Consider the following 144,179-nt stretch of genomic DNA (forward strand, 5'->3'; position numbering starts at 1 on the left):
TTAAAGAAAACACACACACACACACACACACACACCAGGCGACCCCGTAACACCTAGCCATAAAAAGAAGAGGATCAAAGTACACACTCTCCTCCTTGAATGTTGGTTTTTGACGTTCTTTTTCGCTGCTAATTCCACAGTATTTAACAGAGAAAAAGCCCATTAAGCCTCCATTTTTAACTGTAGAGCAGCTATACCAATTTCATCGAGTCTATAGTACTAGGTGTATGGAAAACAGGTGTGGCGTGGTGGAACACATATGCGCCATATATCTAGGACTTGCTGTAAAAAAAAAAAAATAAATAAATAAAAAAATAAATAAAAAAAAGCCCCTCACCTCCGTCACCATCCACTTCCCCTTCCTGTGAGGCTTGGTTTTCTTCCTGAGGCAACCGTAAATAATGTTCAGGTCCTGGTTGTAGTCGCGCTTGCCGTGGAGGAACTTGTAGAGGTTGAAGGGGTTGACCACCACATCGTCGTCCACCTTGGCGATGTAGGGCGTGTCCTGGCACCATTCGTTCACCCAGGACAGCCACGCGATGCTCTTGTAGGTCAGGTTCCTGGCGAGATTGGGTACATGTAAGGTTAGGTTAGGGTTTCTTATTTTACAGACGCATTTGGGTATTATACGTAAGCGAACATCAACCTCTTTATTCATTTACTCACGTCAGCCGCGAGATACTCATGTAGGTATGATTTCAGCAGGGGATAGTGGTTGGGTGGGATGAGGTTTTATGTAATTTATTCATGCTGACCCAGACAGTTTTATCATCAGTCGTTTACCCATGATAAGCACACGAGGCTCTTGTAGGTCAGGTTCCTAGAGGGATGTGTCATTATCTTCATCCGTGTGTCCTTAAATAGATATAATTGAGTTCATCTAGATATGCTTAGATCAGGACACAACCCAGTCCTCCTCAACCACCAGCCTAGATTTGGGTTGGATGGAATCCCAGAAGACATGTGCTTTGCTTGTAGAATAGACCCATACAATATACAACATATAATGGAGCACAGCACAGCACATGCCATATTAAGACGCAGATACAACATCAAGAGTGTAAGGAATCAATGGGACAGTCCCATTAAGGGCAGTGGCTTACTTACTGTCGACGGTCAGACGGACTGGGGTTGAGCAACAACAAAAACATCATCAGACAATTTTACTAAGCCAAAAGGAAGTGGTGGGGAAGTGAAGGTAATAAACTTTTTCAGTGGTGTGGGTGAATTTTGGTATCATATTCAGACGAGCTAGAGAGTTTTATTCAACTGAGAGAAATCATAATGAGCAAAAGAGTAAGACTGTCTTTGACACGTTAGCCCAGGATCCCTACGAGAGGGTCTTCGTCAGTTTTCTTGGGTGGGGGGTGGAGGGATGTGGGATGGAGCCCTTAAAATTATTCAGTATTATAGTTCCTTTATGCTCAAAATTGTATCTAAGCTTCATTCATCTCTAGGGAGGACGTAAATTTACCTTATCCCTGGTCGCGGTGTAGGTTTGCGTCATTCATTATTGTGCATATTGCGTTTTTAATGTGGAAGAAAGTACTATGTTTGAACTTGCCAATCATCAGGATATATTAAGTGGTCACTGATCCATGCCTCTCTGCCATGATCACACCCCCTCTGCCACTCTCCCTTTCCTCCTTCCACTCGCTCATGCCACCCTGCCTCGTCCTACCCCAGTCCCAAACCCACCCCACCTACCCCTGCCTGCCCCACCCTATCCCTCCCCATCCCACTCCACTCTACTCCTCCCTATTCCTCTCCACTCCGTCCCATCCAGTCCCGTCCCACCCCACCCCACCCCACCCCACCCCAATCCGACACACCGAAATGCCTAACCTGTACGAATCGATGAATGTGTTCTGTATGATGTCTCGGTGACGGGCCATCTCCTCCCTGACCAGCTCCTGAAGTGTGTCGTTGGTGGTGGCGCCCAGCACGAAGATGGCTCTGTGGGGCAGGTTGGGGTGGGTTAGGTGGGGTTAGGATAGGTCAGGTTAGTTCATATAGGGTTGTGTTGGGGCAGGGAATAAGGGTAGGGTTAAGCTAGGTTAAGGTGGGGTCAGGATAGGTCAGGTTAATCCATATAGGGTTGTATTAGGGCAGGGAATAATAAGGCTGTGCTAAGTTAAATTTGGTTTTGTTAAAGTAGGTGATGTTAGGTCAGGGATGGGTTAGAGATGGATTAAAATATATGCCTCTGATGGGTTAGGATCAAGTCAGACCTGCCTGGGTTAGGATAGGGATGGATTAAGGCAGGGTTAGGATGATTACGGCTCTACTGGATTAGGGTCAGGTTAGGGTAGAGTTAAGTTTGGATTAGGGTAGAGTTAAACAGGAATGGGTTAGAATAGCTGAGGTAGAAGTAGACTAGGGCAGGGGTGAGACGGGGTAGATTTAGTTCATATTCTCGTCGGTTAAGGAAACTCCCTAGCACCTCTTCCCTAGCGATTTATTTTTGGATATGACTGGTTAATATCTTTTTGTACGTCATTTATGAGGAGTACGGTGATATTAGAGTGATGTAAATAACGCAGAAGAGGACAGCAAGGTGTAATAAAATAAATCGCTTAGGAAAAGGTGTTAGGGAGCTTCCATAACCAACGAGAATAGAGCAGAGTAGAGGCGTGACTGAAAAGGCAATCGAGGGTGAAGAAGGGCAGGAAAAACTGAGAGAAGAACTTTACGTAGGTTAGGCTAGAGTGAGATTAGTGAAGAGGAGTGAGGTTATGGGTTGGTTTGAGTGAGGTTAATGAAAAAGAGTGAGGTTATAGGTTCGTTAGAGTGAGGTTAGTGAAGAAGAGTGAGGTTATAGTTGGGTTAGAGTGAGGATAGTGAAAGGAGAGTGAGGCTTTGGTGTGGTTAGAGAGGGGTTAATGAGAGCAGAGAGGGGATTTTGTTAATATTTTGGTTTGTGAGAGAGGAGTACAGCTTTTATTTTGGAGACTTAAGTTAGGGAGGGAAGTCTAGAGATTAGATTATCTGCAAAAATAAGAGAAGAATTAGGCTTTTTGTTAGATGTGGGCGAAGCTTGAAGTTGTTAGAGAGAGAGAGAGAGAGAGAGGGAGGGAGGGAGAGGGAGGTGCATAATAGACAAGCTGAAGTAGGGCAAACCTCGATTATATCATATTTGCTCAACATGAATAAATATCGTATGTTAAACAGTGAAATATAGAAATGTGAGATTGTTTGTGATGATGTGTTCTCGTATTTAGCTAAGGATAATTGATACAGTATGCGGCAGAATATTAAAGGACGAAGGAGAAATAGTGATTGAAGGGATATGGAAGAAGTGCTGATTGGCCCGGGAGGAAGGTAGAGTCCCAGAGGATTGGAAGTCATGTATGATAGTTCCGCTGTGAAAAGGGAAATGAAGAAAGAGGGATATTTGGCTTTGTAGTTGGAAAGCTATATGGCACTGCCGATTGAGTTAGGGAGATAACCGAGAAATTATTTGGTGAGAAACAAAGGTATTTTAGGAAGGGGGGTGGAGGTATAGATCCAATATGCATTTTACGATGTTTAGTGGAAAAGTATTTTGAGAAGAGGAAGAAGTTGCTTGCTCCATTCAAAGGTCTGGAGAAAGCATATGAGGGCAGTAGAAGTTGATATGTTGTGGTAAAAAGTATTAGGAGAAATATTTTGAGATGGTTTGCCCATGTGGGGAGGATGGAGAGTGAGAGACTGACAAGAAATGTATGTGAGTGAGGTGGAGGGGAAGGTGGTAGGGGAAGACCGAGGAGGAGATGAATGGATGAGGTGGAGAGGCATACAAGAGAGGGAAGGTGTCAGCTGGAGATAGAGCAGTCAGATGGCAAAGGACAGTGTGACTTAGAGGTGACTTGTTTGTGGCCACCCCTTACAGGATTAAGGCTTGTAGCGACAGACAGACAGATAGATAAATAATTAAATACAGGTAGACAAATAAATAGATAGAGTGCTTTTCCCATTGGCCAGTCTGTTCGAACTCTGGGATTTGGCGCGTAGCAGTAGACAGATTACATTTTACCTTCTAACAGCCTTAAATTGAAACAAACAACAGCACTTATTTAAATGCTGTGTTAACCCCTTCAGTACAATGACCTGCTTTTTGATATCCTCTCTCTCTCTCTCTCTCTCTCTCTCTCTCTCTCTCTCTCTCTCTCTCTCTCTCTCTCTCTCTCTCTCTCTCTCTCTCTCTCTCACACACACACACCAGATGATTTTGTTCAGCATATACTTACACCGTCCCTCCACTTCGTCATCAGTCAACTCCACAGGCATATGAATTTACAAATGAGCTTAGGATAAAGATAAATTGTCGTTCCATTTTCTTTTCGATCCACCTCTTCCTCTCCTTCTGAAGTTATGCACTATATATACCTGTCGCCCATGAGAGGGTAGTGTGCGCCCATCTCTTTCTCGATCTACTTCTCCTTAGCTTTCCAGAATTGTACAGTTTACCATAATCTAGTGTGAGAGTAGGTAGTTCTTGCTCTACGTCCCTCCTACCCCTGTGAGTACCAAGGAAAGCACCCAGATATTTCCCTCCAAAATTACGACACGCAACCATCCAGTTTACAGTCCAGGTCCTTATTTCAGTTTGAGGTGCGCAGGTAACACACACACACACCTACCTGATGCCCGTGTAGGGGTATAGCGTGGCGTTGGCCCAGGTGCGTCTGATTCTGTGCCGCTGCTTGAAGTTGTGCACGGCGGAGGGTACCACGGCTAGGATGAAGGGCTGATTGGCTCCCGTGCACACCTGTCTCTCCCCACTAAGATCCTCCACCCACCTCACTTCCTCAGGGGCAGGGTTCACCGTCGGCCCCGTCAGATTCAATTTTGGCGCCGTGAGGTCGTATTTTCTGGAGGTGTCGTTGGCTTGTGGGTTTCCCGGGAGGAGGACTTGGAGTTTCCGGTTTGGTCTGATGAAGTGCCGTGGATTTTGGAGGTTTTGGTGACTTTGGGGAGTTTGGTTCTTTTGGAGGGTTTGATTTTTTAAGAGGCTTTCGTGGCGGGCACTGTGGATGAGATAAAGAGGTTGATGCTACGATAAAGAGGTGGAGAGAAAGAGAGAGTGAGGTAAAGAAAATTAGAGAGAGAGAAAGAAAAAGAGAGGGGGTAAACACACACACACACACACACACACACACACACACACACACACACACATTCCTCTATACATGTCATTATTTTTACCTCCAATACGAAACGAAAGCCACCTGTCTCACCTGGACACCTTAATGACCTTCTCATATTTATCGACGGTGATGACGATGACTGTGCAGGAATATACCGCCATGAAGACGCACAGGAGCGCCAACAGTCTGCGCACGTCGGTCAGAGCTGGTTTGTAGGGGGAATTGGGTCAAGGAAACTATTAGACCAAGCAAAATATGAGGTCAGGCAGAATATTAGGTCAGGGAGTAGATACGGTTAAGCAGAATATAAGGTTAAGGTCAATCAAAGTAATAGATCAAGCAGAATATTAGGTCAAGTAATATGTAAGGTCAAGGAAAATGTCAGGTCAGGCAAAATATTAGGTCAAACAGAATATTAGGTCAAGCAAAATACACAAAAGGAGTAATTTAGATGAGAGAACAAAAAGCATTTCATGAAACTGTATTATGTAAGTTTAGAGGTACATCTGAAATTATTTGAAGGAGAAAGAGTATCATAATAGGAACGAGATTTTTTTTTAATAAGACACAGACGAATGCGATGAGTTCTTGGATTTAACTTGGACTTCAGGGGAAACTTAAAAAAAATTGGGGAGACATCGAACGGCAAGTGGTTAATTAAGCCTTCAGTAACACCTTTACCACCTAAGAGCCATCGTTACTCAGGTGATAAAATCATATGTCGGGAGCAAGAGACGACCCCCAATGCATCATCGTAGTGAAGGGGTTACGTGATTTGGGGGGTCTTTCGGTTGGGGGTAGTTTAGATGATGTAATAGGCAGTTAATTGGATTATTATTATTATTATTATTATTATTATTATTATTATTATTATTACCTGTATTATTATTATTATTATTATTATTATTATTATTATAGTTTTATTGTTTTTATTATTATTATTATTATTATTATTATTATTATTATTATTATTACTATTATTATTATTATTATTATTATTATTATTATTATTATTATCATCACATTCTTTTATCTCTTAAGTAGGCTCCTCATGTATGACTGACGCAATAGGTGTCAATACAAGGAGGAAAAGATAAACCAAGCGAGTTACGGCAAGAGGTGATAAATATGATGAGGTACTGATAACTGATAAAGGAAATACATGTGTCGATAGATAAAAAGCAGTGGGAAGGAAATACACATGCAGTTCCCATTGAAGAGAGAGAGAGTACTTTAAGAGGAGACCTTTCCAAAATTTACTAAAAAAAAAAAAAAAAAAAAAAAAAGTCATTTCCAGAGCTGAATAAGGTGGAAAAGAGCAAAAGAGAGTAGTTTTGGAAAAGAGCAAAAGAGAGTGGGCTTAGGAAAAGAGCAAAAGAGAGTGGGTTTTGGAAAAGGGCAATATAGAGTGGGTTTTGGAAATTAGCAAAAGAGTAATTTTGGAAAAGAGCAAAAGAGAGTGGGTTTTGGAAAAGAGCAAAAGAGTAGTTTTGGAAAAGAGCAAAAGAGAGTAGTTTCGAGAGACCTCCAAAAAAGGCAAAAGAGGGTAATTATGAGATCCTCGGACTGAACGGGTTAAAAGGATGCAAAAAAAAAAAAAATAAATAAATAAATAAATACTGAAGTGCTAGAGGCGGGAACGGAGTCAGGGAAACGGGTGTCGAGGGAGCCTTCTAAAACCACGAGGATACAGATAATGGGTACTTCTGAGCAACATCCATTGTCATCGATAGCGTGGTGGAGTGATAAGATTATTTGTCACATCATCAACATGCTAGATATCATTTCCTAGGCTGGTTAGATTGCTTTTCCTAGGCTGGTTAGGTTGCTTTTCCTAGGTTGGTTAGGTTGCTTTTCCTGGGCTGGTTAGATTGCTTTTCCTGGGCTGGTTAGATTGCTTTTCCTAGGCTGGTTAGATTGCTTTTCCTGGTCTGGTTAGATAGCTTTTCCTAGGCTGGTTAGATAGCTTTTCCTGGGCTGGTTAGATAGCTTTTCCTGGGCTGGTTAGATAGCTTTTCCTGGGCTGGTTAGATTGCTTTTCCAAGGCTGGTTAGATTGCTTTTCCTGGGCTGGTTAGATAGCTTTTCCTGGGCTGGTTAGATAGCTTTTCCTAGGCTGGTTAGATTGCTTTTCCTGGGCTGGTTAGATAGCTTTTCCTGGACTGGTTAGATAGCTTTTCCTGGGCTGGTTAGATTGCTTTTCCTTGGTTAAGTTAAATCGTGGGGAGGACGCAAGTGTGAAATGGGCAACGCGTCTAGATCCTGAAAGGTTTAATTTTGTTCAATATAGCGAGTCTTTTTTTTTTTTTTTTTCGTTGTTAATGTGTCTTATTCATTTTTTCCAATACAGTGCCACCTTATTGTGTGTGTGTGTGTGTGTGTGTGTGTGTGTGTGTGTGTGTGTGTGTGTGTGTGTGTGTGTGTGTGTGTGTGATTTTGTATTTGTGACAATTCTTTTTATTTTTTATGTTTTCTAACGATTTTATTTAGGATAGGAAGGGTTTGTCTTTTGAAGGGGTTACTGAAGGCAGTATTTAACCTCTCTCTAGTTCGAAAATATGTTCTAATCTACACCCAGACGACTTTAGGCATCTAAGTAAATAAATAAATAAATAAATAAAAATGCCGCTGTAAAAGGCCAGATAATATGACCCTTAACTCACTGAATGTAATTTTTTTTCATCCCATTTTTACTATTTTGCTTTTCATTTTATTCCTGCGATCGTCTGAATTTTCGTTTATTCCTGCGATCGTCGTTATTTTCTTTCATTCCTGCGATCGTCTTTATTTGTCTTATTTTTTATTTTTGTTATCTCCAGACGATTTTATCCACCTTAACCCCCTTTGACTTTGAGGACCGGAATGTTACGTACTTATGGTGCGGCGAAGCATGGCCACTTCTACCTTGTCGCCGCGTGTATATAATGTGTTGTCCTGCCCACCCTCCTCCACCAGGGTCCCGGGTTCTTGGGCGTGGATGTGCGGGTGGTCATAGTGCGAGGACCTTCACTCTACATCATTTAGCTCTAATCGGTGTCCTCCAGCTGGCTCTAATTGTGGCTCTAATCGGTGTCCTCCTGGTGGCTCTAACTAGTGTCCTCCTGGTGGCTCTAACTAGTGTCCTCCTGGTGGCTCTAACTAGTGTCCTCCTGGTGGCTCTAACTGGTGTCCTCCTGGTGGCTCTAATCGGTGTCCTCCTGGTGGCTCTAATCGGTGTCCTCCTGGTGGCTCTAATCGGTGTCCTCCTGGTGGCTGTAATTGGTGTCCTTCTGGTGGCTCTAATCGGTGTCCTCCTGGTGGCTCTAATCGGTGTCCTCCTGGTGGCTATAATTGGTGTCCTTCTGGTGGCTCTAATCGGTGTCCTTCTGGTGGCTCTAATCGGTGTCCTCCTGGTGGCTCTAATCGGTGTCCTTCTGGTGGCTCTAATCGGTGTCCTTCTGTTGGCTCCTAGTTCAGGTGTCCTTTTCCTGCTTCATCATAGCTGTTGGAAATGAGACTGTATTGTCCTGCCAACACTTATATATGTATTGTCCTGCCAACACTTATATCACTTAGGTCTATTTTTCTTTCACACTTTGTCTAAATTTTCGTCCCTCTTATTTCACGTAGCTCAGTGGCAGAAAAAAACAAAACACAATTCTGCTGCTCTACATCCTTTCCATTGCACTTTTTCGTGACTAGCATCGTATTCTGTTATTAGATCTCAGCGTTCAAGATAGAGAGATTGCTATTTTAGGCCAGGTTAGAATAAAAAGAGTACAGGCTCCTTCTCTTTGCTGTAATTACTTTTGGAAATGGGACAATGCCGGAATTAACCTTGCATATCTTGAACCTTTCATTACCGTTCCTCTGTCTCTCCCAGTTCCAGGTTCAAGTTTAAGCGGGAGCCATGTTTAGGTTCACTTTGCAATATTGTGTTTCTGAAATAACATCCTTCTCTGAACCCACAAGAGCTGGAGATACAAAACTGCTGAGGTCGACCTTGTACTGGGCTACATGGCACTCGAACTGATGTCACTGTCTTTTCTCTGACACGATAAAATACCTGTAGGAGATACAAGATATCACTGTAGGAAATATATTACACTGTCGGCCAGAACACCTTGCATTTATGGTGGCTTGAATTAGTGTCCTTTACGCACTGTTACACACACACACACACACACACACACACACACACACACACACACACACACACACACACACACACACACACACACACACACACACACACACACACACACACACCTTACACCGTACCACTCTGGGCCACACACTGACAAACTCGTGTATTGTAGCCAACTCGACTGTACCCCAATCGTGTGCTCTTGTCGCTTATCAGATGACACACATGGTTATCTCTGATATAAGGCCGGTATTCTCTCATGGCTGATATTCTGTTTGCTTATTCTCCTTCACTGTCATGGCGCCTTTTATAACTAGCTGGGGTAGCCGGCGTTGCCCGGGTAAAATCCTGTGACCGTGGATACCGGCATTGGCTGGAATTTGGATGGCCACTTCACCTATGCGACAAGACCCCCGTAGTCCTGTTTTACCCACTGATCCTATGCTCCTCCTTGGGCCCATTTCCCCAGAGATATATTTCACATGGAGCTATTCCTACCATGGACCTATTTCTCCTCTACCGACCCACCCACCAACCCTGCCCACCCACCTCATCCGCCCTGCCCATCCCACCAATCCATCCACCCATTCAACCTGTTGTAGTTAATCATAATACGGTTGTAGATGTTAAAAAAAAAAAAAAAAAAAATGTACTGTACTTGTTTACCATGTTTCCACTATGTTGAGTATATCTTAGTAATTTTTATCACGGCCATCAGGGATGCCACTTTAGCATCTGTAATTACACATTTATATTCGTCGTAAAAGTTACACCTGCCAGAGCTGTTTAGAGAGTTCTGTATGCATCCCCTTCAGTTTCCACAGAGGGCAGACAGACAGACAAACAAACAGACATTCTCATATATATATATATATATATATATATATATATATATATATATATATATATATATATATATATATATATATATATATATATATATATATTAATGATAATAATAATAATGTACTGCAAATTCCAATACTAATACAACTTCGGAGGCAGTGGATTCGGCCAGCTATTTGGGTGCCACCACATGAAGGCGTCCCTCTTCAGCACCTAAAAATGAGTCATACAGCGGTCATAATGTCCGTTGGGTAAACACGACTTGCAAGAAGATTTATTAACGCGTGACATTCTTACCTGGGAATACTTACTTTTGTCCAGTAAATCCCGTCTTAACCCACTAAACCACCAGGCGTACAGTTAATTATATGGTTGCCACACAGTGTAGTAGATCCTTTCTTGGGCTACAATAAAAAAAATTATCCTGTCACACTATAAAGTCCAGTTCGCGCTACATCAGCTGAGTGGATGCTGGGTGTTCGTATGTGCCAGCTAAATAGGACTTATTGTGTTTCCATGGCTGGAAGTGGGGTTGTGGTCAGTGTCTTCTCCCGCCCTCACAGTCTTTCAGTTATTTTCGTTTATTTTTTATCTTACGAATGAGTCTCCTTGGTTACTGATCAAATTTACCCTTTAGGCCTGACTACACTTGGTCATCAATTGAGGAATCTTCGTCCAATAAAAAAAGTAAAGTAAAATAAAATAAAATAAAATAACACCCTGTAGTCAGTATATGAAACCTACTTGTATATATTACACCTTCACATCTGTATTTACTCCTCAGTTTTATAATAATGTTTACTCTGTCGATAAATCCAGCGTATCTAAGGAGGTGCGCGTAGTCAATTAATCCCACAGCCATTTTTTAGCCTCACATTAACAAATTTATCTTTTAAATTGAGGCTGGCTAATATAACTGTTGGAAAAGCAATTCTAACCAGAGATTATTTTTCGATCAATAAAATGTTACCTTTGGGGCAATTATTATTTATTTTAACTCGCCCCTGCTCACCAAAGCTTAGAAAGATACTTGATGTAATTTTCTAACTATATATGTACTTTGCTTATCACCTTATTCAGGGAACTTAAGAAAGATGCTTGATTTCTTAACTGCATTCACTAGTCCTTAGAAGATTGTCTAACTGATTGTACTTAATTTATCAGTATTTATGTAAATTTAGAATGATGCTTAATTCACTTACTGTATGAATCTGCTACCTACCTACCTATTTACCTCACCAATAACTTGCCTACATGCCTACTTACTAGTAACTTACCTATCTGCCTACCTACCTACCTCCCCAATACCCTAGCTGCCTACCTACCTACATACCTCTCCAGTAACCTATCTGCCTACCTACCTACCTACCAACTTACCTGCCTCCCCAATAACTTACCTACCTACCTCCCTTCCTTCCTTCCTCACTCCCTCCCTGTTATCAGTATGTACAGTCGCGGACAAAAATAATAATCCACGCTACTGCGATAATCAGCAACACAGTGAGCGATGATTACCGAAAGCCGATGATGAGATATTCGGAGCTTAACAAACTTATCAGAATATTACGTAGGAGTTCCACAGTTATTCGGCCAAAAAGTGGGACGATGTTTGTGACTGCGACTGTACCTAGCCTTAAAAAAACACTCAATTCCCTCACTGTCCATGTGTTATCAATATGTACCCATGAATTTTCCTGGGAATGTGGGTAGCCGTAAATGGTGGTGTGAGAACCGCCAGAAGGTTGAGATGAGAAGTGTTGTCGTCTGCCCGTCTCGGTAATGGGACTTTCCACCGCTTTTTATATATATATATATTTTTAGTTTATTGATACTAAGGACGTTATTATTCGGATTCTCAGTGACTTTGAGAACTGGAGGGTTTATGTTTTGTCTTTGTTTAATTATTTATTTATTTATTTTTAGTTGTTTTATATTCTTGCTGTCGAAGGAGTTTCATTCAGATTTGGGGGATTTTTGGAAGTGGTCAGATTTAGTCCTCATTTTTACTTTTATCTATATCGGTATCTGTCTGTCTGTCTATCTGTCTGTCTCTGTCTGTTTCTCTCTCTATCTATCTGTCTATCTTAGTTTGTTCGTGCTATCCTTAGACGGTTTCATTCAAAATCAGAGACTTTTCAGGCTGGATAGGTTAGATAGGTTAGATATAGCCTTCATTATCTGTCTATCTACCTGTCTATCTATTTATCTATGTTTATCTGTCTATTTATCTAACCATCCACCTCTCTGTCTGTCTATCTGTCCATCCATCCACCTCTCTGTCGATCTATACTTTTTTCTTGCAATCCAAAGACAATTTCATTTAGCTTCGGAGTGTAATTGAGTCAAAATTTTCACACATCTGCGTATGCACTTTTTTTTTTTTTCATCTCATATTCCCATAATAAACAGAAATCTTTAATGTTTCCCCCAAATTGGCCTGCTGTCTTTTTTTTTTTTTTTAGTCGCATTTTTCCAGGAATCATATTTTAGGTATTCACAAATATCCACTTTTTTAAATTATGTGAAATTCTTTAATATTTCCCACAGGTGTTATTCGTCTCTCTCTCTCTCTCTCTCTCTCTAAGGTAACGCATAGTCGCCTTCCCCTCTTCCTCATCAACCTGCCAGTGTCTTCATCTGTTTCGGCCAGGCTTCTTCCCTCACTGTCAGATTCTTCACATAATTTGCCTCAAGCAGTTAGTTTCCTTGGTCAGGCATTTTCTCCCTCTAAGTCCCCAATTCTCGTCGCCTAAGGACACACCCGAGCACCCTTTCCTGTGCGATTTAGTTTTGGATACGACCTGCTTATGGTGAAATTAGAATGATTTAAATAACAAAGAAAAGGAGAGCAAGGTGTTAATAAGCAAAATAACTCGCTTAAGAAGGTGTGATAAGCAAAATATATCGCTTAGGAAGAGGTGTTAGGGAGCGTCCTTACCCGACGAGAGTATAGTTGCAAGTTCATCCACTTAACACATTCTTATTTGTATTTATTTTATTTACCCAACATCCTGGAGAAAGTTGTAGCTGTAGGTCAAGCAGGAAGGGGTACAGGAAAGCAGAAAGGTGCAGTGACACATATATGGGGCAAAAATTATCGTCTTTAATGTCATTTTAACACAGGGAGGAAACAGGACACTACAGGGGGAAAGGGGAAAAAAGGTTAATAAATACTGCATAGGACAATCAGTAGAATTCTCTCGTACACTCAACCAAGTCATTTTCGAGTGCCGTTCGTCAGGGTAGGGGAAGAAAGCCCCCACTTCCGGTTGCTTCCTTGTCGTTTTCTTGGTTAAGTTGCACATCCGCCTTCCTAATCACACTGCCAGATTTTTCTCAACAGTTTCTCATGGCCAGGCATTTTTTTTTCATTTTCAAACACTATAATTATCTATATTTTTTTCATAAATACCTCATGCACCTAATCACCTCACGTATATCGAGGCAGGTGGATTTCTTACTGTCACGTCTCAGATCGAGTTCATATTGTTTTCGTCAGACATTTCTCCCGTTCTAAAATCTCCACTTACCCCCTGCCATATGCTTACAACACGTGGAATTCTTTAGTATCCCCTGCCAGGTTTTCTCCATCTCTTGCTCATTCAGATCCATAAAAAACGCCGCTACTTCTGGATGCTTTCGCTTCGTTTTCTCCGTGATGTAGAGTTTCTCCGCGCCCTTCCTCTGCACTCCCGCCACCTCCGCCAGCAGACCCGTTGTGTACACGTCCTCCAGCCACAGGTAGGGCGTGTGGGGCGCCTGCTCCAGAAGTCTCCCCACCGCCCCCCTCCCCACGATGTAAGCAGGGCCCAGGACGAAGGATGGGTAGAATTTCCTTCCGAACTCCTCCTGAGGTGAGAAAGGGAGATTCAGGTGTAGTGGTGGTGGTGGTGGTAGTAGTAGTAGTAGTAGTAGTAGTGTGTGTGTGTGTCTGTGAGAAAGAGAGAGAGAGAGAGAGAGGGGGGGGGACTTTAGTAAGAACAAAATGTGTACACACAAGTAGTGGCTAATATGTAATGACAACATGCCCGTTATCTCTGGGGGACTTTCAAATAAACAGTACTCTGCACTTTTCACCTAAGTTGGCCCACATTTTCGTCCTTTTTTTTTGTTTATTTCTCGTAGTTCAGAGGCAGAATAAGATACTGCTATATCTCTACATCTTTCCTTAGCACTTCTTCGTGACTAGCGTAATATTCTAGTGTTAATCTACCTCTGCAGCTCGCAATCCATCATAGCCACGATAATTTTAGGCTAAGTTAGAGTAAGAGGGCTATAGATTATCACCGGAGTAAGAGATTTATTTATGATTATTATAAAGGAATATTTATTTTTTATTTCTCAAAGTTTCATAGCCATTTTCTAACCGTGGTCGCTCGGTTTATAGGTCTGTGGGACAAAATTTAAAATAAGCTGTGTTCTCGTAGGCAAGCACCTCTTCCTTAGCGATTTATTTCTCTTATTCCACACATTTATTTTTTTTTGTTTGCAACGTTTAATTTGTTTTTCTTATTGCCCATATTTTTTCCTTTTGTTTGCTATATTTTTCTTATTTTAACTGTATTTTTTTTTTTTTTTTTTTTTTTTTCTGTGATTTATTTTCTTATAGCACATATATATACTTTTGTTTTGCTACGTATGTCTCTTAAGCACTGACACAGATCGCATAAATACCACACAAGAAACTGTTTACGGGTCATAAGCATTATTGTTGTCAACGATTTATGGACGTAATTTGCATACGGAACTGTGGTGATTATTACAATGACGGCTTTTGGACATTTGAGTAGTGGTATGGAAAAGTGAACTGTATCCATTCAAAAAGAAAAGAAAAAATATATATATATCCATTCACAGCCCCCCAAACTCACCCTCGTAACATGCCACTTCCCATCCCTGTGCGGCTTGACCCTCCTCCTCAGCATACCGTAGATCTTGCAGGGTAGCTGGTTCTCCTCGGCCAGTCTGAGGGCGAGGGCGTGGCGGAGGTTGAAGGGGTTGACCACTACGTCGTCGTCCACCTTGACAATGTAGGGCGTCTCAGGGCACCAGTCGTTCACCCAGGAGAGCCACGAGACGCTCTTGTAGGTCAAGTTTCTGTTGGGTGCATCATTATCGTTACTTTCCTTATCACTGTTATGATATTTGCTATTTGGACTAACTTGGGGGTTTATATCACAAGGGAGATACAGCACACTTTGTTTAAGTACATTATACAGTTACAACAAGGGCAGGTGGACTGGCGGCATATATACTATTGTAACCAGGCTGCTTTTGCATTATTTCGTAGCTAATGAGTATTTAGCCTGACAGTTGTTCCCTCACCAAGCTCGTCCGTGTGGCACTATAGTTATGTACTGGTTTCAGGTGTAACGAGGGAATGCATGTGGTGAATGGTAAATGAGGATGACTCAAGGACAGGTGTTGGGTATATCATGTGTTGCCATGGGCGCCTGTGTATGCAAGTGTGGGTATGTTTGAGTGGTTTCTTCATTTGAGCGCCATCTTCGTCTTCGAGACCGAATTGTCCGGGGCAGCTTGCTCTCAGGGAAATTCCAGTGCTGGGTCTGGAAGCGGAATATTTCCCCTCACAACAGATTTTAGGTAATGTGGCTAGTAGGACTGACTGCCTGATGAGGTACCTGAAGGACTGGAATACGGATGGCTGAGATGAGTTGGCAGTCTAATGTGCCATAATAAGAAAGAACTTTCCGTCCATTGATGTCCAGTGGACGGCTCGGAGATTATATAGGACAAGAGGTTATTTCTTGTCCATGGACATTCAGCAGACTGCTCTGAAAAACATCTGGTCAAGGAAAGAATATTTGTGTGACAGCTCTGCTGGTTTCTACTTAGACAATGTGGTGTAGACAAAATACTGACATTGCTTGATAAGCGGCCTGAAGGACTAAAATGTAGGAGACTCATATATGAGTCAGGACTCTTGATATGAGCCAAGACAAAGTTGGCTGATGGACGACTCTTTGTTGAGCCAGGACATGGGGTAAGCTAGCTCCTTTCTGAGAGATCTGCTGGTTTTCTACCTGGCTTTGCTTTGGGGTTCAAGAGGAACTCCAAGTAATTTGCTGTTGCCAGACGCCAGTGGAAGTCTACAGACTTACTCCAGTACTGGCTAATATCCCAGCTTGCCTTCCTTTTCTTGAGGGCGGATGCTTTCCTGGCTGCTTCGGGAAAGGTGGAGGAAGTTCCTAAATACATGTAGGCAAACCTGAGTGTCAAGGGACATGTTTGTTACCTGTATTTCTGGCAGTATAGTAGGATGGATTAATTATCCACACCTAATGAGCAAGCAGTGATGTTCAGTGGCATAAGAGAAGATGGGGTAACAGTACACTAGGTAGGGAGGTGGAGGATAGTATCTACAAAAAAAATGGTCTCATGAAAGGAATAAATCGCACAAGCTTCATTTCTCTCCATCACGGTCATTGCGGTCATTATTATCAACGTCATGGCCTTAATCATTATCATTAGTAGCATATCATCGTTAACAAAAAGAGATAATACTCCCTGCATATTGTGGAAAACGAAAGAAAATGAAATTTCACAATCCCCCTTGCCCCTGCATCAAAACCAGTGGAAGTCACTGCCCTTATTCTGTGTTTGTCTGACCTGTACGAATCGATGAATGTGTTCTGTATGATGTCCCGGTGACGGGCCATCTCCTCCCTGACCAGCTCCTGAAGTGTGTCGTTGGTGGTGGCGCCCAGCACGAAGATGGTTCTGTGAGGCAGGTTGGGGTGGCTTAGGTGGGGTTAGGGTAGATTAAGTTAGGGTAGGATTGGGTTAGGATAGGGTGGCGTTAGGGTAAAGGATTATATAGTGCAGGACCATGTTAAGGAGGCAGAGAGTGGTTAGGACTGAGCTGATTCACACAGGATTAAGGTAAAGGGATAACTAGATTAGATGGAGTTAGCCAAGTGCTGGGTTAGGGCAGGGAATGGCTAGGGCTGAGCTGAGTTGAAAAGGGTTAGGGTTAGGGGATAGTACTGTAAATGTATCTTCAGATGTAGCAGTCTGTAAGAGGCAGATGCAGGACCGATCCTTCACAGAGGAAGAGTGATAGAACTAGTCCTTCCCAATGCTGGCGAAGTGCGACTGGGGAAGGCGTATCTGTAGTGACTGATACATAGGAAAGTGAAGGTGTTGTAATAGCTATGTATTTTCTGTATTTTCATTCTGTATTTTCATTTAAGGCCCACCTGAACATGAGACACAAAATTTTTCCTCTGGTAAGTAAAAACATTGATATTTTCTCTCACAGAAGACATACGATAGGTAAATGTACGACGTTTCATAACCATTTTATTTTAGACTGACACCTCTTAGACAATCTGCGTATGTCTTGTATTCCTAATTCCCGTCAGGATAAAGTTTCCTTCCACTTTGTTCTTGGTCTGCCTTTCCCTTCCCTTCCAGAATAACCTATATATACCAGATTACCGTGTGAGAAGAGAGCGTCTCTATACTAAATTTCAGTATACCTCCCCCTCTCCCCTCCTAAAGTGACCCGAATATGTCTGATCCCCGTGTGAGGGTACAACATCCTTACACCTAGTTCTCTTCCCACCTCTTCCTCCCCTGCCAAAATTACACATATACCCGATACCCTGTGTGTAGGTAAAGTGTCCTTGCTGTTCATCATGCTGTTGGTTTGCGTCCCTTCCATACCAGCCTGCCCCTTCCATACCAATCTGCCCCTTCCATACCAATCTATCCCTTCCATATCAATCTGTCCCTTCCATACCAATCTGCCCCTTCCATACCAATCTATCCCTTCCATATCAATCTGTCCCTTCCATACCAATCTGTCCCCTCCATACCAATCTGTCATTTCCACACCAATCTGCCCGTTCCATGCCAGTTTGCCCCTTCCATACCAAATCCACACACATCTACCTGATGCTGGTATGAGGGTATAGCGTGGCATTGGCCCAGGTGCGTCTGACCCTGTCCCGCTGCTCGAAGTTGTGCACGGCGGAGGGCACGACGGCTAAGATGAAGGGTTGGCTGGCTCCCGTACACACCCGCGTCTCCTCCCCGCTAAGATCCTCCACCCACTCCACCGCCCCGTCCACCATCGTCGTTACGGCTTTCCACTTCAAGTCCTGCCGAAGATTGAGGGGAATGCGATCCTCTTCATCCTCTATTCTGTGGAGTTGGATAGCCTTAGATTAACCTCTGTTCACCCCCTCAGTCCAATGACGTGCTTTAATGCACTATGGTGATTTATTGCGTCATAGATAACCGTTACAGCGACGCGTATATATCCTGTAAATTGATTCTTTAGTCATTCCGGTGCTGGGGAGAGGTGCCTGCGTGTGGTGGCACTGACATAACCGGGCGACTTTACTGCCCGGCTATACAAACGTCCCTCAGCTATGTCCTTATCCCCCCAAAGGAAAATATACAAACATCCCTCAACCTCGTCCCTATCCCCCAAAAGGAGAATGGTGAACTTGCAGGTCAGCTTAGGTCTGCAGTTCAGATGAAACTATGGCTACACCTCCACCATCACCATCACCATAAACGCTTCTCCAGTTCATTGTCTATACTCATATTACTCTAACTAGGCCGAAAATTGCATTCTTTCCATCTTGAATACTGAATTATAACAACAGATTAACACTCGAATATGGTGCTGGTCACGAAGAAGTGTTAAGAAGGTAGAGTTTTTTTCTGGGCTACGTGAAATGAGCAGCATGAGGAGGAAACATCTAGGTCAGGTTAATGTAAAAGTACTGTACGATCCGTGTTATCTCATTTATCTCCTGACCCCTGATAACAGAATGAATAATGGGTACGATGAGTGAATAGATGTATAGCCCTTTTCGCCTGGCTGTCTGTTGTTAGGTCAGTGTTTTTGCTTAGTTTGCTTTGTTTCTGAACCTTATTTATCTCACTGTCAGAAGTATGATGATGGTGATCTTAGTGATAAGGATAAGGAGGAAATTAGTGTGATGATGATGATGAGGGGGGGGGAGAAGGAGGAGGAGGAGGAAGAGGAGGAGGAGGAGGACGATGATGATGATGATGATAAAGAAGATGAGGAGAATTACACAGATGATAACGATGATGGTGATGATAAAAAGTAAAGCATAAAATCACCAAATAAAACCAAAGACGTAAATAACCTTTAAAAAAATCCAGTACAAATAACAGACTGTCCTTACCTGAGTGACGCTGCATCATTGGGCGGGGAGGTGAGAACGAGGACTAGGGTGACGGTGTAGACGCCAAACAGAACACACACCACGATTATCCGAGTGTGGATCACGGTTAGAGCTGGTGAGAAATAGAGCTTAGGCAGTTAGCAAGGCCCTGGTAGTTAGAGGGTAGGTAGGTATCGAGGCCTTGGTAGTTATAGTCTCTCAGTCTTCATCTAACGGAACTAGACAAGGTTCATGACCTGAATGCCATGTTGAGGTTGCAAGAAATTCGAACTAGTGTCCCTAGTTACCGTGCACTTTTCACCTTAACTTGGTCTAGATTTTCTTCCTTCTGCAGATCATTTCACGTAGCTCATTGGCAGAAAAAGACAGTGCTATGACCTAAAAAGACAGTGCTGTTCTACGTAATGCACCGTAATATATCCTCTTGTCTGTCACTGATACAATCTATGTCGATTTTTAAAAGATATAAGTAACATACGAGAGAACTGTTAAATGTAGTAAGCAAACTAAATCGATAAGAAAGACTCACTACGAAGCCTCCTATTTCAATAAGTATACGACCATTTACATTTCCATCAGACAAATATTTAAAAAAAAAAAATCAAGCCCTGTCTCTGTCGTTTTAACATATATATATTTTTAAAGGGACTTAAAACCTCCCATTAACCCCTTCATTACGGGGACATGTTGATTATTCTTGCTCTCTTCAGACGATTTTCTTCGCCTCAGGATCGACTTTTTGGACTGGGGAGGATTTACAGCCATGAGCAAAAGTTCGCCGACACTGCCCTGGTGGTTGTGAGAATGGGAGGTATGTGTGTGTGTGTGTGTGTGTGTGTGTGTGTGTGTGTGTGTGTGTGTGTGTGAGAGAGAGAGAGAGAGAGCAATACGTAGCACACAGCAAGAAGGGATGTGAAGGAAGGATGCATGCTGACATTCAAGGAGTGAGAAACATGTAACAAAGATCCAAATCCTCTTTTAGCTCAGTTCATGACCAGGAGTAGTTAGCCTGGAGGATAAATTTTACTACTATGCGTTTCAGGGGCCTTGACCCATCGTTTTTCGCAAATATCTGCGAAACAAACAGTCGGATCAGTATGGCATATTACCACGGCCTGTTTCACACCCTGCCCTAATTTTAGGAACTATAGTGCATTGCCAAATGCACTTGATTACGGCGTTTACTCTTGACTATGATAACGTCGTATCCTTCAGCCGACATGGCATTCGAACAGGTGAGGCTGACTCAGTTGTGACGTCACCAAATACACTACCCCTCCTTCCCCACCCTCCCCCCTCCCTCCTCTCTCTCTCTCTCTCTCTCTCTCTCTCTCTCTCTCTCTCTCTAACGACAACGACAACGTAACATGTTGGACATGGCAGTGACGAGGCAAGTTTCTTCATAGAATGCGGGAATATGCCAAATGCTGCCCACTGCCCGTGGCTCACCATGTTAACGTATACCGTACGTGGAGGGAAGAGGGAGGAGGGTGTGGAAGGAGGGGTAGTGTATTTGGTGACGTCACAACTGAGTCACGCCTCACCTGTTCGAATGCCGTGTCGGCTGAAGGATACGACGTTATCATAGTCAAGAGTAAACGCCGTAATCAAGTGTATTTGGCAATGCACTATAGTTCCTAAAATTAGGGCAGGGTGTGAAACAGGCCGTGGTAATATGCCATACTGATCCGACTGTTTGTTTCAAAGATATTTGCGAAAAACGATGGGTCAAGGCCCCTGAAACGCAGAGTACATAAATAAAATAAAATAAATAAAGAAATAATGTCATGGTACTTAAGGGGATAATAAAGAAGGGTTCTAAAGTCTGTTTTCATCTGACGGAACTGGCCCACTACTGCAACGTGAATACTAAATTGTGGTTTCATAAGTGAGGCAAGATTAAGTTTCCTTGGTAACTACTATGCGTTTCAGGGGCCTTGACCCATCGTTTTTCGCAAATATCTTTGAAACAAACAGTCGGATCAGTATGGCATATTACCACGGCCTGTTTCACACCTTGCCCTAATTTTAGGCACTATAGTGCATTGCCAAATGTACTTGATTACGGCGTTTACTCTTGACTGTGATAACGTCGTATCCTTCAGCCGACACGGCATTCGAACAGGTGAGGCGTGACTCAGTTGTGACGTCACCAAATACATTACCCCTCCTTCCCCACCCTCCTCCCTCTTCCCTCCACGTACGGTATACGTTAACATGGTGAGCCACGGGCAGTGGGCAGCATTAGGCTTATTCCCGCATTCTATTAAGAAACTTGCCTCGTCACTGCCATGTCCAACATGTTACGTTGTCGTTGTCGTTGTAAAACCGCAATTGAGAGAGAGAGAGAGAGGAGGGAGGGAGGGAGGGGGGAGGGTGTGGAAGGAGGGGTAGTGTATTTGGTGACGTCACAACTGAGTCACGCCTCACCTGTTCGAATGCCGTGTCGGCTGAAGGATACGACGTTATCATAGTCAAGAGTAAACGCCGTAATCAAGTACATTTGGCAATGCACTATAGTGCCTAAAATTAGGGCAGGGTGTGAAACAGGCCGTGGTAATATGCCATACTGATCCGACTGTTTGTTTCGCAGATATTTGCGAAAAACGATGGGTCAAGGCCCCTGAAACGCATAGTAGATTATATTGATACTAATGTTGCTGTTCCTCATGATTCCCTTTTTATTTTATTTATTCTATTTTTTTTTTTTTACTACGCCTGCAAAATTACATTGATACTTACTGGTGTTGCGGCTCCTCATGATTCCCTCCTCCTGTTTTGCCGTCGGCTGTGGTCACCGTCCCTTCATCTGACAATGCATTTTGGCAGGATGGGTAGCACGGGAGGCGCAAAACGTGTATGCGGCCATATATGTTGTCCAAAACCGTCTGCGCCAAAAATTTGTGTTCAGTTACTGTATATCGTCAAAAAAAAATACCATATGGTAAAAATAAATGTGGTGAAGCTTAAAAAAAAAAAAAAAAAAAAAGTTTGTGGCGAAAAACTATTGGAGAAAAATGTATGGTTAAAAACAATGGCTGAATTTGTTGTCAAAGTACACATGCCCTAATAGTTGAGTATATGAAATTAGAAACGATGTATGATCAAAAACACTATGTTGCCAAAAACTAGATGTGGTCAGAACTATGTGACTGAAGACTATAAGTACCCCAAACCAGTATGTTGTTAAAACTCGTTTATAATCAAAATCTGTGTGATCTCAGAAACTAAAATAGCCGTAAAAACAACAAACAAAAATAAAAAGTGTGGAGGAAATTGTATGTGGCCAGAAAAGGCGTCAAGAAAAAATATGTGATCACAGGTAGTAGGATCTTTATATGGTGAAAACAGACGTAAAAAAAAAAAATCTTTGTATATAAAAATGTGTAGACCAAATGATTTATGCGGTCAGGAAATGTGTGGACAAAAACAGTATGTGAATAAAAACTATGATTAGACCCAATCTGTGTACTGTACCGGGGAGGGATCCTGGCGCTTGGTAAATGATATATCACTGCCTGGTTACACATACGTACTTTAGCAGCTTGTCTCTCTTATGCTCCTGTGAATGGAGAATGATGAACAGCAGGGGAGGGCAACTTTGGCCTGTAGTCCGGCGGGTTCACGTTTTGGGTGGGCCTTGGACCACAGCAACAGCAAGGAGTTTGTGTGAATATGTTTTCCGTCCTCTCGTCACATCGCCAACTCACTGCTCTGCCATCTTACCTCGGGCTCGACTACAAGGCCGCTCACATACACAGTCATCGTCACAGTAGTGCTAGTTTGGCGCTTTTGCTGCTGCATCTACCTTCTTCACGAAAATTAGCAAAAAAAAATCTGTCTATATACCACGAATTTGAAATCCACTTCGGCGTGATAATTTGAAGTGTTTACCAACAATTTAGCGTGTTTTAGGGTCCAGTTTAGCGTATTTTATCTTTCTTTGGCATCCCTGCTCACTCTCTCCTTATCTCAGTGATAAGGAGGTGTGTCATTGCCACATATTTCCACCAGCATATCAAACCAAACAATTGAACAATAGCCACGTTAAAGGGCTTCATGTAAGACACTTCACATATCCACACACACACACACACACAGGAGAATCAAAGGAAACAATAAAATTAAATGTCATCTTTATTGCGGTGCAGCTTAGAGTAGCGAACACATGACCTTTTTTTTTTTAATAGGTACATTTATGGTAAAAAATCTCTTTACAGTCTGTGATTTTGAAGTACTGAAATTACAGTATAGCGCATTTGTTTTCCTCTGACAGAGATCCCTAACTCCTTTTTTGATGGCCCATTGTAGTCAGACTGGAGGGTAAATTTGACTAGTAACTAAGGAGACTCATCCCAACGCATAGCAAACATTCATCAGATTCTACTCAACCGTGCCTCAAGTAAATCTGACCAGTGACCAAGGAGACTCATTCCTAAGAACGGCTCATAAAATTCCATGCAACCACGACTTTTAAGTATCTGAGCTGCGGATAGCCCAGTTCCGTTAGATGATAGCAAACCAATTATACTTACAGATTATAGACAGAATATAATTTTTTTTACCAAGATGGCGGTATGTTTTGGTACAGTTTTGGGACGTCGTTTGTTTTTTTTCACAAATTTGAGTCTTAGAAGAATTATTAAAGCAAAATTATAACTTTTATAACCAGCTTCAGTGTCAGGTGTTAGATTTAAAGGATCTAGTTGGGTTTGGAGTGTTCCTTGATGGTGTAACAGAACTATTGACCGCTAATGTATCACTGAGGTAGATAGTGATGTACACGTGGCAATAATACACTCATGATGGCTAGGTGTGTAATTCACCGGGTCGGTTAGGATCACCTGATGGTCGTGATCGTCAGCTTTTACCCTCCCGGAAAGGAGCTGAGAGCTCATATAGTCCGATCTAAGGGCAAGGCTGTGACCTTCACACACGCACACACCCGTCCCCTTGCTCAAGGGGGACAGTAACCACCCACTTCGTCAGTGAAACTTTTCGCAACCTGAGCGAGGCGCGAACTCCCGTCCACCAGTTGGCAAGCGAGAGCGTTACCACTGCACCAGCGAGCGGTGTGTGTGTGTGTGTGTGTGTGTGCTAATAATTTCCCATGTTAAGCGATTTGGAGAGATATATATGTATATTTACTTATTTATTTTAAGGCACTCGATTCGCTTCCCTCCAACACTGTCTCTGCTTACTTTCATGTCTGTGTCTGTTTGTCTATCCATACATATTATGTTTATCTGTGTACCTTCCTTACTCAAATAGACTTTAGCTGAACCTCAGTGTCCGTAAGGCATTTGTTGTCAGGTACGGCATTTCAAACCACTTCGACACTACTTTCTTTTTTTCTCTCATTTTCTCTTTTTAATTCTGTCTGTTTGGTGTCTAAAATCCTCATCTGTGAGTTTAAACCTATAACCCTGTGGCTTATTTTACGGGTTAATTCTTGGTGCCTCAAGACGATTTTATTCAGCATAAGAGGGCCCCCTAGTATACTCCTTTTATTCTAACTTGGCTCAGATTTTCGTCCTTTTGTGGCTCGTTTCACGTAGTGGCAGAAAATAACAATACTACCACTCTGTATCCTTCTCCACAGCACTTCTTTGTTACTAACACCATTTTCTAGTGTTAATCTATCGCTGCATCTCGGCACTCAAGCTGGAGAGATGGCAATTTTAGACCAGCTTAGTGTAAAAGTAGTATGGTTAAGTGAAAAAAAAAATGTAGCTGAACAAAATCGCCAAGAGATACTAAGAACAAAATATAAATGACGTCCTCTTACTGCAGGGGTTAATGCTGTACGTCACAGTTCCACAGCACTTTCAAAATCCAGTTCATTTTCTACCAGCTTCGGCATATTTTCAAAACTCATTCATGGGCCGCCTTGTCTTCTGTCGAACGCATTGTATCATTGAAGTCTCGTCCTTAAAAACTATTTGAAAGCACATTACGTCAATAGCAGCACGCGCCCGTCACCTGATTCCTCTACTGATAAGTGTCACAAATATCCACTCATTTAACCAGCGGTGCTCCACACACATTTGCAGCATTTTACGTCGTCTTGAAGTTTTCCCTCACTAGTTCATCCCAGGTACTGACCTGGATTTAGATCTGTTTGCAGGTTTACCACATCAGTTTGGATATATATTAACAACACTATACTTTTAAGTTCCGTGTAAAGACAGGGACGTAAATTTGGCTATTATCTTACCATTTCTGCTGCTCACTGCCCTTATGAGGCTAGCCTTCTTAAGCTGAGATACATTTTGCTTTTTCTGCCCATAGATGACTGTGTGGCATGGTGTTCCTGGGAGAAAAGGGACCGACATGCCGTAAATGGGACGTAGACACGGTACAGCAGTAGTAGAACTTAATATCTTGTCTTATCGCAAATCTTGATAGAATTTGGAGCAAGTGTCCGCTCCAAAATACCCGGATTTTTCATCACCTTGTAGCCACTGTATATCCTCCTCAGACAGACTTATTTATTTACGAGTTTATCACATTACTTTATTAGCAGCATTTCAGTAGTTCACTACAGTTCCATAATACATGAGAAATAACTGGAGCACAGGGAGTATTTAGGTTCCCCCTCCCAAATACGCGTTTTTCTCTTTTCGGAATGCCAGTGAGGAGGGGGAACTGCTATAAATATCGGGTACTTAGCAGCAATTCAGTCATCCACTTAAATTCCTTGGTACATCACAAATATCGACAACACTTGGAGAATTTAAGTATGCTCTCCCATAATTGCTGTTTTCTTTTTGGGGAGGAGGAGCTAGTGAGGAAGGCGGAACTTCTATAAATCTTGCGGTGGCGATGTCTGGTGAAGAGTTTATATATCTGCACACGCTCCACACCTGCCGCCCCCGCCACCAGGCCCGTGATATAGACGTCCTCCAGCCACAGCAGAGGCGTGTGACTGGCCATGTCTAGAAGCTTCTCCACCGCGTTCCTGCCCACGATGTAAGCCGGACCAAGGACGAAGGTTGGGTAGTATTCCTCCGGGTACTCCTCCTGTGACGGGGAAGAGAATTCAGGAGGGGGTCGAGGAATCATTAAAGAATAAAGAATATAGTTAAAATAAAAAAAAAAAAAGGCGGTACACTTTTCTTTTTCTTTTTTTAATGACGGCGGATTCAAGATTTAGTAAAAAGGAAGTCCCCGCCTTTTTTTTTTTTTTTAATTCTCTCAAGACAGCCATATATTAAAAAATTATAGCGGAGATAAAAACTTTTTGTAACCATAAACTACGAAACCTAATCGACTGGATCAGACTCATACAAAATGAAACGGGAAAACTTGGGTAACGTTTTTATTTTAAATTTTTGCTCTCGTATTCTGGGCTGTGTACTTTTTTTTTTTTTTTTATGGCATGACTGAAAATGCGTGTCTGAACTCCTTTGCCCTCACACACACACACACACACACACACACACACGCCGGATCCGCCCCTGGGTAGTATTTTTTTTTTTTTTTTTAAGAACCAGGCTGCTCTCGCAACTTGAATACTGAGCTGTGGTTGCTTGAAATTTGATGAGCCTTACTTAAGAGGTTGAAATGAGTCTACTTGATTACTGGTCAAATCCACCCTCCAATTTGAACATAATCTGGCCATAAACTGATCTGGGAAGGGTAAATTATTGTCATAAACAAATCGACTTTAGCTGTAAAATAATGTGACAATTTTGCACACGACTTCTTGATGATCGTTGGTGGAATGTGAGTGGAAACGTGGTACTGAAAATAATAATAATAATAATAATAATTAATAATAATAATAATAATAATAATAATAATAAATAATAATAATAAATAATAATAATAATTTAACAGTGCAGAGGATTATTCAAATGGGTTAATTATGAATTATTTATTGAAAAGATGCAACATTTTCTGCCCATCTTGGACCCTCTTCACACCTGCGTACGGCGGAAACTTTCGAATCTTCTTGGTAAACAAAACGCCCATGTGGGTATAAGTCTTACGTAATAGCAACAATTTTGCGTGGCTGATGACTGTCGGAGGGATGCACGTGGTTTGGGGCTGGATTAGTGAGAAAATTGTGTATATTATTTATCTATTATTATTATTATTTTTTTTTTTTGGGGGGGGGATGTAAGTGGAATGGCAGGGGAAGTATGTATGTTTTTACCAGTCTGTAGTGTGTGGATGTTTATATGTATGCATGCGCGTATGTATTTTTGTGTCTCGCTCTACCCATCTATCAGTCTATCTATCTATCTATCTGTGTCTATTTATCTATCTGTCTATCTATCTGTCTACACTCTGCTGAATCAAACTTCCTTTCAACTCACCGTGCTGACATTCCACTTGCCGTCCCTGAGTGGCTTATACTTCTCCTCCACCATGCCGAAGATCTGGCCTGGTGAGGGGTCTTCTTGGAACCTGATCTCAAGGGCGCGGTACAGGCTGAAGGGGTTGACTATCACGTCGTCGTCCACCTTGGCGATGTAGGGCGTGTCCAGGCACCAATCGTTCACCCAGGACAGCCACGAGATGCTTTTGTAGGTCAGGTTCCTGGTGAGACAGGTACGGGTCGGGTTAGGTTAGGGTAGGTTTGGTTAGGATGGGTTGGGTTAGGTTAGGTTAGGTTAGGTTAGATTTAGGTTGGGTTGGGTTAGGTTAGGTCAGGTTAAGTTGGGTTTTGTTGGGTTGGGTTAGGTTAGGTTAGGTTAGTAGGGTAGGGTAGGGTAGGGTAGGGTAGAGGATACGAGTTAGTTTTTCTTTCAGGTAAGCTATACTTGAACTTCTACATTTTTTTTTAACTTGTAGGGATTTTATGGCTTGAGAGAAACCATAGCAGTCATAGGGGCAAACACTGTCTCTCCTTTTATTGATCTTGGGAAACTCTTCATCTTGCATTCACGCCGGAGAACCACGAGATGCGTCAGGTATCTCAAGAAGGGTGTGGTGAAGGTTGGGTCTTTTGCTTCTGTAGGCACATGTAGGACAAAAAACATTACCCTGAAGAGATTAATTCTTTTGAGTAGGGTACCTATTTATTCTTATTCATTCATCTGTTGTATTTATTGTCAGGTGCCCAGTCCCAGAGTTTATCATGGATGGCAGCGATAAAAATGTCTGCCATATTTCATCACGACGTTACTCCGTCCTACCAGTCCAAGCTTCGAGTCCTTATGCATATACTCTTCTGTTTTACTCCTCCATCTTGCCTTTAGCTTTCATCTTAGTCATATAATTAACTCTTTAACACTAGCCGACCAGCCATCTAGGTAATAAACACGAATATACAGAAATTCGTGCCGTATCTGACCTGTACGAATCGATGAATGTGTTCTGTATGATGTCTCGGTGACAGGCTATCTCCTCCCTGACCAGCTTCTGAAGTGTGTCGTTGGTGGTGGCGCCCAGCACGAAGATGGCTCTGTGGGGCAGGTTAGGGTGAGTTAGGTGGGGGTGGAGTTGGGCGAGATAAAGGTGTGGTATTAGGTTAGGTGGGGGTGGAGTTGGGCGAGATAAAGGTGTGGTATTAGAATTTAAGGGCATTTAAAGGGCTATGAGAATTAAGGGACATGTAAAGGGCTGTAAGAATTATGGGGCATTTAAAGGGCTATAAGAATTAAAGGGCAATAAAGGGAATTTAAGAGTTAATGGGTAGTTAAGGGGACATAGGAGTTAGAGGAGATATAAGATTTAAGTGACAGTTAATGGGATATGAGAAATAAGGCGCAGTAAGGGGTTCTGTGAGGTCAGGTTAGATTGCATTATGTTACCTGTCGCTAAAGAACTTCCCAACTACTGAAGGTCAAGAAACTGTCTCAGTTTACATAGATAACGTCATTCTTATATATACCTGCCCATGATTTTATTCAGCTTGGTAGAGACTCATCGTTGTCAAGGTATATAAAACAATGTCCATGAAGCCATAATTAATCTTTTGCTAGGCGTTTTAGTTAGCACAATGTCTCCAGTTGGTTTAATTGAGATTGGGATTTTTTTTTTTTTATACTTGAAAGGTAATATCCAGCCTGCTTTAACATTTCACCTCTGGAAGTTCATTTCAGCTGAATGAAATCGTCTAAGTCTTTGATAGCTCAGGCAAGCGCCAAGAGAGTTGCAAAATTGAAAGACTGTTGCAAAAATTATAGGTTTCCATCATTCCATTATTCCTATGTGCATGCAGGATGGTCTCAAATAATAATATCTCCACCTCTCCTCGCAAAAGTTGAACTCTGTGGAATCATTTTATCATATTTCAGTAAATGTTTTTTATATACTTTGAACTTTGGCCCTATAAACCCTGTAAAACACCTAAATCCGACATGTGAAAAACGTGCTTTGCGGTGCTTACCCAAGAAACAATTGCGCCAAGTTTGAAGTGAATTAATGGAGACATGAAGGAATGGCGCCAAACTGATAAGCGTTTAGAGGAAAGGAATGAAGAAATGAACTGAGCAAATACGGTAAGGTAGCCACTAAAGACTGAAGACCATTAGCTGGTTGTAGTGAAGGAAAGGGTGACCGAGACATTGATAAAAAGAAGGGGACCAGAACAGAGGAACAGACGAGGTATTAAATATTTAAAAGATGGTCGTTTTCGTGCCAGATAAACATAGCCTCCCTCACGAAAATTAATTATTACTCTCTCTCTCTCTCTCTCTCTCTCTCTCTCTCTCTCTCTCTCTCTCTCTCTCTCCACGTTCAAAATAACTTTACTCAAATATTTAATGTTTCTAAATTTACTTTCTATAAGTTAATATCTACACTTTTATTTTTACACTTCTTGATTTACTTCAGTTTTCTGTGTCAGATTTATTTTCACCATCTAATTACTTTACTTGCAAATTTAGCCTACAGAATTTTTACACTCTTCTTTCTTACTGATTTACTTCTTTCTTAGACATTTTTTTTTCACAGATTTACTTAACTAATCTGAAGCTAGAATAGATATTTCTCTTATGGATTTTCCCTACAACACTTCTCTATTTAGGCCTAGTACTACATTAATCAGTTATTTTATTTATTTTACCCTTATTCACTTTACTATCCTCAAGCCAGAGTAAGGATGGTTCTAGACTCGTATGCGCTACTAGGTTCCAAATTTATATGCTTCATTTCCGACTTAAATTGGGGCTCCTTTATTTAAAAATTTAAGCCTAGTTCTATATTTACTTTAACCGGCACCTTTTTCTACTTTTTACTTTAACGTTTAGATTTACGTCCCATGGGTTTACTTTCAGATTTACTTAACACTTAGATATGCTCTAATCTAGTTTTTTAGCATTTGGATATACTCTGATATGGGTTTACTTATATATTTTAGCATTTGGATATACCTTGGCTTAGTTACATATTTACTTCGCACTTGGATATAGTATGAACTCAGATTTACGAAACTAACCTCAAGCCAGTGTAAGGATGATATGTGTAGATGGAAGAAGAGCATAAGACAGTATGGATCAGTTGGGTCAAGGATTGTGTGGGTAAAGTTGAAAGTTGGAATACAAATGTGGGCGATTGTGTGTGTGTGTATGCGCCAACGCAAGATCGTGCTAGAAGAGTGAGAGAAGAGTTCTGGACAAATGTGGAAGTGTGCATGGAAAAGTTTGGAAGGAATGAGAGTGTTTTTGATTGGTGATATGAATGGAAAAGTTGGTAATGTGAAGGTGGATGGAATAGTTGGTGAGTGGGGTGTGCCTGCTGAGATAGATGAGAATGGGAGTGCGTTAGTGGACATTTGTGATGGGAGGGGGTTGGTGATAGCCAATACCCTCTTCAGGCATAAAATGATCCACAGGTATACATGGCGAGTGATGAGAAGGGTGGGTGGTGAACTGAATGAAAGGAAGGCAATGATTGATTATGTGTGTGTGGATGAAAGGATGCGAAGATGTTTAAAGGATGCAAGAGTGTATAGAGGTTGGGGGAGTGGACTTTCTGACCACTACTTGGTGGTGGCCAGAATTAGGATGCAAGTAAGATGGAGGAATAGAAGAAGGGAAAGACGAGAGGAAGGAGTAGTTGCAAGGAGAGTGGAAAGGTTACAAGAGGATGAGAAAAAAGGCAGAGTATAAGAGAGAGAAGTGGAAGAACGATTGGGCAAATATGAATTGGAGCAGATGGGAGACGTGGAAGGTGTGTGTAAGATATTTACAGAAGAAATATGTGCAGCATGTGATGTGGTGTGTGGAAGGAAGAGAAGACGGAGGGGGGTGCAAGGAACAGCGTGGTGGACTGAAGAGGTGAAACAGGCTGTGGCACAAAAGAAGAAAGCATACAATGAATGGATGAGAAATAGGGGCGTGGAAGAAGTTGAGAGGCGGAAGAGAGAGTTATATGTGGAAAGAAAGAGAGAGGTGAAAAGATTAGTAAGAGAGAGTAAGAAGAGAGTGGATGAGGAATTTGGAAGGAATTTGAGTGTAAAGTGGAGGGACTGTAAGAAAATGTTCTGGAAAGAGGTGAAAAGAGTTAGACAGGGTGGAAGTGAAGTTAGCAGGGGAGTGAAAGATAAAAATGGTAGATTACTAGTGGAGAAGGGAGAAAAAGTGAACAGATGGAGAGAACACTTTAAGGAATTGTTGAACGTAGAGGATGGAAGTAGTGCGAGTATAAGTGGCTGGGGAATGGCTGGGAGAAGGAGGGAGGTGAGAAGACAGGAAGAAATCAGTAGGATAGAAGTTGTGGAAGCAATGAAGAAAGTTAAATCGGGGAAAGCCCCAGGAATTGATGGAGTGTGTGGTGAAATGCTGAAGCATGGGGGAGAGATAGTAGTAGAATGGATGTGGAAGATGTGCAGATTGGCCTGGGAGGAAGGTAGAGTCCCGGAGGATTGGAAGTCAGGTATAATTATTACCCTGTACAAAGGAAAAGGGGAAAAAGAAGTGTGTGGTAATCATAGGGGCATTTGTCTTCTTAGTATAATAGGAAAAGTGTATGGTAGGATACTTATAGACAGAGTTAAAGAAAGAACAGAGAAATTAGTTGGAGAAGAACAGGGAGGCTTTAGGAAGGGAAGAGGTTGTGTAGATCAGATATTCATTCTTAGATCTTTAGTGGAAAAGTTTCTAGAGAAGGGAAAGAAGTTGTATGCGGCTTTCATGGATTTGGAGAAAGCATATGACAGGGTGGATAGACAAGGATTGTGGAAAGTGTTAAGAATATATGGAGTAGATGGGAAGTTGTTGAATGCTGTGAAGAGTATGTACGATGGTGCGAAGGCTGCAGTGCGTGTGGATGGTGAACTAAGTGAATTTTTCTCTTTGAAAGTTGGTTTGAAACAGGGATGTGTCATGTCTCCATGGTTGTTCAATCTGTACATGGATGGGGTAATAAAAGAGGTACAAGGTAGGGTAGTGGATGTTGGAGTGGCCCTGGTGAGAGAGGATAGTGTTTGGAAACTCCCTGTACTGTTGTTTGCAGATGATACTGTGTTGTTGAGTGAAGACGAAGGGGAGCTGCAAGGCTTGGTGGATGAGTTTGAGAGAGTGTGTAAGAAACGGAACCTAAAGGTGAATGTAGGGAAGAGTAAAGTGATGGTCTTTGAGAGAGGTGAAGTTAGTGAATGTACAGCGAGGTTGGATGGTGAGGAATTGGAAAATGTGAGTACGTTTAAGTATTTGGGTAGTGTGATGAGTAAGGATGGAGGTTTGGAGGGTGAAATGCTTGAAAGGGTACAGCAGGGAAGAAAGGTTGCTGGTTCTTTGAAAGCAGTGATAAGAAACAGGGAAGTGAGCATGGAAGTGAAAAAGTTACTACATGACAGTATTGTGATACCAACTCTAACGTACGGAAGTGAAGCTTGGACATTGTTGGAAGGACACAAGTCAAGAGTGAGAGCAGTGGAAATGAGTTATTTAAGAGGAGCCTGTGGAGTCACGTGGAGAGACAGGCTGACGAATGAGGATATAAAGGAGCGTTGTGGTGTGGATGTGGATGTGATAGGAAGCGTTATGAGGAACACACTGAGGTGGTTTGGCCATGTGGAGAGGATGGAGGGTGAAAGACTGACGAAGAGAGTGTATGTGAGTGAGGTGGAGGGGGGAAGAGGGAGGGGGAGGCCGAGGATGAGATGAAGGGATGGGGTGGAGAGGTATATGAGAGAGGGGGGTGTGAGTTGGGAGCAGGGGAGTGAAATGGCGGGGGACAGGGCGACTTGGAGGCGATTTGTTTGTGGCCACCCCAAACGGGATTGAGGCGTCTGGCAATAGATAGATAGATAGACTTCTAGCTTTAACTTATATCCACATTTTCTTTGACTTTTTCTAGAATTTACTATTCTCATTTATTTTCCTAACCTCAAGCCGGTGTAAGGGTAGTATTTCGGGTTGGCCCAGGTGTTTCTTACGCGCTGGCGAGCTTCAAAATGGTGGACGGCTGAGGGGACAACGGCCAGTATGAACGGGTGCGTCTCGTTGCAGATCGGCGTCGGCTCCTGTCCCAAATCCTCGTACCACCTCACCTCCCGCGGCACTGGGTTCACCGTGGGACCCGTCATGTTGAACTCAGGCATGTCTCTGTAGAACCTGTAGTAACTGAAGAGTAACTGAATTCGGTTGTAACTGAAGTTTTGTCAATGCTGGCATAGTGGTGACTGCAAGGAGAGAGTAGTAGTAGATTAATGTGGCCTGCTCCCTTGGAATTATTGCATGATTCTTTTTCTTCTCCTCCTCCTCCCCCACTTCTTTTTTTTTCTCAACTTCTACTCCTTTTTCCTGTATTTATACATCTACAATTTCTTCCTTACTTTTGCTTTGTCCACTACTATTGGTTGTACTTATGAATTGTAATTCTATTAATTCTACGTATATGTTATCAGCGTCTGCTTTTTCTTCTACTTCTACATCTTACGTCTCATTAAAGTCGGTGGATTATAGATGTTTAGCTTCTGTAGTTATATAACCTATACCATGTACGGGAGATGAATGGGACTGATACTATGACACAGAAGTGGACTCCATATTCCAGCATATCAGATATAAAACAACACGCAGGTTACGTAACAGTGTTATTATCATCATCATCCTGGCCTCTTTTACCTATCTAAGGATGGGATGAGCCGTTAATGTTTTTTGTTTTGTTTTGTTTTTTTATGTGACCGACCTTGGGCATAGGCTTCACAGCCTGCTCCCAAGGCCCAGTAGTCCTTCTGCATACCATACATCTCTACATGTCACCACTTCGGCGCTAACACCCACCGTCCATATTGAATACATGCTAGGGCTGTCTCATACATGACTGGTGTACTGGTATTAGCGGGGGTATTTTTACATGTCGGCGGGTCTTGTAGTAGATCGGTAAAGTCTGATTTAATGAAATTCAAATCCTTAAACTGTTCCCTGCCCCAGCGGAGATTTGAACCTGGGTCCGGTAGGACTGCAGGCCACCTCTCTACCGATAGCAACAAGTTATCGTATGACAAAAAACAAAATATATCACCAACAATGAAAAAAAAAAATCGAACTTTAACACCACTGCCATCCATACAGCCCTATGGCTAGAGTGAGGAGTGGTTGGAAGAAGTTCAGGGAGCTGTTGCCTTTCCTGATACTGAGACGGCTCTCCCTCCATGCTGAGGTATCTTTGTATGCTACATGTGTTAGGAGTGTAATGATGTACGGTTGGGCGACCTGGGCAGGAAAGGGAGAGAATATTCGTAGGCTCAAACGTACAGAAATGACAGTGATTAGGTGAGTATGCAGTGCATCCTTGAATGCGAGGCCTGGAGGGGGCTAGGTTTACGATGGAAGAGCTGAGAGGAAGGATAGGACCGGAGTGTATTGATATTGTGATGAGGAGACGATTGAGATAGCTAGGGTATGGGAAGGAAGACAGTGAGAAGTGTGAACGCTGGGGGTAGATCTGCGAGAGGCAGACCGAAAACGACCTAGGACGAGGTCATAGAGTGTGACCTCAGGGATAAGGGACAGAGCAGGGAGGCTGTCAGAGATCGAGCAGCATGGAGTACCGCCATTAGATGACTAAGGCCGACGCATGCATGTTGGAGCCTTCATAAACGAAACAAACGATACGTTTGGCCATTTAGAGAGGATGAAAAGTGAGAGACTAACTAGGAGAGTGTATGTAAGTGAGATGGTGGAGGGGGGTAGAGGGAGAGGGAGACCTGAGGATGAGATGGAGGGACGGAGTAGAGAGGTATATGAGAAACTGAGGAAGTAAGTTGGGGGAATGCAGCGAAATGGCAGGGGACAGGGCGACACGGAGGCGATATGTTTGTGGCCACCCCTTACGGGATTAAGGTGTCCGACTATGGACAGATAGATAAAAATCATGTAAGAGAATATTCCGGTGTAAAATAAAACGCCTAGAAAGAGGTGCTACGAATCCATCTGTGCCACCTAGAACAAGACTCTACTGTATACGCCTCTAACTCGACTTACCTAGGCGGGTGAGAGAAGGGCTCCGTCTTCCCAGATGTATTGAGAGCGAGGGAGATGAGGACGGTGTAAATGAAGGAGAGGAAGATGACGAAGACGAGGAGGTAGCGTGTAGCTCTGGGGTCTGTGAGGGAAAAAGAATATAGGTAAGATAGATAGATAGACGGAGAGAGAGATGATGATGACGATGAGGGAGAGGGAGAGCGGGAAGGTGTATAATGGCAGAGGTGGATGACGAAGACGATGAGGCACCGAACAGCACTTCAGTCTGTGAAAGAAGAGAGCTGACAGATAGATAGGTAGGTAGACAGGTAGATAGATACTGAGGGAGAGTAGAAAGGTGTATTTGGAAGAGAGCAGTAAGGCGAATACGATAATGCAGCGATAGCACAACCATCTTTATATGATAATCAAATCACCTGTCATTTTCAGATGCCACGTTTCTTTATCTATTAACCACCTCACTACATCCTTTTAAATATCTCCAGACGATTTTACTTGACTTAGGAAGAAAATGGGTTAATAGAAAAGATATTATTGAATCGGTTAATGGAAGATATAATCAAATCCTTCCAGTTTGAAAAATATCTCCAGCAGAACTTTTGGTTTGTCGCCACTTATTATTCAACTTCAATGGAATGGGGTTGACATTGTTTTTTTCACTTTCATGGGCCTTTCTTCCCACTGATAAATATTCCTGCATAGACATCAGTTCCTTGGTATATATTGCATAGGCTATATTTTAAACTTTCATGAATTTGAGCTTCACTTCTACAATCTTCCACTCTCATAGATTACGGTTCATACCTGTAAATGTTCTTCTTTCATGGGCTAGGGTTACCATTTCTAAAATTTCCACTTTAATGGGTTTTATTTTTTTAGTTGTGTAAATTTTTCCCCACTTTCATAGACGTTGGTTCAGCACTTATTGAGGTTCGGTGCGAGCGAAACGAGCGGAGACCCCAATTCAAAGTCCATATAGAGGAAAATTGGGAGCACACAAACACACGAATCTGCTGGGTAAGATGTTTGAGCTCTGTCCTCATTTGGACGTACACACTGATTTTGAAGCTCAAGCATAAACTGATAAGGACAGGCTTGGTTACTGATAAACTGATATGGTACCGCATAAAGAACAATATATAACAATTTAAGATGGCCTCTACATACTTTTTTCTCCTAATCATTGTTTAAGTTTTTAACGAATGCTTTAAAAGTGATAGTTGGAAATTCCGGCGTATTTATTTATTTTGTGCCGAAGTAATATAGTGACATCAAATGTTGGAGATTTGGGCTTCTCTTGTGGTATTTCGACACGATAAGATTCGTGATACAGATAAGAGATGGGAACTCCTTGTAAAGTGTCATCTAACTCATCTCTGACCTGGGTCCGATCCCCGCGTTCCCACTTCAGGGAGAATGCCTCGTAAATTTTCCACAGAAATTGAATGTCTTTGCTTTCACTTCAGACTTCATTAAAAACCCATCCCATTTCATTATCAGTTCATTAAAAACCCAACCCAGTTCATTAGCAACTTACATGGTATACGAGAATAGATTGGTTACCGCTACATATGCAACAAAAATTGCAGTGATGCTAACAGACGCTTGCATAATGGCAGGAAAGAACACGATTTGACTCTAGTCGAATATTTTAGTTTTCTAGACCAATGCAGTCTTTAAAAATCGTCCCAGTAGTAAAAAAAATAAAATAAATTCGAACGTCGCACTGTACAGGTTTATGACCAAAAATGAATGGACTGTACATTCTGATTCTTCCCGGACACGATTTCACTTGTCTAAATACATTTATGGTCACTTATAAAATCACAAGGCATGAACTTGAACAAAATACTTTTCTTTAAACGTTGCACTGCAAAGATTGGTATGAAAACAGTGGCAGAACAGAAAAGAATGAAAACTCACCAACTTTACCGTTCGCGATGTCCATTTGTCTAATCTGTACACACCGATCCTGGCACAGAGATTCCGGTGGCTATCACATTATTTTTTTGGCAATACTAAAAATCAGAGGAGAGCGATCACATTCACTGCTTATCGTCAGGAATACTACTGAATAGCCCAAGACACTGCGCAGCCAACTCTGTTATAACCTTGTGTGTTATCAATTCACACATGCGCTTATGACGTGGATGAATTGGAGAGGAAGAGGGAGAGGGGAGGTGTGTGATAAGAAAAAAGCAGGAATAAAACTGGCTTCCTTAGCTATATTATCCCCCTACACCGATATGGACACATTTAGGTAATTAATTTGAGCAAGCTAAGATCACACGATTTTGTTTAACTGAGAGAAATCTTAAACGAATGGCTGACTGAGACTTCGGAAGGTTGATAGCAGCGAGCAGAATTATGTAACACTCGGAAGAAGAGAGAGAGAGAGAGGGGGGGGCGGGGGAGTTATGAAAGGGTCACATTCCCACAAAGTGAAAATTTCTCATCTTCCCTGACGCCTTTTACAGAGTGACCTGGAGAGTTATTTATAAATGATCTTGACTTATGTACAGGATTATCGTCTCCATAACAGTTATCACAATTTTGGTTTTCTCGTTTTTTCCCTTTCATAGCCGCAGTGATTAATTTTTGTTGTGAAGTGTTTGGTAGCTGTACTGTTATAGTGAAGACGGGCATATGTACAGGCAGTCCTATACTAAACTTAGGCTTAAGAGAGTTCATAAATACGTTTCCTTGATGTACCCCTGTATCAGTTCATTTTTTTTTTTTTTAACCGGTACCTAATATTATTCTTTTTTTTTTTTTTTTCCGTATTCTAGAGACCTTTAATATAGACTAGTCTGTTTCTTAGGTCTGATGATCCATGTGAGGATGGAAACGTGACGAGAATAAACAAAATGATGTTTTTGCTGGCTTTGTTTACCTTTATTATTCGTCTTTGCTCAAAGGGAGAGTCAGTTGCTTCAGTTATCTACCTATATATATATATATATATATATATATATATACAGTAATATATATATATATATATATATATATATATATATATATATATACAGTAATATATATATATATATACAGTAATATATATATATATATATATATATATATATATATATATATATATATATATATATATTCTGGATAAGAGAAGGTACGAAAGTGGATAATATAATTGCCACAACAAATAATAATGGGTGTTACCAGGTCGCGTCCTTCATAGAACGGGTAATAAAGTGGCAATCGGTAAACTTGCTTGCAACTCAGAGATGGATTGATGGGAAAAGACAGAGAATAAGATGCGGGGATGAATTTTGGAGGTTTGTTGGACTTGGGTGAAACAATCTAACAGTTTATGGGTCAAGGTGGAGAAAGAAATATGAAGCATTGTCCTTCAGGGGACTGTCTGAAACTGTTGATGCTGACCACTTCCACTGTCTTCATTGTTCGGCTCTGTAGGACTATACACTTTGCTACATATGCTGTCATAAACCCTAGCATCATACGATATACTTATCATTGCCCTAAACATCTTGCACCTAAATGTTTTCCTCAAACACCAATCTGTAGGCTACTATGAAGCACTGACATCCCACTTCGGCCAGGTAAGCTGACATTTATTTCGCTAGCTTTTTTTATAGTAGTTTTTTGTTCACAAAATCCCTGTATATTATTAAGGGCTCTCCAGATCGATCGAACATCTAATCAGTATATTGCCGATGTTTGTAAAACTGCCCATTCGAGGCAATGTTTGAGAGAATTTAAGGCTCGGAAGACTCCTGTAAGGTATGTGACACGCAATAAACGTACTTGTAAATGTAGGTTATAGCATTATAACGTTCCTACCTCTTTTTATGTGGGAGCGACGAGCACTTAAGAAATGTCTCAGAATCCTTGCCATTTGTTTATCATGTTACCCTAGCGACCGATGTATTACGAACGCAGAGCCATCTGGTATCAAGCTGGCTGTATTCTACTAGTATTGTGATCTTACCTCTTCCAATATCCGTAATTAACTTGTGCATAACCAGTAATATTCACCATTTAAAATGTCATTATATCTTTTCAATGACAGCTTCAACATTCGAACGTAGCGCCACGGCTGCCCCTCATCTACCTGACGTGGGCGCATGCGCCTGAGTCTGCGCATGTAAACAACTGTGGGACGCGCACTGTGTTCGTTTACCTGTCCCCGCCTGGCCTTGGCATCACATTATTATCGTAAAACGCTTGAAAACATAACTGGATAGAAGAAGTGTCTGTATTAATTATAACTGAAAAACTTGACTAGATGCATTTTTTGTGTTTATATCGATTATGGAATTGAAATGTAAATACAACTCGTGATAGTAATAGTGATCGAACTCATTCAAGGTATCAGTCAGGACTCAGGGGCCTCGGGTGGGTCAGTCATGTTTTGAAAGGCTAAAGTGTAGGTGTACTGTGTGGTTCCATTGGATTTTTATGGCAGCTGTCTTCATAAACGTAAGTTTTGTGCTTGGTATTGCACTATAGATATATCTTCGCTCGTGTAATAACAAAGACTTCAAGTGGTTTAGTTTATTTCATTTAGCACAGTTACTATTTGACAACTGATATTTGGGGTCCTTTTATCTGTAGAGCACTAAGTGAAATGACAGGAAATACGTGGGCTTTGTGTAGGTTAGATCGAGAAAAAGAGCCTATTAAAGATTGCTTACGAGGTTCCTGGTTCTAGACTGAAACAAAAAATCATACCTGAGTGCAGCTTTGGGTGAAATAATAAACCTTTCACTGGTCAAACATTAGGTGTGAGTTACTCTTAATTGCAAGCTGCACCCACGGCCAAAGAAATGCAGCAGCACAATCTCCCTCCTCCCCCCAAAAATGAACTGAGTGTCGAATTCAAGTCTACCGGTAGGCACGGAAGCCCTTCAGAAAACTGTTGAAAAGGTTAGCACTTTTCGGGCAAGAGTGAGAACCTGGATTAGCTGTATTTCTTATTTATCTGGCCTTGTCTGACGTTAAGTAGTATAGTCACAGAATAAAGATTTGGAACTAAAAGTACCAGTATTTTTCCATTATGTTAATATTGCAAGTAGAGAACAGGAAATGAATGTAGTGGATAGCCTTAGTTGTGAAAAAACAGTGGACTTGCAGCACACATAGGTCTCATTAAATGTGGTTTCTTTATTAATGTATGCATGTTTTGTCTTGAGAATGTTACAGAACAATATGTGCAGACCATAAATGTATTGGTAGCTATATGAACCGGTATTTCAAGTTTGCAAGAAGTAAGTCTGTACTTGAATACAGCTTAAGAAATTTGGTATACTGTGGCTATGGTTTAGGATGAACGTAATTTTTTGGGAATATTGCTACTATAAAATATTTCCATGAAGCAGCATGGATTAAAATTGGTATTCATTAATATTTTACCATAAGGATGCAGGTCTTCCATATTTCATATTCAAAGGGGTCTTTCACAGGTTGATTAGGATAGGTTAGGTTAGAAGTTTTGGTCATATGGTAATTGGGGGCATTCAACATAGGTGTAGTGGCAATCCTAGGTAGTTGAAAGTATAGGGGGGTTTAGAACGGCAAAGCTGCCCCCATTTCAGTCTAGTTAGATTAGGCTTCCGGGATCAACAGTAAAGCTGTCTGGGCGTCTGGTCAGCTTCCTAAACTACAGTACCTGTACCCTAAAAGTGTTAAAATTTATTGTTTTATATGGTATGGTATATATTTTGTAGTCCAAAGTCAAGAAGCAGTTACCTGCTACATATTATACTAAAATTGCATGCCTTAAGAATGTTAGAATGTACAGTATTAACACAGGTGGAATTGCCATGCCCATATGATAGCGTTTTATCAGTTATTCACACAACAGTGTTCAGTATTAACAGGTTTCATTTTAGCTTTTTATCTGATAGTTACCATAACTAGCAACGGTACTCTATATGTTAAATTGAGATACAGTACCTTTAAGTTGAGACATGATAGATACGGTAAAGTTGCTTTAAGTACCAAAATTACCCAGATCTCTAAACCATGCTCTTTCTAACCTGACTACCAGTAAACATAGCCTAATCCAAACATTGAAAGTCCCTTCATGAAGGCTTTAAATAGCTACCGGTAAATACAGTAATGTTCATTTTATTTATTAGACCTATTTTAAATGTCTTTGCTTTACTTTTAGATTATTTCCAGTGTTTTCTTCTGTTTTTTACATGTCTGTCAATGTAACTATTAAAAATTTACACCTACTGGTAAAAGGCTAGAATATTGAAGGAGACAAAGGAAAAATAAACTCATAATTTGCCCACAGAAAATTATGTAAAATACTTGAAGCATTTGAGGAAGAAATGAAGTAAATATTTTCTGCTGAGTTTGGCTTGCTTCTTCAGGCCTGTCAGTAAAAAGCAACCAGACATAGCCTACTTGGCATGACCCAACCCAGAGAACAGAGAGAATATTTTTGGGAAACCTGCAGATATTGTAATATTGTCCAGAATCAATCCATGGAGAAAGTATTGAGATTTGCTGTAAGAAAAAACAGTAGGCAGAACAGATAACTTCCTGAAATTTATACCGGTATGTATTACATATTTTCATTTTTAAAAGGAACCAAAGGATCAGTCTGCAAAAAATTAGCATAGAAAATCAGAATACAGTACTGGGTATGGTGCAATACCGGGTACTGGTACAGTATCTTGTTTAGGAATAATGTAGCTATATGATTGCAGGATGATAGGTTTAGATTAAAAGTTGCTCAGTAAGTTTTTTTTTTTTTTTTTTTTTTTTTTTTTTGTAAGGAATTGTATTAACTGATGGTTACTTATACTTTGAATAATCAGTGAAATGGCTGACAGTTTAGGAAGTCAGACTCCTGTAGTACCTTAATAATTTCCTTGAAAATTATACTGAAGTACTGTAATAGCCTATATGCATTTGCTAGTCGAACATATTACGTTGTAGTTATTGTTTTTACACCAGTCATTATTTATTCATATATTTTATTATTTATTTCTTAATGAGGGGAAGACTTGCTCCCAGGGTGGAACTTTATGATTTCCAGAAATGTATCCTTAGTGAACTTGTTTCATCGTGTTCGTGATCAGTTTTTAGGTGCGAAAACATAGGTGGCAATCAGTCAGTCCATTAGTAGGCTGGACTCACTACCAATTTTTGGATGACAGGCTAGAAAAGCATGAGATTGCTGTAGAGGTTTTTGTAGTTTATGTTGTAATTTTATGTTTTTTAACCATGTCTCATTCCCAGTTGTTACATGAGAGATAGGTCTACCAGTAAAAAATTGGAGTCAGAATTATGATAAGTTGTTTTTGAAATACCAGGGCACATTGCTTTTGAAATGCGTATAGGAAATTGAAAATTAGTACCAGCAGGAGAGGTATACTGTATACTGGTATATGAGAAGGGGTTTACAAGTTGAAGATAGTGCAGCCTGATGATGGAGGACGGGAGATGTGGAGGTGATTTGTTTGTGGCCACCCCTTCGAGGATTCAGACATTAGGTTTTTAAAGATACGATAGATACAGTACTGTAGATAGAATGATCAGATGTGTATGGAAGAGTACAAGTACTGTACCTTGTTCCCTTTAGTACTGGTACTAGTACCCTGTAAGTCTCTTTAGTGCAGTACTGTACAGTTACTGTTTTATTATTACTGGTATTATTACAGAATTATGATAGTTACCATACCGGTAGTCTATAGAACAAAATGACATTGGACACTGGGTGCCATAAAAAAAAAAAAAAAAAAAAAACGGTAAAATAAATAGAGGTAGTAGCTCATAGACAAATGAAAGAAACAAATGTGTCAGTACCGGTACATCAAAATGTTCTCTTGGGTCATTACAAAACTTATGATTTTATGCAAGTACTGTACAGTATTACACATATACTGCATTGATGAATAAGTACTGTAATGAGTTGTATATGATTTGTAGATTCCAAGTTGGGGGGTACTGGAAGTTTGTTACTAATAATATTTTGCAGTACCATACTGCAAAACTTTCTTTGTGACAAACCAGAACATCTGGTACAGTATGATGTGTTTAATAGCTACTGTACTGTAGCTGCTGTACTTCATGGTACTTAGAAACATACTGGTACCCAGTATCTATGTAGGCTGTTAGGAAAACTGAAAAACAAATTATTAAAATCTGTGAATTGTTTGTGGTACCTTAGGTGGTGGCGACCATCATCCACTCACTTGATGTAGTGCTGCCTTCTTTTTCCTTAGCCTTTATCTTTCTTTTTCCATGCCTGCCCTCCTCTCTTCCTATTTTTCCCATCTTTCCTGTCACCACCTATTGCTTTTCTTTCCTTTACTGGTGGCTTTACATTGAGTGACAAGCCTAATGGTTTCCTGTAAGCCAAGAAACCATTTATATACAGCACTGGGTGGTAACCATATAACGAAACCATATGTGCTCCCAACCTGTCAGTAAGTGGGTTGGTGGAGGGTTAGTGCCCCACCCCGTAAAATAACTAACTCAAAGTCAGATGGCCACCCCTTACTGGATTATGGCATCTAGCAATAGATAGATAGATGTGAATTGTACCGTAAATATGCAAACTTTTACTTTAGTGTAGCCTATTACAAAATATACTCTGAAAATTTTGAGTGAACTAGGATGATGGCAAGTAAGAATGATGGGGTTATGTTAAGGTGGTGGTTGGAGGTGGGGGATAGGATGGTTTTGAAGGTGGTGTGGTACCATATAGACTAGTGGTCAAAGCCAAGTTGTTATAGCTATGGTCCTTTCGCAGCAAGAAGTCCGTTCAGGGTGTGGCAGAATTTGGAATTCCCCCGAGTGCGACGTTGCCAATTTGACCACCAATTATCGGATTATCACTCTGTCTCCCTACCTACCCCGATCTCACCTGTTTCTCTCTCTCTCTCTCTCTCTCTCTCTCTCTTTATTGTATATATATTATTTATTTCCAATTTTTTTTCCACACCACTTATGAGGTAAAAGTCTAGGAGCGTTTTATTTTTAAGAGGTTTCCCCTGTAGGCCTAATCCTCTCTCTGATCTTTAATCATAATTTTCTTCGTCATCAGAACTTTCTGTTATATTGACGAGAGAGAGAGAGAGAGAGAGGGAGGGAGAGAGAAACAGGTGGGATGGGGGTAGGTGATAATCCGATAATTGGTGGTCAAATTGGCAACTCTACGGCGTGGCAACATGGGAAAAAAGCACTGCCACGTGTCATAGAATTCATTCAAATCGTTGTTATAATTCTAAAAAGTGATACTCAGTGTACTATATAGCTTCCTTTATTGTAAACAGAATATAAAAAACAATTTCAAATAGCACATAGATAGAAAATAAGAGAGAGAGAGGCATGTACTACGGTTGATTTGGCAGCATCGCTAGTAGTGATTCACCAGGTGGGCCCCAATCTGAACGGACTTCTTGCGGTGAAAGGACCATAGTCAAGAGGGGATATTGGGCAAGTTGCATTATATTTTATAGTTGTAGTGTGTTCAGTGGTTTTATAAAATTGCTAGAAGTTTGATCTTACCTTTGTAAAAATTCAGTATGTAAGTTACAGTATGTACAAAATATACCGTACTTGGTTATATTATACTTTATTATGCTCAGGTAGCCTAGTGCCATCAACCAAAGAAATTTTCCTGATAGATATTTGTATGTATGTGCAGTACAGTATCTAGAAATTTCCCATTTATTGTACATAAGTACAGTAGCTAAACTCTCAATTATCCGTTGTTGCAACATCCGGCCCAACGTAATATCCGACACTGCTGGCTCAGCTCTGTTAAAGCAATATCCAGCGAAATTATGCAATATCCAGTGCCAGAACTTTATGTAACCAGTGATTCTATGCAATAACCGGCATTGAGGTGTATCATCCGGCTCTTAAGTGGTAGCCAACCGGTGCTGCATTACTGTACCGTATCATTATTTTAATGTATTTTATGTTTAATTTTCGTCTTTTACCCATGGGAAAGTTTTTAGGATAGAGGTTCGAGATGGATAGTAACGCGGCATCCGGCTTGATACCGGTACCAAATATTGAGCCGATGGGGGGTACTATGCAAAATCTGGCATTTCGCTTTAACCTACATAGGGCTTGGCTGAATTACTCCAAGTACTGTAATTGAATGAGAGTTTACTTACAGTAAGACCTCACTATAATGGACTAATTGGGGCCCAAACCATTCTGAAAAATGCGAAATTCCAATAAAAGCGACATCCGGACTTCCCCCTGCTATTCCGGACTTTTTCCGATCTGCCAGACATTAGTCTGGATCGCATGAACGGTTTTTAAACTGTTTTAACTACCACTGCAGTACTGTACTGTGTTATAACTTCACTACATTAATCAAATGGTATAATATTTATAATAATTCTGTACTGTACACTGATAAACATGACTTTTATTTACCCTATTGTGGTGAACATAGCTGAAGTGGTCAGGCAGTCTGGACTGCTTCTGGCTTTATCGGACTTTTTCCGATCTATAGGAATTTAGTCCGGTAGCTCCTCAAGTCTGATAAAAACGTATTCCAGTCTATTGAAGTCCGTTATATTGAGGTTTTACTGTATTTTTAAAAAATCCGACAGTCCCGTTAGTTCCCTTTGGGGCACGGGCTGGAGGTTAGGCCATGTTAGTCCAGAACATTTCAGGGTAAGAGACTGACCTACTCTCTTGGGACTCAAACAGCTGTGCATAGGCCAGGCCTCATTGTATTCAGACCTGAGGGCTCTGCTGTCCTGCCACCAGGTGTCTGTGCTGTATTCACAAGTATGATAGCCTGTACTGAGTACAGTACTGATGTGTTATTCTGTAATACTGTATGCTCAAGTAGATCCATTGGCCAAAGAATGTATACCTGATGCTGATGCTAGTGCTGTCTTTATAACAGGTGCTACAGCTATAATACACTCAAACCTCGTTTTAAGGGACTAAATGGGGAATCAATTTGTTGCTTACCTAAAAATGTCCATTGTTTTACCACATGTAAAGACAATCTTATTATGAAATGCAATAATTGTTTCACTTATTTATATGATTATGAATATTATTTTATGGGTACTGTATAAAGAACCATATTAATATGCATAACCTTGAATGGTCTTGTCCATTTGTCAGGTAGAATATGGAGTCCCTTAAATCCGAAATCCCTTAAATCGAGGCTTGAGTGTTCTTGATACCGGTAAAAGGTTAAATTTATCCCATTTTGTTGCCCCAAAGTGTCAGAATTCATGCATGCTTGTCCATGAAATACTACCTGGTGGTCAGTGCCTCATTATATGCAAAATTAGCATCTGTCTGTAATCATGTTACAGGCATGTGAAATCTCCCCAGGTTCAGGGTGATTTCGGATATGGTACATGTTTATGCTTATGCCACAAGATATAGTAGGCTATGTTATACATGTAGCCAAGCCTGACTTGGGGGAAAAAAATTATGGTTACTGGGTATGTTTCATTGGGCCATTAGGCATTGTCTCTTGTACACTTAACATCTTATCATCTGTTTGCAGCAGAATCCTTAAAAGAAGAAAAAAATCAAGTTTGTCCCAAATCACCCCTGTTTACAGATCTCTTGCTAATACTGGGGAGAGGTATGTCTCTGTGCATTACCATATATTCATATTTAACTATGAAAGCCTTGGCTATCATTATATCTTGCCCATGGATACCTTCATCCCAAGCCTTCCCATATGAAGGACTGGAAACAAAGGGCCTTTGAATTGTGTGCCGGGTTTTAGCTTCATGGTATGTTATTTAGTGCAATTTTTCTCTACTGTGGTAAGAATATGCAGAAAGTATCCACATCCATCAGGGCTCTTGCTAACTGCCGATGGTTGCGAGCCATTTGGCTCCTAAGGTTTCAGATTTATAAGCCAAATAAATTTTTAGTAGCCAAACTGACTACAAGGTGAAATATTTTACGAGAAATAAATATATTTATTTATTTACTCATTGTGATGATTAGAATCACATAATGAGGTTTGAAACATTCACAGTGGCGACAAGGAAAGACCTAATAATCGATCACAATGTGCTTTTTTGTTCCTTTATGTGATATTTACTTATTTTGTTGTTTACTGGGTTTTGAAGTGGATGTATTTTCTCCTTGCCAAAAGGCGACTTGAATGTAATATTTGTTTGCCGAAGCGAAAAAATACTCACATTTGCGAGCTGTGGCTCGCAAAACGAGCCCTGTCCATGATACGCTGTATGGTATTTCGCTGTACTTTGGGGTGATTTGCATCAAGTCTGCCTATGACTCGGTAGCAATAAGAAGTTACCTTACAGTATATCTTTCATTGGAGCTTGATAAATATTGCTGCAGTGTAAAGTACAATATGAGTTATTTGAGAGGAATATGTGGAATTACATTAAGAGACAGACTGACAAAAGAGGAAGTGAAGGAGCGTTGTGGAGAAATACACTGAGGTGGTTTGACCATGTGGTGAGGATGGAGGGCAAGAGACTAATGAGGAGAGTGTAGCCTATGTGAGTGAAGTGGAGGGGGGAAGAGGGAGAGGGAGGCTGAGGATGAGATGGAGGGATGGAGTGGAGAGGTATATGAGTTGAAGGGGGTGTGAGCTGGGGGAGGACAGTGAAATGGCAGGAGACAGGGCGACATGGAGGTGATTTGTTTGTGGCCACCCCTTACGGGATTGAGGCGTCTGGCAATAGATATAGTAAAGTAAAGGCATGGTAATGTGTTTGTGGGTTCCATAAGTTATATAAGCTACAGTAAACACACATTCATCACAGCTGTTGTAACTGAGCCAATTATTATCTTTGTAAATCCTCATCTCTTCATTGTGTTGTCATTAACCTAACCCCTTCAGTTTTAGAATGTCCTCTCATAGCTGAATTAAATACTCTGACATTAGCTAAAATATCCAAAAGTACAGTAGCTGTGGTAACCTTTTGATACTGCTAGGCTGAAGAGTAAGAATTAAAGATCCATTACAGTCATTGGCATCTCCCTGGCTCTGAATTTTAGTTTTACTCAAGAATAGTAGTTAAATCTGAACATTTGATAATAACAGATATCCATCCATCATCCAATCCTACATTGCCCCATGAGGAGCGTGGGAGCCCGGGGCTAGGCAAGTTGGTCCTGACATTTAAGATATTTACCGTACTGTATCAAGTTCACAGTACAGTTGTGCTACAGTTTCTGCTCCCCCGCGATTCTAAACCCAGGTGGACCAGAGACATAACAGGGGAAATGAAGAATGAGCACAAGTATGAATGTAATGAATCAAAGCAGAACGTAAGAATAATGAAAATGAGTAGATGCAAATAGTGGGTAAATAAAGTGAGTGGAAGCAGAGAGTGGGTAAGTGAAGCAAGTTTGTAAAAGCAGAGTGGGTGAATGTTTTAAATGAATATCAGCAGTGAGTGAATGAACAGTGGATGAGTGAAGAGTGAAAATGAATAAAAGCTTTGTGGGTGAAGGAAGAGTGATGAAAGTTGAGAGTGAGTGAATGAAGCATGAATAATAGCCATGTGGATGTAGGAGGAGTATGAACAAAACCTGAAAGTGGGTGAAAGAAGAGAGAATAAAATCCAAATTTGGTTGAATGCTGTGGGTACATAAGAACTGATAGGTGAATGTAGTGAGTAAAAGCAGAGTGAATGAATTGAGTGTTTAAGATCAGCGAGTGAAGGAAACTGTTGAATAAAATAGAATGAGGTAACTAAAATAGACTGGAAATAATGAATGAAACGGAGTGAAGCAGTACAAGAAAATTTAATGCACTGATTATAATTATGAAAGTGAAGAGCGGGTGAAAGAAGCTAGTGAATTCATACCATAAGAAGAATACCCTATCAATCTTAAGTTAGTGAAGCTACAGTAATGAATAACAGCTGAGAGTGGGAGAGAAACGAGTAGGCTAATATGAAACGTCGGAGAGAGAGAGTGAATGCCGCGAGTGACTAAAATCAGTGACAGAAGGAACCAAGAGAATTAAACCACTAGAAGAATATGGTCAGTGAGTGAAGCTGCCATTTTGAATTAAATCAGAATGGGATTAAGAAGCAAGTGATGAGAGAGAGAGAGAGAGAGAGAGAGAGAGAGAGAGAGAGAGAGAGAGAGAGATCAAGGTAAAGTAAAATCTGAGTTTATGTGGATGTCGAGTTAGGAAATGTGAATACAGACACAGAGAGAGAGAGAGAGAGCGAGAAGCCAGGGTAGTGAGTAAAATCTGGTGTGTGAATGTCGACGAGAGTTAGGGAATGTGAACCCAGACACTACTACCACCACCCCTATTGATTCTCTTGTCCTAGTTCCTGCTTGCTTGGACCCCTCCTCTCCCCTCCCATCCACTATCCCTTTTCTCTCCCCCTTACTCCCTCCTCTCCTGTTCCTTCTCATCCTTCCTACCGTCCCTCCTCTCTTTCTTTTCCTCCTTCCCTTTCCCTGTCCCTTATCTCCTGTTCCCTTTTCCTCACTTCTCCCCTCTCCGTTTCCGTTATTACCCTTGTCCCCCTCCCCCTCCAGCTCATCTCGTTCCCTTCCCTTCCTCTTTCCTCGTCTTCCTTTTCCTTACATCTCCCATCGTCTCCCTCTTTTGGCAGTTTTCTCCCTTTCCTCAACATTCCACACCCATATATGTTTCCTTGTCACTTTCATTTTGCTACCATGTTACCACACTTTCATTCTTATCTCTCTCCTCTCCTTGCTTTTTTCTCTTCCCCTCACCTTCTTTTCGCTCATTATCTTCTCTTGCCATTTTTCCACATTAAATCGCCGCTCCTCTTTTTTTTTTTTTTTTTCCCTATCCCTCTTCTCCTTGTCCCCCATTTGCATCCCTACTCTGCCCATCCTATCGTCGCTGTCTTGTCTTACACTGACCTACCGTACTTCCATCCCCTGTCCTCTGTGTTTCCTTTTCCCTCTTTCCATCCCCTCTTCTCTCTTCACTTTCCCGGGTGTTTCCTCTTCCTCTCTCCCTCTTTTGTCAGCCTTGTCTTCCCCTCACTTTTCTCTTCCTACTTTCCGTCCTCATTCTTCACTTAACCCTTGCCCTTTTTAACGCTCTTTCCGCCTTACCTTCTTCCCCCCCTCCCCACCACCCTCCTCTCTCTCTCTCTCTCTCTCTCTCTCTCTCTCATCACCCCATACCTTTTTTCACATAGCCTCCATGTTATCCTTTTCTTCATTCCCCTCATCCTCGCTTTCCATCACAGTCTTCTCTCACACTGCATTCGTCCCCTCTCTTCCCTCCCCGCCTGTCTCTTCTCACTCCGATCCCCCTTTCACTCTCCTTGGGTTTGTCCTTGTCCACTTCCTTCCTTTTTTCCCTTTTATTTCCCTGTCGCCACGCTGCTTTCACGCCTCACATTCTCTCTCTCTCTCTCTCTCTCTCTCTCTCGTCACCCCCTTTTCGTCTCCTCCTACCCATTCTTATTCTTATATTCTGTCGACCTCCTGTCTTTCTCTTTTCTTCCTTTCCTACCTTGACGTTCCTCCCCCCCCCCTCGTCATTTTTTTTTTTTTCCACCGTCGTGTCACTCATTTGCTTCTTCTCACTCACCTTCTTCCTCTCGTTTCCTCTAATTCCTGTCGTTATGAACACGTTTAGTCCTCCCTTCCACTCTCTTCCGAAAAATTATTTGGTTATTTATTTATTTATTAGCACACCCGCCCCCAACTGTTACTCATTTCTTCTTTTATTCCATCCCTCTTCTATCCGCTTTTCTTTAGCACCCTCCTCCTCGTCACACCTACCTCCTCCACCTCCTCTTCTCACCCACCCCTTCCTCCACTCATTTCCTTATCTTCCTCCTGCCTCTTCCATTCATTTCCTTATCGTCCTTCTCACTCCTGTCATTTCCTTATCGTCTTCCTGTCCTTCACTTTCAACAATCGTCCATTTTTTTTCTCTTCCATCTCCTTGCTCCCCACCTCTCCTCTCTTCCTGCTCTCTCCTGGCCGTTTGACATTCACCCATTGCCCTTTTTAGTTCTCTCCCTCCCGTCCTTGCCTTTCACTCTGATCTCCTCTTTTAAGCATTTTTTTTTTTTTTATAGATTCCCTGCTTACTTTCCCTATCATCCTTTCAAATTACTGTCTCTACTCCTCTCTTCCCTTTCCCCCATTTCTCACCTCTCCCTTCCTTCCCTCATTCCCTCAGTTGCTTCTGTCTCCTTTCACCTTCCCCTCCGCCTTCCAGATTCCATTCTTGTTCTCCCCACTCCCCTTTCCTCTCCTCCCTTCTCTCTCTCGACCCTCACATACCCGATCCTCTCCATTCCTTTTGTTATTTCTCCATTTCGCTCTTCTCACTGTTGCTGTCGCTCACTCCGTCCCTCTCACTCTCCTTCTTACTCCCCCACTCACTCTCATTCCTTATTCATTTCTCACTTTCCCTGACCTTCCCCCATTGTCTGCCGGTACTCCATTCTCTCTCCCTCTCACATTCCTACACTCCCACTCTCTCTTACATCTCTTTCACACTTGTCCTTTCCCTCCCGCTCACAGTTTTACACTCTCACTCTTTCCTCTTTTTTTTTTTTTCACCGTTGTTCTCACCCTCTCTCCACCTTCCCTTCACATTCATTTCCTTCCTATCCTCCTCTCTCTTTCCTCGCCTCTCCTTTCCCTCCCTCTCATTTTCTTCCTGCCGTCTGTTCCTCTGGTGCATTTTCTCTCTCTTTTTTTTTTTTTTTTTCCCTTCCCTCCCTCTCATTTTCTCCTTATCTCATCCCTTCTCCCCACCCTTCCCATTTTCTGTACACCCCTTCTCTCTCGTTCCCTCTCTTCTCCTTCTCTACATGCCTTCCTTCTTTTTCCTCATTCAACCATCACTCTCCTGTCTCGCTTTTTCCACTCAAGCCCCCTTTACCTCTCATATTGGCCACTCAGGAGCACATCAGCCTCCCCCCCCCCAACCTCTCCATCCCCGCCTCTTGTCAAAGCACCGTACCCATTCCTTCCTCCCTCCCTCTCAGTTTTTCTCTCCCTCCCCCTCACTTTTCCTCTTTCATACCGTCTCATCTCTCCATTCCTCTCCCTCCCTCTTACATTTCCATTGCTCTTACCCCCTGACTCTATACCCCCCTCTTTCTTTTCACTCTCCTTCCCTCCCCTCCCTCTCTCATCTTCATCTTTTCGTCCTCTTTGCATCCGTATTATATTCACGTTACCTTAACCCGTCTCACCTTCTCACCTCTTGCTCTCTCCTCACTCTCACTCCCCCTTACTTTTTTCACGCAGCCAGCTTCTTCTTCACGATCACACAAGACAGTCCAGAGAGCTGAGCCAGCTTCACTCAAGCGCCAAACAGATCCCCCCCCACCCCCATCCTCACCCCCACTCTCACCACCATCCTCACCCCACCGTCATCCCCGCCTCTCGTCTTCAAAGCTCTCTGGCTCTTTTTGTGAGAGTTTCTTCCTTCTTGCTCATTTTCCTTTCGCTATTGTCAGGCTCTTGGAAGTTTAAGAGGTTCCTTTTCACATAGCCTACTTCTTTTCTTTAGTGTTTGAGATTGCAATTCAGACTTCTTCCGCCTCGTTCGTTTTTCTTTTGCCTTTGTTTGGAACTTTGAATTTAGGCTTTTATTTTCTTTTCTTTTATAGCGTTTGAAAGAATTTCCTTCTCCTTAATGCTGCCGGTATTCACGTTTCGAGGATTGTTTTTCCTGCTCATTTTCATTTATCCTTTGTTGATGACGTGGAGTTTTGTTTTTAATGTTTTGAGTTTCTTTTGATGACGTTGTTTATTCAAATTAAAAAAAAAAAAAACAGCTATGTATTCGTCGCTGCCTGTTTTCATTTGCGATTGTTTGCAGCTTTTATATTTTTTTCTCACTTTATTCCGCAGTAAAGATTATTTGGAGATTTTCATTTTACGAAATTTCTTCCTTGTTGTCGATTTACCTGTGTCAGCGTAAAAGCCTTTCAAATCAGGGACGTAGCTACTATATTGTTCTTTCTGCCTTTTGACGATTTTCATTCTACTTCGGATACGCTTTTCGAGGTGCTGAAGGTGTTAGATAAAGCCTTCTTAGGTACCACAAGGTATTCTCTTCAGACATAAATTCGTCTTGAGTTGGCAATAATAAATCTATAAGTACGTCACCTTATTGAAGAGGTTAAGTTCGGCATATTGAGGTTGTCCCTTTTTTCCTTTTTTTTTTTTCTTTTTTTTTCGACGATTATGAGTGATTACCTGCCCTAACTATTTGTCTAATGTGTGCTGCCTTGGTATGTAGTGTTTATGTTTTTTCGTATTTGAGTAGTTAAAATTGCATTATATTTGATTGTTATTTGTTTAGATTATCATATTGCTTTTTTTTTAAGTTTCGTTTTCTCCCTCGATTTCTTTAACATTGTAAACAATACTCCGATTTCAAGTTGAACAGATTTTTGCACAAATATTTTATCCTTTAGGGTGGATTTTTTTTTTTTATTGTATTTCCCCCCCCCCCTTTTTTTTTTCGTCAGTTATTGCGAAGTGGTGTAGTTCTTTAATACTTACGGGACTCCACCATTTTAGTGTGAGAGATTGCATTTTCGTCAGTTAACATGATGCAAATTTGTAAATGAAAAAATTCAGCTCCTGTGTTTACGAAAACAGTTTTGAGAACATGTATATTTTCAGTTTCGCTCAAGCTAGCTTTTTCGAGTAAGAATATATCAGTACGATATATTTTGGCGAAACTCGCCAACAGTAAACATTGTCTCATTATATGTTTGTCCCTTTAAAGTGTTTTTATGACACTGCTTTCGGTATTTCAATACCCAACATTCTTTCCTTGCTGTGAACGCAAGTAAATTAGCCTTATTAGCAGACACTGGATGATGCATTCAACTGACTGAAGTCCTTTCATTCAGTGACCCAAAATTTACAGTGGTAGAATTATTGGTGCCATATGCGGTACCGTATACTGTACCCATAAACCTTTACCTTGCTGTAGACATATCGCCTCTCCCTTCCCCACTTTTTTTTTTTTTCTTGAGTGAAATTCACAAAGCTTTAAGAACAGGTGTTGAAGAATATGATAGAGGGTAAAAACACTGTATGTTATCCCCTTTAGTATGATTACCGGTATACCATTGTCGCGTAGACCAGACTGGACCAAACGATTTCATTCGGCTTAGGAGAGAACCCTTGTAACGGAGGAGTTGAACAATTAGCAAAATCTCCAGTTTCTGTTTTCATTTTTCTTTTTTTTAATTACCTTTTTGTTTTGCCGTGACTGATGCTCCTCCTCCGTGTCGCTTGCGTGCCGGCACGCACCTCCACCGTAATTGGAACGAGGTTAATAGAGTTCCCGGAAGCTGGGTACAGAGAATCGATCATCCGGGCAGCGGAGGTGGTGGTGGGGATGGTGGTCCTGGAAAGGGTTTTGGATATGTTGGATATATTTCGTTGGGAATATTTAGTTTACTATTTTGTCCCTCCTTCCCCCCCGTCATATTTTATTTCATTGCTATTTCCCCGTATTACTTTTCATCTTTAGGTATTATCCCACCCATTTATTTCCATTTCTTACTGTTTTCTCTTGTTTAAGTTTAGAGAGGTTATTTAAGTTTTACTCCTCTTCATATCCTCCTCTGAGCTTTTTTTTTTTTTTTTTTTTTTACCCCAAGCATTATATTTTTTCCTTGTTTTCATTGATTGCCTTTTCCATTTTTAGGGTTTATGCCTTTTTTTTTTTAACATGTACCGTAGATATAACAAAATTTTCGTAGTTTTGGAGTGAATTATATGCTTTTTGGTACTGTAGGTGTGTTGAGCCACAGGTAGAGTGCGTAGGAAATGTGTTATCTATCACCACAGTCACCATTTTATTTTATTTTTTTTTTTTTTGTTACAGTAACCTGACTTGAAAATTTTATATGAATAGACATACCGGTAACCTGTAACACTATAGACATCCCTTTTATACTGTGATAGGTGTATTTGGTATAGGTAGAGGACTTTTTTTCTCTCATCCGGTGTGGTTGTATAGATATTGTAACGTTGGACTGTTCTCTTTCACATTCCACGCCACTGATTATTTTTTCTTTTGCCAAACAGGAAGAAGAATGTAAGCTAAGCACGCGTTGCTCTCAGTCAGCTTATCGATGCCATGGTCCAGGTTTATGAAAGATAGCCAAAAAGACACGATGGCCTGTTGAAGTGTTGCTTCCGACAGACGATTTTATTAACCCGTTCAGCTGGAAGACACGGTTTTTATTTTTTTCTCAACTTCTGACGATTTCCTCCAGCTTAGATTTTTTGAACCGGACGAATTGAGTACCGTATAACCTTCATCAACACCTTCACTAACAGAAGTCCTGCATATTTTTTTTTTTTTTTAATGCGAGGAAGAAGGAACCAAAGGCCATGAGCCCGCAATAACAGTTCCCTCCAAGAGAAAAACAAAGCACAAGAGAGAGCCAAATTCAAGATCTGAGTAAGGTCGTATGGTGACAGCAGGAAAAAGGCAGTTGGATTAATGAGGACTTGGGAGGGACATTGCGAGGTGAAAGGGTAAAAAACACTGTGAAGACGAAAGACAGTGGCAGTTTAGTTTTTGTCGCCTTATATTATCTTATTGCTATTGGTTGCCGCTAAATTAAGGTATACATTTTCGAAAGCTTTTTGTCTGTCTTATTGTGAATGTAGTATTGTAGCAGTTTACATTCCCTTGCAGTTATATGTTCGACTGTTGTATTGTGGATGTAGGATTGTAGTAGCAAGCAGGTAAGCGTTCAGTTATCAATTTGTTTACGTAGGATTCTTGCAGCTTAAGTTCCCTTGCAGTTAATCGTGGTGTTATTGTATCATTATGGTCAAGATATGTTTACTATATAATGCAGTTTCCCTTTATTGGACTGGGGTTGCTCTGAACTGAATAAAATCGTCTGGTGTTTAAAAAAAATGATGGCATCCTATCCTGCAGTCAACCAAGATGGCGATCAGCATGAACGTAAGACTGAAGCAGCGTACGTACCCAACCGATATGGCGATTAGCATGAACGCAAGAGTGAAGCAGCCTACGTTCCCAGCCGATATGGCGATTAGCATGAACGCAAGAGTGAAGCAGCCTACGTTCCCAACCGATATGGCGATTAGCATGAACGCAAGAGTGAAGCAGCCTACGTTCCCAACCGATATGGCGATTAGCATGAACGCAAGAGTGAAGCAGCCTACGTTCCCAACCGATATGGCGATTAGCATGAACGCAAGAGTAAAGCAGCCTACGTTCCCAACCGATATGGCGATTAGCATGAACGTAAGACTGAAGCAGCGTACGTTCCCAGGCAATTAATCGTTCGGCTATCCTGTTGTGAATGTCAAAATTGTGCCACCTCACGTTCCCTGTGTTCGGGTCCCAGCGTTGCAGTGTTGAAGGGATTGCAGGTGGGGTGGTGGTGGTGGTGGAGGGGTGTCTGCTAACCTAACCTCACTGCACCTTTAAGCACCCCCCCCCCCACCTCACACACCACAGTCGACTTTTTTTTATTTTTTATGGAATAGTGCAACGTTGCCTTTTCGTGAATAAATTTACGCGAGCCGATTTCAATTCCAGCTTTTATTACGATTTTTTGTACCTATGTATTATTATTATTATTATTATTATTATTATTATTATTATTATGCAGCCACGACTTAGAATTCAAGTTGTGGGAATGGCCCAGTTGCCCAGTTCCGTCAGTCGAAAAAAAAAAAATTCAGTTTGTCATCTGGAGGAGAGAGACAAGTGAAAGCAACCTTCGTCCGTCTTCTGTAGTCGAGGTTGTATTTTGTCTACCTGGCATTATCTGTTTGCTTTCGGTGCTTCCTGTGAGGGGTGACATACGAAATGATACTGTGGCTTGTTTGTACCTACTCAGCAACGACCCCCTCCCCTTCCCACCTTTCGCCACCGACCCTGTTGGCCATACCAAGAGTGGGATACTCATGTTTATGCTCAGCTCCATCTTGTAACGCAGATTTCAGTGTATAGGTAGAACAAGAGACGGGGGAAGTTAGCCCCACTCCAGTACTGCATTGTCTTGTTCCACCACCACCACCTACCTACCCTGCCTCCTTTCTCCCCATCGTACCTCCCTTTCTCCCCTTTCTTCCATTAGTTTCTCCCTTTCTTCCTTCGTGCCTTCCTGCGTCCCTACCGTACGTACCTCTCGTTCTTCCCTTTCTTCCATCGTACCTTCCTTCGTCCTTACCGTACTGCACCTCCCTTTCTCCCTTTTCTTCCTTGGTACCTTCCATCGTCCCTACCGTAACTCACTTTCTACTTACCGTACCTGCCTTTCTCCAAACCGAGCATCCAGTACTCTCTGCTGTACCTCCCTGTCTCCCTACCTTACCTTCCTTTCTCCCTACCGTATCTTCCTCTTTACTGTTACTCTACCTCCCTTTCTCCCTACCGTACCTCCCTTTCTTCCTACCAAACCTCCCTTTCATCCCACCAAACTTCCCATTTTACCTACCGCAACTTCTCGCTATCGAACCTCCCTTTTTACCTACCTTACCTCTCCTCTTTCTCCCCACCATCTCATTTTCATACACCCTCATGGGAGATTACGACAGGTGTGCGTAAACTACCAATTTATAAGTATATACCGGCACAGCCTAGCCTTTCCCGCAGGAGAAAGGGTATACGGTATATTAAATTGTCCCTACCTACAGTAATGAAGTTAGTTTTAAGATTTCACCTATTGAGCCCGGGGACCCTATTTTCACTTCATTTATGCTATCTTCGGACTCTTTTTTTTTTTTTTTTTTTTTTTTTTTTTTTTTTTTTTTAGTGTCAGGCTTTTGAACTGAGGATTTGCACTGGCCTTAATAAACCCATTCAGTACAAGGGGACATTCTTAAATTGAATCCAGTCGTCGGGTAGGAGCAACAGTAAAAGTGATATCACCGGATTTTTGGAATTGAATAACTGCTTTTGTTTATATGAATCTGTTAACTGCATATTTTCCTCTTCCGTTTGCCAGCAGGCGATTTTTTTTCATTTGAAGATTTAAGTATACGAGGCTGTATGTAGTGTATGGTGCCTTGGGTAGAACGGTAACTTGGTATTAAAAATGACCTTAATTCACACATTCTCCCTGCTGAAAATAAAACCAGGAAATAAGGGGAGAAATGGAGAGAATATTTTGTGCGGATTTGACAAGATTAAATTGTAAAAGATATACTCACTGCACCGCTGAAAACCAGACGGAAGGGCCAACTAAGCTAAATGTGTTATATGTGAAAACGTGTAGCAAAAATGTTAGTGTATGAGAGTGAGGTGGTTGGGAGAAGGAGAGGGAGAACGAGATGGAGGTCGTTAAGGTGCTGAAGTATTTAAGAGAATGGTGTGTTGTGGGTTTTTTTATTTATTTATTTATTTATATTTTACTGAATAGGAACTTATCACCCGGATGTTCATTTGTCGAGACCACTGCACAGGAGAGAGAGAGAGAGAGAGAGAGAGAGAGAGAGACTGGAGACGGAGAGATAAACAGAACTGTGGCTGATAACAAGTTGGAGAGACAAAGTTACAAGTTGGGGTGAATGGAAAAAGTAGGCAGCCAGTGAGCGAAACAGACCCACAGAGACGAGGCAAGACCGATAACGCAGGTGATTTTAGGGAAACATGCTTCACTGATAAGTATCGTGATCAGCCAGTCTGTACTTTTACGTTGTCTGGTGTTGTAGTCGTTTTCGAACTGGTGGGTAGAAATGGTCTTCGTTAAACCCTTTATTGGTAACTTCCCCCAAAAGCTGAATAGAATCGTCTGGAGGTAACAGAAATAAATACTGCAAAGTCAGTTCGTTGTAATCAGCTAATATGCCTCCCGAGACTTTTCTTATTAATGAATTTCTTGAAACATGCTTCAGTGATGTTTTTGTGTTATTAATTTCAGTTTTTGCTTTAACATTTCCCGCTGTTAGAAATTGCAAGAGCTGAAATTAACAGACAGTCCAGAACCTGTAGACTAAGTACAGTAGAGACAAATAGGCTTCCGTTTCATATGGTTCTTAATAACTAGTTTTACGTGTCTGGTAGTTGATGTTCTATGAGGTGTAACTACGACAACACAAGATCGACAGCGTTGATGAAATTAGGAAACACTAATCATGCATCGGTAATATGCAGGTTGGTTGCTCTGTAGTCCTCGTCCCTTACATTATCTGAGGGTAAATAGCTGTATTGTCTAGCTTGGAAAATAGTAGAGGAGTTAAAATATAAATCTTTATTTCTTGTGGGAATGAACACACACACACACACACACACACACACACACACACACACACACACACACACACACACACACACACACACACACACACACACACACACACACACACACACACACTCCTCCTCCTCCTCCTCCTCCTCCTCCTCTCGCCATTCGTCATCGATCTGGTAGGGAAGGGGAGGCGAAGTCCAATAGCCGAGCACATCCCCCGCAGAGTTGGTGCTGCTGCTGCCTTCCCTTTTGCACTTTCAACACTCTCCTCCTCCCACACGCAGACTACAGCAGTTCACTCTCTCCCTTTGTACCCTGCTTGGAACTTTCTGAATTTCCCTTTGTTTTATAGAGTGCTCCCCATCCACTTCCCCATTTACACCTACAGTAGTTCACCTCTACTCCCTTTGTACCATGCTTATAACTCCCTTTGTATGGACAGCATTCCCTTGTTCAGGTGTCCCTCCCCCCTATTTTAAAAATACAGCAATTCACGCACCTTCACGTTTTGTACCTTGCTTGTAACCCTGTACTTCCCTTTGCAATCTTTATACTGTCTCCTGCCTTTACATCTACAGCTGCTCACTCCATTCTTCCTTTATTTGTGGTTCTTTCTGTACTTCTCTTTGTTTTTTCAAGTTTCCTCCTTTATTGCGCCTTCATCAGTTTACTTACATCGTCACTTTGTATCATACTTGTAGTTTTCTGCCCTTTCTTACCTACCCCTTTTCCCACCCCTTCCTTTAACTGTTTCTTTCCTCCGTTTCGAATCTACGGCTCTCTCCTTTCCCCTCCCTTTGTAAATCTAACTTTCCTTTTCTCAGACAAGCTTCTCTAAAACAATGCCTTACTATCGGCCCTTTGCACCTCACCCCCCCCCTCTCCCTTTGCACCTCCACGTTTCCCATACCCATCCCCCTTTATAATTATAACTCTGCCTGTCCCTTTATCGTACAGCTGCAACAACCCCCGATAAATATGGTTCCAGCGACCCGTTGCACCCACAGCAGTCTGGTTTCCCCCTTTCCCTTTGTAGTTATAAATTTCTTCCCATCCATTTGTAGTTGAAGCACCCTCTCGTGAGATGCTGCCAGGGTCCTTTGCATTTAACCATCTGTCCCTTTTAGTCAACACTTGCAACACCCTTTACTCTCTCTCTCTCTCTCTCTCTCTCTCTCTCTCTCTCTCTCTCTCTCTCTCTCTCTCTCTCTCTCTCTCTCTCTCTCTCTCTCAGCCTGTTGCATTTCTACCGATATTAGCCATTGAGAATAGTTACAGGTAATGTTTAGGATCCTTATATGTGTTGGAATGAGTTATGAATGCCATCTCAGTCTCTCTACTGTTTTTGGTTAGTTAGAATACAAAAATAAAGTTTAATTGAGAGGAATATTAGTACATGATTATTTTTGTATTCATGTCTGGTTGACTTCTTTCTTCTTTCCGTGTTTGTGTTCTTTTATCCCATGCATCCTGGGACGTGTTTTTTTCTGCTTTATTCATGCTATATCGAGTTTTTTTTTTTATTCCAGTTTAGGGAATATATCTTGTAGTTAGGGGTAAATGGAGGATGCTGTTCATATAACTAATTCAGAATGTCTCCTGAATAAAGTCGCCTGGGAGTAGCAAGCTTAAAATAATAATAATAATAATAATGTCACCAGTTTCAAGGGGGTAAAAGGAACAGCTATTACAATACGAATTTTAAGCTCGATATTTTTCCCTATTAAAAAAATCTAGGTTAATACAGGTAGAAAAGAAATTGGAATGTTTTTGTATTAAAGTACCAAGTAAAACTGGGTAAGCGGGCGCATTATTGACGAATTAAAGAGGATGGCTTACGTTGATTTTCCCGGGCAGTGATCAATCGGATTTGGGGTAAGGGAGAGGAGGATCTTTAGTGTACAGTATATTGTTCTGCCTGGTTTGGATTTTTATCTCCTAAGTTGAATATGCAATAGACGCCAAATTGAATAAACACTGACGTAGACGCCAACAAGAAAAATGATTACGGTATTTATCGTCATCATCTTAAGTTAGTCCCGTGTATAAGCATATGTTGAACTATGTACCGATATGTAGACATCTGTATTTTGGAAACGATGTTATTTATTTAGTTACCGGTATCTTTTTATTTATTTATTTATTTGTCTTATGTATTTATTTATTACGCTATAGTTAAAGAATGAAGCAAAACTCATTCCCAATTTGGGTTGTGGTTTGTATAGTGAAACTACATTGTGTGATTTACGCCACATTGCATACCGTATTCATAATTTTAGTATGCTTCTTCAGTAGATGTCTGTTCTAAGTCTTTTACCTTAACGTGGCACAGATTTTCGCCCTTTTGCAGCTGCATTAACGTTAGCTACTTGATGGTAGGAAAGTGACTGGATCCTTTCCATTGCGCTTCCTCGTGACTAGCGCCATATTCTAGTGTTATAACCGAGCATTCAAGATGGACTGATGCCAATTTTGGGCCAGGTTAGAGTAAAAAGAGTACAGTAAAAAAAAAAAAAAATACCGTAAGTGCTGGGTGGTTCGTGGTTTGAAGACTCTAAATATTATTAATACCATAGTCTATGCTTAACCTATAAATCGGAAAGTAGATTGCAAACCCCTAGTTATCAGTTGTCATTACTGGAACGTCTTAGTAGGTCTGGTTAGCCTGCATCCCTCGTTACAGAGTGCAGTCAGCAACAATATAGGAAAGCTTAACACATACCATCAGGCTCACTTGCTTCGGAAATTATCGTCACAATTAAGGACCTTGTATTCCACGTTGCAGTTATACGTTTAAGCAGAAGATCATAAGTGTGGGTGGTTAGTGATGTGGGTAGCGTTTGTGTGGTTAGTGGTGTGGGTAGTGTTGGTGTAGTTAGTGGTGTGTAGCGTATATGTGTAGGTGGTTGGTGGTGTGTACTGTATGTGTTCGGAAAATCGATTCCTTAGGGGGAGAAGTGGCTGCCCTCCCTCTCTCCCACCTTCCCTCGATGGCAATACTCACAGCCCCACTAGGCTTATGGTCCCCTCCAGCGCTCCTATACACGCAACTCTCTCTCTCTCTCTCTCTCTCTCTCTCTCTCTCTCTCACACACACACACACACACACACACACACACACACACACACACTAATGTTATTCTTTTTCTCTTTCACACTTCCTCTTTCCAAGTACCCACCCAACCATTTTTCCCATTTATCCTCCCTTCCTTCCTCCCATTCCATGTTTTTCCTCCTCCGACCGTCGCTCCTCCTCCCTTCTTTCCTCCCTTTTTCCTTTCCCCCTTCTCTCCTTCTCCCTTTTTTCCTCCCTTTCTCCTTTCCTCCCTTTCTCCTCCCTCCAGTCCTCCCTTTCTCCTTCTCCCTCCTTTCCTCCCTCCCCCCTTCTCTCTCTCCCGTCATCGTCTCTCCCCTCCCTTGCTCCCCGTCCCGTAATAGCTGCCACACAGGTTTATTTTCTCCGTCGTATTTCTGAAGTCTCCGTTTCGTGGCTGGGGAACTTTACCCTACTTATATTTACGGCTATTTCTGGTGTTATGTTCTTTTTCACATTTACAGCACCCTATGATTTACTGTTTATTGGAGAGCTTGACTTAGATTTACGGGTATTTTGCATGCTTATTTTTTTACGGGTGTTTTGGATGTTAATACGTCTTGTTTCTTCCACTGTGTGATTTTCTGTTCATTGGGGAACCTTTATTTACGTTTACTGATATTTCTACTGCTATGTCCTTTTTTACATTTCCTCCTGTATGATTTTCTGTTTTCCGAGAAGCATTACGTAGGTTTATGGGTGTTAGGCGTGTTATTCCCCTCTTCATATTCCCTGCACCATTGAATTTCCCATCGTATTGTACCGGTAGGCTGTCTCCATACTAACTCTGGCTACACATTATACTCAAGCGCTATGTGAGAAGCGTCCCCAGTCATTCTCTGAGTTTTATATTTTCCTGTGTATTGTGGTTATGTCCATACGTATTGTAGTTGCATAATAAACGTAAGTGTTGTGCCCAGAAACCCTTACCGCTGAAGCCCTGTCCCTTTTAACTATATCCTCTTATATATTTATTTATTCAATTATTTTTCACTCTACCGGGTGTATTTGTGTATTACGATGGCTTCATATAGTTAAATCCTACAGTGAAGTTAGTCCCTTTAGGCCTTGGTTAGTCCTATCAGAAACGTTCCTGGTCATTTCTCGTATCGTATATGATCGTCTTTCGTGCGCCCCATAATTTCTGTGTGGTATATTGTAGGCTGTATTTCCATGTTTACTGTTGCTTTATAGTTATTGTTTTAAGTGATGTTTGTATTCAACTTGGTCCTGTCTGAGGCAGTCCCAGTCTCACGTTGCCCAGTGTTATTATTGGCTTAGCTGGGCATTGGGCAGTAAAGCTTCCATTATTACCGTAATATAGTAAGTAAATACCGTTAATAATAATAATAATAATAATAATAATAATAATAATACCGTAATAAATCAGTGGAACAACGTGACGTATGTATAGAGCTATTTATTTCTTGACGCTGCGTCCTTTTGAGGGTTGACTTCGATAAAAATAACTTGAGGTATTCCCGTCTCCTCGGTAACCACCCCTCCTCCCACCACACACCACTCCTTTTTATACACACCTTCAGGACGATTTTTGATGCTATTTCCAGACGATTTTGTGGACATAGGAAAGTGTTTTTTAATTAGAGGGATTAGATTTGCTAGTATCGGGTGGTCTGTAAATAGCACTCCACAAGAATTTTTCATTTGGCGTATCGTAAGTGTTCTGGGCACGGCTCGGTCTGCTGGTGTGGGTGCGGCAGTGGGAGTAGGAAGTAAATGATGCAGAATAGACATTGATAACACTGACTGGGACGTCCCTGCAACAAACCCAGCCAAATCGAAGAGGAGCTTTACATCATCATCATCATCATCATCATCATCCAGACCTCTAAAAAAAAGAACGTGATTTAAGCTTAACAAACAACTTAGCCACTTGTTCCCTCTCAAAACTCAGAATTTTATGTGCAGGAAGAAAACGAGGTGTGCAGGGAAAGCTTTTGCACTCCTTCCTGAGAGAGAAAGAAAGAGAGAGAGAGAGGTTTACGAAGAGTTATGCTGGAGAAATTTTTACACTCCTAAAAGAGAGAGAGAGAGAGAGAGAGAGAGAGAGAGAAGGTTTATGATTGTTTTCTTCTCGTAACCTAAGATGTATTTTTACGGTAGGAACAAGAGACTGTGGGAAGAATCAGCACTCCCCTTCCATGTTCCTCCTACTGAAAGAGATCCGGGTTAGTTATGAGAGGGAGTTGTTTTTAAGTTTGCTCATAAAACCCTCCCGTGGTAAAGTACCGTTTGAATATACTGCGATTTAAAAATGGATGGGATATATACTTAGCCTATATGCATTTGCGATCTTTTTCATGTGGTAACTTAGATTTGTCGGTGTAAGAAGCACAGTTAGAATCCTTCCATGCCTTTCGCTCTCCAAAAATATATCTTAGTTGAGAGGAAACTTGCCATAGCCCATTCAGTCCCGCTGCAAGGACAGAGAAAGAAGAGAACAGACATTTTCTATGTCCCTGCTTCTTTGTACAATAATAAATCTACCTTACGGTACAGAATCCATCGTAAATATGTTCGAGAGTAAGGGCCCTGAGAAACTAGTATTCCCTTGAGCGCCCCAGGGCTGTAGATAAGATAAAGCCTCACTGAATTCACAGATAAGGCCTTCTTTACCACACACTTCCTTGCATTTGTTTCCCTCTTTCTTGTCGTAACACCAACTTTTGTGAATCACGGTATAGCTCAATTGCCAGCGTCGTAAAGGTGGGTATTGTGTGTGTGTGTGTGTGTTTTACCTTCAAATTTCAGATAAGGTATACGTCCCCCTCCCCCTTCCCCCCCCCTTTTTTTTTTTATTAAATTTGGCCTAGAATTGCCTTCTGTATCTTGATTGTTGAGTTGTAACGAGAGATTAACGCTAAGAAAAGGATGCTAGTCACAAAGAAGCGTTATGTAAAAGATGTAGAGCCGTAGTATTGTCCTCTTCTGCCAGTGAGCTACGTGAATTAAGCTGCAAAAGGACGAAAATGTGGGCCAAGATAAGGGGGGGGGGGGAAGTAGGGTCATGTATTTTTTAGTTTTCCAGCCAAGTACAGTATTGGAATTGCTGTGGTGGATTTGTTTTCATCTGATGGAACTGGCCTACTGCAACAGTTTAATACAATTTCGTGGTTGTGTGAAAGTCAATGAGCATTTAGTTAGGAACGAGTGTCCTTGATCACTAGACAGTTCAGCCCTCCAGTTTACCTACGCTCGCACATCAGTCGAGTTGAAAGGGGTTACGGATCTTTGTCAGGTTAAGCTCACAATAATTTGATACACGATTACATAAGGTACCATACTACCATGATATACCAGTCATATTAAGTAATCGTGGAAGAAATTTAATCTACATAAATTCATCTCAACCCTTCTTCCATATGAGAATTTGGGTTTATTCCATTATTCCTGTGTAAATAAAATATGTTTAAGGTACTTAACAACCGCAGTAAAGTTTATAATTCAACCACTTGGCTGGAAAACGCAGAACAGAAACTGTAAGTGAGGTATACCTGATATTTATGAGCCAATAAAACGCAAGCAGTATAAGAGAATATACTGTACATTGAAGTATAAAGCCGTGTCAGTGTTGGGAAATTGAGTTATAAAGAGGGAATTCTAATATAAACTTATCGGAGCTAAAGTTAACCCTATTTCATACGATAGAGGAGTTTAATCAAGGCTGGAGGCAGCAAAAATAAGGTATCTTAAAAATAGAAGTCTTTGTACTGCAAAAAATAATAGTGTTTGTTCCTAACCCATTCATTACGAGACGCCATTCCTTTCCTGAATAAGAGTTTGGAAATGGAGAGAATGTAGCCAATGTAGTAGTTGAGTCGGTGTTTATCATTCCATCACGCTTCTGTTGACTACTCTGAGCACCTCCTAACGATACACATACACGCAAAGTCTGGCTTCGTATTTGTAAAGTATCTTGAGAACAATATTTGCGATAATCAGGTCTGTATAAGCGAATATTGTTTGGTCGTGTATTTCACATAAATATTCGCCATATTTTAGTTGTATAAGCTTTGGATACTGTGTTGGTCAGTATCAAAATCATACTGTATATATTCAATTTAACATAGAACTAGTCCCCATCACTCAGAGGACTCATTTTGTTTCGTATTTTAAGTAACACCCGACGATATTTTTTTCCGTTTAGGACAGACCTCGTTTAGAAGGGGTTTATATATATATATATATATATATATATATATATATATATATATGTTTAGAGAGGGAATTCTTGAAATGAAATAACTCGTCAGAAGATAACCGTATAAGGCAGTAACTACTACTACTACTAGTAGTAGTAGTAATGATAATCATAATAATGATAATAATAATAAGGACTACCACAGCCTGAACGGATTAAGGTGAAGAAAGTTAATACGAAGCTCAGGTCATGTATGGGCATTCACGCACTTTGGCCGTGTATAGAGGAAATCCGTGCCGACGTACCTGCCGTATTTTCGTGCATGTCGTGATAAGTGCATCGGTATTTGCGCCGTAATAATAAGGTTGCGACGCCACCCCTCATAACCCGGCCCTCTCTTTGTGTGACCCGGGTGCAAGTTTGGGTCCTCCGAGGGTAAGATGGACGGGCAGGCGACACGCACCTTTATTTCTCGCAGGATCTTGGTGTTCACGTCTTGGGTCTGGGTTCTGTGTTGTATTGTTTGGACAGCCGTTTTTTTTTTTTTTTTTTTTTTTTTTTTTTTTTTTTTTGGGGGGGGGGGAGAGTGCTGGTATTAGTTCGGGAGTCTGTTTTTACACACACACACACACACACACACACACACACACACACACACACACACATACACACACACACACATACACCAAACTTCCTCCTCTGCTAATGCCAACGCCGGACTTGTTATCGGGGTGTTAATTTCCTTTTGTGTGGCAGTGTCTGAAAGGAACGGAGTCAATAGTGGAAATGTAGGATCCTTTTTTTAATGGGCGGTGGTGGGGTGTGTAGGATGTCGGGTGGGGTGTTCGTAGGGGTGTAAGTGTGGATGATAGGGTGTAGGGCGAATGTGGATGGTAATAAAATGTGTAGTGTGACGGTGATTAGTAGTGGGTGGTGTTGAATGTGACGGTGGGTGATCGTAGCGTGTGCAGAACGACTGTCGGTGGTTGTTAGGTGTGTAGTGTGAAGGTGTGTGGTGGTGTAGGGTGTAGGGTGCGATGGGTGCTGTGCTTGAGGTGTGTAGGGCTAGTGGGTGGTGAGAGGGCGTGTGTTAGGGATGTTATAGTGGTGATGATCGGGTGTGCAAGATGACTGTTCGTGTTGGTAATGAGAGTGTGATGTGACGATGTGTGGTGATTTTGCAGTATGTACCTGTAATGTGAGTTGAATCTAGTGTGTGGGGTGTGCAGTAGGGTGTGGGTGTGTAGGGTGAAGACAGAGGGTGTGTGGTGATGGTGGGGAGTGCGTGAGAGCTGTGGTCACGGTCCCGTTGTTAGCCAGCACAGTCTCACAGTCCCTATCCTCCAAAGTTTTTACGTTAGAAGTGTCTTTATTGTTTTGGTTGGTGGTAGTGGTGCTTTTAGGGAGTACATGATCTGATACATAAAACCTTTGTAGTTGTAGTAGTACCGTAGTAGTAGTAATAGTAGTAGAAGTAGTAGCTATTTGTTTATATTACTTTCCTGATCCCCATCTCTTAGACGGGAATCAAGATTTATTATTATTATTATTATTATTATATTATTTTAGATATGGGACGAGTTTACGTTAGCACTGAAATTGTTTACTCCCAAAGTTTATTATTAATGTCCATAAGGCTGACAACATACACGCACACAGTCCATTAAAGTTACCGTAACCAACCTTAACCTCTATATTCCAATTTTTTTTTTTTTTTCTTTTAGCCACCCTCAGACGATTTTATTCAACTGTAGAGTTAAATATAGCCTTCTTTAACGCCTTCATTACTAGAGGTCTGTCTTAAGTTGAGTAAAATCGTCAGGTGATTGCAAGAAAAATGAGAAAATATACCAGAGCAAGAAGGTTAAGCTATCACCGCTACTTTTGGTGTCGACGGTAAGATTTTTTTTTTCCAAGTATCTAGCAACAAGAAAACGTATAGAGACATTAAATCGATAAATACCGGTAATTCAGTACAATTACCTGAATTTATCGCCGCTACTCGCGCTACGGTACGGGGTAGTAGGGAATATTTATGGGTTTCAGAGTTTATAGTAATGCACACTCAGGGACTAAAGTTTTCGTCCGCTATACCACCGCGTCTGCTTCACACCAAGGACCGTATTTCAGAGCTAATCGCGTGGAGGTGAGGTTAAGCACCGAAAGTTTGATCATAATTCTAACGCATGTGTTGATGATAGACATGGCGGACCTTTCTGTAGTACCGTATATGATATTTTGTATAGTGGGATGCAGGCCTGTCACAGCTTACAATTACACCTGTTCCATAAATGACGATCATAAGTTAATGGTTTGCTTACACTTTCGCTCACGTAGTTATAAAAATGTATCTCTGACTTTAAGGCTTAAGGGTGTATCCGCTACTTTATACTTTCTTTCAAGACACATCGTACCATAACAAACAGCGAATTTCGTATGGGCAGGCAAACACAGCAAGCCTCTCTCAGGAGTGTTTGCAGCAGAGGAGAGGGAGAAGTATAAGAGGTGAGACATTAGGTGAACTTAGATTGACGAATGTACAGGCAAAGAGTTATCATAGGCAAACCGAAACAAAATTAAAACGTATTAGCACAAGTTGCCTGTGTTAGCTACTGGTGCTCGTGTTATGGTTTAGGGTAAAAAGCGTATGTTTTTACTTTTTACGCACAGGCCATCCCCAACAGCAGGTAAACGTAAACACAGGAGCATAACCTATTATCCATCTGTTGGTTTACCTAAATTTAACACCCCTGCTCGTGTGAATACCCGTCAGGGAGTGTTTCTTGTTTTCAGATCTGTATATTTATGTTGCTGCGGGGTAAGGGTAACAAGAAGCAAACCTAAACACAAGAGAAACGTGTTACTACTCGGTATCGGTATTTAATTGAAGTTACGTCAGTTACCCATTGTTACCTGTGTTGTTTTCTGCAGTAAAGAATGTTTATTGCTTTCAAGTTAATGTTTATGCAGTTAGAGGCCAAGAAATGAAAACAGAATTAAAACGCACTGTATTTCATTGAAGCTACGGTGCATAAATTACCAACTCTACTTGTGGGTTTGAAGTGTGGTAAGCGGTGACGTCATGATGGGGGAATGTCGGAGTTGGAGAGGGGGTTGCCTGAGGTCACCTGATAACTCGATAGTGGGCTACCAGGATGTGATACCACCACGCTCACGCCCTTCATCCTTTTCACACGTTGCAAAGGTTGTGTGAATTTGTGCGCGTGTCGTTTTATTGATTCCGGATTGCTTTATTAGTGGAGTTGTTAAATGACCTTGTACGTGTGCCGTTTGACTGATTACTTGCTTTTATTATACTGTAGTTCTTTCACATTAACTTGGTCCAGATTTTTGTCCTTTTGTAGCTTATTTCACGTAGCTCATCGACAGAATAAGGCAGTATATCCTTTCCATAGCACATCATCATGAGTAACAGCATATCCTAGTGTTAATTTATTCGTACAACACGGGATGGAGACAGGTGATTTTAAGCCAAGTTAGAGTAAGAAGATTAGAAGAGTATAGTCAGATTCCTTTAGGATTATACAGTATGTAGAGTTGCAGTTGTTTTCACCTTTACTCCGTTTCGATACAATGCCAAAACGTAATGAACTCATGTTAAACTAGGCTGATCAGTAATAAATAAGAGTTTAAAGATCGCTTCATTGTTTTAGAACCTCTTAGTGTGGAGGAATTATTGGGCGTGACAGTAGTCCAGAATAGAAAGCGAACAGAAGTGTGAGTAGGGTCGGTGGGTGAGAGTGTGTGTCCCTGATGGTGTGTGTGGGGGGGGCGGGGGACTACGTAAATGGAGGTGATGGAGTGTAAAAGAAGTACCGCCCCAGAGTGTGTGGCTGATTATGCTCCCGAATGGAAAGTAAATAGAAGTTGACCCTCATTTCTCATGGAGTTTTCCAGTAGCGAGTTTTTTTTTTTTTTTTTTTTTCAGTAGCCAGAGCAAAACAGATAAACGTCTCCCGGTTTCAGGGTTAATTTAAATAGTTTATTAACCCTAAAAGATCCCCAGAGCTTTATAGATAGCGAGTAATATCATTTAGCGTTAGCCGTACCAAATAGATCAGTTGTCCACCTTGGTTTTAAGTTAGGTTGAGTGTGCTTGAGGAGGGTCAGTGGCTTTTAATCAAGTCACGTGAGGCGAGGTAATGGGGGTGCAGAGATATGGTGCACCCCTGCTGTGCCTGCCTGAGAATGTGTTGCCAAAGAGAAAGTGAATTGAAGTTAAGTGTGATTGAGTAGGGAGGCTGGGTGTGTGGTGGTGTCCCTGGCTTGCCCTGGTGGTGTGTCTAGGGTACGTGAGGGTGGGGGGAAGGGTGGTGGTCTGTGGGGGTGACCTCAGCAGTTAGGTTGTGTGACTCACTGATAAACTGCACCTTTAGTTGGTTCAGCCTCTTCCTGTCGCACCACTCGGGCCTTCCTAATCGCTCCTTCATCACTACTGTTTCTCTGATAAGCTGCCTTTTTTTTTTTGTTATTATCATCACTTGCACCATCACGACGACACTTGCATCAGTACCGTTATGTGTTATATAAACCAGTTCTAGCTTAGTCTGCTCCTGTCGCAACACCTGCAACAGTATAATCTACCTACCCTTCCATCACCGTTCTTTAGTTTCGCAATAAGCTTTACCGTTTTTTGTTTCACAGTTTTTCACTATAACCACACACACCACCGCTGTTTGATTTGTTGTACTGATAAAGCTGCACCTCCGGCTGTTCATGTTTAGTTTGCAGTATCCTGACCACACCGCCGTTTTCTCGTTTGCTTTGGAGACTTCACAGCACCTCTACCTCAGCGATTTGTTGTGCATATTTACCTCAATATCATCATCACTCTTTGGTGTGACGTACTCCACATTGTACAGCTGTTAGTAGTGCATATCGGCTTACTGTTATCTGATCCACCTCGCATTCTCTGTAGCGTATCCTCGTAAGTTCAGATGCATTCTCTAACCAGTTATTTCTGTGAATGCCTCTTTAATATTTTATTGTAAGTTATGCAAACTACCGGTACGTCATGTTAAGAAGACATGTTTGGCGTACTGGAGAGCACTAAGGTATAATAGCAATGCACAGTTACAAAGGAGTAGCTGCAAGGACACTCCGTAACTCCTTCACTTCGATATATATATATATATATATATATATATATATATATATATATATATATATATATATATATATATATATATATAAAATCATCCGGACCTCCTTTCCCACCCCAGGGCGGGGTGAGGAGTAGCAGCGTCAAGGCAGCCAAAGTTTGCCAAATTCAATGGGCCACGGTTCCTTTCACTCATCATTCAAGCCCACGGAATCCTGGCTTCATCTGATAGGCCCAAAAAATGTCATCAAGTTTTATACCGTAGTTCCATATATACTTACCAGATAGAGCCAGTTCGTATACATTCAGTATATATAGTGTTTAGTGGCAACAAGAATGTACCACAGTTACAGGGGCGTCATTGCATTGAAGGGAGTCAGTGGAGACTTTGTACTTCCACCCCATCTGTGTGAAAGACCCTCCCCTAAGCCAAATAAAATCGTCTGGCAGTAACAGAAATGTAACTAGGCATCTGGTTCTGAAAATGTGAAGCTAATGAGATTACGTCCAGTTAGCCTACTGTTTTGCTGATACTACCTGGATCTCTCCTTGACTTAACAAAATCGTCTGGTGGTAAGAATAGGGAAATCAGAAAGACGTCATCGTGCTGAAGATGTTAAGTGAATCTTGGACATCATCCATCCCACCCACCTAAAAAAAAAGGAGAGGGATGTGGGTTTTGGGGTAGGAGCCGGAAACCACGAAAGAGAAAGCACAGAGTTGGAGCTTATTACCGGCTGACGTTTTATGAAGCATTAAATTCCGTGATTATGCTGTTACGAGTATTCATCACCATCATCGCCACTCTACTTTCCACACAAAATAGAAATAGCCCGTTCATATTTACACGTCTGAGTGGACTGTTAAAAAGAAGTGAAAGTGCGTGTTATAACGATTTTAATGAGTACATGACATGGTTTTGAACATTAGAGTTCATAACATGATGAAAGTAGACTGCTTGACATGCTGTTGAGGGAAATTGCCTGACGTGACGAGAGTGCATGACAGAGAGGGAGGGTGGAGTCAAGTGTGTCAGACGGAAGCTACGTCACGCTCAGGTGGCATGGCGCCGGAGCTCCATTGTTCCATATTCTTTCTCATTGTTCCTTACTCTTTCGAACCAACAGGAAGTCTTGCCTTGTTGGTCACAAATGAAGTGATTTGTACCTTCTCACCAGGAAATTACTGATATATTCTGTAGCAATATATGTGTATATTATCGTCCGATAGAAAGTTGTGTATTGTGAGAGGCGTAGCATTTTACCCTTAACAGTTTTCCATGTTACTCCTAGTAATGCGTTTATATATTACTAATATTTAAAGTCTTGACCATCGACGACTATTGCATTGATAACGTAGATACATGGGAACATGCATGTATCATGCAAAAAAAAAAAAAAAAAGTGTTAGGGAGAGTTTAGCTGACGGCAACTTAATATGGAAATATAGCTTAGTAAAGTAATAAATATTATGTATATTGTCTAGAGAAAGTATTCCATTAGGGAATGGAATAAAATGTAGTTATCGACGAAATAATAATAGATTTGCGATACTGAAGGCACTTAACTGCAAATTGTCTGCACGAAGCAGAATAAAATTGTCTGACGGTAGCAGGGATAAAATGTGAAACGTGTCATTGCTGTAAAGTTGCTAATGTAGATTATTTCTTATGAGCGGTCTTTTCTAAGTTAAGTGATGGCCTGGTAACACTGTTGGAGTTGCTAGTTTTAAATGGCCAGTCATTTAACTTATTCAGTCCGGTGATATAATTTATTGATATACGGGAAATTCTGCCCTGTTTAGTGCTGCCAGGCCAATTCATATCATGCGTATACCTGAAGCGAATGTCAGCCGTTAACTGTGCAAACTGTTGATAGAATACTATTATTGCATCAATATATGTCTAAAGGAAATATCAGGTAGCTAGCTGCTGGTTGTATGATGGTACTGCAAGAAGTTGATACTGCATAACTAGCTCAGTACTGATATTTACATCTAGTTGAGGAAAGAAAATTCTTGGGAGCTTCAGAAGTGAAAACACACACACACACACACACACACACACGAAGCTTTAATACAGAAAATTGCACTGGTGATCTGTATGGGTCTTTTACATTTATCAGCCACTTCATTGCTGTAGTGGATCAGTACTGACTCATATAGCTAGAGAACTTTCTGTATGGGGGAGAGAGGGAGGGAGATTCAGTTATGCTGGGTTCAGAAAGTGAGACTTGATGGAATTAGTGGTGCAAGATCTGATTAATTTTTTTTTAAATACCAGTATGTAATCTTCAGGATATGCTGTTGTACTGATCCTTCTGTCGTGAATCACTCAAATCTCTCATAGCAGTTGCAAAGGCTGTATCATTGGTTGACTGAGGTTCCAATAGAATGCTGCCTTGCATCACTCAGATTTATGATGCTCTCACCAGATTTATGATGCTCTCACCAAATGATGCTGATGAGGGTGGCAGTAGGGTGTAACACTGACATGCAGTTTACTATCATCAACCTTCTGAAATCCATTGCTGAACAAAATCCCTAGTATAGTTATCTAGTTATAACTTAAATAAGATAAAAAACTCATCATAGTGAAGGGGTTAGTTAAAGCGCCATTCATTACTCAGTTGGCATTTTGTTTTAGTACTGTATTTTCTTAGCAAAGTTTTTTGCCTTTATAGAGCCAAGAAGAGCATAATTTACAGGTAGCTGTGTAGTATTGTACAGTACAAGCAGTAACTAATTTTTATGTATTCAGATACTGTAGATACATATGCTTATGTAACTTGAAGAGTATTTTAGCTCAAGAACTTCAGTTTCATTAATGCCTTCGCCAATAAAGTTGGAGGAGGTTGTGTATTCACCTATGTTTGTATGTCTGCCTGTCCAGACAAATTTCCAAAAGTTCTCAGTGAATTTCAATGAAATTTGGTGGAAGGGTGGGCCATGGGCCAAGAAAGAAACGATTAAATTTTGGAGCCGGGTCTGGATGCAGATCCTATGTATAATATCTCCAAAAGTTCACAGTGAATTTCAATAAAATTTGTAGAAGAGTGGGCCTTGGGCCAAGGAGCAGTTGATTAAATATGGGGGCGGATCGGGATCCTATTTATTCCACACAATATCTCCACGGATCCAGATCCAGATCCTTTTTAATGGCAGTGGCATTGGCGGAGGTATGCACTGTTTGAGTGGTTTCTAGTTACATGCTGTACAGTAATTAATTTGACTTGTTTTTTGCTTTCAGATACATACATATGCTTAGGTAACACGAAGAGTACTTTAGCTCCAAATCTTCAACTTCATTATTTCGTAAGTACCGTAACTTGACACAGCAGCCACCATGACTCTGGATCACTACCACACGGGGGCCCCGGTCATTCTCAAGTGGGACCCCAAGAACCTTGAGATCCGCACCATGTCAGTTGAGAAGACACTGGAGCCGCTTGTCATTCAGGTCAACTATAATAGATTTAGAGCTTGTGTTATCCTGAGATGTGGCATCATTACTGATTTTTGCTGATGGTTTGTGTATGGTTCTGATATGTTTCAGAATTATCTGTTGTACTTTTCTTTTATTGTGCATGGTAAAATTGATTTTAGTGGGCACCACATTTCCTGTGGCACATGACATGTATAGTATTGTCTAGGTCAATCTGTAATTTGTCATCTTGCAAGAAATTAATCATTGTGATGTGTAACAGACATACATAAGGTATAGTACGGCCAGTCATATTGGCGAAACTTAATGTTACTGGAGTTGTATATCTAAATTAATTGCTGATCATTATCACATCATATACAGGGAATAAAGTAGTTAGTCATGTGCTTATATGAGACAAAAGTAGTTTCTTACTGTGTTGCTCTATACAAACATTGACACTGTCAGTAGTGAAATGTGATGCTTATTTTAGGCTATAACTGTTTAATGTTTGGAACAATTTATCACTGTAGGCTGAGGAGGCAAGTTCAGCGCTGAGACACTGGTGACTGTCAGTGTGAAATGCTTTGATCATGCAGTATGCATTGGATTGATTATAAGTGCTGGATAGGGATAGTACTACCAGTACTATATTATATTGTCTGTGATGGCAAGAGAGCTTTTGCAAGAGTATAATCCAAATTGTGTTATGGTAATTACTTTTCATTTCAGTATGTCCTTGTTGCTAAAGAACAAAGTAATTTAATTGATAAACTAGTTGCAGTTGCTGTTTAACTTTGTGCATGTTGCAGACAGTATGGTACTTGCTTTTTATATTTTGTTTTAATTTTTCAAGCATCACAGCCGCATCTAGGGTTCTTGTTTTAATATTTTATTAATTTCTGTTTCTTTTATTTTCAGTGTTTTGGTTGATGTGCATGTGTGATTCATGTACTGTACTCTATTCTGATGTGCATTGTGCTTGTGAAAGACACTAGTGCATGAACTTTATTTTAATAGTGGAGAAAATTTGTATGAGAAACCACAGCAAGCAACAAGTGGATTAATTTAACACTCAAGATAAAATAGATAAGTATTAAATTCACAAACATCAAAATGCCTGAAAACAGCTACTCAGCACCCATAAATGCAGACAATGGCAGCGGACTGGTTCTGCGATGGGACATTAAGAACTTGGAGATCAAGACTAGATCTGTAGAAAAAACCCTTGAGCCACTGGTCATACAGGTGAATGTCTAGTGTTTCAGGATAAATCCTCAATTGGCAGTATAAAGCCATCAAAGTGTTCTGCTTTTAGTGGTATAGTTAACCCTGAAATATGATCATAAACTTTTGATTGCATTCTTGCTAGTACCATACCAGTCTTTTATTCAGCTTATGGAGATATAATTTAGTCAGAAGATTAATGAAGGCCATACCGAAGTCTTTTACTTAGCTTATGGAGATATATTTTAGTCACAGGATTTAATGAGGGCCATATCGAGCTCCTCTAGTTGCAAGTCTATGAAGGCCATATCGAGCTCCGCTAGTTGCAAGTCTTTCCAAAGCTAAGTATAATCATGTGGTGATAGCAGTACTGTAATAGAATATAATACATGTGATCTTATTGAGGAGGTTAACCTATCCACTACAGTAACATATTCTGTCATTTGTTCTGGCCACCAAAGAGACAGTTTTGTGCAACATGAAAGCTTTCCAGCTAAGTTATATTTTAAAAGTTTGTCCTAAGATGAATTAAATAGCACGGAGGTAGCTGGAATAATGTAAAATGTTCCATTATAGCCAGGGTGTTAACTATATTGTAACTTAATTGTCTAGTACTATTTCCTCATTTTTTTTTTTTTTTTAAATGGCATACTTGCAGTTGTACTTAGCATGATCTTACATTTCTGTTCATGGAACTCTCTGTGGTTACTTCTTTAAAGCAAAATCAGTTTCTAATGTTTGTTGCATACATCCTGTAACAGTCCAACCATGTGAGACACATTGCTAATTAAAGATCAGATTCATGTTGTGTTTCGCTAGTTGTTAATAATCGTCAAACAGTACTTGAAAAAAAAACAAAGTTTCAGAATCTCGTATTGTTTGCTCTGTCACTGTAACTCTCTGCTGCAACGTAATGCAAGATAGGGTTACCATTGATATGTATATTGTCAATGTGACATTCTGGGTTTTTTATATATTTAGGTCACAACACTTGTCAACACAAAAGGACCATCCAAAAAGAAAAAAGGGAGAAGCAAGCGTGCCCATGTCCTCGTTGCAGCCGTAGAAGCAGCCACCAACAATTTCATAGAGCGAGGAGAAGAAATTGCGTATGAGAACCCGGACATCAGAGGTGAAATGTTGGGTGCTGTTGAAGAAGTTAGAAAGACAGGTGAGGGTGGCAACAAGGAGACACATATTGTAGCTACATCAAATTCCTTGTTATATGTCTCCTTTTCTGTGTTTTTTGATGTTTCCTTTGTATATTGCAGAAATGCTGCCAAAAGTTAATTGGCAGTTCCCCAATTTACATCTCTGGATCTACAGTATGGACAATTATTTTGTTTTGTTTTGTTTTGGAATACAGCTCAGACATACAGTAAATGAGGATCACATGTACAAAAAGTTGCAGTATTGTATTGTGATTTTGAGGCTTGATGGACTGACCATACTCTTCTTTGATGTAAAGACTAAGATGATTGTTTCTGTTGCAGGTGACATTATGTCCCGTGCTGCTCGAGAGTTTGCTGAGGATCCTTGCAGCAGTGTGAAGCGTGGTAACATGGTGAGGGCAGCCAGAAACTTGCTGTCAGCCGTAACAAGACTCCTCATCCTCGCGGACATGGTGGATGTTCACCGCCTTCTGAAGAGCTTGCAAGTGGTTAGTATAGGGTGGTAAAACAAATAAAGTATAAAGCCAGGTGAACATAAGTAAAATGGCTTTTTAAAATCCATGTTGGCGTATTACTTTTCATCTAAGAGGGGATGTAAATGTAGATAAATCCATACAGTATACTGTATTGGTACTGTATCAATTTTAAGAAAGTACCTGATTATCAGTATTTGTGCTTCATCTTTATCTCATAAAGAACATTGCTGAACAGTTTGTTTATGGTACTTTGTACAGTCTTAGAAATGAAAAAGTAACTTAGATTTTGAACTTCTCTGTGTGTCTAATAATGTTGGTAAAATTTGTTCTCATTTACATAGGTTGAAGATGACTTAGAAAAGGTTAAGAATGCATCAAGTCAGTCAGAGCTGCTGGACAACTTCCGATTATTTGGCAAGAATACCAATGATCTCATCAATCAAGCAGCCAAGAGACAAAATGAGCTGAAGGATCCTCGACTTCGTGATGACCTGGCCTCAGCCCGGGCAGTTCTCAAGAAAAATTCCATGATGCTCCTTACAGCCTCTAAGGTTATCATCATATTGTACTTCAGTGTTATAATTGGGTGTGATATTTCGTGATTAGTGTGGTAGTCCGTCATAGTTGCAGTTTTAGAATTATTCAACAAGCACAGTACATAATCCTCCTATCTGCATATGTAATTAATATTCATCATTTTCCCCTGTAAGAGGTACTTCAGTACTGTAATTGTGTTTAGTTTGATGGTTGTAGTAGATTACTACTACCCTCATCTCATGCCACTCAGTGTTTTCATTATACCGTAGTTATACTTAGTCAGAAGAAACCGAAATAAATTCAGGATGATGGATGTGAAAATGGTAAGCAGTTTTATCAGGTAGATGGTGAGTAGACCCACATTAAAAATGGTTCTTGAAGAGATGAATTACAAAAATACATTTAATTTACTGGATCCCCATGTAATTTTAAAAAGTGTAAGAATTAAGCTATTGGATATTGATGTATGGAAAATTACAAGTAACACAAATGTATGTTGAATGAATATAGGAGTACATTACTTATTTTTTACAGATTTCAGATAGAAATATGCACAGGAAAAAGTATTGGATATTACGTAACCTACACCAGTTTGCCGAATGCAGTACTTTACTGAACTAGAGGCTGAAAACTTACAAAGAATTATCAAGCTACCATATCTCCATTTTGCAACTAAGTATCTGCTTTCAGGCATATGTACGGCATCCTGAGCTTGCAGCTGCTAAGGCCAACAGAGACTTCGTGTTCAAGCAAGTTTGTGAGGCTGTGAACACCATAAGTGATGTGGCACAAGGGAAGGCCACAGGAGCTGCCCAGATGCCTTATGAGGGGCCCGGTGAATTGGCTTCAGCACTTGATGATTTTGATGTAAGAATAATGTTTTAATGTTGCATAACTTTAATTATCACTGGTTAAATGTAAATTTTTTCAAGTGTTCAGCTGACTGTTGTATGTAATCATAGTACAAGTGTTGCAGTAATGCATATTATATTGAAGAGCGTAGATTGTCCATCAAATAAATCATCTATATAACCCTATATTCTCACTGAAACGTGGTAAAAGGAGACTTCCTCAGGCACATAATAGTATTATCTTGGAAATTTATTTATTAGCGTATCATCCTTATTGTTTTTGTATTTTCCATAATCACATATGGTAAAGAGATCTAGGTTTGCAGTCCCTTTTGGGACATAAATCAGAGAAATGTGCAGTACAGTCTCTTCCAGTCTTCGAGCCCTGTGCCATAGAAGCATAGAAGATGCATTTAACTTTTAGAGTTAGGCAATGAATTTGTCAGACCCCTCCGTTAGCATAAAGAGGGATGAAGTTTTTACCTACAGTCCCGCTATTTTTAAGTTTTATGATACAGTTTGTCGGATATATGGGGGTTAGTATTTACTATGCCTTGTTTCCATGGCAATTCCTGCAATATTATCATTTGAGTAAAAGGAGAACTTAAAAAGTAAGCTTTGTATTTTTAATCCATTACAGGAACGCATTAATATGGACCCACTGACGTACAATGAGGTGCGAACACGACCATCCTTGGAGGAGAGACTTGAATCCATCATAAGTGGGGCAGCACTCATGGCTGACTCCTTCTGTACAAGGGACGACCGCCGCCTCAAGATAGTGGAGGAGTGTAATGCCGTGCGCCAGGCTCTTCAGGACTTGCTTACTGAATATATGGACAATGTATGAGATGCTTTTAATCCTTTCTTATATTTACAATACCTTTATGATATTAACATAATTTGATCCTTCTCACTGTCTATCCATAAACTGATACAGTAACGTATCATTTTATCACATGATTAGTGCTTAAAAAAGTACTTGCGCCTTTCTCCTGGCTGAACTGAAATTCTTCATTTCATCCCACACTGCTGTCATCATCAACACCTTGATTCCTTCATGGAACCCCCCCCCCTTTCTCCCATCAAGAAATGATAGATTTCTTTTTTTCCTTTGCATATTCTTTTCTGTCTTTAGTTCCTTGAAGTTATCTTTTATCTCCCTTCTTTTGTGAATTGTCACTCCTTCAGTACCTTGTATGATGTTTTTACTGTAAGTCGCTATTTCAGAGACTTTATTTGGTTTCAGTCTGTATGCATTTTTTTTAATATGTTCATACCTTCTCTCATTGTTTTACCTTATTTAATTTAGCAGTACTACATCTCACTTCTGCATTTCCAACCAAACCAGAATTATCTTAAAAGGTCCTAGTGTCAACACTGCCATGTGCTTTACTGATCTCTGCAGCTCTTCTGTAATGATGATGATAAAAAAATAATAATAATAATTTTCTGGATTGTTTTACCCACCACCCATTTCCATTACAGTTAGTTCCCATATGAACCTCATTTGCAGTCCTCTTCTCCTCCTGTCCATTTCATTGATATCAGTCACCTGCTCATCATGTATATCATGGGACCAGAGTACTACCTTGTGTTTTTCATAATAGTTTCATCCACATCCATTTTACTGCCTACTTACCAGCACTTGCTCTTTTGTCTTTGTCCCTGCAAGTCAGTCACATGTCTTATTTTCACTAACCTGGTTTCTTATGCAGGTGGACAGTTATACTATGATGATTATTACTGTAGTGTGAATATAGTACAGTACAATCAGTCCTTATTTTATTGTGGTGGTTTGTACAAGTAAAATGCTGCTTTAAGTGAAACTGCTTGATGGTATTAATCACTTCAACCCAAGGATGTCTTTAGTTTATTTTTTGCTATCTCCAGATAATTTTGTTCAGCCAGGAATAAACTTTTCTAACAAGGTGGTTCGATATAGCCTTATTTAATCACTTTGCTACTGGAAATCCTTTGTAACTTGAATAAATAATCAGGTTTCAGTCAGAACAGAAGAAAATGACATCCTGAAACTGAGGAGATTAAAAACACAAACCACTCATTTCTGACTTTTAACAAAGAAGTGTCAGTTAAGAACAAATTTAAGTGAAAAAAAGCAACTTAATAATGAAATATAGTACCATGAGATGAGTACTGCCTGTATTGTAAGGTATGCAGGAGATTGTAATGCAAACTTAGGCAGTTTTGACCTTCATCACTCACCTCAGAACTTGTGCCACTTCAGCTTCTGTTGGTGTTGTATTGAACTTGATCTTATTGCTATGAGATGGTAATGGCTGTGATTATTTGCTGTTAGATTTAACAATTAGACCATGAGCATTGTCTTAATGATCACTTACTTTCATTGGTTTTATACTTTAATTATGTAGCTTACTGCTGTAGTTGAGAGAATGTCTTGCTCAGTATTAGCTTATAATTCTGCCATAGATGGGACGGAAGCAACCCTCGGAGAACTTGGATAAGGCCATCGACCATATGTACCGCAAAACTAAGGATCTGCGACGTCAGCTGCGTAAAGCTGTTGTGGATCATGTGTCAGACAGGTGAGGTGAAACACAGAGCAATGTGACTGAAAACTGTTTCCAGTAAATTTCAGATCTACAAAATGTGTTGAAGGGGCATTCATTATTTGAAAATTATATTTCTTGGGGTGGAGGGGATTATGTCTTTCATTTAGGAATCGCAGATAGTTGTACAGGCTGAACTAATGCTATGGATTGAGTCTGTAGACCACTTAACTCCCTCACTATATTAGATTGCCTTTAACCCCCACAGCCTAAAAATGTTATTTTTATTTCATTCTTGTTGCTGCCATGTGATTGTATTCAGTTTAAAAAAGCACCCTCTTCAGACTCTATCTGCCTCCCCAGCTCAGAAAATCTTCCTTAAGCTCAAGAAATTGGTCTAAAGGTAGGGGTGGGGGGGAAGACTTGCAAAGTGGTTAAGCTGAATAAAATTCTGACAGTAGCCAGAGTAAGTATAATAATTTTATCGTAGTGCAGGGTTAATAAAGATGAATTTTAATCCTTTCATTATGAGACGTCTGGTAAACTAAAAAAAAAATAGAGAGGGCAGGAGGGAGAGAAATAAATACAATTCCAGTCATACCAGAATTACTAATATGCAGTTAGAAGAAATTACATTATCGATTGTTGCGTGTTTTATCTCTTCTCCCTCCGTATTCTCCCAGCTGTTAGGTAGATGTGTTGTTAGACTAAGGATGTTTTAAATGCGTTTTTCATATTACATTTCAGTCACATAGTACATTACATAAACAGTAACAGGACAAAATTATTAGTTGGATTTATGCTATAAATACTTCTGTAGAGGCATCAGGATTTAAAATATTTTATCATTTAATTCCAGTACTATGTTACAAATATTAACTTAATTTTGTTCAGGTACATCAGTTGCAAAGTATTGTCAATTACTATTGTTTATTTTTTCTAAAATATGGTGTTCACTATGCTGTACTAATTATTAATTTCATTTCAGTTTCTTAGAAACAAATGTCCCACTGCTTGTATTAGTGGAAGCTGCAAGGAATGGTAATGAAAAAGAAGTGGAAGAATATGCACAGGTGAGTACTGGTACATGGTACACTGTAACCACCTTGTTAACTTTGGTTTCATAATGTGGTAAGTATGCATGTATTATGAATGTGTTTTCCATATTCAAGACTTTTATATTTCTGCATAAGTTCTGGAATGTTCATAGGATATTACGGTACTTATATTTTGTGCTCGACAACTTCATCATAACAAAAACCGATACATAATTGTATTGACTTTCATAAGTGTGATGACTGTGAATGCTTTTTTTTGTATACTTAGTGTTTCAAGTCATTATCAGCTATTATTCCTGTATCTCTACTGTTTTTTTTACAGGTGTTTACAGAGCATGCAAACAAACTGGTGGAGGTTGCCAACTTGGCTTGTACAATGTCAAACAATGAGGATGGTGTGAAGATGGTGAGGTATGGTGCAGCCCAAATAGAACAACTGTGTCCCCAGGTTATCAACGCCGCCAGCATCTTGTCAGCTAGACCTAAGTCCAAGGTTGGTAGTAGAACCTTAAATTACTAATCGGATGTCATAGGTGAATAGTGAGTCTTGTCACTTAATCGCATGGTAATATTGATCTAAATTATGTGTAAATCATATGTTGATTGCAGTTATATATTGTATTGATAGATTATTAGGTAGGGAATAGCCAAAGAAGAGAGAAACACTAAACAAAAAATATAAAGAACAGAGGGGTTGTGCACACACAGCCAGGAAAGTACAGTATTGTTACAACTGGGTACAATGGATATCAGAGTGAGCACTGTGAGTCTAGTCATATTTGAAGGGTTGGTAAACCTGTTTCCGAGGTGTCTTTCGTAATAGTGTAATACCATTTTTAGTTCCTTCATGTTACCTGTGGAGTGAAATAAATACAGGTATATATACCTCGGTTTAATGATGTAATTTATCATATATCGGGTTAGTTTTAACATGTAAAGTAATGGGATGCATTTTTGAGCCTTGGGTTCCCCCCCCCAACCAAGTTCAAAACCCACCCAAATGAGCCTAAAAACAAGTTTAAAACCAATATAAATGGCCTAACAGCTGTAAAAGAAACAAACCTAAGCCTGACACCTGTAAATAACTCACTATAACCAACAAATAAAATCAGAAAATCATCAAATGTAAATCTGGAAACAATCAGGCTTAGTAAACTGTACCCCAAAATGACAATGTTCACCCTGCACATGGCTAAAACACATTAAGTCTGAAAACAGTTTGTAGATCAACCTAAACACACAATTTGTCTAAAATATCATCAAAATTGGTAAAAAAAAATCAACACCCATTGTTAAACTGGGGTTTGGCCATCATTAGGCAGGGTATGGTGGTATATCTACCCCCATCGTTAAGCCGGGGTATCACATCAAGGGGTATCATATATTGAGGTATACCTGTACACACAGTCAAAAAAGTATCGCGCAGGAGGGGTACTATGATATCTGAAATGGTCAATATAGCTTGTGTAGTCCTTGGAAAACTAATTGATCATCATCTGAATATGCATCCAGTAACAATATCAACCATAAAATGTCACAAGAAACCTATCTCTGACATACTTATGTAAGCATGTTTGACAGTATGGGAGAAAATCATCAAACATTTCTAGGGTCCATTGTCCATGGCGTCAGATTGTTTTGGGCCAAATGTGCACAGATACTTTTTTGATCGTGTGTACATAAACAGTGATGGCAGTTGTGTATCGACCTTTGTTTCGTTTCTTTTGTCTGTTGTGTCTTTAGGTATGGCACCAAAACTGTAATGATACTTTTCTGGCTGTGTGTACATGATGGTGGGAGGCATGGAGTGGTGAGAGGGTGTACTGATGAGTGGTGATACTTTTTTTTTTTTTTTTTTTAAATGAAATATTAAACATGTAGTAACAATAAGAATGTCACCATTTTACCAAGCAATGTATCTAACTCATTACCAGCCTGAGACAGACCCCTCTCACCACTCCCAGTTGCACCAAACTTACAAAGTTCATCACTTCATCATGTTCTCTGTCTTCCTCTTGCTCCACCCTGAGGTTCCACTCATTTATTCTGATTGTGCTTGTTATTTGTCAGATGAAGGGCTTAACCACAGTACATCCATTTATGCGCTTCTTTGCTCTAATGATTGTATCATTTACTGTAGCTGTTCCCATAGTTGAGTAGCTTTTTTTTAATCTGCATATAGCATCATCATTTCCAGTTCATTTCGAACACTCAGATAAGTTTATGTTCTAAGAATTTAGTGAGAATGATGATTTCTACTCCCATAAGTTAGAACAGGGAGAATGTACTAAGCATATACTTTTTTTTAAGTAGTATGTTGTACATCATTAAAGTACTTTGGTTATCAAAGGCTCTCTCATCTCTTGATTTTGTTACTGTATAATGTACTAGAACTGTATGAACTGTCTATCCTTGTTTTGTGCACTTATCTACTGATTCAAGTTCATCCTTCCATTTAAAGTGGTAAGGGTTGAATCATCATCATCATCATCATCATCATCATCATCATCATCTGGACCTCCTTTCCCACCCTAGAGCAGGGTGAGGAGTAGCAATGTCCAGACAGCCTAAATTGCCCAGTTCATTGGGCCGTGCTTCCATTCGTTCATCATTCTAGTCCATGGAATCCTGGCTTCATCGGATAGGCCAAGAAAATTTTGCCACGTTCTGTAGATTCACTTATACCTATCTGATAGAGTCAGTCCAAATGCTGTCACGTTAAAAGGGGTGCCAGATCGCTGGTTACGTGCTTCTCTGCACAAAGTTCATCCAGCCAGCTCGGTCTCTTGTCTGTCTCTTAGTCTCACCAACTTCTGTACCTCTCATCCTCACATACTCATCCACCATATCCTTCCACCTTCTTCTTGGCTTACCTTGCCTCCTCCCTCCTTCAAATTCGCTCAGAGGTTGATGGGGGCGCTCCCATCCACTCATTCAATGTAGTGCTGCTCTCAGGTGCCAGCCCTTTCCTCTCTTCCTTCCTTCTTTCCTTCCTTCCTCTTCTGTCTTTCTTCTCATCATTCTTTCCTCATCCTTCTGTCTGCGGGTGACTACACTGAGTGACAAGACAAATGGTTTCCATCACACCAGGAAACCATTTACTATGCTGGGTGGTAACCAGGTAGCCAAATTATGACACCTGGTGGTTTAGTGGGTAATTAAGGAGCTCCAATCGGAATGAGCCTGTGTAGGTTTGTATCCAAGGGATGGTTGGGGTTTATTGCTCATGTAATGCCACTCGGGAATGAGTGTGGCTGGTCACTCTTATCTTAAATGTCAGGACCAACTTGCCTAGCCCCAGGTTCACACACACTCTTCATACCACAAGGAAACACAGCAAATGTAAGAAATTAGATGAAATTCAGAAAGGTACACCACATGACATGGGAAAGTCCTTTTGAAAAGGAGGATTAATTTCAGTTTATACTACAGCAGGATTGATTTAGCTACCAGTGATATTTTGGTAAAATTTATTTTGCACTTCAGGTCACCCAGGAAAATATGGATGCCTTCAAGGATGCATGGGAGAATCAAGTCCGTATCCTCACAGAGTCTGTTGATGACATCACAACAATTGATGACTTCTTGGCTGTTTCAGGTATTCTTTTTTTAATTTAATGTAAAAATGTGTAAATTATTATTTTTATCTTTATTATTACAATATTATTATTATTATTGTTACTTCTGTCTTTCTTTCCTTCATTCTTTCTTCTTCGTTCTGCCTATAGGTGACTCTACACTGAGTGAAATGGTTTCCTGTATACCAGGAAACCATTTACTACACTGGATGGTAACCATATAACCAAATTATGGCACCTGGAGGTTTAGTGGGTAATTAAGACGTTCCAATCTGATTGAGCCTGTGTAGGTTTATATCCAAGGGATGGTTGGGGTTTATTGCTCATGTAATGCCACTCAGGGATGAGTGAGGCTGGTCACTTTCATCTTAAATGTCAGGACCAACTTGCCTAGCCCCGGGTTCCTACGCTTCTCGTGGGACGACATAGGATTGGGTGATGGATGGATGGATTATTATTATCAGTGGGGGTATTATTGTTTTTATTACTGATAATGATATAATGTTTTTGTTATTGTTGTAGCCCCAGGCTCATCTGAACATTAATGTGGTGGACTGCAGGCTGTAGTTGCCCTTCTTCCATGGTCCACTATCCTCTATGTAGAGAATAGGTAGGGACTTGATGGACTTTTTGTGTAATTGGGAAACAAATCTGTTGCTGCTGCTCTAGTTATGTTGGTGCCACTGCACGAAACATCTCTCTCCAGCACCATTTTATTATATAAAATTATTATATAATACAGGACAGTAACATGTAAATAAATATATGAATTCTGTAATGGCCACTGGCTGTTTAGGTGCTTTCAGGAGAAAAATAATAGTTAGAGCATTGGAGGCAGGGTTATTGGAAAACACATGTGGAATATAGAAAGTGGATAGAATAGAAAATGATGTGATAATGAAAATGTGGAGTTAGGAAGTGTGTGGATGGGAAAGTTTGTTAGAACATTCATAGATGGTATGATCATATGGGGAGAATGGATGTAAATAGAGGGTTGTAAGGAGTAAGAGTGAGTTTGAAGGTGGGAGGAGGTATAATTTTTCTTTTTCTTCATTTTCTGAATCATACCTCACCCCATCGTTGGGTCTAAAAAAAAAAAGACAAGGGATGGTGGTGATGATGTTATATGAGAGAAAAGATGATACTGTAGGTCTCTGAAAGGTATATTTTTGTGTTTGGCATTATTTTAATATATGTTGATTGTAGTTTTATGACAAACATATATTTACACCCAAACTATAAAATGATGTAATTTTATCCTGCCAGAGAGTCACATCCTGGAGGATGTGAAGACATGTGTGCGTGCCATCAATGAGGGAGACCCAGAGACCCTTGATCGCATTGCTGGGGCTATCAGAGGACGCTCCACCCGTGTGTGCCACGTTGTTGCCTCAGAGATGGACAACTATGAACCTTGCATGTACACTGACAGAGTTCTAGAAGCTGTCAAAGTTCTCCGTGACCAAGGTAATAATAGGCAGGTCCTGTTAAAAAAAAAAAATAATAATGCAATAGTTAAATTTTCTTGTATTGTGCAGTATTTACTTCTTTCTCAAAAGGTAGATGGGAGGTATATTTTCTCCTCTGCCTGTCAGACTATCCAGCATTGCATTGAAGATGAAAATAATGGGTGGATCATGATAAGCATCTACAGGGTATTTGATAACTAAGGAAGAAGTGATAAAATTTTGTTGAAATATATTTAAAGTACTGTACAAGGACGCAGTGGTACTTCAGAGTTTGCATCATAGGAAATAAATCAGTAAGACTAAGTGTAATTAGCTCAGCTTGATTAAGATGGTCATGTTGCGCTGGGTGTCCTTCTAGTTTCATTATTATGATTAGGATTAATAAAACAGTTTTGCATTAATAAACATTTACAGAAAACTGATTTTAAAAACTAAAAATATGAATTTTCTTAGTAATTTTCAGAACTGCACAGTACCTGAATATCCTGAATCATTGTTGAGCCACACTAAAACTGCTAGAAAAATATATTTACTAAAATCAGTTACATATTTAAGTGTTCCTCATTTCATTTCTCAACATATGTAGAGTTATAAATCATAGGTATATTATTATTATTATTTTTTTTTTTTTTTTTTTTTTGCCAAAACATTGTACAGTACACTTTGTTTTTATATCTTCAGAGTGCACAAAATATGATTTATAGACAGAATAAACCTCTACGCTAGGTTCATTTACATGGTTATGATTCTGTTTTCATGGGAAAGTTGCAGACCGACATATTATTTTTGCATGCCAACATTCTAAATACCCCTACTCACAGAGACAAGCCTCTAAAAAGTCTTAGGGGAGTGAATGATTTTGTTGCTTTTGATGACAAGCCTGAGCCTGCAGGAGGTTAGAGGCACTGGTTAGTTCCCCTGCTGTAGCCCTTCAGCTTCAGATCCCCCACCCACCCTCAGAATATATATATACTGTATATGTTATTCTGTATATATAAATATATATAAGGTATTCCACTTATTGGCCATCTGTGACTATATCCATATTTATTCTTGTTCATGCACTATTTCATAAATCTTATGATAATAAAAGTGTTTTTATGATTGCATTTGGTGGGAGTAAATACTGTAGGGACTGAGAAATTTGTGGGATGACATGCCACACATTAGCCAAATAACACAGGTTCTTAGGGCATGATTTATTTGTTTATGTGTTCACAGTAGTTTTTACCCCCCACATTAGCCACATAATGGATGATTTTCTGTACTTTATTTTGACCCTTGTGGATGACCTTGATATGATATTTGCTTTTACTTCCTTATAGTAACCAAAATATTATGTACTTCATGATACCAGTGTTCAGATTTTGAAGTTTGTGATTGTGTGGATATAATAATGGGTTGTGGTCATACACATGTTGCTTTATATCTGAGTTGTGGTCATACACATGTTGCTTTATATCTAGGATGCTCTGGAGAATAGTTCTAGGATTTGATATTGTTAAAGAAGGTTGATTTGTGATTCATATACATGTGAGTTAATATCTTGGTTGCTGCAAAGAATAGTTTGGGGATTTAGTATTGTTAAAATACTTCCATTGTCCTTCCAGAAAGCCCAACTGATCACTGGGTCTTGGGAACAGGGTTCTTTGCCTTTATCTGTTCTAGAGTCACATAATAATAGGAATATGATAACAAGCTACAAAACATGGAGGTTCCATATTTAGTGTCAACAATTGAGCTGTTGCATGAAGACAAAGATGTGGTCTTCTCATCTAACACAGAGCATAAGTGAGGAGCTGAGGATCATCTGTTTTTAGTTTAGCTAGTGATTGCGATATGCCTCACATGCTATATAACCCAGTTAACTGTTGGAGGTTGATTTAATCTATGTATGTTGGATGGTAAGTAGGGTTGCCCACCATCCACTTACCAAATGTACTGTTAACACAGGTGGGCCTGCACTGAGTGACAAACTATATGGTTTCTTGGAGCCTAGGAAACCATTTGAGGTGGCTGGTAACCATGTACCTGACAAATAGGCACCTGCACTCCAACGTGATGTGGTTCATAATGTTCTCAATCCAAGGGATGGTCGAATTTACTTATAAAGTATTGCTGCTTAGGAGTAAGCATCTGGTCATTCTTGCCCTCTGTGTCTGGGCTGGGTAGCCTAGCCCCAGGCATCTACTCTTCTGATGGATGGATTGATGGATATATGCTTTACATGCATTTCTGATAAGTGCTGATTACTTCTCTACCTTCCTTTTCAGTGCTTCCCAACTTTGCACAACGTGTAGATGTGGCAGTGGAAGCCTTGAGTAGTACCCCAGGCAAAGAAGTAGATGAAAATGAATTCATAGATGCCTCACACCTTGTTTACGATGGAGTGCGTGAGATTCGCATGGCCGTCCTCATGAACAAGGCTGATGATGAGCTTGACCCAGATGATGTTCTCTTGGATGATTACCACACGCTGGAAATCAGAAGCAAATGTAAGTATCATCAGATTTTTTTTCTCTCTCTCTGTTGTAAGAGCTGAGGCTTTTAATTCATCGAATCCAGTAATGTATTTTATTAGTGTATTCTCGCTACCTCTGGCCTGTTTTAATCAGCTTATGATTTAGCCTGAATAAACTGTCCAAATGAATCCATGTCAGTAAAAGAGTTAAGATGTATGGCTGGTTCATTGCAGCAAGTGCCCACACAGTAGAGACAACAATTGATGAATACCCAGGAGTGAGTGGTATCACAACTGCCAGGGATGCCATGAGGAACCTCAGTGAGGAGGATAAGGACAAGATTGCTGCTCAGGTGAGACATTTCTAAGTACTGTACTTTCGTTTTATCTTAGTTATAATTGATCATCCTTGTATATATTATTTCATCGGTTCTGTAAGGTAAACAGTGATTGATGCATGGAAATGTCGACAATAATGTAAAGCAGTGATGATCAAATGTTATTTGTAAACTTCAGTTGACTGTTGCCAGTCAGGCATTACAGTAATTTAAAATGAGTTGATAATGGTTTAACAAAATTAAATTAAGCAACATAGGGACAGGTTACAAGCTTAGTACTGAGTTATATGCATTTTATAAATGATATTGAGCCATCATACAGATTTCATGGAAAGATATAAGTTGCAATAGAAAATAGATAATTCAGAGAAGTTGCAATAGAAAATAAATAGTTCAGAGCTTTCTTAAGTCATCATCACATATATTTATTATATATATATATTTTCAGGCAGTAACACTAATGAACAGTTATATGTAAGTTTCAGATGTTGCACAGTCAGCATCAAAAGTTCTGTTGCCTCTCATTTTTCTTTCCATGGACTTTGAGAATCAGTGTGGTTAATCCTCAGCAGTCAATACTGATAATGACATCTGATCACAGATTGGTGTCATCAGTCTGGTTCCTGTGACACACCACACTTATTTTTCATACTTTGTGGAGAGGGAGAAGCGGAAGAAGCAACAAGGCTCTTGATGCTGACTGTACAGCCCCTTTTGATATTTTGGATTATTTTACTTGATGTAGTGCTGCTTTGGGTGTCTGCCCTTTCCTCTCTTCCATCCTGCCTTTTCTGTCTTTCTTTCCTTCATTCTTTCCTCTTCCTTCTGCCTGCAGGTGACTTTACACTCCCTCTTCTGTCCTTTCCTTCCTTCTTTCCTCTTCCTTCTGCCTATGGATGACTCTACACTGAGTGACAAGCCAAATAGTTACCTGTACACCAGGAAACCATTTACTATGCTGGGTGGTAACCATTTAACCAAATTATGGCACCTGGTGGTTTAGTGAGCAATTAAGGCACTCCAGTCGGATTGAGCCGGTGTAGGTTTATATCCAAGGGGTGGTTGGGGTTTATTGCTCACATAATGCCACTCAGGGATGAGTGAGGCTGGTCACTCTCATCTCAAATGTCAGGACCAACTTATCTAGGCTGAGGTTCCTACACTGCTCATGGGGAATACAGGATTGGATGATGGATGGATGGATGTAGGAGAAATTTTATTCATCATCATCCGGACCTCCTTATCCACCCAAGGGCAGGGTGAGGAATGGAGAAATTTTAAAATTAAGTATTAATGTTTATTTTTTTCCTTTAGGTTGAAAACTTCCGTCTAGAAAAAGTTAAGTTTGATCAAGAAGTGGCCAAGTGGGATGACACTGGCAATGACATCATTGTTTTGGCCAAGCACATGTGTATGATCATGATGGAAATGACAGACTTTACAAGGTAAGCAACCAGTTTACGCTAAATATGTTGCAGCAAATGTACTCCATCCTAATGTTAGGATTTTTTTCAATTTTGACCCTTATTATAGGAAATTATTGAATCATCTTATATATATATATATAGAAGAAGATAATAACCAAAGTTTGTCGACTTAAATGGGCTGCACGCCCATTAACTCACCATTCAGGCCTCCAGAGTCCTGGCTCCACCCAGGCAGAAACTCATTCAACATGTAGCTTCACATTCACCTATATGACAAAGTCAGCCATACAGTTGTCAAGTTAAAAAGAGTTGCTAGACACTGGTCATACACCCCTCTACAAAATTCATCCAGCAAATTCTATCCCATATATTAATCTTGCATTACAACTAAAAATTTAAGGTAAAGAAAAGGTTATTTTAGGTCAGGTTGATAACAGTAGCATTGACTTAATTCATATGCAGTACATGAAATCAACCAGCTTGTTTAATCTTCAGGGGACGAGGACCACTCAAAACCACGATGGATGTCATCAATGCTGCCAAAAAGATCTCTGAGGCTGGTACCAAGCTGGATAAACTGTCAAGGCAAATTGCAGACCAGTGCCCAGAGTCCCGCACCAAAGATGATATGTTGGCATACCTTGATCGCATTGCTCTCTATTGCCACCAACTCAATATTACTTCCAAAGTCAAGGCAGATGTGCAGAACATCTCTGGAGAGCTCATCGTCTCAGGGGTAGGTGATTGTAGTTACAGTGATACCTTGTTTTAACAGACCCATTAATACCAAACTTCAAGTATAAAGGGCCCTTTGACGTTACTGGACAACCTTTTTTATACTGTTTATGGAACCAACGTCAGGTATAGGGAGTGCCTCTGGTGACCTTCTGGACAAATTTTTAAAATACCAAACCCAGGCCTGGTATTCCATCTTTTCATTACTTTCTGTTGAAATGGGGGACAACATTGGTTCTGTATTGCCTATTGACCTATTATATACCAAGGAACATAGGCCAAAACAATTTAGTACTGATTTATTGATGTCTTATAACTTGGCTTATGTGGGGTATATACCTGGCATTTTTCATGTACAGTACACTAACCCCAAGTCTGTTATAGTTGGTCCCTGTTGGATGTCGTATGTAATGAACTTTCAGATGCACTATCAGCCTTTTCCCCCAGTTAGTATACTGTATTATAACGAGGTCTCACTGTACAATAGTCGCCATCTGAATTGGAAAAGTAGAGAGGGAGAGAGAGATTAGTGAAATTGTGGGAAAGGCTGTAGCTAGATGCCAAACAAGAAAGGGTTGGAATTGCAAAGATCACTGTATGTAAGAATGTTATGTGATTTCCAGTATTCAGCATATACTGTTACCTTGCAGCTTGACTCGGCTACATCATTGATCCAGGCAGCTAAGAACTTGATGAATGCTGTTGTGCTGACAGTGAAATGCTCCTATGTTGCATCCACCAAATACCCACGTCAGGGTACCATTGCTGTGAGTAACTCTGCTTTTTTCATCCTGTATGGAAAAATAATTAATTTCTCTCTGATGTTTCTATTAACCATCCTAAATTTTACAAAAGTGACAAGAAAACAAGGATGATGCCTGTGGTAAGGAGTGGTAATATGTATGCCATTTGGATGAATGTGTTATATGTTACTTTTTGTTGCTTTTAATTTTAAATAGGAACTTGGATTTAGTAATATAAAAGGAGGTTGGGCCTTTTCTCTCTAGCTATTTTGAGATAAATGTTTACAGTAGTCAGCATTGCAGGCATGCAGAGCAGAAACCAGAATTGCACCCATGACAAGAATTATGGTGCTTGAAGATAAATGGTGCAGTGCATTAGTTTCTAAATATGCCCCTACTCAAGAATGTTTTGACTCTTCTGTGTGAGCATATATATATTTTTTTTAGGCCTCTCTGCTTGTTTTCAGAATGTATTTTGTGTATGATGTGGACAGTCATTAAATGCTGTTGCAGTTTTGTGATGATTTATGATGTGTAATAGTTTCATTTAATGGGCATTTTATTGTATGATTTTATACCTTTTCTAATCTACCAAATCAAAAAGTTACACATAATTTTGTTTCATGTTAAAGCTCCATTAGATGTAATTTGTGTTGCTGAGAGGCAGAAATGTACACAGTTTTTACAGCAAGAAAAGCCATGAAGCATTTTATCTATCTATCTATCAGTGTATCTATATATAGATTAATTCATTCATTCATCATGTAATCGATATAGATAATTATTTTTTATGTAGACTGCTGTATTTCATTATGGCAGTGAAATGTACTTTATGCATTTCGATATCCTGCCAGGATCCAGGAATTATGTATTGATGCATTTTTCCTCCAAATTATCTATGGAGCATTAACAGTCTATTTTTCTCACTGAAAGGTTTTTAAAAAGACCTCTTTGCAACCAGTTATTGTGATCTGCTAGACAAGATGGCAGCTGCTATTACATCAGTCTCACCCTCTGAATATTACTTCTGAAACTTACCAGAGGGAGCTGTCCAGAGTTTATTGGTTCAGTTTTCATTGTATTCTTATGATTTGTGTATGTTCTGTTGCTGTGCTATAGTCTTTATGTCATCCCTTTCAATCTGAGTGTCTTTCCTAAGTTGAATATAGTTGTTTTATTTTAGCCAGAACAGAATACAGATGATGTCCTCAGGCAGAATGGATTATGGGAATTAAATTCATATGGTGTCATAAGCTACAGCAGGTCCTCGTTATAAGTTGCATTTTTTAAATCCCATTTTTCTTTGACCCTCTTTTTTTCTCTATTACATTCACAGTAAATTACAGAAAACTGCCTTTTTTATTAACTGTATATTGCCATCTGTACCCCCTTAAATCCAGGTACCTAAGTTCTTATAATATTCTTGCCAGTGCCAGACAATTCTATTTACAGTGAGAGTCCTCATTAGGTAGTAGATGGATGGCGATCATTGCCCTAGGAGAGTGAAATATTGTCATAAGCTTGGTAACTAGCCATACATTCATAACTCCGGCAAGGAGCATTCAATCACAGGTACAACCACTAAATGATCTTTCATCTCGGTGACTGTGCATAGAGCTAAGACTCATACAGTTACAAGTATTATTACACACACACACACACACACACACACACACACACACACACACACACTGGAGATACCAAAAATAAAATTTACGGTGTACTACACCATTGACGATAAGTTAAAGTCAATTTACTTGTTTCCCTGAGTTTTAAGTACCAGTTGTATGGAAGTAGTTGTAATTATTTCAGAAGACCTTCCTGACACGTAACGAGGACTACCTGTATGATAAAATTTTGGAGACTGCAAAAACTCAAAAAGGACGAGAGTGATGAGTAAATGGTCATAGAGTTAAATATGGCTTTGCTTGTTCTCCCTCTAACATTCTTATTTTTCATGCCTTTTTACCAGCCTGGGGCAAGAACAGCCGTAAGTTGAACATAGTCTTTGTTCTGTGTTATGTATTACTTGACATTGACAAAAGCATTCCCAGATATGTTATATTATCACACCATACACAGCAGCACTGTATATGGTAAGATCTCATTCCTTATTACATAAAAAGTTCAAAATGCATTACCTTGGCTGAATCAGTAGTGTAATGGCATAATGAAGAATGGATGCAAGTCCTTGTCAACTCTTTCACTGCTACAGTAGTTGCAGTGCAGTATGATCCTGTAGTGCTTTTAAACTTATAGGATTCCTGGTGGCCTTTCTGGTTAATATGCTACAGCTGGATGTGACTCACAGGGGTTTAAAGCTGAAGATTGGTTGTGGTTTATTTCTCACCATAATGCTACTCATGGCCCCTGTGCTCCTGATGGGGCAGTAAAGAATCAGATAATAGATAGCTTGATCGTTGCCAAGATAGTGTAATATTATTTTTCTTAAGTAGAAATTACTATCGTTTCATTATTTTGAAGCACACGTGTCAAGTACATCCCATAATGCACCTGTGTAATACAAGGTTTTGAGCAGTGCAGTATTGTTGCTTGTCAGTTGTGTACTTTGCACCATTGTGATTATTAGGCCCTTAATTAGTGGTAGGTGGGGGTGCTCACCATCCACTCACTCGATGTAGTGCTGCTCTCGGGTGTCTGCCTTGTCATCTCTTCCATCCTTCTTTCCTTCCATTCTCTTCTGTCTTTCTTTCCTTCAGTCTTTCCTTCCTTCAGTCTTTCCTCATCCTTCTGCCTACGGGTGACTTTACGCTCCCTCTTCTGTCTTTCTTTCCTTCATTCTTTCCTCTTCCTTCTGCCTGTGGGTGGCTCTACACTGAGTGACAAGCCAAATGGTTTCCTGTACACCAGGAAACCATTTACTATGCTGGGTGGTAACCATATAACCAAATTTTGGCACCTGGTGGTTTAGTGGGTAATTATTGCACTCCAGTCGAATTGAGCCAGTGAAGGTTTATATCCAAGGGGTGGTTGGGGTTGATTGCTCATGTAATGCCACTCAGGGATGAGTGAGGCTGGTCACTCTCATCTTAAACGTCAGGACCAACTACCTAGCCCTGGGCTCCTACACTCCTCATGGGGCAGTGTAGGATTGGATGATGGATGGATGGAAAAGAGGTGTGTTGTTGGGATCAAAATACCAGGACTTAGCAACAGGGGGGCCAGAATACAGCCAGGAGCTTAGTAATGTGTAGATGTTCCTCAGTAATGCCATATTCAATCCAGATTTGATAAAACTGATTAGAGTTCCACAGAAAATAAGAAAGAACATATTACTGTATGTCGTCAACATTAAGAACACAGTGGTTTTTGTGGTTTGTTGGGGGGGAGGGGGTTACTTAGCTAGTATGGCCAATGGTCGGGTCTGTAGTATTCCTTAGCACCTTTGGCACAGAGTCTCTCCATGAGTCTAGTGATTATAACCATTCATACAGAAGCTTAGCAGTGAAAAAGTTAAGCAACTTTATTCAGTCTTTTCCTTGTCTCCTAAGATTTGAAAGTACAGTAAATCCAAGTGTGGTCTTTAAAATTTATGGAAATTTTATATTGAAAGATAATTATTTGAAAATGTTTTTTTTTTTTTTAGATATCAGATATTTGTCATTTAATATCAGTGATTTGAGATGGTACCATATAGATATATTAAGTTTTAGAGTTGGCTTTTGCATGTTATATAAACAAGAGCAGATTTTTTATTTTTTTTTTGTACTCTAATGATTATAAGATATTTTGACATTTATATTGAAGTAGGCTTTCACAGCTGATTTTTTGCATAGCATAATTCAATTTGAAGGAAGTGGTAGGAAACATGTATTTTTTGCCAAATGCTGTGAGCTGTTTTAACTAAACTTTTAATATTTGACTACCAGCAGAATTTCCCCATGTGTGGAGATGCAGGCATGTAATAGGTTGTCTATGGAAGAAGCTTTGCATGAGTTGATGTGCTCTCGTTTTACACAAGTTATTTTTATTGTCATCATTATTATAGTAGGATAATTAATGATTAATGACTATCTATAAGTTATTTTCTAGGCTGTGTGTTTCTGGATTTTAATGCATTTAGATGTTTATATACATTATCTTATATTTTAAAATGTGATTGCCAGAACAGTTTTTATAAAGTAAATGTGTACTGTGTTTTTGGCTTATTGTGAACAGACTGTAATTGACAAAGGAAGTTATTTTCAGAAAAATGTGTTACTGATAATCATCCCCTATCAGAAATGAACAGTGCATCCTGAAACACACCGCGTTTATCCTATTTCCAGCTGTTGGTGCCTTTAGTATACTAACTGTATAACTGTAAGGAAAGTCTTCAGATACATATTGACTACAGGGAGCAAGGCCTTTGAATCCCCGGTAGATTGATGAGAAGGTGAATTGGAGGGCAAATGTGGTACAACTGTTTTTCAGTTTTAAAATGCAGTTTTCAAGTCAACTGTACATAGTGAACAGTATCTGCATACATTGCAATAATGGTAGTTAAAAGTCATATTGGTGTTCATGAAATGGTAATTTGCATTTTCTAAGTCATAATTTAGACTTCAAAATTTGTCATGGTAAATGAGCTGTTTGGAAGGTAAAAGGAAAAAATGCATTTGTAATCTGCCATTAAGAAATGTGAAATTACTGTGCTTCAGAATATTAAGTATTATTAAAACTCATGGAGAAGTTCACTTTTGGAACGAAGTCCCACAGTTCACAGATACAAATATTAATTTTGTCTTTACACTCATTCTCTATAGTGTTTCATAATTCTTTGTTTTGATAATGTTCAACATATTGCAGTATATTCCAGTTGCTCATGGGAGTTAGTTAGGTTGGATCTAGATCCAGACAAAAGAGAAGGAAAGTAAGAGAAATTATTAACAGAATGTCCTCTGAAATAGCCAGGTGTTAATTCACTCACTACTTAGCTTTTTGAAATTATCATCAGCACTCCACAGACTGTGCACAGACAATTACATCATAAGCACTTATGGAATAGGAACTTTGTGTCAGCTGTTATGGTCAGTAAAGGAGGACAAACATTGCCAGTTCATCCATTCCTGCATAGTGGAATTCTGTTTTAAATCTTGCTCTTATATTAATTTAATCATAGCATAATGGGAATTCTTCATGGAACACAATTCTGAGGATTCTTTTTGGAATAGAATATACTGTAATTGTTCAGTGACTTGATGTAATGGTATACCCAAGTGTTTTGTATAGCTTTCCTCACTCGTACTTATGGCTGTATAGTGCGATTAGGGCGGTGATCATCATTATTATGGTGACATCAGCTTGCTGTCACTTGCATGATGGTCAGCTTCTCCGGCAGTAGAAATAAATTCAGAGACAATAATAACATTGCTGGTAGATTGTGTCAAGTATTTACAAACGATACCTTTTAGGTCTGACAGTGGTCGTTACTAGGAGTGTTGAGAGCTACAGTATATGAAACACATTGGTATACTGTTACATAAACAGTCACAAAACAGTTAGCATTCTGTTCCCTGGACCCTACCTCTCTCCACCTTGGGATAGGAAAGGAAGTGATAATGATGAATTAAGTATAAATTTGGACATCAGTGAATCCATTAAAAGTAACCTAATGTACCTGTTCAGGTACCCACTTTCCTGATGCCACATTCTTCTTTGAGGACTGTGACAGAAAAACTGTGTATTCTAATCTTGTCCTTACTTAGCTGCAGCCATCATTATTCATCTATAGCCTTTACTCTAATTTTCATTCATTACCTCAACCAAAATTTGGGTATGTTTTTGATTTGCTGCCTGTCTGTATTAGTAACAGTGTAGAAAACTTTGAAATGGAATTACAGCATATTTAGAAAAACTGTGTATTCTAATCTTGTCCTTACTTAGCTGCAGCCATCATTATTCATCTATAGCCTTTACTCTAATTTTCATTCATTACCTCAACCAAAATTTGGGTATGTTTTTGATTTGCTGCCTGTCTGTATTGGTAACAGTATAGAAAACTTTGAAATGGAATTACAGCATATTTGAAATAATGATTGAGAACCATCACAGGAACAAGTACCGGTAATTATGTTTGGGGGGGGGGAGGTCAAATGGGGTGGGGGTGTTTGCTTGACAGAGGTATGGGCTGTCCAAGTGGTCTTCCAAGTATGTTGTTTGTTGTTTCTTTTTGAACTGATACCTTGGAGCAAACAGTTTGGCCATCCATGCACTCTATGTGTCCAGATTGGTCAGTACAGTATACAACTTCTTTTTGATGGCATCCATCATCAACTCACTTGTTATAGTGGTACCTACTTCTTCCTTCACTTTTGTCATCCTTTTTCTGTCTGCAGTCCTTTCTTCCCATTTCTCCCATCCTTTGTGTCCCATTGTATTACTTTTCTTCCCACTTTAGGGTAGTTCTGCACTGAGTGACAAGCATAATGGTTTCCTGTAACCCAGGAAACCATTTACAACACTGGGTGATAACCATATAACCAGATCAGCGATGATGTGGGGCCTCTGTTAATTGGACAGAGACGAAAATGCGGCTTCCATCCACGAACCTAATTTCCACACCCTTCCCCTTGCCTCCTTGTGGCAGGATGCTCTTTGCCGTATGGAAACATCAATTCACTGCGTGGGACAGCCTTGCAGGGGCAGTTGCCCTTCAGTACATTCATGCATTCATCCATCTGTCTCCCTAAGTAACCACATTAGACTCTTTTAACATATGTATTATCACCACCCCTACTCACAGATCACATCCTCCCAGCATTTTTTTTTTTTTTCTCTCAAACCTTCGTGTTTGTAACAAACAGTGTTCTTTATGAACCTTCTTACTGGAGTACAGTGATCCTTTGGTTATTGTACACATCTGGTTTTAGCGGTTTTCATTATTACTTCAAGAAGAATATATGCACTCATGCCGTTATTGCGCATTTTTTGGCTAGAACACATCATTATTGTGCGCCTGAGCTGGGCATTGCTGACAATTATGGTGCAGTGTCTGTGGTTTCTGATGGCTTTTAGGGATTCAAAGATGAGGCCCAACTCAAGGAGTTAATCCTAGGTGGTGGAGACCACTAGCTCACCACTCCCTAGCTTCAGAACCCGTTACCTCAAGCCCATCTTATGTGTCTCTTTGGTCTGCATTTCTTCCTGTTGTGTCCTTTTCATTACTTTCTAATGTCCATGTGCATTTCTTATACTTACCGGAACAGTATGTATGTATATAGTGGTAAAAATTGTTGTAAAAAGGAAAATTTGGATTTGTAAATGGGGTGCCCAGTACCAGTTGGGATAAATCTCATAGGTTCTGTGCTTTTGTTGTCGCATTATTTCATTATTACACACTGATCTCAGTTCCACTTATGTGCAATAACCAAGGAATCACTTTACTGTGCCTTATACAAAAGCTTTTTTTGCCCTTCCTACAGTACATTGTGCCTCCTCAAGCATCTAGGCGTTTCTGTAGTATGATATCCCATTTCATCTGCCCTTTCATTCATCTTGACACAATTTTTCAGTGCTTTCTAAGGGTACACTTACTGGGAGACCATTCCTTCCATAGTAGTGCCCAGTTGCATCATCATCACAATTATTCCAGCATTTTTCCTCACCTAAGGTTTAGTTGAGCTAGGATTCGGAAACAAGGGAAGATCTTTCTATCTATCTGTCTATTGCCAGATGCCATAATCTTGGAAGGGGTGACTGTTTGACTTTGAGTTAGTTGTTTTTTTCAGGGAGGGGCACAAACCCAATGCCAACCCTCTTGTAGACACATTAGGGAACACGCGTGTTGGCTATATGGTTACCACTCCATGTTGTAAATGGTTTCCTGGCATACAGGAAACCATTTAGCTTGTCACTCAATGTAAAGCCACCTGAAAAGGAAAGAAGGGTAAGAGAAAGTGACAGGGAAGATGGAAGAAAGAGGAAGAGAAGAGGGCAGACACAGAAAAAGAATGATAAAGCTAAAGTAATTAGTAGGCAACACTACATCAAGTGAGTTGATGATGGTCACCTCCACTTACCACGTAAGAGAAGATACAAAATTTAGAGAACCATGCACACTGTTCCCAGTGAAATGGGCCAGACATTCATTCACACTTCATTCCATTAATTAATTCCACACAATTGAAAGGTGAACTTCTCTTGAAAATGTTTATTATATACTTAAGTAAATGTCATTTATAGAACAGCTCTTGTTGGAACTGCATTAACAAAAATGGAGTTGTATCAATCACTTTCTGTGTTTTGAGTCAATTGGATTAGCAAGTGTACAGTACCTATTGGTAAAATTTAGGCATTGTGAGGAACAGTCTTATTGTGAAGATTTTCTGTTAGTATTTTTTTACTTGAATTTATAATGGTAGTTTTAATATGCATGGTAACTTATACTAATCCTGAATTAATTTTCACAGTATCTTGCACATTATATACTGTATTTATGCAGTATGTTAAAGTTTTTGTATAGAGTTTAAGTAAAGTTTGCACATTACACATTCCTGATTGTTTAGGCATAATGGTACCGCATATTCTTTATGCTGCACTTTGCAAATATATCTTTTGTTGTGGTGTGGCTGTGTCAAGTTGGAATTTCATTCATTAGTGTAAGCAATATATACCGATATATACAGTATAGGGAAATGTGTACTACTGACTTAGTTAATGCAGTCTGCTGTTGATTGGAATTGTATATAGGAATCCGTAATATTGGTCTAGTGTTAAGGAAAAATAATTTATGTATATTTTATTTTAGATAACTGTTTCTTACTGCCTTACTGTTGATAAGTTTGTATTGTTCTTAACTGTAACAATTTAATTGGAAATTATCCTGCATGATGGTAACAGTGTCTGTATAAACTAATTGTTGTCTTCTTTATCAGTGCAGATTTTTGTGCAAATGCATTGCATTTGAATGTAATAGTTGAGATAAAGGCCATTATTTATTGGCACAGGAAGTGAGCGCAGGTGGGGGGTTACAAAAACGAGGGGCGAAGTCCCCTTCGGTACTCCAAAAGCCAGTTGAATCATGGGGCCAGGTAGGGAGTTGTGTTGTGGCCAGTGTTCCATGTGTGAGGCCACTGTGCCCCCTCAAGCTGTGGGGTGACACTGCCAACACCACCACCCACTAGAGACTCGTAGTACAAGATTAATAACCCCTTCAATCCAGGCCATGTCATTTTTAGCTTATTCTTGCTACTCCCAGATGATTTTACCAGCTTGGGAAAGGCCTGTTGTACTGAGGGGGTTAGGGCTGTATCTAACTCTCCAGTTTGGAAAGCCTATCCTAAGCTGTAGAACATCAAATAACAAGAATAAAATGAAAAAGATGTCCCTAGGTTGAAAGGTTTAATAACACCACTTGGGTGAATACCCTGAAACTTACTGAGACTTGCACTGTAGATTTAAATGCTTGTGTTTTCCATTAGGCCACTGATATTACCAGTTTCTCCTAACCTGACACTGTAATAATGCAAACAGTTAAATAGACAGATCAAGTCTTGGAGATAATTGTGGCTGTTACCCTAGAATGGCCAAATTACTTTATATGTTTTGTCGTACCTCTGGGTCTCCAGGGGGTGCGTGTCCTGTTGGAGTACCCAGGCTGCCCTTGCTGGTGCTCCACACATTTTGGGCTGCATGATCTGTTTCTGTACCCTTCTCAGCACTAATTGCCTTCAAGTTTATTTACATTATTTAGTGGGATATTTGAGTGTTATAGTTTGCTGCCAGAATAAGTTTACTAACATTACAGTATGCATAATTCTTCTATTCATATACACTGGATATTTACTGTGATTGGTTATAAAATAAAAATGTACTTTATAGAAAATAATGCGTGGAATATAGCACTAATTTTACCTTAAGGCTGTAATACATAACATTGATATTTAATAGGATCAATTTAATGTCAAAATGTTTGTGATCTGTACTAAGATTAACTTTAGTATAAGAATCAACAGTCAATCTTTAAAATACATAACATTAATTATTATATTTACCATAATTGTTGATAACGTTTACCCACATCAGCAATGTTAGAACTTACTGTATACTTCCTTGGGAGGAAAATATTGCTACAAGTATACCATCGGTAACATGTCTGTGTTTTACAGTTGTGAAAAAATTACCAAAACTGCAGGGAACAATGCTAATGCAAGTCTTATAATGCATAAAACTTGTATTATTTAATAGTTTGTATTGAATTTTGCTATCAAGGCTCATTGGAGCTTTTCATTTACTTTGCTAGTTTCTTCATTGCCTTGAGTTAGTTCAGTGTTGAGTGCCTAGTGTTTAACATTTGCCATTAATGTATGGTTATCTTGCTGTTTCTATACCCGATGAGTAACTGTTTAGAGTTTTATTTTGTGCACAAGTACCCTTGTAGTTTTGAATGACTGGTATGAAGTTTTGTCATTACAAAGACTCACTCATGAATGATACCTGATCTTTCCTTAGAGTTTATTTTACTCTGTGATACTTGTTTTAAGGATAACTTATGCTGTATTGTCTAACTGTTAATATTTTGATGTACTGTGTGTATTAGTTAGGGCATATTGGTTGTACAGGTTTTTCTAAGTGTTCATCATGTTTTGTACTGAAATTCGACATGGCAAATTGTTCAGTGTACCTTTTAAAATTATGCTTCGATAATGATACTAACTTAAATTTGTAAGCACTAAGTTAAAATTAATATTCCTTAATTATAAGGCTGACAAGTGTAATTGGTATGTATGTTATGGCTTTGAGTATCTAAGTAATGACCCTAAAATATAAAATGGTTTATCTTAGGATGAGTTTGTATCATACACTGAATTAGACAGCTTGTTAATACTTGCCTAATGTTTGCAGTCCCCGATTGTCGTGTGGAAGATGAAGGCTCCAGAGAAGAAACCTCTGGTGCGTCGTGAGAAGGCGGAGGAAGTGAGGGCCAAGGTCCGCAAGGGTAGCCAGAAGAAGCCTGTCTCTGCCCTCAAGGCATTGGCTGAATTCCAGAGTCCCGCTGATGCCATCTAGACACTTCACTAGTAGGCTGTTGGATATAGGGATTTGTAGCAAGGCATAGGATGTTGAGCAGTGGCAGATCCAGAAGGGGAGGGGGACTTATAGGAAGTCTGGCCTCCCTCCTCCCCCCACCTTTTTGATCTACACCATTATTTCTGACTGCTGAAGGGAGGGGATATGAATTTTCTTTTTGTCAGTACTAATACCATTGCATGTTTTCCTTTTTCTTCTTGTGTTAATTTGACTGGTGATGATAGATAAAAAAATTCTGAATCCCCCCACGCCCCTTTACTAAATGCTGGATCAACCCCTTTCTGTACAGTGGTACAGATTCTTTTAAAATTTAGTTTTCTATTTTATTATTGTTTTTACAGTATTTTTATTTTTTTACTACATTGCCCCTGCACAGAGGCTAGCAAGCAGTTTTGTAGGTTGACTGGAGGCCACAGCTTATTTAGACACTGGAGGTCTTTTATGCATTATCTGCAGTCCAAGGATCTGGCCAGTTCATAAGGAGGCCGCAGTTATTTAGATACTGGAGGTATTTTATTTATTTTTTGCAGTCCCAGGATCTAGCAAGTTGTTAAGGTGAGTTACATGAAACAAACTAGCAAGATCATCAGTAAAGGTGTTAAGCCTCAGTGTAATGTTAGTATTCTCAGAGTACAGTAGTCCATTGTAGTAGGTAAGTTGTGAATGGTGAATGGCAGGAAGAGATTGTTTCACAATATGGTACTGGTACTTGATTACAAAGTTTGAAGTAAGGTACTGGTGCTTGAGGAAACAATTGAATTAATACATGTTTTATTCACCAAGTAAAAGGAGGTAAGTCTAGTTTCATGAAATTTAGCCGAATATATGACATTTATAAATTTGATTTTGATTAATGTAAATAACAAATATTATATAATTATATGAAAAATTACTAAGGTACATGGCACTTAATGTCCAAATTGCTTGTTTCTCTAATATAGTAGACCAGAATGAAGGATGTTCAGAGACCTCCAGCAGTTGAGTGCAAGTTCACTGAGAACTTAGTTTAATGAATAAGGTTTTAATACTAGGTATGCTATTTTTTCCACCATGATTGTTTTTGGGTAAGTTGATTAAGAACAAATATAGCCTGAGTTCATTAATCCTACATTATGAGCCTTATGGATGAACTGATAGCCAGTCATATATGTCTTATCCAAGAAGATTTTTAAATATTTACTACCAAACTCGTATTTTATAGTATTTATCCTTATTTTAGTTATGCTTTATACCGGTATATATATATATATATATATATATATATATATATACCGGTATATATAATACTTTGGACCAATGATTTTACAGTTGTGTGACAGCATAGGTACACGGTACTGTAGTGCAGGTGAGGTTTTATATAATGGTGCTAGGTAGTAGCAGCAGAGATCCTGTTATGCGTGGAAGCAGTGGTGTGTTAATTCATCAGGCTTTAAAATTATGACTGGATGTAGCCTGATTCCAGAGACTGTTATGTTCAGTGCTATGGGAACTTGAAACTTTACCAAGCATAATACTGTCATTTGCCAAGGACTGAATAATGGTTTTCACTTGCAGTACACCCAGTTTGTCATACATCTCAGTGTCATTTATTAGATTTCTGATAGTTAATATCGCAGGTACTGACAGTAATCCTGTGTGATGTATTATCATCCGTGTTGCATGTGTAGCAGGAGAGTTGTGTAAGAGCTTCCAGTTGCAAGTTCAGTTTTGTATCATCTTCGTAAATTATCGTTTTCTGTGATAACAGTGTACAGTTTATTCATTCATCAAAGTTGCAGTTGTTTTATTTTCACTGCTTGTAATAGCTTTCAAACAAACCCAAATTCTCAGTTTCGTGTTGAAAATAGCTTTCAAACAAAGCCAAAGTCTCAGTTTGGTGTTGAATGACACAAAGGTAGCAGTTTACGTGTAGCTTTGACCATAACTTTTGTCATTGTTAGTTATGCTCCTGCAGAGTCCATACAAGATATTAGATGAAGCAGTTCAATAGTAATAACAGTTGTATTAGCCTTCTACAGAGCGGTATGAACCACAGTGGCCCTATCTCTTATTGACAAGCTACTTAAACTGACTTAAAGATTCCTGAGTGTGCCTAGACTTGGCTTTTTGTGTCTGATTTTTATACATTAGTGCTTGTGCATACGATGTTTTATTAGTTGGAATTTCTGACAGTCCTTTAACTATATCAGTATGCTAGAGAAGCAACGCTGATTTGGTTTATTTGAAAGGTGCATTCCATATTGACAGACTGTTTTGCATTTGTGAATGTTAAAATTTTTCATTGTTTATGCACCATAGAAAAACAAGCATTATGACATTGCACAGTATTATTCATCTGATTAAAGGGTGAAAAAATAACAAGCCTTATGTCACACAATATACTCGTAGGTCACAGTTTAGGATGCATTTATCTCCAAGTTTTTGCATTATAGTACCATATTTCGTATACTCTAAGAGGTCAGTAAGCATCAGATAATCATTCCACTTTATTTTAGGGATTACTGTAATGATCTTTTATAGTTTATGCCTTATCATTTGTAGCTACGGTACTTCTTCATATATATCTGTCTAATGCTTCTGTAATTACTATGTTTATATCATCAGCTCCTGGAGATTTAGTGAGACCTGAACTAATGTGAAATTCAGTTTCACTTTATAAATATTCTTGCATATCAGCTGACTGTAATTGTAGATTTCCCTCAAGACATAGATGGTAAAGAGTGTTTTGTATATCATAGGATAAGAGTAGTAGTGAATGCATTAAGTTTAAGGCACCTTGGGAAGTAATTTGGCATGCTGGTCATGGAGAGGAAGAAATTTATTTTTTCAGGGCAGCTACTTTAAGCAATGTATTGATTTGCTATAACTACTTAATATAGATGGAAATGTATATTACTGAACATATTCAAGCAGATTAATTATTTCTCTCTATCAGTTATGCTGTAGATAAATTTGTGATTAGGAAAAAAAAATAACTTCAGATACTGGAGATGAATGATGTTCATATTTTGAGGTTTACAAAAAAATAGTAATAATAATAATAATAATAATAATAATAATAATTTTTGAGCTTGCTAAAACTTCTTCTCAAGCTTTCCCAAATTTTTTTTCATATTTGAGTTTGCAACCCTTAGTCTTGTTTTTTTTTTTATTTTTTTTATTTTTTTTATTATTTACATTCCTTCCTAAAATAATAGACTGATATATGACAATATAATATGGTATAGTAATTGGGGATTTGGGTAATACAAATGTTACAGTCTTAGCAATCCTGTGGATAAATTCCATGTAATTTTGGGTGCCAAAATATACAGTACAGATGATATATTTTGAAGTTTACATCACCTAGTTAAGTGTGGGTGTGGCTGAGCCTAATCATGTGTGCTCTTTAGGTAAATTTTTATCCCATAGTATTAAATGTATTAAACTTACTGTCATAGCTTGCATTTGTTTATATGGTCTTCATGACCATTGCTCATCAGTTAAGCTAACCTGATAATTATTTGTAATTTTTTACTTTAGTTTATGAGTGGCTCATCAGAGACTCAAACATATTCAAACACTGCCTGACTCAGGCTCATATCTCACACATTAAGACAACTGCCAACCGCAGCCATGGACGTAATTTCTTCTGTGCAGTCTTGCTGTTTGGTGATGGTGATGTAGTGTCTTGTCTGATGGCCAGTGACAGTAAGTGATATCCTTCAGTCCTACAGATCAATTTCCCTTCAGGACTTGTAAAACATGAACATTGTGCAGTAGGGCTGCCTATCTTTGGTGTCTGCAAACCAGCTGCTACTACAGTATTATGGCACATACATACAAAAGGTTAACCATTTCATTACGGTGAACATCAGCATTATCTTGCAGAACACTGTGTAGACAGTTATAGCCACTGCCTGATCCTGACGATATAGTCCAACACAAGTGGGACAAACTTGTTTGCCTTTAAACAGGTTGGTGGTACCCTCACCGTGGCCTTCCCCAGTTGCAATATCTCTTCTGTTGCCAAATTAGTTTTCACTGCTGTTGCCAGCAACTATGAAGGACTTTTGCAGCTTTCCTTTCATCACTTACGCCATACACTGTAGGCACTACTTCCATATCACATATCATCATTCAGAATTAACACTCTGACTGCTAGGATTACTTCCACCTGATGTTAGCTAAAAAAAAGTCCCTTGTTTTCCAGAAAGAGAGAAAGGGTTACTTGAGATAGTTTTTGAGGAATTTGACCACCAGGAATCACTCACATGAGCAAAATCTTCTTGTGTTTAACAAAATGAAATACCCCAGTGCACCATCCACAGTGAAAGGGTTACAGATCACACCTTCATCTTTAGCTCATTAAAAATTTTGCATGTTGATGTCTGTAACTGGCCATGACCTCTTTTGATCTGAATGGAATGGCTACCAGTGTATGGTGTGAGTGCTATAGGTTTTGTTAGTAACATGTCTTGCTTTAAGTAAACAGGATCATTACAATCTGATTAAGTTTTGAAGGTCTATAAGTAGCATGTTGTGAAAGTAAATGTAGAAAGGAGTCAAGTGATGGTTTATGAGAGAGAAGCTGGCTATTAATGTGGTGTGCAGTTGAAGGGGGAGAGCCTTGAATTGGTTGTTGATGAACCTGTCTGTCTAACAAAGAAGATCCATCAACCTCAGGCAAGCAACCACCCATGCACAGCCATCCTGTGCAGTGAACCAATGTTCCCTTGTGGCTGACTACCCCTCACTGTGGTGAGGCACAAGGAAATGTGTGGAGGTTTGGTTTGTAGGTGGATGCCACATTTGCATCTCTCTACCTGGTTAATGGGCACCATAGTAGGCTCCATTTCACTCCACAGTCTGGTTACATGGTTACTACCCGGCATTGTAACTGGTTCCCTGGTATGCAATAAATTGACAGAATGATGAAGTCAAGTTATACTGTACTGTACAAAGTTTAATGGTAACAATAGCGGAATTCACATATACGATAATTGTGGTGCCCATTTACAACACTTCCCTGTAGATGCGGTGCCTCCAGCACGAGTTGACAGTCAGACGTTTGAGTCAAAATGCTCACCCAGTGTGTACATTTGCTGTGTTCATCTTTCATTCCATTTTGTGCGTGCAAGGCAATTGAAACCACTGCTATGGCCAAATAACAGTGCAAGTGTGCAGTGAATAGTGCAGTGCCAAATAATAGTGCAGTGTGCAATGTAATATGGTATAGTGATAACTTTTTGTCTGAAATTTTGAAACTTTTGACTTTGAAATCATGTCAGGCAAGGACAAGGAGAGCGTGGTACTATAGAGGGCACTGAGGACAAGCCTAAAAGAGTAAGGTTTATTGAGACTTCAGGTTACGTGGCCCATGACCCCCAGTGTATCCCCATTAAGCCCATGTTAAATAAGCATCAATATACAGTGCGATAAATTGATGCGATAGGTTTTCACGATATAGAATAACTTCATTGCAGAGTCATCACTGTACCACTCCTTGATTATGAGTTTTTTCATGTTTATGATTAATGATTCATGATTTTCACATTTTAAGCTGAATTAATGCTGTAATACAGAGCCCCCTGCCCCCCCACCTCCCTAAAACAGAAAGTACTGTAATGTCATCATAGTGAAGGGTTGAGCTAGAGTGAAATAATGGAAAAAGGGCTGTTGGCTGGGAAACCACAATTGTAGATTCACTTTTACTGAGTAGCCTATAAAGGAACTGTATTTTGCATACAGAACCTAAAAAATGTCTTCAATGTCATCTGCATCTTTCAGTAACAGAAGAGGATATTAAAGGCTATTACACAAAATGTTGAGGAAGCAGTATTAGGAAATCTATGGAAAGCATAATGAAGCCTATAGCGTCCATGAACTCACTGTGGGAGCACGGGTGTTACATGAAATAATGTATGAAAGCATACTAGGCTACACCTAATTCAGTGGTGATGATATTATGCATCTCATTACTTAAACAAGCATGCCATGATTCGGTTGTTGAACAAGTTCATTAATGTAGACTGAGTTTATTTGTTCATGTTTAAGGAATAGGAATAAATGTCCAATACGATGCGAATTAGGTTAATTTTATTTGCCCAGGTCGTTTTTTTGGCTCATGGTGGAGTCAGAGAATACTCTCTGGGACCGGTTGTTTCCTTATCAGTGTATTTCTGCATATGGCACGCAAATTCACCTGTATTTTATTTTTTGCAGTATGTCCATAGTAAGGAAAAACGATCATGCAAACATACATGAGAATATTTAAGTGGAATAAGAGAATAAACCCCAAAGCAAGATGAGATAGAAAGTCTTCTCTGCCCACAACAATGCAGCATTTACCGCCATCTAACAGCTGTAGCTGACACGGGAAATTTTGCTGCTGGGAGGATGTCATTGCCCTCTGACTGTTAATGTGACGGTGGGCTGCTGTTTGCTACTGCACAACTTCGTTGAAACGAGGTAAATATTGTCGCCTTTAAATTAATAGTAGCTCTGTATGTTGATGAATTAATGCTTAACTATCATTCAAGCTATCCGTCAGGTGAGAACAGGACCGGATCCATGATCACTTTTAAAGTAATGGACATTTCTTATTGATTATGTAAAACCTCATGTTATATACATATTTTTTAAAAGACTGCATACAGTAGAGCCGTGAACATGAGTGTTGTATCAAATGAGTGCGGGAGAAGTAAGCTTTATAGCCATTGAGAAGATGCAATTTTCATTTATAAAATATCATAACTACATTGTGGGGGAAAAAAAAAAAAAAAGTTGCGTTGACAACCTGCACCATTCCATCCGTTTATGTGAAGTCAGTGACGACATTGACTAGTTCAACCGAATGAACTGTAGTAAAGTGGATTGTTTTCGTCTGACTGAATGGGCCACATCGGCGTCTTGGGCTCTCAGTCCGACTGAGTCAGACTGAGTCAGTAACTCAACCACTTTTAAACCACGACTGAGTCAGTCGTGGTTTAAAAGTGGTTGGGTTACAATCTCTAATGGCGCCGAAGACAGACGGACACCATCTTTGAACAATTTTTGAACGAAACTACCCATACCAGTGGCGATTTGTCTAAACCTGGCTTAATTATTTTGTAACTTAAGCCGACGTTATTTTTACTAACTTAAGCCAATCAACTTTATGCTAGCCTAACCAAACCTAACCTAACCTAACCTAACCCATCCCTTATGTAATCATATTTTCCTTGTTTATTCATGGCTCTTCATGCTGGAAAACACAGTTCTATACACCTTATAGTCACTGAATCTTTTTTTTTTTTTTTTTTTTTTCGCTTGTCTAAAGATTACCCAAATGCCCGATAGCCAGCAAGCTAGGTTACTTTCTTAAACATTCGCCTCTGACTATATATTCACAAATTTTCATGAAAAATAGTGTATGATTGCTTTTTTTCAGTACTTGGTTTTTCCTCATTCATACAACTGCCATGAACCTCTCAACCACACTAAAATAAATATTAAAGTTTAAAAAGAAAAAGTAATTTATGACAATGATGATGGTTAGATTACAACGGATAGACTATATATGTACGAGTATATTAGTTAAGATCATTGGTAAATACGGACCTTTGTGATTGATATAATTAGTTTACATATAAGATTTAGAAATGTATAAATTTGGAAGCCATTTAATCCTCACAGTCCGATGGCGTATTTATTTTCTTGAGACAGTTATTCAGCATACGAGAGACCTTAATTTGAATTGAAGGGTTAGTTATATCTTATTTAACCCCATTACTGCTCGAGATCCTTGCTAAGTCGAGTCAAATCATCTAGTAACAGTAAGAATAAAATAAATACATAATCGGAGTGGAGGGATTTTACAACCATAAGGTGAGTTTCGGTAATTTAGCAGTGTGTTGGTAGAGAAGAGAAACTGAGAGAAATTAGGAGTGTTAGAACTTAGCATTGTGTTAGTAGAGAAGTTAGGAGTGCGTTGGAAGATAAATTAAAAGTATTAAAAGAAAAATTAGGAGTGTCAGAACTTAGCACTGTGTTAGTAGAGAAGTTAGGAGTGCGTTGGAAGAGAAACTGAAAGTAATAAAAGAAAAATTAGGAGTGTTAAAACATAGCATTGTGTTAGTAGAGAAGTTAGGAGTGCGTTGGAAGAGAAGTTGAAGACATTAAAATAAACTGGGAATGTTAGAGCATTGGAGTGTTAGTAGTGAAGTTAGGAGTGCGTTGGAGAAGAAATTAAGAGGTAGGAGTGTTAGAACGAGTGTGTTAGAAGAGAAATTGGAAATATGTTAGAAGAGGGCATGGAAAACTGAAAATAAGAGAGAGAGAAAAAAAAACGATAGAAGTAGTAGGGAAAGAAAGAGGAGTAAAATAGATAGGGAAGATGAAATTAGGGGCATTAGAAAGCAGGGAAATCGTTAGAAGAGAAATTAGTTATATGTTAGAAGAGGGGATGAAGACGGAAAATAAGATAGAAAAAGAGGCTGTAGGAGAGGAAAGAGGAGTGAGATAACGAGGCAAGATGATAAAGAGGTGTAATAAAATGAAGGAGAGAGAGAGAGAGAGAGAGAGAGAGAGAGAGCAGATGAAAAGACAGGATTGGAGGGAAGCCAAAATTAGAGAGGATAAAGGAAGATTGAGCAAGGGGAGAAGAATAAAAAGGAGAGAGAGAGATACAGATCACACAGACCTTACACCCCCTACAAGACGGTCCGGCCTTAACAGTAACACTATTACAGTACGGTACCCAAATTACAGAAGTAGGAGAAAAGGATAGCACAGCAGAAGGCGCTCTCCCCTGCCTTCCAGACCCTCCGGCTTTTCCGGTACAGGAAAAAAGTGAGAAGTAGCACACTGTAGGGCGTAAAAATCCCGAAGGAATTTTCATAGGATCGGCGGAAAGTAGAATAAAAAGGAAATAAAAGGACTGAGCATATAGCCACATAGTAATTTTAATCTTAACCTACTGCATGCTCTTTTTATTTATTTATTTATTTATTTTATTGAGTTAGGATGGTGGGGTGGAGGGATGTGCCGGTGGAAGTATACCCTGTGAAAATGGGTGTTGTGGTGTAAGTGGAAGCCAAAGGTGGAGGAGCAGTAAGTGGATGGGGATTAGACAAAAATACGTGGGTTTCGTGGATTTCTTTTCGATCTGTTTTCATCTGACGGAACTGACCCATTCCCATAATTGCATGGAATCTGATGAGCTTTTGTTATGAGGTAGGCACGAGTCTCCTTGGTTACCAGACAAATCGGCTCTCCAGTCAGACTCCATCTGGCCATCAGCAAAGCCGAAAGGAGTGACGGATCTTTGCCAGGGTAGAGTAGGTGACATGTAGAGGTGTATGGTATGAAGGAGGACTGCTGGGCCTTGATAGCAGGCTGTGAAGCCTATGCCCAGAGTCGGACACATAAAAAAAAAAAAAAAAAAAAAACGCACTAAAGCATGAGCAAATATGAAAACATTGTAGATGGTGGGGCAAAGTGGGACGAGTACTCCCTGTGAACTGGGTGTAATCTGATGAGTGGTGCAGGCGTTGGGAAGGGACTATACTATACTCCTTTTACCTTTACTTGGGCCAGATTTTGGTCCTTTTGCAGAGTATTTCACACAGGCCAGTGGCAGAGGAAGACAATGCTGTGATTTAACATAATTTCATAACACTTCTTCGTGACTAGCATAATATTTAAGTGATAATCTGTTTTAAGACCTAGCAGTCAAAATGGAGGGATATCAATTTTAGGCCAAGTTAGAGTAAAAAGGGTATAACAGAGGTGCAGTTGGTGAATGGGGGGGAAGGGGGGTGAAATAAGGGTGGGGTGGTTGGACTGGAGTGGGTGGAAGGGGTTGAAATGGGGATGGAGGAGTGGGTGGAAGGGGTTGGGGTGGGGATGTAGGAGTGGGTGGAAGGGGTTGAAATGGGGATGGAGGAGTGGGTGGAAGGGGTTGAGATGGGGATGGAGGAGTGGGTGGAAGGGGTTGAGATGGGGATGGAGGAGTGGGTGGAAGGGGTTGAAATGGGGATGGAGGAGTGGGTGGAAAGGGTTGAAATGGGGATGGAGGAGTGGGTGGAAAGGGTTGAAATGGGGATGGAGGAGTGGGTGGAAGGGGTTGGGGTGGGGATGGAGGATTGGGTGGAAGGGGTTGAGATGGGGATGGAGGAGTGGGTGGAAGGGGTTGGGGTGGGGATGGAGGAGTGGGTGGAAGGGGTTGGGGTGGGGATGGAGGAGTGGGTGGAAGGGGTTGGGGTGGGGATGGAGGAGTGGGTGGAAGGGGTTGGGGTGGGGATGGATGTTGAGACAGGGCGGAAATACAAGACTGTGAAGGCTGGAGCTATGCGTTGATCAGGGGTGGAATAACAATCGTTTATATCAAAGTTTCCTCCACGCAGAACAAGAGGAAGAGGAGCCAGACACCTGCCGCTCTCGTGAAGCAAGCAATTAACCGGAGAGAACGTCTAATTAGCGATTATTAATTATCTTGAACCCATTTTTTACTGATGACACACAGGTATTTTATACTGGCCAACGACTCATGATTTTAATTAACCGAGTGAATCCATTGTAGTAAGAAATTAAGCTGCACATATATTATCCTTAAACCTAAAAAAAAAAAAAAAATTCAAACGGTGTGTGTTTCGAAATCCAACTAGTTATACAGTATGTTAAAAAAATTAGTAAACTTAATTTAAAACGAAAATGTGCTCACGGTTTTTTACTATTTTTTTTTTTTTTTTAATGTACTTTCTCCGTTTTGGGCACATTATTCTGCCACCTCACCCCAGCTCAGTACTGCACCCCCACACTCCTCTAACCTCCCACTAACCCTACTCCTCCCACTCACCCTCTCATCTCCCTTTCACCTCTCACCCCGACTTACTCTTTTCCTCCCACTCATCCCTCTCACACTCCTTTAATCTCCTATTCACCCTTCACTCCCACTCACCCCTCTCACCCTCATTCGCCTCTCTCACCCCCTCTCACCCCACTCAGCCCGCTGGACAAAGGCGAGAACTGTAGGATCCATTGGCCAGAACTCTCACCCCATGACGTCATTACTGTTGCCTCCCCTCTCCTCCCTTCCCTCCCCTCTCCTCCCTGCCCTCCCCTCTTCTCCCCTCCCCTCCCCTCCCCTCCCCTCGACTACTGTTCCTCTCTTTATGCTTTGTCCTCCTTCTCCCCGTTTCGTTTATTTCCTGTCCCTACTCTATTGATCTCCCTCTTTTTCCTCCCTCCCCCTTTATTTCTCTTTACTACTCTTTTTCCTCCTCCTCTCTACTACCTCTCTTTCCTGCTCCTCTCTACTACCTCTCTTTCCTGCTCCTCTCTACTACCTCTCGTTCCTCCTCCTCTCTAGTACCTGTCTTTCCTCCTCTCTACTATCTCACTTTCCTCCTCTCTATTCTCTCTCTTTTCTACTCTCAACTGCCCCTCCGTCCTCCTCTCTGCTACCTCTCTCTCTTTCCCCCTCTTCTCTATTACCCCTCTCTCCTCTATCCCCTTTTTCTCTCCTCTGCTCTGTACTCCCCTTCCTAATGTCTACTCCCACCCCTTCCTGCTCTTCTCATTATCCCTCTCCTTCCTCTCTTATGTATCTCCTCACTCCTCTACTTCCTCCCCTCCCCTCTATTTCCTCCTCTCCCCCTCTCCTTCCTCCTTTCCATCCTTTTCCTTTACCTCTTCACTTTTGCGTCTGTACTTTTCTCAGTTCTTTCACTTATCACCTCTTTCTTTTCTCTTTCCCCCTACCCCTTACCTCTTTCATTCTCTCCTTACTTTTCCCCTATCTCCTCGCACCTTCTTCCCTCTCCTCATTTCCTCCAGTTCTTCCCTCCTCCCTTACCTCTTCCTCGTCTTCACCCCTACCTCCCACTTTTTATATTTCCTCCCTCTTCATACCTCTTCCTCTCTCCCTTACTTTTTCCTCTCTCTCCCTTCTTTTCTTTATATAGCACGTAACCTTTAATTAACGTCTCCCCTTCTCTCCGTGCAATCCCTTCACTAGCAGAACTCTCCCTTAAGCTGAAAGAAATCGTCTGAAGGTAGCAAAAGTATAATGAAAATACTTGGTCGAGGTGAAAGCATTAACTCAAAATCAATATCGTTTTAATAGGTAACGGTAATTTTTTTTTTATATTAATAATAATCATCATCAGCATCAGCATCGACATCAACATCATCATTATCATCATCGTCACCATGTGAACTCATTGTCAGCCATTAAAGAAAATATATAATCGTGTACGTTGGCAGGCAGCGCGCGCCAACTCCACCTTGTCAACAACGGCCGCTGCCTGACGTTCCAACGGAAAAAACAAACGGACAACGGAAAAATTAAAAAACAAAAAAACAAAAAACAAATCCAAGTCGTTTATTGTTGGACAGGACGGCAGCTGTAATTGTTTTTTTTTTTTTGTTTTTTTTTCCTGGCTTCCCTCGTGTGTTGTAATGGGAAACGGAAGTCAGCTTTATCCCTTTCAAATACTGTTCAATTTGGCTGTGACCGTTAGCTGGGTTCCAAAACGATGCTCATATGTTTTTTGGGAGAACGAATGGAACTTGGGGTTAAAGCGTTTTTTTTTTTTTTTTTTTTTTTTTTTTTTTTGGTGTCTGGTATGTAGTAATTGTTTTCATGGTTGCAGGATATTTTGAAATTCCTGTAGGCCTATATATACAATTTTTGTGATCGAAATAATAGTTCTTAAAAATTACAAGTCTGACTTCATTCCCTTGTACCGCGAAATGTAAATAAATAAACAAATACATAGGCTACTCTTCTTAATATCTAGGACCTTTTTGAGGAATATCGAGATCTAGAGAGAGAGAGAGAGAGAGAGAGAGAGAGAGTTGCAAAGTCTGTTTCTTGTGGGTGTTCTGTTAAATTTTGCACTTGGTGACACATGGGGGATGGGTCTGAGCATCCATATCAGGCCTAGTAATTGTCACGTAGCCTGGTGTTTGCCTTTTCTGTTCCCCTTCCCCGTTGTGTTTTAACTATACTGTTTGCTTCTCTCAAGTTTTCTTTTTTTGCTTTGTTAGGTGTAATAATTTGTTAGCAGTAATGTCTCTCTCTCAGGTATAATTATTTGTTCTGTTATTTTTTTTTGTCGTTTTCATCATTTTTAAATTGTGTAATCTGTGTTCGTAGCTGCCGTTTTTTTCTTCAGTATCCCCAGAACTGAGAAGGCGGGTGGAAGAAAGTAGAAAGCATTAGAAAGGAGGTATAAATGGGGAGATTGAGGTGACTGAGGAGACTGAGGGAGTATGAATATTTCGAGGGGATGGACCTGGGGAGTTAGGTGAGGAGGTGTAGGAGAACTGAACACGAAAAGGTAGACCGAGTATGACATGGAGGAGGGCGTTAGGTGTGAGCTGTGTTTTTACCTATGATTTTTTCTCAAGTTTTCATTTTCTTGGCTGATAGGTGTGTTCTTACCTGTGATTATTTTTTTTCCTGTTAGGTGTAATTGTGTTGTTACCTGTGCTATTTCCCCCTTGTTTTCATCTTTGTGTGTGTGTGTGTGTGTGTGTGTGTGTGTGTGTGTGTGTGTGTGTGTGTGTGCGTGTTATTTTTTACGTTTGCATAATTTCCAGGACTGTGTGAATATTGATCATCTCACAACATACTGTACGTGAAAAAGAAGAAATGAGATGATGATGATGATGAAGAAGTGACATATTGAAGTAGCCCCCAAAAGCTTCACTAAACACACACCAGCCTTCATCACCAGCACCGCACACACCAGCTCTCAGCAACACCAGTAGAAAGAACAGGATACACAAGTTCTGATCTACACAAGAAGGTTTCAGTGCCGTATCTTAAGGCGCTGCTAGGGGATCCGCGCCTTAAATGTTCAGTGGACCCGCCCCCAGTATTGTCGTGCTTCCAAAATACCAGTCTGCATACATGTTTGTACCCCCATACCTCCTCGTTAGCGTCCATTTGCTGTCCCTTCGTTAATTCATCCATTTTTTTTCCCCTCCATTTCACCATATTTTGCATCTATTTTCCCCCCCTTCATATCATTTTTTTTTTCTTTTTTGTCGCCATCCCATTTTGCATTCATTTTTTTTTTCCCCGCCGTTTCTTCAATTAGAGACCTTTTTTTGTGCCTTCATTGATAAAGCCATTTTGAGCAGCCTTTTCACCATATTTGCACCCATTTTTTGTGTCCATATTTGCGTTCCGTTTTTGCATCCGTTTTGTACTTGCAGATTTCGTCGCCCCTGATTTATTTTGAATATCACGCATTTATATCCTCTTTTTTGTTGTGTAGTCAAGCTGTGGTCGTATTTAATAGATACAAAGAACGTAAAAGATAATATTAACGGTGCAGTAGGCAAAATAAATATCAAGTGGAAAGACACTCTGAAGTATTTTGTCAGCAAGAATATAGCTCAGCATCTGCATCCGTCCTCATGTCATTATTTGTCTATTATTATATTTCTTTCTTTTGCTCCTTAACTTGAACGGGTTTATTTGTCCCCTTACATATCTGAATCTTCGTTATCGCCATTGCTACATGTCTGGCCCTTTTTTTGTCACATTTTCCCCACATCTGCATCAATTTTGTGTCAGTTTCTATACATATGAAACAGTTTTATTGCTTTGTGGTGCATATTCGTCATTTTTTCTTCCCAGTTCTGCATATTTTTGTTTCTTACACATCCAGATCTGTTTTCTCTCTATTGTTTTACTCGTATACAGTACTGAAGTACGTTTGTTTATTCTTTGTTTCATGCCTAAATCCGTTTTCCTCCTCCATTGCTGCATATTCGGATCCACTGTGTCCTCATTGCTACATATCCGGATCCATTTTGTGTCCTCATTGCTACATATCCGGATCTATTTTGTGTCCTCATTGCTACATATCTTCATCCATTTTGTGTCCTCATTGCTACATATCCGGATCCATTTTGTGTCTTTATTTCTCCATTTTCTTTTTACCCTCTGCCTGTCCTCCCCCCTTCTCCCCCTCTCCGTAAATTGTCCTACCTCTACAGATTTTACTTGGCTCTCAGGCTTCTTTTACCCTTTTACGCACGCCAATTTGTATTCCAATTTTTTCCCGCCCAGGCTAACATGTCCCTCGTGAGTTGCAGCTGCCTTGCCAAGGAGAGAGAGAGAGAGAGAGAGAGAGAGAGAGAGAGAGAGAATTTAAAGTGCTTAGAGGCGGGAAAAATTGAGGTGCACTGGGTAGAGATTGGAAAATTTGAAGGGAATTGGACAGAGGTTGGAGAATTTAAGTGCTCTGGGAAGAGATTGGAGAAGTGCATTGGGTGGAGGTTGGAGAATTTGAAGTGCGTTAGGTAGAGATTTTTGAATTTGAAGTGCGTTGGGTGGAGCTTGGAGAATTTGAAGAGCGTTATTTTTTTTTTTCTTTTAACCAGGAAAGACAAGGATGAATGCAATCTCTCTATTTATCAATAATTCTACAAAAACAAACATATCAGCTACGAGAGGGACATCATCCAAGTTTTACTTGCGAATGTCAGCCCAAGAACATAAACAATGATTTATGGACACACTTTTAAATGTAAAAGTTGGGTTTTGAAGTGCTGGATAGAGGCTGGGAGTTTGCCGAGATACAGTCAAGAGTGAGATTTTGAGAAGCGTGGGTTAACTGTGAGAATAAAAATGCGTTGATGGTGTGCGATTTATGACGGGGTGGGGAACTTGAGCGTGAAGGATTGATATGTACTACTCTCACTACTACTACTACTACTACTACTACTACTACTACTACTGCCCCTATTACTACTACTACTACTGTACTTTAAAAATGAGGTACGAAGACAACATTCTATTATTCTCATCTTGCACTTACATCCTGGGAAAGTAATGTGCAGTTTTGTCTCCATATATATATATATATATATATATATATATATATATATATCCCATTGCAGCCCGGTGTCCGGAATATTGGACAGAACTGGGATTCTTCAAGACTTTATAAAGTAGGGAACCCCCGGGTAGGGACCTATGAGCTTCGCGACTATGAGCCGATAGGCGGAGGGCGGTACGCTTAGTACCCACCCAGTGCCATGCCTCGCCCAGCACCTCTGGGATATATATATATATATATATATATATATATATATATATATATATATATATATATATATATATACTTTTGCTAAGTTGCAGGGAACTGAAATGTCTGTTGCCTTTGCAACCATAACTGTGCCATGTTAATTAAAAACCTGCACTTTAATAATATATATATATATATATATATATATATATATATATATATATATATATATATATATATATATATATATATATAACACGCCACCGATTCTTGCGAGGTCGTATTACGGTAACAGTCTAAACCTATAACACGTTCTTTGTAGGAGTTCGGTGAGTCATGCTTTCTCGTTTTATATTATGCCACGTAAAATCCGTTCCTGGCCGTAGATACTCCGTATATAGATTTCCTTGATATTTTGTTGTTGTTGTTGTCAGGTTGCAAAGTGAATCCCATAATTTTTCGTTCCCGATCGCAAGCTCTCGAAAATAAAGATGCTGTTCGGCCTTTTCTTTTTATTTAAATTTTTTTTCTTTCTGTTTACTTCGTACAAAAATAAATGACATTGTGATAGCCCTTGCACAGGTGTCGGTGGGAAATTTCTAGGCAGCGAAAAGTTCAGCTGACCGTGTGTGCTCTGGTAATGGCCGAGGGATTGGATAAAACCAATGAACTGTAAATGCCCACAGTAATGACAGGAATGTGCCCGCGTTGTTCCAGTAATTTTTGTTTTGCATGAAAAAATAAAAGAAACTAAGTATTCGTCACTACAATAGCTATAGTGTAGGAACTATAGTAGTAGACGTTTTGAATTTCAGGTACAGTGTTACGTTTTCACATTCACTTTTCCCGTAAAACTCCGGACGCCGCTGCATTTTTCTGAGGCTCCTAAAAGTAAGGAAACATCAGGTCCTTTAAGTGTACTAATATAAGGCGCCATGGCATTTCCTGCAGCTGAGAGCAGAGTCCGATATTTTGGTGTAGCGTCGCCTGGGTGTCCGGCCGCCCGTGCCTTATGGTGCTCTCACGCCAGCCAGAAAAATATCGCCTATATATCAGTGCTCGGGGACTGTGCGGGTATATAGCTATTTTCCATGGATTTCTTATAATTTATTCTGTTGATGTTAATGCAGATTGATACATAAATGGGTAATAAGAGAATTTAGGTGATTGTGGATAGCTCGGTGTTCGTGGTGTAAGCGACCGCGTTGTTGATGTTGGGTTGTGTGCGCATGTGTCTCGGGTTGTATTCTAATTTCGGCCTGTAAGTTAGTGACTGCGGCCCCATATGACAGTAATCTGATCAAGTACGTTTTACAGGTCAGAAATGTAATAAGTGGAGTCGTGTATTTATAGTGGAAATAAGATATTCCAACATCAACACCAACAGCGGGCCGCATCAACAAGCTTGTCTCCCAAGTAAGTGGTGCAATGTTTTGCTATGCTGTAAATATACTTTAATACCCTGTTTCACTGTGTATAGTTTCGATAGCATGAAGTTTCAGTGTTCGGTTTTCCATTTGCGCTGTTGATAAATTGTTTGGGATGTGATTTGTTTGGATGATAATTCAGTGATCGCACCTAAATTTTGTATGTAGCGACCGGATATTGTTCCATCGTGTATTTTAACTTAAAGGACTTGGACGGTAATGTTATTTGTGCATTCAGTATTTATAAATCCCTCAGGAACTGTGCTTTTTATACGTGTTTTTGTAGCCAGGTATTATGGAATATTAGACCTATATTGTACTTTTTGTATTTTCAAGTTATTTTCTAGGCGGTCTAATTACATGGTAAGTTAACAGATCCAGCACATAGTGGTTTGAAACGTTTCATGAAATTTTTAGCTGTAGTGTTGGATAGATTTGCGGGAATATTCTCCTCGACGTTTTTCCAGTAAACAAAATGAATACCGGTAACCATTATTGGATTTGTTTTATGGCTGCAGCGACATTTTGCTGTATATATGTTATACAGTCGCATGTCAAAAGGTGGGGAAATTTGTGTTACATTCCATACAGTAGGTTTTGCCATTTATTAATTATTACCGGTATACAAAATCAAAGTAGACCCAGTTTGGCACGATGGTAGTGCAAACTTTGACATGATTAAGCTTGAAACTTTTTTTTTTTTTTTTCAAATTCTACAGTTAGTGTTTTATATACACCAGCTTGAAGTTGTGCAAGGTTTTAGCCATGAACATATTTTATCACTTGAGTGTATAATATAATCTAAACAGAAAACTCTGAATACCGTTACAGACTATTTAGCTTATGTAAACTATATAAAAAAATAACAAATAATTAATTATAGAAATTGTAAGAAAAGTAAGTCCTTAAATACAAATGCAAATTTCTGTCCATGATTTAAATAATCAGTTTATCAGCTTAGAGAACAAAGTACAGTATCAGGTGTATCTTTCAGGTTATCAAACATTTTTACATTGATTAAGCTTCTTCATTACATACCATAATAATGTTTGTTTTGAAGTCATTTTGCCGCCATCTGTATCTCCCTCTCCTGAAACCTTGATTATTCTCTAATTCGCGGTACACATATAAGAAAACAGATTAAGTATATTCTGTCCATCGCCTGTGATGTAGTAAGATAACTAGTTCCACGTGCCTGAACGTAGTGTATTAGATATTACTCATGATTTTTCATTAGATCATAAAGAAAATCAGATACACCTAAACATACTGAATACCTTTAAGACTACAGAGGAATGATCATTTAGAATATAATTTTATGGAAGGACTTAATTTACAAATTGTTGGTTCTCTTGAGGTGTAAAGGTTGTCATGTCGAGTAGCTTATATTAAACTTTCCGGTAAGGTTACAAACCAGGGGTACATGGCAAACTCACAGCAGAGTGCAGTGTATACCCCGTGAACGGAAATCAAAGCTTTGTTCCTTATATTAGACCTAATGAGCTTTTGGGATGTACGTCTTAATTTACTTTGCAGGCATAAAAACAGTTTAGAGCCAGGTATATTTGATACGATATGTCTAAAAAATAAGGATGTGTGGTACAGGTTAACCTTTCTGACTGCTACACATTCAAGGTTCCCCAGGGGGGAGAACAGCAGCTAGGCAGCAAAGGAAGGAAAATTTAGCTTCCCGTGCTTGAACAGATATCATCAGTACCAAACTAAATAAATACATACATAACCTACATAAATAAAAATGGAATAAATAAATAAAATGTCATGATAATCTTGTAGTGTAATTTGAAATGAATTTTTTTATAGTTTTTAAACAGTGATGTAACTTGGAGGCTTATATTTTTTCAAAGGTTTGAGATTGTTAGCATTTTCCATTTGCAGAAAAGGGGATATTTATATAAGGTAAAAAAAATAAACATTTTAATTTACCATTGATTTACTGATATAATGTGACATGCCTGCAGCTGACAGCTGTCAGTGAAATCCCCAGATTCCCCTCCCCCATTTTTTATTTTTTTAAACTGCCGCACAGCAACAGTAATGTATTTGTATTAGGCCATAGACTTGGCGTTATTTGCTATTTTGGATTACGTAACCCCTTCAATCAGAGGACCCATTTTATTGTTTTTACCAGTCGATTTTGCTCAGCCTACATGAGACTTTTGAACAGAAGAGATTAGATGAGCCTTCTTGTGTATTGTTCAGTCAGGTATATTTTATAAAACTGTGTTTTAGAATTGAATTAGTAATGTTAGTTAATTAGTTGATTAATCCAGATTAGGGCATATGGCTTGCCTGGAACGATGACGCTTGCCATTCAGTGCGTCATAGGTCTGATCTTGCATATGTGCTGTACGAGTATTTTGATATTTGTACCGTATCTGCTCTTTCGTAAGCTACCGGTATCTGTTGGTGCCGGGAACCGTAGCCTGTAAATATACTCGTATTCCCATTTTTGTATCAAGATCATTTAAAACTACCAAATTATAAAAAAGCCTTAACTGGAATAAGGCATGTCTCGTTTGGCTTGACTGCCATGTGTGGGAAAAAAAAAAAAAATGAACTCCCCTACTTGACTTTTTTATTCTAGGTGCAAAAATCTAGTTTTAAGTAGGACGGGTAATTTCATAATCATAGGGAACTTGTATTTGTTTCCTGTTGCAAAGTGGGTTATGTCTAGGTTACTTGCATAATGACAATATTTTGAAATATTGAAAAGTATTACCTCGAAAACTCGTATTTGGTATCCAAGTACTGTACTGCAAGGAATGTGATTTGAATCTGGACAAAGAGAGAGAGAGAGAGAGAGAGAGAGAGAGAGAGAGAGAGAGATTTACAGAAACGCCATTTGCGGTTAACGCTGCTCATTCCCTTCCCCGTTCTCCCTCTCTCTCTCTCTCTCTCTCTCTCTCTCTCTCTCTCTCTCTCTCTCAATATACATAATACTAATGGTTTAAAGCTCTCACTTACTAAAATACATAGTTTAAGATTACCATTAGGCTAATGATTTCTTGTTTCACACTACTTTTGAGAGTGAAAAGGAGGGTAATTGGAAAGCCTGTATTTTTATTATTATTATTATTATGACTACGGTACTACTACTGCTACGGCACTGCTTCAGGTCGTGAGCTTTCTGTTTGGTATTTGTATATCATCTTTTTTTTGGAAACTCTCTCTCTCTCTCTCTCTCTCTCTCTCTCTCTCTCTCACCCCGACAATTCATTCGCCTTGCAATCTCTCTCTCTCTCTCTCTCTCTCTCTCTCTCTCTCTCTCTCTCTCTCTCTCTCTCTCTCCACCCCGACAATTCATTCGCCTTGCAATCTCCCGCACACACTCATCTTACATCCCTTATTGCTCTCTCTCTCTCTCTCTCTCTCTCTCTCTCTCTCTCTCTCTCACACACACACACACACACACACACACACACACACACACACACACACACACACACACACACACACACACACACACGCACGCACACATTCCTCGCCGTTGTTATTAGTCACCCCTCTTATTCTATTCTTTCTCTTAAAGTCTTTTAGTTTCCTATTACCTTATATTTCAAACTTCAGTCATTTCTTGGTTCCTGCTTTCTTATTAATCACCCCTTATACTTATTTCCTTATTTTTCTTTCTTCATGTTTGTTTTCCTCCTATGGCTTGCATTTTCTCCCCAATTTTGTCTTTTTTACATTGATATCCGTACGTTTCCGTGACATCATTCATATTTACTATGATTCTTGTATAGCTATTGATTTTTTACCGTACGCTTTTTTTCTTTCAAATGTGGACTGGATATTCCTTTTCAGTTTGCGTGTTTCATGGCTCCAATATTCTTAAATTCCTTAAATCTCCCAGTTATTTACGTTTTTTTTTTTTTTTTATGTTGCTTCTCTTGTGACTCATACCGTACTTCTAGTTAGAGTACGTTTTATTATTATCATTTTGCTATTGCGCCCACTGTTTTCTCTCTCCTGTTTTGTATTATTTCCTCCTTCATTTTTTGTTTCTACAATGTAAAGCCTACCTCAGCTTACTGCATGCCAAATCTCACCACCACCACAGCCTGTAAATTCGACCGCTTCTTCCTGTAAATCCCACCACCACAGCCTGTAAATCCCTCCACCACAGCCTGTAAATCCCTCCACCACAGCCTGTAAATCCCACCACCACAGCCTGTAAATCCCACCACAACAGCCTGTAAATCCCTTCACCTCAGCATGTAAATCCCTTCGCCTCCTTCCTCACCTCCGCTTTAATCTCGACTCTCCCTCAAGTAATTCTCTCTTGTTCGGTGTCGTGTGTTTTCCAGGGATCTCTCTCTCTCTCTCTCTCTCTCTCTCTCTCGTTTTCCTTCTTTCAGGCTGTGCAAGTCCTCCGTGAGTTAAGATTTGTATTTTTCCTCATTTTTTTCAATCACATCATGGCATTTCTCTCTCTCTCTCTCTCTCTCTCTCTCTCTCTCTCTCTCTCTCTCTCTCTCTCTCTCTCTCACACACACACACACACACACACACACACACACACACACACACACACACACACACACAGAATGTAGTAATTATAGTGTTGGTTAAGACTGTATCTAATCCATCCAGTTAGGAAAATCAGTCCTTAGTTGAATAAAATCATGTGGAAAGAAGATGAATGGAAATGAAAAAATGCGTCATCGGATTGAAGGGGTTGAAAGGGTAGGGATCAGTGGGAAGGAGGGGTTATTTCTGGTATTTTGTCCCTACTCATTAACGACCCTACTACATGACAGCCTCCCGAACACTTCTGACGTTTTTTTTTTTTCCCAGTGGGGACCCATAGGCCTAGGGTTAGTGGGTAGGCCTATAAATTTTGTAGCTTAGACATTAAATTAGGATGGAGAGGAAGAGGAGGAAATTGAAGGCAATATGAGAGAGAGAGAGAGAGAGAGAGAGAGAGAGAGAGAGAGAGGGGAATGATTACGAAAGGTGGACTGTGGAATTGGCAGAGAGAGAGAGAGAGAGAGAGAGGATTACGAAAGGTGGACTGTGGAATTGGCAAGAGGACAGGGAACTCTTATGGGTGGAATAAGTGGATGAAATATATGAGGTGGAAGAGGTACCGGAGGTGGAGTAGCGAATGATGAGAGGGAGATGAGGAAGGTGATGGTGCTGTATTTTCTTCCCCGTCATTATCTTATGTTTTTTTCTGATTTTGTATTTCTCCTCGTCCTCTTTCTCTTTCTCTGTTTCTCCTTATGTTCCTTTTCTGACATTCCTCCTCCTCCTTTTCCTCTCTATCATCATCATCATCATGATCATCGTCATCATCATCATCATCATTTATTATTATTATTATTATTATTATTATTATTCCGTCGAAGTAGCTTAGCTGGGGTCATAACCAGGTGTGATTGATACGATTGTCATATTAATAGCCTCAGTGACTAATTACCTGTGCAGTAATGACTCCCCACTTCTTGTTATCACCTGTACTGGCTCCTCCTGGTACCGGTAATAGGCTGATGAGAATACCTGGCACCTGCTCATTATAAGATCGTATTATAAGTGGTTTTGGAGCCTACGTAACACGTTTTCCTTTGCTATTTATTCTGAATATTACAACTCAATCTTTTTTTTATATGATTGATGTTTATGCCCATATTAAGTTGAATGGTCGTATTGTGGTTGGCTGTGGGAAGCCTTTTATTTATTAATGAATTTGTTTATATTTACTGAACAGCTACGTACATACCGTAATTAACTCCTACATTAGCCATATTTCTGAAGGCTAAGCAAAATCGTCTGATACTAGATCTTAAAAAAAGAAAAGAAAGTTCGTAACAATGAAAATGTTTAGGTAAATGCCTTTATCCCCGTGACTGCTGAGTAAAAAAAAAAAAAATGTAAGCCAGAAAAAAAGTTCTTTCCTGCCTGCGAAACTGTTAATAATGCCAGCCTCCCACATGCACTTCTCTGTTTAATCTTTCCTCTGTTTTATCTTTCCACTGGAGAGGGACGCGTCTCAGTGAATAAACAGGTTAAATAATCAGTTTTGAATGATAAGAAAACACACCGTAAAAGTTATAATTAAATCAACTCTGTAAGGAAATGAATGATAAATGGGAATGAAAAAATAAAAACCGTGGAAATAAAAAAATATAAAATGTAGCTTTTCAACAGATCAACCAGGTAATAGAATGAGTGAAAGTTGTGATTAAAAAAAATAACACCTTCCATCGAATCAGTTACAACAGGTAATGAATGAATGAGAGTAGCAAAAAAATGTATAAATAAAAGCTTTTCAACGCATCGCGAAATAAAAGTATAGAGATAAGAATACAAATTGATCTTGTACCAGTAGGTGATAAAATGAACGAGAGTAGAACTTGGAGTGATGAGTGGGATCAAATGGTTGTTAATGAGGAGAGATAGGGTGATATACATTAGTGCCCGGTGTTATTAACGAGAGAGAGAGAGAGAGAGGGGGGGGGTAAAGATGTGTTCATATGTAAATGCTCTGGGGAAGGATTAGGAAAAGTGTAGTGGTGTGTGTGTGTGTGTGTGTGTGTGTGTGTGTGAGAGAGAGAGAGAGAGAGAGAGAGGAGGGGGAGAGGCTGATGGTGAGGATAATGGGCAATAACTGTTAATAATATTGCTGGTGATGATGGGTCGGGTAGTGGGGGCTGGCAGCGAGAGAGAGAGAGAGAGAGAGAGAGAGAGAGAGAGAGAGAGAGAGAGAGAATGAAAACGCACGAAGGAATAAGGAAGAAGAGGTTACCAATAGAGAGAGAGAGAGAGAGAGAGAGAGAGAGAGAGAGAGAGAAATTGCTCGTATAAAAGGAAGACGAAGGGAGATGGATGAAGATAAAGCGATAGACAGAAGCAAAAACTGATAGACTTCAATGTGTCTGATGAAGGAGAGCTGTGTATTGGGGGTGGGGGGGGCAGTAGAATATGGGGGGCGGAGATCCCTAGGGGGGCTCAGGAATTGCCCCTATCATTCATCATAGCTCCCCCTCCATCTCTAATCCCTCGTCTTCCCTTCCCTCCCTCACTCACTTTCTTCCTTCTCTTTTCTTCCTGTCTCCCAACCACTTTCTTAGTTTCTCTCTCTCTCTCTCTCTCTCTCTCTCTCTCTCTCTCTCCAAAAGACAAAACTGCTGTCTTAATAAATCTGAAAGCGGGACGAAGAGTTTACGAAGGGGGGGAGGGGGAAGATGACAGAAGGGAGGGTGAGGAAGGAGGGAGGGTGAGAGGAAGAGGAGGAGAGGAGGAAGAGAGAGAGGACGCGGAGGAAGAATAGGAAAAATGATGATGACCGCAGGTAGAAGAATAGTGATGGAGTAAGGAGGAAGAGGAGAAGGAAGAGGAGGAGGAGGAGGAGATAAGGAGGAGGTGGTGGTTAAGAAATATGAAGTGAGGAGACAAAATGGAGATGGGACAAGAAGAAGGAAAACTATGATGAACGTGGCGAGAATGAAGAGAAATAGGTGGAGAGTCGGAGGGAAGAAGGAGGGGAGTGGAGGGGGAGGAAATGACGTAGAAGAGGCCAAAAGAGAGGAGAAAGTGAAGTATAGCAGTAAGGGGACGAGAGATAACGAGGGAAGGAATCATGAGACCAGTGGAGAGAGGTGGGAGGAGGAGGAAGAAGAAGAAGAAGAGGAGGAGGAGGAGGAGATGGAGGAGGAAACGACTGGGAAAGTTATGAGAAATGGAAATTAAAGAGAAGAAAATACTGGTAAAAGTAACACATATTGAAAACACTGAAAAGAGGGAGAAACGACGATGGAATAAAAGAGGAGAGGGAGAAAGGATAGAAGATAAACAATAAGGAAATTAGGCAACGAAAAGTAAGTAAGGAAACGGCAGAACAAAAAAAAAAGAACAAGTGAGTAATACAGAAACGTACAGTAATAAAGGAATTAAAGGGAGGAGGAAGAACTAAGAAAAAATAACGTAATGACGAAAAAGAGACTAAGAAAAGGAATAACCGAAGAAGAGAAGAAGATAACCAAGGAAAGTGGAAGGAAGCAGCGAGGGAGAGAGCGTGATAAAGGGAGAGATGAAAATGGATGAGAGTGGAGGGCGTGGAGACAGAAAGAGGAAGAGGGCGAAGGGACAAAGAAGAAGGGAAGAGGAACGAGAGGCTGGGAGAGAGAGAGAGAGAGAGAATAAGAAGATAGTGGAGGGAAACCCAAGACAAAGGAAAGAAAGGAGGAAGGTGAGAATGTAAAGTAGGCTATATGTGATGAGAGTAGGAGAGGGAGAAGGTAGAGAAAGGAAAGAAAATGAATAGAGATGAGAGGAGGGCGAAGGAAGGAGCAGGGAGAGAGGAAGAGGCATGGAGAGAGTGAAGAAGAGAAAAAGGGAATACCAAGAGGATGGAGCGGAAGTTGAAAATTATTAAGAAAAATGATAGAAAGTGAAAGAAAAATGTAAGAGAGTGTTTTGAATTTGGTGTAGGCAGCCTCAAGCAACATTCCGTCAAAAGTGCTGACAGGAGTGACTGCAGATTATCCCAGGTCTTTTGACAGGGCGGGTGTGGGGGCCGGGGTGGGTAGGTGTAGAGGGGAACGTAAGGGAAAAGGGAGGGTAAGTTGTTGGGAGGGAAAGCTGGATTGGGAGTAGAGAGGGAAGGGAGGGGATGGGGAAGGAAAGTTGTGCTGGGATTGATGTTGCAACTACTACTACTACTACAAACGCTGAATGGATACCGTGTAATTGGAGCTCCAGTATAACACCCACAAGTATAAATAATTATCTTTACACGGTGATATAATTAACGCCATTCGGGGATGCAGTGTGAAATGGCAAGGATATATACATAGGCTATGCAGTCAGAGGTATATGTCAGGAGTAATTGTGTGCCTAGGGAAATAATTCTTAGAATATAAACAGTTGTAGTTAGAGAAATGCCGTCATCATCATCATCATCATCATCATTATCATCATCATTATCATCATCATCATCATCATCATCATCATCATGATCATTATCATCATCATCATTTTCTTCTTTTACCTCGCCCTGGACGGAGTCCGGCGAGTTATTGTTTTTGGTCGCGTTTGTTTGTTTCTTTGTTTGTAGGCAACATTACGGAAGAACGGCTGAATGAAATTACATGAAACCTTCAGGATGTGTGGGTATTGGTCCCAGAAGGAAAAGATTTAATTGTGGAGGTATTGTCTTCAAATCTGGAAGGTGAAACGCAAGGTCAAAGAGTTTTACAGGGCGGGTACTTGGATGTGAAGTTAGTTGAGCCATTGCCGTAGGGTTTAAGTAGGAGTTTCACAGGGCAAGTTGAAATTGAAGTTAGTTGCGACTGTATTTGTTTACTGACACTAACTGGCAGTACCGAATCAGTATTTAACAGGACTAAAATAACTGCTGTCGGGCTAGGTTTGTGCCCCGCACCACTTTTTTTTTTTTTTTTTTTTTTTTTTATAAGGATGAGGTGAGGCAGAAATAGTGTCATAAGGGATATCTCCGTGTGGTCAGGAGTATATAAACAAGACATATTTCTTCATTGTATATTTTTGCTAGAAGTATAACCCCAAAGAGGGTGTATATTTATGAATACCGTAGTCTACGTTATACCCTCCCCCCAGCCCCCAGGGTTTGCGTGTATGTCAGAGATTCTCTCTCTCTCTCTCTCAAATCCGTTCCGTCCATGTGCTGCTAATTGAGCGATGTGACAGAATGGACTGTGAAAAAAAAAAATGTATTTCTGTTAATGTTAGTGACTGCTAGATATTGTACTTAACATATGTCCGTGTTGGAGTTAATATTAGTTAATTGGTAATAGTACTTGGATGGTGTTTGTGTAAGAAATAGTACTTGCTGTTTATTGTTACTATTTGTGTTAGTGTTATCGTTACCATTTTATTAGTAGTAGAAGAGGAACGGATACTAGTAGTGTTAATAGTAGTAGTGGTAATTTCAGTGTTAGCGTTAGAATTATTTGTAAAGTGTTAGTCCTCACCCCATCCATAAGTATGATGATGATGATGATGATGTGGATGCTAATGATGATGATGATGATGATGTGGATGCTAATGATGATGATGATGATTACTTATTTTATTTTAGCTTGGCTTCAAATCGCCATTTTTCCATCTTGAATGCTGAGTTATAGCAAAACATAAACACTGCGGTAGATTTTGATGCTAGTCACGAAGAAGTGCTATGGAAAGTATACGTAGCTCTAACATTGTCTTATTCTACCTTTGAGTTACGTAAAATGATCTGCAAAAGGTCGAATATCTGGGCCAGGTAAAGGTAAAATAAATGACAGTATTACCTGGTTGGTTTACCTGACTAGCTTCCACCTTTATGGCACTTGCCCTTTAGCTGGTGGAAGATTAATGTCTAATCTCAGTGGACAATCAGTGAAACATTACCAAGCAAGTCGATCAGATTGCAGGGAGGCGATAGATAGATACTGTAGATAGACAGACCGATGGAAAGAGAGAGGGGGAGAGCATGTTTGTGTTATATTTGTGTGCAGAAGAGCGTTTGTATGTTTTTATGGAATTTCCTGTGTGTGTGTGTGTGTGTGTGTGTCTGTGTGTGTGTGTCTGTGTGTGTGTGTGTGTCTGTGTGTGTGTGTGTGTGTGTGTGTTTCGTTCCATAGCTCTGAAAATATACGCACATATAGACCTAAACTACCATATAGCCGAAATTATCTTCAGCTTCACTAGGCAGTACAAAATAACTTGTGTACTCAGTTTTTAAACCCCACTGCATAAGTACTTTCTAACTCTAGCGGCTTTCTGGTGGTGGTAATTTTCTCGTTAAAAGCTGAGAACAATATAGATGCCAGAATTTATCCCCAACGCGACTAGGACATCCAAACAACCCCAGATTTTTTGTGTTTCATTTTTCAACACCACTCAGAAAGCCTTCCCCACCTTTTTTTTCTTTTTTTTTTCCTTATTGCCCCTCTGGAAGTGGCAGTTTCCCCCCAAATTCATGTAAATAATATAGGAACTGGAATTTACCCTCACCACGCCTGGGAAATGCTAAGCACCAGAGGAGCAGCCAATTTTGTAACCCGTAGACTTCCTCTGGTGGTGGTTATATTCGCCTCATATCTTGGAAAAATATAAGTATGCTAGTTATATCTGTCTGTGTCTTTTTATCTATCTATTTGCCTGTCTGTCGGTTTATCTATCTGTCTATCTGTCTGTCTATGTAAACAATATAGTGTGAGTGTAAGAGTAGTCTGGCGTGTATAGACAGACTTCTCAGAATGGAAGCACGGAACGCACTCCTATTGAAGTGTACGCTTACTTATGTACCCTGCGTGTGTGTGTGTGTGTGTGTGTGTGTGTGTGTGTGTGTGTGTGTGTGTGGTCGCAGTATACACGCCGGCACCGTCCCCGTTATACCTCGGGGCGGAGTATATCGGGAGGTATATCTGGGCCGTTTGATCAGCTTTATAGAGGGGGTGGGAAGAGTATTACCACATGGCCAAAGCAACGCCGATGTGTTTATATAAGCGTATTGAGAGAGAGAGAGAGAGAGAGAGAGAGAGAGAGAGAGAGAGGTGGGGGGGGTATATTTGTGCGATGAGGAATGGAGACTGCAGTTGCATAGGCCATATGTGAATGTGTATGAGTTTTATCCGTAGAGTTTGACCTTTTATTTTGAGAATGAGGATTGGTGGTAAGGTGCGTTATGTACTAGGTATAAATGTGTGTATGAGAGAGAGAGAGAGAGAGAGAGAGAGGCGAAAAAAGAAAAGTGTGAGAAAGGGGAAACCCATGTAGTATACCCCCATGCAAAGAACAACCCGCCTCTAAACAGCTGCATCCATCCGAGTTACCCCTGTTAGCTTAGAAAATGGGATGTAGGGGGAGGGGGAGACTCCAGTAAGTTCAAATTATCCTTCCCAGAGAGCCACGCAACAACAGACTCAGGGCTACTTTGCATTTCACAGTCGTGTGGGATATAAATTCAAGTAATGTTTTTTTGTAGTCAGCTTTTGTGGGGAAAATTGCCACCACCAAGGGGCCGCTATGAGAGAGAGAGAGAGAGAGAGAGAGAGAGAGAGAGAGGAGATACAGCAGAGTCTAGGGCACTTTGCATTTCCCAGTCGTTTTGAGTATAAGTTTTAGTATATATATAATTTTTAAGGATATAGGCCTAAAACTTCAGCCACCAGAGGGCCACAAAGGGCTAAAAAAGAAAAGAAAAAAATGTTTCTAGTTAAGCGGAGTTGAAAAATAAAAACACAGTAGATACTAGGGTACTCTGCATGTCCTAGTCTTGTTGAGAGTAAATTTCTGGAATGCATATATTTCTAAGTATTGGGGGAGGAAATTCACGTCACCAAATAACCACTAAGGGTCTAGGGAAAAAAAATACTTATTGTAGTGGAAAAATGAGGCATAGAGCAGAGTGTAGGGTACTTTGCATGCCCTGGTCGTGTTGAAGATAATTTCATGTTTAATATATATGTGCATATTTTTAGGCATATGAGGCGAAAATTCCAACCACAAGAGGGTCATTAAGGGTAAAAAAAACACGAAAAGGAGGGTGTTTGCATCGGTGAGTTGAAAAATGAGCACCGGGACGTAGAATGGGTAACGAACACGGAAGAAGCACTCCCCCCCCCACTCACTTCCCCGGGGTGTTGTGCTCACCTACATAGTGCTCCGTTCTCCTTCCTCCTTCCCCCCCACCCCCGCACATCTTCCCCCTTCCCCTCCTCTCTCCCACCTACCTCCAGACGATTTTATTAAGGTTAAAAGAGACCTCTGTTGTTTTACCTTACCTGGTTCTCGTTTTTTGTCCTTTTGCAGCTAATATCATGTGGGTGAGTAGTAGAATTAGGCGGTGCTGTGGTTCTTCATTCTTTCCAGAGCACTTCTTCATGACCAGCACCATATTCTAGTGTTACTTTCGTTATAGCTCAAGAGGAGAGAGAGAGAGAGAGAGAGAGAGAGAGAGAGAGAGAGAGAGAGAGAGCAATTTTAGGTCGTTAGAGTAAAAAAGAGTATAGATAGTGCTCTCCTTTCCACCCCTTCCCCCACCTCCTCCTCTGCCCTACCTAACCCCCAGACGATTTTATTCAGCTTAAGATAGACCTCTAGTAGTGATGGAATTGGGCACGATCTTCATTAACTTTTTTTCAGTGCGATTAATTTTACTCTTGCCACCGGCAGACGATTTTGTTCATCTTAGAAGAGTCAATCCTCTGGTGGTGTAGGGGTCAGGACGTCTCGTTTTCGCTAGCGGTTTTTTTTCTTCCATTTGCTTTTACAACCTGATGATTTGTATTTAGAGAAAGACACTGCCCTTATCCTACCACTTTCCTCCTTCCTTTCTTTATCCACACAAATTCTTTCATCTAAATCGCCCTTATCTCCCCTGCTTGTACCTTTCTTCCTGTTTCCATTATCTGTTTCTTCTGTTTCACATGTCTTCTTCTTCCTATCATGCCTTTCCTCACCATCCCTTATTTTTTCCCCTATTTCATCGGTATCTCTCCATAGTATTTATTTTATTATTTTTGTTATTGTTTTAATTACGTGCCCATTCCATAATCTTTTCCCATTTTCATCCATGTCTTTCCACACCATCACTTTTTTCCTCGTTTTTGTCATGCCCCTCAACCATTCCCCCATTCCCCATTTCATTCATTTTCTCTCCCTATCCCCATTTCCCTATTTCATCCCTCCTCTCTCCCCCTCCCCTTTTCCTCATTTCATCGATATTCTCTTCCCCTTCCCCTTTTCCCTAGTCGCCCCGGGGTGGGTCCATAGGTGGGGCTGGGTTGGTGTGGGTCTCCATAACGACATACAGAGGAGTCTCCCCTCCCTTTTGTTCTCTCCATCACCCCACCTACCTCTTTGTATTCCATGTGTGTGTGTGTGTGTGTGTGTGTGAGAGAGAGAGAGAGAGAGGGGGGGGGAAATCCCATCTTGCTTTTCGTATATCCATTCCGTTTTCTCCTTGTTTGTCCCTTTTCCTCTTCATTTACTCTCGTTTTCACTTCAACCACCACACGCTTTTAACTCGATTTTTATTTCTTTCTGTAATGTAATGTACTCTTTACCATCATTCTCTCTCTCTCTCTCTCTCTCTCTCTCTCTCTCTCACCATTTTCATCGTTATCGTTTTTCTTTTTTTTTCATCTTTGCTTCCGTATTCTTTCTCATACGGTATTCATCCCCAACCATATATATATTTTTTTCCCGATGCTATCATGTTTTTCGCCTGTTTACGTTTTTTCTCGTCTGTATATTTGTTCTTTTGTTGCATTTCCGTTTTTCTTGCTTCAGTTTTCTTTTTCATTTTATCTTTTAATATAATGCTCACCTTTTCTACCCTCTTTTTCATCTTTTCTTTTACGACTCTTATTCTTTCCTCTTTTTCGACTTTTTTTCCATGCTAATTTTTTCCCCATTTTCATCTTTTTACTTTTTGTGCGCTTTATTTTCCTTTTTCCTCTTTTTTTACTTGATGCCCACTTTTTCCTCTTTTTCTCCTCCTTTATAGCATGATGTTCACCCTATCTTCTTTTTCATCAGTTTTAAGTGTTCTCTATTTTTCTTTAGTTGTCCTTCCATCATGCCTTCGTTTTCTTTTTCCTCCGTTTTCTTTCGTTTGTTATCTCCAGCCAGGAGCTTTTTAACCAAGTGCCCTCTTTCTTTCATGTTTTTCATTACTTTTTACATTGTTTTTTCTCCATTTATTTTTACTTTCGTTTCCCCCTTCTCTCTTGCCTCCGCCTTCTCACCAGTTTCCACCATTTTTCCTCTATCTGTATTTTTTTTTTTTTTTTGTACCTATTTTTACTTTCGTTTCCCCCTTCTCTCTTGCCTCCTCCTTCTCACCAGTTTCCACCATTTTTCCTCTATCTGTATTTTTTCTTTTTTCTTTTTTTTTTTGGTACCTAGACTATTTTCTTCAGCTCAGGGTAACCTTTAGAACTGGAGAGTTTATATGCAGCTTTTAGCAGCTCGTTTACTACTGTGGGACTTTCGAAACCTGAGTAGGATAATCTTGGAGTAGGGTGCATATATATTAAAATCATCATCATCATCACCCCTCCTCTTAAAATACATCATGATAGTCAGTAGGTTAACACTTTCTTTTTTCTGTATTTTTTCATCACTATTTACTTTAACCCATTCGGTCCGATGGTGTCTTTTTTCATTTAGTTATTTCCAGGCGGTTTTGTTTCGATTTTATTTGAGTTAAAAGTAATGTGTGATAATTGAGGGGTTAGAAAGTCTTTACTAAATAAATATAAGCTGAATAAAATCGTCTGTTAATAGCAAGAAGAGAGGGGCGAAATGCGTCATCGTGCTGTAGGTGTTTATTTCCCTTTTTATTTTATTTCCCCCACTTTAAACATTCCTCTTAATCTATTCAGTCCAAGGATGTTAAATAGTTTGATTCATGCCAACGCCAGACGATTTTATTCAGTCCAGGGAAACAGGGAATGAATGAAGGGACAGTGTACATCGATCTTTTCATCTGTCCTACAAATCTGAATAAAATCGTCTGGCGTCAGTATGAATGGAAAGAAAAAGACGTCCTCGGCCTGAGTGGTTAATTGGATCTATGTCAATCTGTGTATCTATCTTTGTACGTCTGTCTGTCTTTCTATCTATCTGTCTGTCTGTCTAGCTATCTATTTATTTATCTGTCTACTATCAGTCTATATCTGTCCGTCTATCAACTTACCTGTGTTTACCTGTCCGTATTGCTTTCTGTCTGTATTTCTGTATCACACCCATTATGCTTCTAACCATTTCCTGCCAGGTTTTCCCCTTCTGAACCCCCTCACCGCTTAAATCATCCGTCCACGCTCAGAATAAAAGACTTGAACGGCCGAGGGTGGGGGCAGGGAAAGGTAAACCGGATGCTCTCTTATTTTTACACTTTCTCGCGTTTTCCTTTTTTAACCGGATCCATTTTTGTGCAGGGGTTCCTTTTTTTTTTTTTTTTTTTTTTTTTTTTTACGGCTGTTAAGTTTTTTTTTCGTGATGGTTTTAATTTTTGGGTGTAATTGTGGTTTTGGCGTCTTAGTGGTTTTTCCTTTATTTCTTCCCTGTTCTTATTTCCTGTCCAGTTTTCCTAATGTCTTTCCATCTCTTTATCGTCAGTGCCAATTGTGCTTTTTTAATTTAATCTCTCTCTCTCTGTCTCTCTCTCTCTCTCTGTCTGTCTGTCTCTCTCTCTCTCTCTCTCTCTCTCTCTCTCTCTCTCTCTCTCTCTCTCTCTCTCTCAGTAATTCTCCCCTTTCTGGTTCGCGGATGTATTTTTTTTATTTCCTCTCCCCCTCTTTTTTCGCTTTGTATATTTTTGTTTCATTTTCTCCATTCTTTTTTCTTTCATTTTTTTCTTCAATTTTTGTTATTGGTAAAGTTTTGGGCTCACTTTTTTCCCCCTTGAGAAGTGGTGACCTGAGTCTGTTATCCTTCATTTTATTTTTCGTCTTTTCTCTCCTCTTTTTCTTGGTTTTATTTCTTGTCCTTTTTTTTTTTTTAGTTATACTTTGTTTTGAGAGAATTCCGTGAGCCCTGTTTCCTTCTTTCTTTCCTTCTTTCTAACGTAATGATATTCCCTCGTATTTTATCTTTGTCTTTTTTTTTTTCTCATCTCCGAAACTGAGTAAAATCGTCTGGAGTATCAGAATTAAAACCGTCGTCGTACTGAAAGGGGTAACATTTTTAGACTCATGTTTTTGGATGAAAAATTTCTTGATCCATTTTTTCCCACCCGACGTGATAAACCAGACGCGGGATGCGCTTGTTTTTCTTTCTTTCCTTCTTGTTTTCCTTCCTTGTTGATGTAAGTGGGAAAGTTTCTTAACACAATTTGCGCTGCGTCTCTCTCTCTCTCTCTCTCTCTCTCTCTCTCAGATGGTAAAATATAATCGATTCCGACCTCTGTTGATTGGTCGGCTGTGCGTTTGGTTGGCCCTGATTGGTGGAGACTTTCTTACGTCATCAGTCAGCAGCTTTCTGATTGGTGGATTCTTTCACGTCATCAGTTAGTAACCTTCTGATTGGGTGAAACTTATTACGTCATCGACCAGTAAGTTTCTGATTGGTGGGGACCTTCTTACGTCATCAACCAGTAACTTTTTGATTGGTTCGTGGTAACTTCTTCCTTCGCCAAACAAACGCCTAATTCCGGAGTTCATTCTCTCTCTCTCTCTCTCTCTCTCTCTCTCTCTCTCTCTCTCTCTCCACAAACCCTGTTTGTAATATGATGGATTTTAATAAAGTTGGGAAGAAATGGGGGGATGGGGTGAAGAGGTATTGGCAGTCGGGCAGAGGACAGGGTGACATGGAGGCGATTTGTTTGTGGCCACCCCTCACAGAATTTGTCTGGAAATAGGTGGACAGATAAGTAGATAAATGTAGTAAGTTCAACAGATAGATATAATAATTCGACAGATACACAGAGACATACATACAGATAGATAGATAGAGATATAGATAGATAAATTTGCAACCACCAGGGACTTAATTGAGTTTAGTAAAGACCCCTCGTAGTGTTAGTGTTTATGGCGTCACCATTCAAACGTCAGATGGGGTGACACTGCAGCTTGGTCATTGTGTGTGTGTGTGTGTGTGTGTGTGTGTGTGTGTGTGTGTGTGTGCGTGCTAGGGGGTAATTGGAAAGGCTATCACCAATTAAGTAATGACCATTATAATGATCTATCGACCAATACACCCTTAACATAATCAGCCAATGCTCTCTTATTGATAGTCATTAATAACCTTCACACGCCGGCTTCCTATTGGCTGCCATAGTCTTACGTCATCACCCACAACTTTTGCTATTGGCTCCCGGTGATGACGTCATTGCCACCTAGGCCCTCTATTGGCTGGTATGGTTCTACGTCATCAGCCACAACTTTTGCTATTGGCTCCCGGTAGTGACGTCATGGCCAGATTGATATTTCCTTGACAGACGTGGGTTTGTGGTAGTACGGCTCTTTGTGTGTGTGTGTGTGTGTGTGTGTGTGTGAGAGAGAGAGAGAGAGAGACCATAACGGCAATAAAAATAGATGCAATATACTTTAATAAAAACATGAAAGTATTAACAGTCCAATTATCCCACTACCAAGCATCACCATCAAACCAATAAATAAATAAATAAATAAATAAAATAAGATCATTGCCACCAAAAGAAGCAATTGGGAGTTTAGGACCTTCCCCTCCCGCCATCCTTCCACTCCTTTCCCCCTCCCCCACCCAAACCACTGTGGCCCCTCCATCAGGTAATTACAATAGTTTAATTAGCCTGAGTGGCCAGTATAACGGGAAAACACACACACACACACACACACACACACACACACACACACACACACACACACACACACACGAGGGGGAAGTTAGCCAATCTTGTTTTTCTATTAATCTGGTTAATTCTCTCAGCCCATCCCCTTCCCCCTCTCCTTTCCTTCCCTCCCTCCTCCCTTCCTCCTCTCCTTTTCTCCCTTTCCCTCCTCCCTTGCTCCTCTCCTTTTCTCCCCTTCCCTCCTCCCTTGCTCCTCTCCTTTTCTCCCTTTCCCTCCTCCCTTCCTCCTGCCCTTGATATGGTGGGGGGATGAGGGAAGGGGAGGGGGGGTCGAAGGAGGGTAAGGGAAATAGATAAGGTAGGGGGAAATTGGAAAAGAAGGGGAGGGGGAATAGTATGAGAAGAGAATGGATGGGGCTTAGAAGAGGAAGGGATGGGGGTTATAGGAGGGGGAGTCGATGGGAATGAATAGGAATAGGAGGAGTAAGAGTCATGAGTAAGGGTAAGGGGGAGAGGGAGAAAAGGGGAGTAGACTAGGGGTTGGAGTAGGGGGAGAGGGGGAATGATTAGGGGTAGGGGTTGGGAAGAGGAGTAATAGGGGATGAAATAGAGGCAGAGGCAGGGGAGATGTAGGGGATATTGGCTGGGTAGAAGGAATGAGAGGAGGGGTAAAGGGGAATAGGGTAGGAGTAGGAACAGGAGAGGTGCGAGGGGAGTGAATGGGGATAGGAGGAATAGGAGTAAAAATGGGTGGAACAGAAGTGGGGATAGGGAAGGTGGAAATGTAGTGGAAGAGGAAGGGGTGGAGGTAATGGATGGGGGAGGGAAGTGGACTGAGTATGATGTATGGCGCCTGTCAACCCCTTCACCTTCATGCTTCATTCTTCACTCTGGCTAATGGTGATCCCTTTAATTAGGCTAAGGGGTTAAGGGGAGGTACCTGGTTGTGTAGGGGATGATAAATGGGGTGGTTGTGATAAATGGGTGGGTTGTGATAAATGCGTTGGTTGTGATAAATGGGAGTGTTGTGAGAAATGGGGTAGTTTGATAATTGGGTTGGTTGTGATAAATGGTCTGGTTGTGATAAATGAGTTACTTGTCTGTCGGTCCTGTCAGAGATGAAAATGAGCCAATACGTATGACTAGACTTTTATTTATTTATTTATTTATTTATTTTACGCTAACTTGGCCTAAAATTGCCGTCCCCCCCTCTTGAATGCTGAGTTGTAGCAATAGATCACATTTAATGCCAGTCACGAAGAAGTGCTATGGAAGAAAAGTAGAGCCGTAGCATTGGTTTGTTTTTTCACATCAAGGTACGTGAAATAAGCTACAAAAGAACGAAAATCTGGGCCAAGTTGATGTGAAAGAACTAGAGTCGATTGAAATTATGCAGTCTTGTAGCATAAATCGGTACGTTTGGACTTAACCGATGTATTTTGACACTGTTCGCGTCTTAGCACCGGTTTCTTGGCGATTTGTTCCCCCTGTTACACCATGATATTCTCGATGTTACTTATGTACTACTCATACCGACATAGTTTTCCCCAGTAACGTAGAAGAGGATACTGGGGTGTAATGAGCAGAGTAAGTCGCTGAGTAAGAGGTGTTACGTAATCTAGGCCGCGTAATATCACTGACTGAAACGGTAAAGTGTCATAAACAGAAATAAATAATGTTTTTTTTTTTTTTTCCCGGAAAGATGGAGGGAAGGTTTAGTCTTGTATCCGTCTCGTAAAAAAAAAAAAAAAAATGGAGGCAAATGAAGATAGACATTTTGAGATGAACACATTTTAAGAAGCTGATGATTTGAGTAATTCTCCCCCCTCCTTTTTTTTTTTTTTTTGAAACTCCTCATCTTTGGTGTTGCGTGGTACTGAGACGGAATAGTAATGGTGGTAGTCTGTTGTTTTCAGTGTTTTATTATTTTTATTTTGACAACGCCACAAAAACATTCCAGGCTCAGGGTAAATAAATCATGATAAAGGTGGATAAGTGAAGATAAAGGGAGACCTACAGAGGATAACAAGGTCGTTCCCTATGCCAACCACGGACACGCTTTTTGTGCACTGGAAACCCCCCCTCTCTCTCTCTTTGTGTGTGTGTGTGTGTGTGTGTACTTGAGGCTACTGTACGGTCCTAAGTGTACAGGTGATAGTAACAATATTGTATGTAAGCATTCTTGTTTATTATTATTATTATTATTATTATTATTGTAAATTTTTTCTTGTCACCATCACCACCACCATTGTCATCCTCACTAGCATCATCATCATCATCATCATCATCATCTAAGCCCCCCGAGAGGTGCATCCTAGGTAGGGGAGTTGGTCTGAGTCAAGTTTTGATGTGTCCAAGGGTACAAGTTAGACCGAGTTTGGAGTTGAGCCGAGTTGGAGGGGAGACAAGTTTGCCTGAGCCGAGCCAGCCGCCGCCTCGAATTATCTGGACAGAGGAAGGGGATTTTTTTTTTTTTTTTTTTTAAAGATCGTATTATTTTTTTAAAGGAAAGGCCAGATTTATTTTGTTTTATTTATTATTATCGTGTTGTTGTTATTTTTTTTTTTAGGAGGGACTGGGATTTATTATATATTTTATTCTCCTATGATTATTTACTGTATTTTGTGAGAGAATGTGGATTATGAAATTATTATTATTATTTTTTTTGATGGGAAGGATGATCTTTTTATTTTTATTTTTATTATTTTTGATGAAGGGCTGTGATTGTTTTCGTTTTTTTTTTTTTTATGACGGAAGGAGGGATTTTTTTTTCTATATCAAATTTTAAAAACTGAGATGACTTTTTTTTATTCGTTTAGGAAGGACAGGGAATTTATGTTTATATATATTTTTTTCTTTAGACAAGATTTTTTTTTTTTTTTTGTTGACTGCCAGGATTATTTATTTTTTGATGGAGGACTGTCTGTGTGTGTGTCTGTCTGTATCTGTTTATCTGTCTCTATCTGTCTATCTATCAATGTCTATCTATCTATAGTATGTATTGTGTATATTGTTGAGATAGTTTTTGTCACACCACCTGCCCTGGCTCTCTCTCTCTCTCTCTCTCTCTCTCTCTCTCTCTCTCTCTCCCTCCATTTGGATCACCGAAGTCAGTTTGGATCAGTTAGGTTTTGTTCAGATCGGTGGAGTCAGTTTGGATCAGTTAGGTTTTGTTCAGATCGGTGGAGTCAGTTTGGATCA

At 40.1% G+C, this 144,179-nt stretch overlaps 3 protein-coding genes across 6 annotated transcripts in view; 1 reads left to right on the forward strand and 2 right to left on the reverse strand.

The window, feature by feature from the left end:
* The window catches only part of LOC145414671 (beta-1,3-galactosyltransferase 5-like), a 9,383-nt gene extending 1,327 nt beyond the window's left edge, over positions 1-8,056 (reverse strand). The window contains exons 1-5 of the mRNA XM_080284189.1: positions 8,002-8,056; positions 5,220-5,334; positions 4,623-5,009; positions 1,846-1,956; positions 338-560 (exon numbers count right to left, since the gene is read on the reverse strand). Of these exons, the coding sequence (XP_080140315.1) occupies positions 338-560; positions 1,846-1,956; positions 4,623-5,009; positions 5,220-5,334; positions 8,002-8,020 (855 nt within the window). The 5' untranslated portion in view covers positions 8,021-8,056. The remainder of the gene's footprint in view (positions 1-337; positions 561-1,845; positions 1,957-4,622; positions 5,010-5,219; positions 5,335-8,001) is intronic.
* A 17,943-nt stretch (positions 8,057-25,999) lies between these two features.
* Positions 26,000-39,799, reverse strand: LOC145414672 (beta-1,3-galactosyltransferase 1-like). The gene is made up of 6 exons (XM_080284190.1): positions 39,691-39,799; positions 35,680-35,800; positions 33,577-33,804; positions 28,596-28,706; positions 27,616-27,838; positions 26,000-26,314 (listed from the first exon to the last, which is right to left on the reverse strand). The coding sequence occupies exons 1-6, from the start codon at positions 39,797-39,799 to the stop codon at positions 26,000-26,002; spliced, it is 1,107 nt and encodes a 368-aa protein (XP_080140316.1).
* A 275-nt stretch (positions 39,800-40,074) lies between these two features.
* Positions 40,075-105,423, forward strand: alpha-Cat (catenin alpha). Of its 4 annotated transcripts, XM_080284107.1 has the most exons (19): positions 40,075-40,134; positions 75,466-75,675; positions 77,848-78,037; positions 78,360-78,526; positions 78,856-79,065; positions 79,742-79,918; positions 80,543-80,746; positions 82,354-82,469; positions 83,422-83,506; positions 83,814-83,984; positions 86,978-87,089; positions 88,336-88,536; positions 90,812-91,033; positions 91,234-91,352; positions 92,652-92,782; positions 93,260-93,500; positions 94,150-94,266; positions 96,215-96,232; positions 105,088-105,423. In XM_080284107.1, the coding sequence occupies exons 2-19, from the start codon at positions 75,562-75,564 to the stop codon at positions 105,250-105,252; spliced, it is 2,760 nt and encodes a 919-aa protein (XP_080140233.1). In that variant the 5' UTR covers positions 40,075-40,134; positions 75,466-75,561; the 3' UTR covers positions 105,253-105,423. The 4 variants fall into 4 exon arrangements, with proteins under 4 accessions (XP_080140233.1, XP_080140234.1, XP_080140231.1 ...); XM_080284108.1 differs by lacking the exon at positions 96,215-96,232; XM_080284105.1 differs by lacking the exons at positions 40,075-40,134; positions 75,466-75,675 and adding an exon at positions 76,585-76,887.
* Positions 105,424-144,179: the final 38,756 nt, after the last annotated feature.

The sequence above is a fragment of the Coenobita brevimanus genome, chromosome 100 (assembly GCF_032717465.1).
Source record: "Coenobita brevimanus isolate Jiangsu-jjx chromosome 100, ASM3271746v2, whole genome shotgun sequence".
NCBI classification, from domain to species: domain Eukaryota; kingdom Metazoa; phylum Arthropoda; class Malacostraca; order Decapoda; family Coenobitidae; genus Coenobita; species Coenobita brevimanus.

Excerpts from the sequence above, each read along its gene's own strand:
- LOC145414672 (XM_080284190.1), bottom strand. The coding sequence starts at position 39,799 with ATGCGCAGACTCAGGCGCATGCGCCCACGTCAGGTAGATGAGGGGCAG. Across the intron at positions 35,801-39,690 it reads ATATAATGACATTTTAAATG|ACCCCAGAGCTACACGCTAC; the intron begins GTGAATATTACT and ends TTTCCCTCACAG. Across the intron at positions 27,839-28,595 it reads ACATTCATCGATTCGTACAG|GAACCTGACCTACAAAAGCA; the intron begins GTCAGATACGGC and ends CTGTCTCACCAG.
- alpha-Cat (XM_080284105.1), top strand. The coding sequence starts at position 76,756 with ATGCCTGAAAACAGCTACTCAGCACCCATAAATGCAGACAATGGCAGC. Across the intron at positions 87,090-88,335 it reads TGACTTCTTGGCTGTTTCAG|AGAGTCACATCCTGGAGGAT; the intron begins GTATTCTTTTTT and ends TTATCCTGCCAG. Across the intron at positions 91,034-91,233 it reads GCTGGAAATCAGAAGCAAAT|CAAGTGCCCACACAGTAGAG; the intron begins GTAAGTATCATC and ends GGTTCATTGCAG.